General features: G+C 29.8%; 3 protein-coding genes and 4 long non-coding RNA genes across 13 annotated transcripts; 2 read left to right on the top strand and 5 right to left on the bottom strand.

Annotated features, from left to right (window-relative positions):
• Positions 1-30,466: 30,466 nt before the first annotated feature.
• Positions 30,467-31,924, bottom strand: LOC113370094 (protein RMD5 homolog A). 2 transcript variants are annotated; one of them, XM_026610760.1, is made up of 2 exons: positions 31,444-31,924; positions 30,467-31,380 (listed from the first exon to the last, which is right to left on the bottom strand). In XM_026610760.1, exons 1-2 carry the CDS (start codon positions 31,754-31,756, stop codon positions 30,509-30,511), a joined length of 1,185 nt encoding a protein of 394 aa, XP_026466545.1. In that variant the 5' UTR covers positions 31,757-31,924; the 3' UTR covers positions 30,467-30,508. The 2 variants fall into 2 exon arrangements, with proteins under 2 accessions (XP_026466545.1, XP_026466544.1); XM_026610759.1 differs by having other exon boundaries at positions 30,467-31,924.
• Positions 31,925-35,971: 4,047 nt separating this feature from the next.
• Positions 35,972-37,966, bottom strand: LOC113370582. 4 transcript variants are annotated; one of them, XR_003366580.1, is made up of 9 exons: positions 37,672-37,966; positions 37,536-37,606; positions 37,339-37,477; positions 36,970-37,237; positions 36,863-36,895; positions 36,659-36,792; positions 36,365-36,552; positions 36,144-36,279; positions 35,972-36,055 (listed from the first exon to the last, which is right to left on the bottom strand). It is a non-coding gene; the product is annotated as an uncharacterized LOC113370582 (long non-coding RNA). The 4 variants fall into 4 exon arrangements; XR_003366579.1 differs by having other exon boundaries at positions 37,339-37,467; XR_003366578.1 differs by having other exon boundaries at positions 37,536-37,966.
• A 923-nt stretch (positions 37,967-38,889) lies between these two features.
• Positions 38,890-39,753, top strand: LOC113371523. Its single transcript, XR_003366632.1, has 4 exons — positions 38,890-39,143; positions 39,238-39,383; positions 39,469-39,588; positions 39,659-39,753. It is a non-coding gene; the product is annotated as an uncharacterized LOC113371523 (long non-coding RNA).
• Positions 39,754-41,160: 1,407 nt separating this feature from the next.
• Positions 41,161-42,669, bottom strand: LOC113370403. 2 transcript variants are annotated; one of them, XR_003366563.1, is made up of 7 exons: positions 42,485-42,669; positions 42,301-42,420; positions 42,179-42,216; positions 42,037-42,100; positions 41,758-41,913; positions 41,537-41,681; positions 41,163-41,455 (listed from the first exon to the last, which is right to left on the bottom strand). It is a non-coding gene; the product is annotated as an uncharacterized LOC113370403 (long non-coding RNA). The 2 variants fall into 2 exon arrangements; XR_003366562.1 differs by having other exon boundaries at positions 41,161-41,455; positions 42,179-42,420.
• Positions 42,670-45,651: 2,982 nt separating this feature from the next.
• LOC113370606 (gamma-secretase subunit pen-2) lies at positions 45,652-46,941 on the bottom strand. Of its 2 annotated transcripts, XM_026611299.1 has the most exons (4): positions 46,757-46,941; positions 46,592-46,696; positions 46,335-46,513; positions 45,652-45,816 (listed from the first exon to the last, which is right to left on the bottom strand). In XM_026611299.1, the coding sequence occupies exons 1-3, from the start codon at positions 46,815-46,817 to the stop codon at positions 46,374-46,376; spliced, it is 306 nt and encodes a 101-aa protein (XP_026467084.1). In that variant the 5' UTR covers positions 46,818-46,941; the 3' UTR covers positions 45,652-45,816; positions 46,335-46,373. The 2 variants fall into 2 exon arrangements, with proteins under 2 accessions (XP_026467084.1, XP_026467085.1); XM_026611300.1 differs by lacking the exon at positions 45,652-45,816 and having other exon boundaries at positions 46,244-46,513.
• A 1,114-nt stretch (positions 46,942-48,055) lies between these two features.
• LOC113371582 lies at positions 48,056-48,597 on the bottom strand. Its single transcript, XR_003366636.1, has 3 exons — positions 48,412-48,597; positions 48,240-48,341; positions 48,056-48,151 (listed from the first exon to the last, which is right to left on the bottom strand). It is a non-coding gene; the product is annotated as an uncharacterized LOC113371582 (long non-coding RNA).
• A 4,534-nt stretch (positions 48,598-53,131) lies between these two features.
• On the top strand, positions 53,132-125,002 carry LOC113369991 (RING finger protein 121). The gene is made up of 8 exons (XM_026610628.1): positions 53,132-53,325; positions 53,424-53,486; positions 72,634-72,668; positions 72,873-73,014; positions 73,096-73,250; positions 115,038-115,266; positions 115,449-115,687; positions 124,830-125,002. Exons 2-8 carry the CDS (start codon positions 53,451-53,453, stop codon positions 124,948-124,950), a joined length of 957 nt encoding a protein of 318 aa, XP_026466413.1. The 5' UTR covers positions 53,132-53,325; positions 53,424-53,450; the 3' UTR covers positions 124,951-125,002.
• The last annotated feature ends 19,177 nt before the right edge of the window (positions 125,003-144,179 follow it).

The raw sequence follows: 144,179 nt of genomic DNA, 5'->3' as shown, positions 1-144,179 counted from the left end.
TGAGAAAATGAGTAGTTTTTTTGACGTTAGCTAAAATTAAAATTAGCGATTCACTTGGTATAATGATAGAGTACCTGGTCTTATTAAACATACTACAGCATTAAAGTCCTACGGATACTGGTATAATTAAAAAAATTGTTGATTTTTGAAAATTTGCTTTAAGAAAATACCCCGAGTTAACTTGTTCGTTCGTTTTCAATGATGTATAATAACTCCATTTGGAATACTTTTGATCACTCATAAATTAATTTATTTTTCATTGATTAAGTCGATTATTTACACATATCGGGAAGTTCATGTAACTTGTTCTGATAATATTTTTTATATATATTTTATATTTTATATAAAAATATATTTAGATGAAACTTTATGAAAATTTCTTTATCTTATATAGATTAAATAATAAATTAATTATTATCTGAATTTCATAATAAAATAGATAACTTTTTATTTGTAGGTCAATTTGACCGCGCGCGGTTAGTATAGGTATACACGAATTGTCGGTAGCTTTAGTGAATAAAGATTTTTTTCCATGCGTAGTTAAGATAGTTTATAAAAGGTAATGTAATAGTTCCTACGTAATTTTCCCGGTTTGGATTTACAGTTGAAATGTTATGGCAGTTTTGGAGGTATAAAATTCTATTTCTGGTTATGAATTGGATCTAATGTTGAGGATAAGAATTTTTACTTGAGATTTGTGATACTAATGAGAGTTTGTTCTTCAAAAATTTGTTATGAGACAATAGTATAGCATGATCTATTTTAGTAGAGAGAGGGTGGTAGGAAAGATAGTTTGGGAATCCACCAGAGTAAGTTGGTTCATGATACCAATTAGTAATTATATTATTGTTTTCGCGGTGAAGCTGTAAGTCTAGGAAGCTGATGAAATTGTTATTTCTATTTCGAAAGTAAATTGCAAACGTTTGTTGCATATGTTAAAATAATTTACGAGAGTTGTTACAACGCTGTTGAAATGCATGTTATTATGTTGTCAACATATCGATAATAGAAAATTTGTTTATTGTAAGAATTAAAAAGTGTTCATTCGATATGTTGCAGTGCTATTTTTACTGAGGAGGGGGAAACTGGAGAGCTCATTCAGGTGCCAAACATTTGGAAATAAAAGTTGTGTTTGAACTCAATGTGTTGTTTATAATGAATTTAATTGTTTTTGTGAACCAGGTCATGCCATTTGGCGGTTATAGCTTCAAAAATAAGGTCTAAAAAACATTAGTGAATAAAGAAACTACATCTAAACTAATTAGTATGTAGTTATTAGGGACTGTGATTTGTTTGAGTTTGTCAGAAAAATCGTAGATTTTTTTTTTAAATGGGGATTGATTAGTGACAGGTGTTATAGAGTTGTCAACGTATTAAGATAATATATAATAATAATAATAACAATAAAATAATAAGTTGTGAGTTTATGTCTGATACTAGGGGGCAGAAAGGTAAAACGGGTTTGTTCAAACAATGTTGTTACTAATAACCAATTTTACAAAATTATACAAAAACACTATGATTATTACACTATGTCACAATTCAAAACTATTTCCAAACTTAACTCTAAACTAACTATATACAACAACAAACATATTTTCTTACTACAGTGCCGCAAAGAATAAATTATTCCCAATTTTTATCAAATTAATTTAAATAAATTTTAACATCTTAATCGTTTATCACAAGATTACGAGTTAAATAGTATTAGTTTAAGATTCATATCTCCATCAACTTTAATTTCATAAAGATTATCAGTAATTTAGTTTAGGAAATGCAATACCGGTGTACCGGTATACCGAATTACCGGTAAACCGCCCGATTTTTCGGCGGTACTTTTACCGGTATTTACCCCAAAAATACCGGTATTTTCGGTCTTTTTAAATAAGCGCTATTTGATACATAATACACTAAAGTTTAAATTTCTCGGAACAAATTTATCTTTAGATTCCATAATCGCATATACAGCTATATCTTCAAGTGATTCTATAGGATACACAAATGTCAAATATTATCTCAACTCGTCATTAAACTGAATATTTATTGCTTTACTAAGGGCTTCATATCGTGTTACAATAAATAGAATTGGACTGATAGATAATGATGTTTGTTGCATCTTATGTAAAAATGTAACGGTTTTTTAAGTGATATTTGCGCCAAAAATATTTTATATCCTACAGATTACCTTTGCGTAATCTTTATTTTTTGCTAACTTTATACATAATAATGATGAAAATTGCTAAATATTTTTGCTTCTTATTACAATTATAAAATATTATTTTTTGAAAACGTTTCCAAGTTTGAAAATACTATTTTTTCGAAGTTTGAAAATACATTGTTTTAAATAACAATAATCAACAATTATAGCAACTTATTATTTATCTCGACAAAGTATCGAATCTTAAATTAGTGTAGAAAATTATTTTTTTTTAAATATTAGAGTTTATGCTAATTTAACATATCGGATACAGACAATACAGTTTATTTTAATAATATAATATGATCTTTTGGTCTTTCTTACACATAAGTTTGTTTTTGGTGAAAAGTACTCAATATACTCGATAGTGATAATTAATTAAATTGGATATAATTTTCTTAAATTATTATTTAAAAAAATAAACTTATTGTTTTATTTTATTGTTTTTATTGTTTAGTTGAATATAGTAGTAGTTGTATATGCATTTTTTATATTTGTACTAGTAACTTTCAATTTTGTTTACGTTTGTTTAAGATAATAAAAATACCGGTAATTTACCGGTATTCCGGTTTTAAAATGAAAAATTACCGAAATACCGGTATTGAAATTTTTCATCGGTATTGCATTCCCTAATTTAGAAAACAGTTTACGACAAATTAAAGAACCATAACATCAAAATGTCATTAGATCTATTTTCTGCAAGAAATTAATTTCTTTTACCAGAACATTAGGCACAAACTCCAAATATAACTATATCTTAAAAGGTCTAAAATTGTGTTAGCAATTTTGAATATTCGCGCCAGAGTAGATCTCAATATTAACAGTCTATGCTTTTATCTGCAACTTACAACCCATTTCATGTGTAGAGTCAGTAAATAAAGAGATAATCGTTTTTACTTAACTGAACGCGATAACATTAAACTGGAAATAAATAGATCCTGACTTAAGATTAATAGTTGTTGTTATTATATATGTGTATTATATTAACGTGTGATTTTATTTCAGTTAGCAAAAGTTAAGGTTTTAATCTACATGATAAATACAGAGCGAATGTTAGAGTAAAGCATCGTATAATTCAGATGTACGAATGAATTATTAACAATTTTCTTTCAGAAAAGTTTTGTTGTGTCAAACGAGACATGTGTTTGAGGTTAGCGTCGGGTGTAATGTGTTAAAATCGTGTGCCGATTTTAATAGTGCATGTAACTTTGATCGTGGGAGGCGATTGTGTTTGTAAACATTTTGTAGTTTGTTGTGTTTTAGATTCCATTAGTAAAATGGAGAGAAAGACAGATGCGTTGGAGATGTTCCAGAGCGCCATAAACGCCGCGAGAACTAGTACCGGCCGAGCACGTGAGAATTTGATGTTAGAAATTATTACGTTGTTAATGAAATGCACTAAGAAACCAAAAGTTATTTTCGACGCGGAGTCAGACTTCACAAAGACCATAGATTATTTTATTGGTAGAAAAGGTGGTGTATCCACAGAGGAATGGATAGAAAAATTAGACAGCATCAAGATTATCCGATACTGGCCGAATTACATTATATTGGAAAATGTGCGGAGCCTATTGATAAATGGTGGCCGTGATTTGTACGACTTAAAACAGCAGAACTTGAAATCTTGGGATGATTTCAAAAATCATTACAGTAAAGCTTTCATCCTAAGTGGAGAGAATTTAGCAACTAAATGGGAGAGGATGTTAAAGCGGAAGCAGCTGAAGTCAGAGGATGCCAATGCATATTTTCACTCCAAAAGAAAGCTGTGCTAGGCGTTGCATATGAGTTTCGATGAAACGAAACAACAGGTACTTCTAGGACTGCTGGCCAAACAACATGTCATTTTAACTGCAGAGAAGCACGCCTATTATGCCGAACTAGGTGCAAGAAAATGCTTTAAATGACTTAAAGTTTGGGACGGGTGAGAGCAGTCAGTCATGAGGTTAAAGAAGATAAAGAGAATTGAAGTGCTACCGATGCAGAAAGATAGAACACTTCATTCCAGATTGTCCTGAACGGAATAAGACGAAAACTGAAACCGACACTAAAAATTCTAGTCGTTAAATAAAATGGATTGCTGATAAAAAGGATCAGACATGAGAAAAATATATGGAACGTATCACCATAGATGGCAAAGAATTCAGGGCTATGGTGAACGCAGAAAGTTCTATATGTACTATCAAGCCTTCATTACAGAATGAAGGAAAATATCGGAAGGTACACAAACCAATGATGATAAAGAGCTGGGGACCAACAAATTTAAATTGGAGTCACCATTGGATGCACAAGACATTGACATGATAATCGGGCGCACATTTACAGAGTTGCCATATATATATATATATATATATATATATATATATATATATATATATCATACCACAGAAGATGGTATATTAATGTTCAAGCAGAACAAAGTCAAATCAATTGTGGACGTAGAAAATGTGTAGCAGAAACTTGAAACGTTGACAAATCTACCCGAACAAACAAATAGACTAATTCATTGTTTTAATAATTTTAGGTCAAATGATAACACGCAGTTGTACCAGGACCATGCAGCTCCGGGATGAAGCAGTACTGGACCAAGAAAGAAAGGCACTGAGCCTAGAGAGAACAACATTGGACCTAGAGAAGGCAGCGCTGGACCAGGATAGAAAGGCACTGGACCTAGAGAGTGCAAAACTGGACTAGGAGAGGAAGGCACTGGACCGTAGGAGTATGGCTCTGGACCGGGGCAGGATGACAATGAACCAGGAATGAATTGCACTGAGGCATGAAAGAATCCAAATCATGCAGATGAGAGCGAAGAGAGAACAATCTCATCAAAACTTAGAGAAATTGACGCGCAAGAAAGCAATAATTGAGTAAAATGACAACAGACTGGAGACAGATACTAGCGGACTGGAGAAAGACCCTGATGCAGTAGAAGACGGGGGAAGAAGACTCTGGACTGGGAGAAGATCACACAGGATTGGGAGAAGAGGACTCTGGACTAGGAAAAGACCACACTAGACTGGGAGAAGAGGGCAGTGGATCTGAAGAATATGACATAGAACTGGGAGAAGAGGACACTGGACCCAGAGAAGAAGAAGAACACCAAGACCGAAGAAACCCGGAAACCGTCCCTAACGTCACAGCCATAATCAAGCCATATTAGACAATTATTTACTCGGGGACGAGTAAAGATAGGATGGGCGAATGTTAGCGATTTTGAATATTCGCGTCAGAGTAGATCTCAATAGTAACAGCCTATGCTTTTATTTGCAACTCACTTTATGTGGTCGCCATATTGTTTTAGAATTGACATATTAGTAAATAAAGAGTTAATCGTTGTTACTTTACTGGACTCGGAGGCGATAACATTAAACTGGAAATAAATAGCTCCTGACGTAAGATTGATAGTTGTTGTTATTATATATGTGTATTATAATAACGTGTGATTTTAATTCAGTTAGCCAAAGTTAAGGCATTAATGTATATGATAAATACAGAGCGAAAGTAAAGGGTTGTGTAAATGTAAAGTATTGTGTAAAAAATTTTTGCAAAAAAAGGCTAAGAATATAATTACCAATTGGTATCACAAACCAACTTACTTAGGTTGACGCCTAAACTGTCTTTCCTACCACCCTCTTTCTGCTAAAATAGGCACCAGTAGCGGCTTCAGGCGTCGGCGGTGTCGGCCTCGCCGTTTTCTTCTTAATTATTTGTAGAAATGTTTTTTTTTAAATCTCTATATAGGGATAAAAATTATAGTCTAAACTAACATAAATTTTATGAAACTAAGATAAGTAATTAATTATAGAAATTTATTAAATTTTGGAATAATGGGCGAACTTTTCGGTCCATATCATTCTATGTGCGAATTTGTGCACTAAAACTAATATGATTATAGATTTTTTTATCTAATAAATCAATTGTAGACTGCAAAATTTTGTATAATCAGTTATTGATTAAGTCGGTGGTTTCCAATCATTTTCATTTAGAAAGGCTATTACTAATTAGGAAATCAGCTTTATTAATCCACACGTTTCAGTCTTTATCAAGACCGTCATTCTGTGGAAAACTAGAAAGTTTTATTATAATTAATTTAGAAAAGAAAATTGGTACAAACATGTTCGACTTAAAGATAGGCACTTACAGACAAAACCAATTTAACACTACACTACACTAATTAACACAATTAATTATGAGATAGAGTTAAAAAACAATATTTGTGTATATACATGTTGAAGTCTAAGTGAGTGAATTGTGTTTACAAAGATTTTATGAAAAATGTGCAAACTGATAAAAACATACGGTTTTGAAAAGTAATGACATAGGAACACGCTTCATTCAGTAATAATGTTATTTGAAAATTTGTTAAGGAACATCTTGTAATCATTAATAGCTGTCAAGTCTCTTGTTGATTACTTTATTGTTTAACGATATTAGACAACCCTCACTAAATTCTCTTTTAAATATATTGGTTTCAAAATGTAATATACTCGGCTTTAGGATATCAATGCTATGCTGAAGGCTATTTATGTGTTCTGTAAGCATTGTTCTATTCTGATTCTTATTTTTTCAATTATTACTGTGTTGAAATATTATTTTGTGTAGATTTCGGCTAGTTTCGCCAATGTAAAACCCTTGGCAATTTAGACAATTTAATTTATATACTGAAATTTTCTGATCAAATTTGGATTTTAATTTAGTAAATAATGTTGAAAGAGTGTTATCTGAGGAAAAGACTACTCTAATGTTATGTTTGTTATGCCGGTCAAAATGACCAATTCAAATTTTGTGCATAACTGTTTTCGTTTTTAAACGGTAAAATACCAATATCAAACTATATGACAATTCATAGAACACACTAGTAACATTTTTATCACTCTTTGATTTTAATTATTTTTTCAATTTTCCGAAAAAAAATTGTTATGTGGCCTAACTACCGCTGTAAAAATTATGAAATATTAAACACTTAGAAAAAGGAAACACGTAAATCAGAATCATTCCTGAAACGGATATAAAAATGTAACATAGGATATTTCAACAGTGGTATCATATTGATACCTATATAGAGAACATAAAAAATATTCACTTAAAACACAATAATCATAATAGATGGCGCTACTAGTAATATGAATCTTCAACATCCTGGGCGCGCGAAAAGAATGATAATATTTTACATGTCAAGTTGTAAAGGACAAATGTTGTAATACATTTTTAATTACATTAATTTAAGCTAGGATCAATATACATTTTTTTCATTATCTCTATTATTTACAACTGTCCAGTTAAGGACATTTAATAAATTTGAGGAAACTACAATAGTCGACAGTAAAGGGACGTTGTATACTAAAGGGGCATGTTGGGAAAACAACTCAATAGTTGTTTTCCCATTCAATATAACATTCACAATAGTTTATCGATAATTATATAATTTTAACTATTTACTTATAAAATAGTTTCTTATAAATAATGATTAAGTTATTTCCATTCTTTATCAGGAGAGTTCATGGCTTAAATCCAGAAGCGCTTTTCTTTTCAATCTTCTTGGATAGTTCTCTGCTATCAAGGAGTTTGCTAATGAATTTGGGTGACTAATTAGCTTGTTTCTATACTTATGTGCTGTTAGTGTTAAGTATTTCATTTGACAGCTAGGTATAATATGAATTTGATATTTTATCATATTGACATAATAACTTAATAAACTTGAATAATGTATCAACTTAACCTAATTAACTTCCCGAAGGAGAAGTTTATGTTTTCATCAAAAAATCCGATTCGCTAATTTTATGTTTTCTCGACGTTTCAAGCCATTCTGAATCAAATGAGACCAAATTTGGAAAAAGTATGTGTGTGTGTGTATTTGTGTGCACCAACAGATTTTTTGCCGTAAATCGCCGTTTTCTCAAAAACGGCTAGACCGATTTCAAAAATTTAAAAGCCATTCGATGTATCTCGATGAGGACTATTGTTTGTCAGTTTTGTGCGACGATCGGCCAAGCCGTTTTTTCGTAAATAGCAGAAAAGTGAAAAGTTTTTCGTCCACGTTTTAGCCCGCAATTCTGAATCGATTTTGAAAATTCAAAAATCTTTCGAAAGATATTGGTTGGGAATCGACCTGATTAGTTTTTGGTAGAGATCGGCCGGGCTGTTTTCTTGATGATTATTTTTTTGACGGTAGTAATCATAGTATTCTAGGTCATACTAAAATATTACGGCCCTACGACAACTCGTTTAGCTTTAAAAATTCGTCAAGGTTTGCAAACCATGAAAATTAGAACTTTCATCGACGTTTGCTCAAAAACGCCTAAACCGATTTCAGAAATTTAAAAACCATTTGATGTATCTCGATGAGGATTATCGCTTCTCAGTTTTGTGCGACGATCGGCCGAGCCGTTTCTTTGTGATTTGGAAAAAAGTGTTAAACCTTTCGTCCACATTTAAGCTCATATTACCGAACCGATTTTAAAAAATCAAAAACTGTTCGAAAGATATTAGTTGGAAATGATACTGATTAGTTTTAGGTGAAAATCTACCGAGCCGCTTTCTTGTAATTAACTGTTGAAAAAAAAATTTAAGCCGATTTTCATGGAACTTTTTTGGGCGATATATATCATGGTCTTATAGAACTTACCGAAATATTACGGCCTCACGATAAGTAGTATAATTTTAAAAATTCATCAAAGTTTGAGAAAATGCGTAGTTCTTTTGACATTTGTTAAATTAAAATTAGATGATTTACCTGGTATAACAATAAATACTTGGTCTTAATGAACATACTAAACAATTAAAGTCCTACGAAAAACTGGCTCAATTATTAAAATTATTGATTTTTGAAAATTTGCTTTTAAAAGATACCCCGACCGGGTTGACGTGTTCGATTTTCAATAATGTGTAATAAATCCACTTCGAATACTTTTAACTACTCATAAATTAATGTATCTATCATGAATTAAGTCGATTATTTACACAAATCGGAAAGTTCATGTAACTTGCCTCAAGGCAAAATACCAATGCCAACTAGTTTGATTTTAAATTTATCAAAAAATTTGAAGTTTAAACATCTTAAATATCTCATTTTAAATCTAATCTATATTAATTATTGTCTATATCAATTGAAGGAATTAATTTCACAATACGTCGCACATATAGTCCTTGAGTGGTTTTCACGATGGCCACACGAACCTTGTCATCTTTGCCTCTCGTGACGCTGACGATCCGACCTGCTGGCCAGTGTAATGGTGCGACATTGTCTTCTTTTATAAGGACTACCATATCAACTGATAGATTGTCCAGGGATGAAGTCCATTTTGCCCGCTTCTGTAGATCTGTAAATACGCCGTAGACCACAAGATCCAAACCCTCATCGCATTTAACTGTTTATGTATGTTTAATTTATTTCTTAGGGTAGTACTATCTACTACGGGTTCAGGAATAGCAGTTATAATATCACCTATGATAAAGTGACTAGGGGTTAAAAATACAGAATCAGTACTATCATCATTTACTGGAAATATTGGTCTCGAATTCATTATCGCTTCTACTTTATTCAAGAATGTTAAATACTCTTCATAAGTTAGACAAGTTGAACCAATAACTCTATAATTCAGTAGATAATTCAGTAACTAAGTTTAAGTGTACTGCTTTGGTTGACATGCATATGTAAACCACTATGTATGCTTTTATTCTTGGTGCTTTGCGCAGTCGGCTTGCACTCAACTCAATGGGACCAGCATAATCCACGCCTACAGTGTAAGAAACGGTCTTTTAATGGTCACTCGATCAACAGGTAAAGATCCCATCAACTAAGGAGCTTGTGATGCTTGAAAGCGTCTACATGTTGTACACTCTTTTATTATGCCTTTAATGCCGTTCCTTCCATTTTCTCGTATATTAATCAATATGGCTTGAGCACTAGAATGTAATAATTTTATGTGTTCCTGTCTCAACATCAATCGTGTTACGTTATGTCTCTTTGGAAGAATTATGTGATCTCTTGGATTTCTGTCACTCCGTTTCCTATGAACATTTTCAATTAACTGCTATCGGTGTTTAACTATGCCAGCACTATTACAGAGTCACTTCATGGGTGCAAACTAGTGAATTTAATGTTTATTACATCGCATATATGTTTATAAGGTCTGGCTAATAACGCTGCTGCACATAATTCATGTCGTGGTAGAGTGCTGTTTTTGATTGGTGCTACCTTAGATTTAGCACATAGCAGATTAACAAAATGGGTATAACTTCTCACATATATACACGCCCAATATGCTCTCATAAAAGCATCCGCAAAATCCATGACACTGTATATATTTAGTCTCTCCTTTTACATTCAAAATAAATCTTGAAGAAATGATATCCATTGTTCCATGACTTCTGTTAAGACATTATTGTCCCACTCTGTCTTTTCTTTCAAAATATTTTGCATCAGCATTTTAGCTTTCGCAACAATGGGTGCAATTATACCAATGGGTCAAATATTTGCTCTTTGGATGACAATATATTTCTTTTGATATGAACTGATGATAACTGTTCAGGAGTTGTTATCTTATATACGTCTTCATTAGGCTTCCATATTAAGCCATGAGCTTTAACAACCCTGAAACCATCTGAAACAAACGTATCATTGTATTTTACTTTTGTGTGAAAGCATTTTAAGCAGTTTTTGCATTCGCTGGCCCATTTATCGAGGGTGAAACCTTCTCTGCTTAGTAGTTTTGTAAGTTGTATTCCCTTATGGAGTACCTCTAGCTTGGTCTTGGCCCCACTTATAGCATCGTCAACTTAGCAATCTTTCTTCACAACTTCGGCTGCTATTGGTAAATATTCATCTTCGGCTAATTAGTTTAAACATCGAATTGCTAGGTATGGAGCTGATGAAGTACCACAGGTGACCATGGTGAGTTTGTAATATTGTATATCATCCTGTGGGGACTCGCTCCATACTATTTGTTGCTTGCAAATCTTGATCGCTGCTTTTTATTTTTATTTGTCTGTACATCTTTACAATATCAATTATAAAAACGTGCTTCCAACAGCGAAATCTGATTAAAATAGATATTAGTTCTTGCTGCAATTTTGGTCCAGTATGCAGTGTGTCATTCAGCGAAACCCCCGATGAACTTTTTGCAGCAGCATCAAAAACAACTCGTAACTTCGTTAAGTCCCATTGCTTAATAACTGGGTGGTGTGGCAAATAATATTGTGAATGATTAAGTTCTGCTACTGGTATCGGTACTGCATGTCCTAATTTTAAATATTTGTTCAAAAATTCTTAAAAGGCTATTTTTAAGTCTTCATTTCTTTTAAACCGTTTCTCTGGGTTTATAAGGCGAGATTTTGCAATCTGCAAAGAATCTCCTAATTCATTTTTTTTTTATCTTGTTTGAATGGCAATGACACTAGGTATCTTTCATTTACTGTACGGCTGACAGTCTTTGAAAAGTACTTTTTACGTGCCTTCTCTGACCCATAAATTGTTAGTTCTAACACTTCTTCCAAATTCCAGGCCTTGGTGATGGCTTCATACAGTTGTACATTGGATACAAATCCAACATAATTTGAATTTGTTTGTTGCTTGTATGCACCAGATAGTACCCATCCGAACAAGCTGTTTCTTAAAATTGGTAAGTTGTGTCCTAATCTAATTACATCTTTCTGCAAAATTTCGAAGAATAGTTCGGCTCCAATTAACATTTGAATTGGGCCAGGACTTGCAAACATTTGGTTCAGCTAAAAGTACTGCTTTGGGAATTTTGCAGTTTTTAATATTGATTTTTCATGTCGGTAGATCACTTGTTATGTTGTCCGTTACTATACAGTTGATCCTTCTTGAAAATGTAGAGATATTAGATTTAATTTCTACTGCTATAGTGTTATAACTCGTCAATGATCCTCCTTGTAATTAGTGTTAGCACGAAATATCGAGTACTGAGAAAATATCGATACTTTGCGGTCGATAGTGAGTACTTTTGCTATCGATTTTTAGCTCGATCTATTTGCCAATATGGATCTTTTTCGTCGATAGTACTCAAAAAGAATCGACAGCGTAATCTGTGAACACCACTCATCGACCAACTATTAACTAACACCACTCATTGCCAAATGCAATGCAATAGTCTCTCTAGGTGGTCATAACTGTTCAAAGAAGTGTCAAAAAACGATCCCGAAGGGTGTCGTTAGTCTCAGAATTTATTGCTCAAAAACCCAAATGAATATGACCACACTAATGAATAAAAATGTTTATTTATTACTCTTATGTAAAATGAAACGGCTTTTTAAAGTACCAAAATGTTTTATAAAAACATATTCAGCAATCGAAGTATAAATATTTCAAATAATAATACTCACCAATTTCAATATATTAGTGTTTTTCGTAAAAAAAAAATTGAAATATAATTATTTCAAATAATAATACTCATTAATTTCATCATATTAGTATTTTGCGTAAAAAAAGAATCGAAATATAATTATTTCAAATAATAATACTCACTAATTTCAATATATTAGTATTTTGCGTGAAAAAAGAATCGAAATATAATTATTTCAAATAATAATACTCATCAGTTGCAACATATCAGTATTTTGCGTAAAAAATAATCGAAATATAATTATTTCAAATAATAATACTCATCGATTTCAATGCGTTATTATTTTTCTTTCTAAAGGTATGTGATTTGTAAGTTGAAGTAGAGTCTTTGTAAATTAGAAATTAAATAAACAATTTAAAAAAGAACAGAAGAGCAATATTTTCTTTGTGGTATGTGAATCTTAACATGTCTCGTCTTTCTGAATGAACCCTCTTAACATGTCTCGTCTTTCAACTGACCCTTTCTGAATGAATGACAACAAAACTAAAGAATACTTTTTCTAGCAAAGTGGTCAAAAAACTTTTAGAAAATAATAAATTAATTTGGTTCTTGTGACAATTGTTTGCACTGAAAAATATTTGAAAATATTTTCGAGACAAATCATTCTTCGTTCTAACACTAGTCGTGACTATTATGTACTCTGGCAGACCGTTGCAACCGTCAGAATGGGTTGGCTTTTTACATACGCTTTCTGAACAGTTAAAAGAATACACCCTCAAAATTTGAGCCTTGTGGGAGCAGGTTATGAAAAAAAAATTTCATAACGGATGACTGAGAGAACGGCACTTTCTTAATGAACCGATAAAAAAAATATCATTAAAAAAATTACTAGCTTTGAGAAAACAGGTTAGTCAAATAGTTCACTGACTCATAGACTAAAGGCATTCGTCATCTAGCTTCTTCTTGAAGCAACAAAAGCGTGAACCTTCCATATATACAAAATGAAATGTTAACTTCAACAAGCTTTTAGTAAATAAAATCTTTTCTTTCTGATTTCAGTTGCGTAAATGTGTCTATTCAGACTCTGAACAAAAGTTTTCATGATACTAATCTATTAAAAAATAGATTTAAAATTTGTTTAGATAAAAAGACATATCTGAACTTCAATATGTCTTTCTTTTCTAAACAGTTTTTAGTGCTTTTATTGAATGGATCAGTATCATTTAAAACTTCTATTGCAGCAAAATACTGAAATTTGAAACATATTAATTCATCGGAAGAAACACATTTTAATTTGTTTAATAATAATATTCAATTCTCAATAAAATATGTATATTTACTTTACACAAACTTTCAGTATCTTGAATATGAATTCGCAAAGTTTATAAAAATACCTCTGTAAACTGTTAAAAAATTCATGATTGATAAATCATTTTTCTACTACACTATTTGCGTCTAATTTTAAATTTCCAAATTTATGCCGATACTTTTAAAATTCTTAACAAATTTGTAAATGTTTATACCATTTGAAAGATCGGTGGCTTTAGATTATAGCACTTTAGATGCCGTGATAGTAGTAGAATATTACAATGGAAGCCAATGATAAAATAATTGTAGTTTGCAAACTTCTTTTTATGTGAAATAGTTTTATTTTGAATTTTAACAAAACGAAATTCTAAAGCAACAATGGCATCAGAATGTCCTGCACATCTAGTAGGCATAAATATTTAACTTCCCGTAGGGCAAGTTATAGTAATCGCAAAAAAATCGAAAATGAAAATTTTCATATATCTTTACGTTTCAAAACCTTCTGAACATTTTGGCATACCTTAGAAAAAATGGATGTATGTGTGTGTGTATGTATGTTTTTTTTTGTATAGCGAAGGAAATACGTTTACGTATTCAACAGACGCAGAATTGTCTGTATATGTCGGGCTCAACAATGTTATTACCGACTAAAACCTACGCTTTCCTCAAGCCTTGTAACCCCCACGGAAACCGCCGTTAGGCATTACTTCGCGGGGAAGGATCTAGCAACTGCTTTTTCTTATTGTAGCTAAGATGTCATACATCTTTCATTCGCTCTTTTCCTCTCAATGAAACGTAGTGTTATGATGACTTCTGTAACATACGTACCACTGGCGTTCCAAGCATCTTCTGAAGAAAGCATTGATTCAATTAGAATCCTTTGCTTTAAGAATCTTTCCAGTTTATTCCGCTGTGCACTGAAGCGCGGGCACACAAAGAAAACGTTCTCTGCATCTCCAGTAACTCCTTGGCAAGCTGGGCATTCAGGAGAATCATCGTACTTAAATCGGTGAAGATAAGCCCGAAAGCAACCGTGTCCAGACAGCATCTGCGTTAAATAATAATTGACCTCTCCATGACTCCGGTCTTATGCTGTTTCGACGTTCTTCAGTTCTGAGATCATCAGCGCTTAGTGTCGTTGGCCTCTTGCGTTGGTAAAGATTTTTTCTTTCCTCAGCTAAGACTCTAAGAGGCAGAGTCCCGGCAATGACACATACCGCTTCCTCAGATATTGTGCGGAAGCCGCATACTACTCATAAAGCACTCAAGCAGTATACAGGACCAACTTTCCTCCATGATTCTTGGAGCTCTAGTGCGTCTGCCCAAATAGGTATTCCAGCTCAGACCCACAACCACTACCATAATTTCAAATGCAGAAAATTCATCGCCGTCGTAGTGGTCCGGACATGAAAAAATTATGATAGATATTGCTGCAGCAGCAACCTCCAGTTTAATTTCAACCAGTGATGGTATGCCTAGCGAACTAAAGCAATATCTAGATTAGCCTATAATACCCAGAAAAGAGAATCCTACAAAATTCTGGTTTGATTGTCGTCATTTTACTCCAGTCCTTTCCGACATAGCTCTGAAGTATTTGATATCGCCTGCGTCCTCGGTTTCCTCAGAGAGAGTGGCATCTGCTGTAAATCTCGCAGTACCGAACAACAGAAGTCGGCTTACAGCCGAGCATGTAAATCAAAGAGTTTTTCTTATGTCTGTATCAAATAAATATTGGTTTGATTAATAAATAATTAATATTTTTTATTGTTGTTTATATTGCTGTAAATCTCGCAGTACCCAATAACAGAAGTCGGCTTACAGCCGAGCATGTAAATCAAAGAGTTTTTCTTATGTCTGTATCAAATAAATATTGGTTTGATTAATAAATAATTAATATTTTTTATTGTTGTCCTTGATTTAAAAAATTTAAAAATGATGTCTATTGATTAGTATTTATCTAGTAATGTAATATGATTGAAGTAGATTAGGCCAATTTTTTTTTTCTTATCACACCGATATATCGATACTTTTAAATAAAAATATCAATACCGATATTGATATATTCAAAAATTATCGATACTTTATTGCATTTCCGACATCCCTAGTCCGCGGTTAGGTTAGCTTTCGTCAAAGAAACAGTCAAACCGCTTGCATCGGTTCAGCCAGTGGCCACAGCGCGCTGATGTAAAGCTTCCTTTGCATGGTCACAGACACCAGCACACAACGCACACAACGCAGCGCACGACGCGTGTGCTTCATGCTGTGTGACGTCATTGATTATGCTTTGCATGTATGCTAACACCATGGCCGGTAATCTCCGAACAAAACTCTGTAGCTCGATTTTAGTTAGAGCTGCTCTCCCTTGGATCGCTCTTGCAGCGATTTGGCACTCATCTGGTAAGAATTTCAACGCGGGCAATCAAACGATTTCGAGAACGTTCAGTTGCGTTTATAAGTGATTAGGATTAGTTTGCAAGCAAATAGTCGAAGTGTTACGTTCCAGGGTGCACTGATACCAAAAAAATGCAAAATTGCATGTATTTCCAGCGAGAAATGACAAAGTACGTAATAAGAATAAAATAACCAAACATTAATCACAAATAAATATTGTTTTGGATGTTGTAGATGTTTGCTATTTGGCTTGTCAAAACTAGTGTTTTCTACTAGAACCTATGTAGTATGTAAAATGATTAAAAATATTTACGGGCCTTCAACAATAAGTAAGTATTTTTATCAATATGCATACTTCAAAATACTTGCATCTATTACTACTAGTCTGATATAAGTTTTTATTATAGCATAATAACTGAGACATTTAACAATGCTAGGAATTTTAAGGTTATAGTTATTGAAAGATAAAATTGCCGTCAGACTAACCAACTCACCGATAGGTAAGTTTTTAAGAATTATTCTTGTACTAATAATAAATGTTTGTAATAAATAATTTAACATTGATTTTTTTCAGCAGTTTGGAAGTAGTTATGAAACGGGTTTACTAAACACAAGTATTGATATGAGACGAATAAACAGGGAAAAACAGTAATAATGAAATTGCAAGCCAGTCTGAAACATGCTGAAATATTTGCTGATCTTCCATTGGCATTGAATAATAGTATTCATAATGATATATTATGTCGGCTAAGAGAAGATACTGAATTATTAAATGGAAGGAAATTCATGCCTAATGATAAAATTCTAGCTAAGGGGTAATTTAGGTTTGGCTATGTTTCACGAAAAGTTTATGAGTAGTGATAGTTGCATTTTGATATTACACAGAAATATTATTATCTGCGTTGTTTAATGATCGTAAAAATAATTACATTGTACAGATTGACAGGAACTGTCAAATGGAAGAAAGTATATATTTGCTAATCTCTTTTTTATTTAGAGGAATAAAACACCATTAACGTGCACCCCTTATTTCTGATAGAGATATTATTCTTAAATGTGTTATTGAAGATGCCATAAGAAAACTATTAAGTACTTGTACATTACTATTAATAATTTCCTTTTTTATGTTAATGATGATAATGACATTTTGTTCAACATTCAAATGAACATCAACACTAGTCGTAGAAAATATTAACAGAAACAAAACAGTAACTTAATTGTTAATTCGCATTATTCGAAAAAAATATAAACTGAGTTACTTGAGAAGATTATCGTATGCATTAATTTTGCAAATGATTTTTGAATATATATATATTTTACTTTTTTATATGAATATAATTATTTTTCTCTCTTTAGTTTCTAGAAATTTTGTTGCTTTTGCGAATAATGAAAGAGATCCGATAGTTTCTCAAATTTTTTGATTTATTTATTATTGAGATCGAATTATGAGATGTGTTTAAATTATTTATCTTAATCTAATTGTAATTATAAGTAATCTTTGCTCTAGAAATATAAATAAATATACCTATAATTATATATATATATATATATATATATATATATATATATATATACTCGTACATTTCTATTTCTTTTGTGTTTAGCTTATAAGGATGAATCTTTTGTAACCATGTGTGTAAAATATTATTGTTAAAAATAAATACTTTTTAAAATTCAATTCCTGTTTTTTTTAATTTTGAATTCAAACGGTCTATAATATTGGTGCATTTCTACAGTATTTTTTGTACGCACCCGTTCTACGATCTACGCGTGCGCACCAAGGGAGAGCAGCTCGAACTAACCCCGGCAAGTTGACAGTTAACGTGGCAACGAAATATGCCCCGAGAGAGCGATCTATATACTCTTCTTTTATCTATGGCTAACACACACCAGCGCACAACATGTATCTCACATGAAATTCAACGATGTCATCACCCCCGACAGCGCGTGTTTATGTCGCGTGAGGCCACTCAATGCGAAATTTGCGTGTATTGTAACACACAAACGCACGCAAGTTTAAAATCCTCTTGTGGCGTAGATTCGATAACTGCATTATAATAACGATGTCGATATTGTTGTGTGCCAGCACCATCATATTCAATTATTCACTTATCTATGCTCTATGGACTCATCATCCCTCTATGGTGTTGTGTGTCAGCACCCTTATATTCAACACTTTGCTGTATGGACTCTACCACCACTCTTTGGAATACCTGAACTACAACCCTTTAGGATTCCGCTCTATATATGAGCTATATGGGCAATATTTCCGGCTCGGACGGGGGCCTCTAGGATGATGTGAAAGCCGCCATTCTCTTTCTAACCTCAGTGGCATACATTTGAACGCTTTAATCATATATTACATATAATTGTTGTTTGTCTGAAATATATCTTTGTGAAAGTTGATAGTTTTCTTTATAAATACCTCCTTCGCTAAAGCAAAAATCTTAACATATTGGTGGCCAGCGGTGAATCGAATAAAAAAACAGGCTTGTAAGAGAGGTAAAGACTTGTGATTTTACAACAAGAATCCAAGAAAAATCAACAGCGTCGCAGATAGCAAAGAATATAACGTGAAACGGACCCCATAATTGGACACAAGGCCGCACAGCTTATGTAGAGCGTTCCTAGCTATTTGGACAAAGGATCTGCCATTGGAGCGTCGCATACACAAAGAAGCGTCTTTTCTGACCGCCATTACAGCACAAAGGGAAGATAGTAACATTCATTTTATTATATTTGATTATGGTTTTTGCCAAATTCTAGACATTTCATTCTCTATTTTATGTTAAATACTTATTTTCTAATTCTAATTACCAAATTTTTTCTAATTTAATTACCAAAATCTTGCTTTGATATTCAAATTCAATATTATCTCTACTTTCTAATTCTAATATCAATATATCATAAGCAATTTTATTAAAATAAGTATTTACTTTTGCTATATTATAGTACTCTTATACCAAATTTTATTTTTATGCTATATTGTAAGCAAATTTATTAAATCTATTTCATGAAAATACTCTACCATACTATATATATAGTATGGTAGAGTATTTTCATGAAATAGATTTAATAAATTTGCTTAAAATATAGCATAAAAATAAATAGCATAAATAATAAAAATAGATATATCTATTGCCACGTTGTGTTTTTATATATTGTAAACAAAATTATTAATAATATTTGTATAATATAGGGTATTTATGCTTATTAAGAAGTACTGCACCAACCTCAGACTGCCACAACAAAGAGTGATCAGCCGTTCGCGCGATTTTATTTGACATATCTACAAGTTTTCTCTGGAAACAGGTAACCTTATTTCACATTTATTAAATTCAGTCTTTAATCATAAGCTAATCATCATATCCAAATACTCTATTACACCTGAGTTCCTTTCCTTCTTTCGTTACCACTTACAAACATGTCTGCACTACAAAGAGCTATGGATGCTATAGATTGCTTTGATGGTTCAAGCAAATTAAGTGATCATGATGCATTATTAGATTACATTCTATATATAAAAATTAAAGGAAAGGCCATGCAGGCAATTCAGTATAGAAAATTTGAAAACTTTGACGAGCTTAAAGCTGCTTTAGAAGAACTTTATTTAGATAATAGGTCTGTTTCTTCTCTTCAAATTGAGTTCAATAAATGTAGGCAGGGTTTCAATGAAAGTGCTAGGGATTTTGGTTTAAGGTTACAAGATATTTTAAGGGAGTTGATCGATGCAACTATAAAACAAATTGAAATACCAGATTCCAATGTTTATTGTCCCAAATTACTTAATTATCAAGCATTACATATTTTTCAAGAGGGCTTACATCACGATTTAAAAATTTTAATAAAGGCTAAACAACTAAAGACGTTAGAATTAACAATTTCGGCAGCCGTTGAGGAAAAAAAGTCATTAAATTCATCCAAAAACTTCAAATCAAATTTTAAAAAGCCTACTCCTAATAACTATTTCCTTCCCAAATCCTATATTAAATCTATTCCAATAACATGCGATTACTGCAAAAACTTAGGTCATAGCATTTCTGATTGTAGGAAGCGTATCCATAATGAACAATCTAAATCTAAAATTAATATCGTAGATAGGGCTATCGATGAAAGTGCACCTAGTACTAGTAAAGTTTTTCCAGACACAAGTGATAATTCTTCTAGCCTCGTAAGTGAGCTAAAAAAGGCTTACCTTTCTTGCATTAATAGTTCAAAACAAAATCTAGCTTTTGTAAATATTGAATGTTTGAGTACAATAACCGATCGTATAAACTTATTAGTAGACACGGGAGCAGAAGTGAGTGTTATTAAACTTTCAGTTTTACAAAATGATTTAAGAGTTGATCACACAAATGAAGATAAGCTCAAATTATGTGGTGTATCTGGGAATAGTGTGAATGCAATAAGTAGGATTATTATAAAATTTAGATTAGGTGACAGAATTATGTCATAGCTTTTACGTAGTTGATAATACAGTGCCCATTAGAGGTGAGGGTATTTTAGGATTAGATTTCTTGAAAGAATTCAATGGAAATATAAATATTAAAGAATCATTAGTTAATTTCAATAGGGTTTCTTTGCCTTTAAATTTTACAAATACTCTAACTAGTTTAAAACCTCGCACTGAATCTGTAGTGCAGGTGTCTACATTTAGTAATGATACAAGAGCTATAGAAAAAACAGAACTAAAAAGTAGCGTTTTTATCGGTAATACCTTAGTATCTCCCCATAATTTCAAATGCTTTGTAAATAAGGTTAATACTAACGCCGATGCTTTAAGTAAAATTTGCGTGCTTTCCAAATCTAAATCTCATGACGATTTCAAAATAGCATTAGAAAATAACGTTATTATAAATAAAAATGTAGTTGATGTAAATACTGATATTTTTTTACACCAGTCATTTTCGATTGGTATACCAAAGAACTTTACAACTTCTGATCTTCTTTTTTCCAAATTTAAGGAAAAATTTAATAAAATTAATGAACTTCAAGCTCAGAATAAAGATTTAGGCGAAGTTGCTTTTATCAAACACAATGATTCATTCATTTTTTATTTGATTACTAGAGTCACAGAATCCGCCAGCACGTCTTCTGAAATTTTATTCAATTCTCTATCTAAATTAAAAGATTTATGTTTACAACACAATATCAACACAATTGCTATACCTGTTTTAGTAAATACATCAGATATCGTAGAATGGTCTGAAATAAAGTCAATGATACGTTTTATTTTTAAAGATACCAATATACTTATACATATACTTAATTATCCTTTAACTAACATTCTTACTCCGAGTGATAAGGAAACTTTATTTAGAGAATTTCATGTCACACAAATAGGAGGTCATCAAGGATTCAAACGAACTTTCAAAAGAATTGTTTTGAAATATAATTGGTCAAATCTCAAACGAGATTTAAGGGCTTATATAAAAAATTGCGAGATTTGCCAAAGAAATAAAAATTACAAATCAAATAAATTTCCAATAGTAATTACAGACACTCCCACGAAGCCATTCCAAATTCTCGATTCCCACTATATATATGATGATTATGCTAGTGAGATTAAAAATAGAATTCAAAACGCAAATAAAGTTGCACGAAAAATTTTAATTGATAGTAAAACTAAATCCAAATTATATTATGACAAGAATACAACTGTGACTGAATTTAATATTGGTGATCAGGTTCTGTTAAAAAATGAGACAATCCAAAAAGGAAAGTCTAAAAAGTTACAAATGCCTTGGGCAGGACCTTATACGATTTTACACAAAATTCAGACGTGAATTACACTTTGTTGTGCGGGCGGAGGCAGGTGAAAGTTCATGTCAATAGAATTAAAAAATTCATTGATTCTATTTAATTTTTTTCAATACTATTATGTTTGTTATTATTCAATTATAACTTCAACTTTATGTATTTTAATAACTAATTCAAACTAAATTTTAATTTTAAATATGTTTTCAGTTTTCACTATTTAATTGTAATACTTTTCCAATTTGTAATTTTAATTATAATGTTTTTCTAATTTCTAATTTTCGACTGTAATACTTTTAACAAAAAGTAACTTTAAAATTCTAATTTTAATTGTAATGTGATTCAATTTTAAATTTTTAGTTATAATACTTTTCTAAATTTAAATGATAATGTTTTTTCAATTTTTATGTAAATCTTAATGTTTGCCATGTCATGTAAATATTTCATATAGATTATAGTTCATGTTTTGTTATAAATGTCTGAATTTGGTAAGAACTATAATCTCCTTAAGGAGGGAGGAATGTTGTGCGCCAGCACCCTCATATTCAAATATTCACTTATCTATGCTCTATGGACTCATCATCCCTCTATGGTGTTGTGTGTCAGCACCCTTATATTCAACACTTTGCTGTATGGACTCTACCACCACTCTATGGAATACCTGAACTACAACCCTTTAGGATTCCGCTCTATATATGAGCTCTATGGGCAATATTTCCGGCTCGGACGGGGGCCTCTAGGATGATGTGAAAGCCGCCATTCTCTTTCTAACCTCAGTGGCATACATTTGAACGCTTTAATCATATATTAAATATAATTGTTGTTTGTCTGAAATATATCTTTGTGAAAGTTGATAGTTTTCTTTATAAATACCTCCTTCGCTAAAGCAAAAATCTTAACAATATTATAGAAGATCACATCGCGTGTTTACTGGGAAGTGAGCACTGACGCAACTACTGATGAAAGTGTAAGTCTACTGTTCTGCTTTGGTCCGCCGATGTTAGGCATCAATCGTGCAAGACAAGCACTCACTACTGATGATTTGTCACTTACTTGTTTTACATGCTTCTTGAAATTTAGTCGGGCGTCAAGTATCACTTCCAAGTATTGGATGTAAGGTTGCGATATGATCTCTTATTCACCGACTTTCAGTTTAATGGTCTCTATGGTTTCTCTGCTGGTGATGAGTACCGCTTCCGTCTTTTGTTTAGCTAGTTGAAGGCTTACAGTATTTATCCACTGATTTACTTTCTCGAAGGTAATGTCGAAAATATGACGTATTTCGTCTACATGTTTCGCAACGATCACTACAGCTACGTCGTCCGCATATGCCACTAGTTTGGCGAGTCTTGGGTTCTTTAATCTCAAAAGCGCGTCATACATAACATTCCACAGAAGTGGTCCAACAACTGAGCTTTGAGGAACACCTTCGGTGATATTATATTCTTTTGGGCCGTTCATCGTGTCGTACTTCAGAACTCTATCCGTAAAATAGTTTGTCACTATTTTACATATGTAACCCGGTACATTCTTTTCTTCAAGAGCTTGCATTATGCAGTCCCAATTTGCGCAGTTGAAAGCGTTCCTGGTGTCTAGTGTGGCCACAAAGCAGTACTCTTTTGTACCTCCCTTCCATCTTGTTCCTTCGATTGCTTTTTGGCAGTATCGACAACTAGCTTTATTGCGTCCAGGGCTGATCGTCCGTTCCGGAATCCATACTGGTTGTCCGCCAGAAGTGAGTCAACGACTGCCTCAATTCTTTGGTGAATTATTAGTTACAATATCTTACCAGCCGTATCTAGCATGCAGAGTGGACAGTGAGATGACGGCTCTTCTGGTGGCTTATTTTTCTTAGGGAGAAGTACAAGCCGCTGTTGCTTCCACTTTCTGGGAAAAGTCCCTTCTTTCAGGCATGTGTTGTAAACGTCTAGAAAAAGCGACGGCGCTGCCTTAATAATGGTTTTCAGTGCAATGTTAGGAATACCATCTAATCCTGGCGCTTTATTATTACCTATACGGTTACATGCCTCCATTAATTCTTCTTCAGTGACTGGTGGGATGCCATCCAGTTTACTTGATGCCAACTGGTAGCTGAAACTGCGTTGCTGTGGAAATAGCGCAGTTACAACTTTCTGAAGAAAATGAGAACACGTAGGTGACTGCACTTGTTGCTTTTTCAGCAGTGTCATAACCACCTTAAAGACCTACCCCAAACGTCTTTGTCCACCTCACAAATGAGATCTTTCCAGCATCTTAATTCTCAACTAAATTTTTTGTACTCTGCGATTAGTTCCTCGCTGTTAGGTTGCTTATAGCCACGCTGAGCTATTCTTCTTTTTTGTGGCATTCTTTACAAAGGACACTGATGTTATCATTCCACCAATAGATGGAAGGTCTTAAATTTATGCCACCCTTTCGGGGCTTACTGGCATCACAAGCCTGGGTCATTCTTTTCATCAGAATTTTGGTCCTTTCTTCCGCGCATCCAGTGTTGATCGGGTTACCGTCAAGGGCTATTAGCAATGCATCTCAGTCAAAAGATTTTGCTTTCCAACCAGTGCAGTTAACTTGCTTGATAGGTCTTCCAAGACGATATTTCCCAAAGTATTGCATTTTGGTCGCTGGCTGTGTACATATCCATCACCCTCCAGTTACAATTACCTCTGACGAGACTAGTGCTGACAAAAGTGAGGTCTATTATCGAGCTTGCGTCACCTTTGGTGTAGGTCGGCGTATCGCCACTATTGAGCAGGACAATGTCTAGTTTACTAAAATCTTCTAGTATTGCTTTTCCTCGTGCGTTTGTGTACTTGCTGCCCCAGTCTACTGCCCAGAAGTTGAAGTCTCCGGCTATCGCATCTGGATGATGTTGCTTAGCGTCCTCGGTCAGTCAGTCCAAAAAGTCAGTGAATTTTCCAAAGGAGAAGCTAGGTGGTGCATAGCAGCTGTAGAAGCGAATGCCATCTATTGTTGCTGATACAAATCTTTTGCTGGGTTTGGACAACTGGCGAACTTGTGTCCTTCTTGTTCGCACCTAATGCAAAGGTTGGAACCGATCACTTTACTTTTGCACTAAAATCCGTGATGCCCAAAAAGCCAACATTTGTAACACTGGGTTGGCCTATTAGTTGTTCTTATACGGCAGTTTACCCAGCCAATTCGGATTTTGCCAATTCCTTCGAGCAATTTCTGCGCCGTGGCTGCTAGTAACTTTACTATAGCAGCCTGGGTGCCTCTGTAGGCTTTACGTAACTTGATTTCCACCGCCGGTGTTTCACTGGCTTCTCCAAGTGCATTTTTAGGGCAGTCTGAATGTTGACCTTAATTGTATCGTCATCAATGTCTCTGATTTCGATCATTTCTTGTGGCCCTTTGCAAAACAATTTGGCGTCATCTTTAAGGATGCTCGCGATTGCCTGTTGCTGTCCTTGCCTTTATCTACACACTTTCTCGAGATTGTTAGCAACATGTCCCCGGTCCTGGTCTTGTTAATCTTATCTACCATCGTCCGGACCTGCTCGTCAGGAATGTTCTGTTTTAGTCAACGTAGTATCACGGCATACTTTGCCTTCTCTGCTGGTCGAATTAGAACCACGTCTGGTTTGATAAATTTCCGCGTTTTCTTCCTCTTAGGTTCCGGCCGGCGCTCTTTTGGCTGCTGCTTTGCAAGCTGTTCTTTGGCTAGCTTTTCTTTCTTTTCTTTCTTCGTTCTTTTTTCTTTTTTTGATTGAACCTTATGCCAATCAGTCACCTCGTTTTGTTTGGCTATTTGTTCTGCCACAATCTACGGTAAACTTGATTTTAGGTTTTTCTTTTTCACGACCTGACCGTACGTCGGGTCTGGAGAGTTCCGATCCTTTCTCTTTCCAGTGCTCATTTTTTTTTACTTCTTCAGCGACGGATTCATCATCGGCTTCAGCTCCGGTGTCTCTCGCTTTTTCAATTACCACAACAGTTTGGCTGTTTTTCTTTGACGCGTGTGTGTATGTATGTGTGTGTGTGTATGTGTGTGTGCGGATACAAATTTTCGTCGACGATTTCGGGAACACAGATGAAGCGATTTGAATGATTCAAAAAAAAATCGATTCGTATTGATAAGGAGACGTGCTGATTAGTTTTTGGCAAAGGCAAGTTGAGCCGTTCCGAAGATATGAGGCAAAAAGTGCCAAAAACGGTAACTCAGTTTTTAAGAGAACGGAGCGTCCGATTTGAATAATTCAAAAAACATTTTACTTGGATTAACAAGATGAACAACTAATTAAATTTTCATGAAGGCAGGTCTATGGGTTTCGGAAATCTAATAAAAAAAGTAAAAAAAATGCCATTCAAAAATGATCATTAGACATATGCATATCAAATTATCAGATGTTTTATAGAGATTTTAGCAATAAGTATAAATTTTATTTACATTTCTATAGGTTCCCTACCAATGTTTATCCGTAGGACGGCGACGCAGCGCTTACGCGCTTCTATATTTCGTCTCTATGCATTTAAAGCAGTACGATTGCTTTGAAAAAAGTTCAGAATTTCCAAAATATTTCAAAATATTTTTTTTTCAAAAAAAGTAAATTTTTGTCAAAAATGTATAGTTTCTCAAAAATCTAATTTTTTCAGAGTTATTTTTTTCAAAAATGTTAATCTTTACGGTACGGGAAGTACCAGCCCATAGATAAACAAGTATAATAGATCGCTATGTCTGGCGGTTTGACGTTACCTCGATTGAAATACAAATTTTTTAAAATAGATGGCAGCACATGTATAATATTTAAATTACCCCTGGTTTTACTTCTTAATTTGTACGTATCGTATACAGCCCCAAAAACCTGAATAATTTTTAATATTGGAAATAAGAACAAATCATACGAAATACAAAATATATATTTTCAAAGATATTACATATGTTTAAAGAACAATTAAAATTATGTTTATATTAACAATTATAATTACAGTTATGGAATGGTTGAAAATATAATAATTATTATACATAATTATAAAAGTATTATAATTTCACAATTATGCTTAAATAATATTTCAAAAACTAAATATCTAAGTGAAGAAAATCGCAGTAGTATTTAACTAAACTAAGCACAAATAACTGACTAATATTAATTACTTAATGACTAATATTAATATATTAAAATCTTAAAAACTAAGAAGAAACTACAAGCACAGGAGCACGCAATGAAATTACAAATTTAGAAGGAATGACAAATAATACAAAAATTTAAAGGGTTAAGAAAAAAACAAATAATTTGTTAAAAAGTACAAATACTTCACAAACAAAAAAGTCCTATTAACATAAAATATATATATTGATATCAAAATTGAGAGAAATTCAAATTCCTAGGATTAAAACTCATTTACGAGACATTGTTCTTTATTAATTCTGCATGTAATAGTTATTTCGCTATCTAATGAATTAATAGTGAAGTTGCATTTAACAAAACCTTCGAATAGTTTCTGTACGAGTGTTTTATAACATTACATTTAGCCATGTTCCATCATGAAAACATTATCATTGAAATTGCCATAAAAGATCAACAAAGTGTTTACAATAAACAGAATAATGTTTTATGCACATACAATTGTTTATGAATCAAAAGATAAAAGCAATATTTTTGATTCCCAAGGTCGGTAACAAATATATCTTGAATTTAAACATTATATTGGGATGTTACACAAGTTTTATTTGAAGAATATTATAACACTAATCTTCAATCAAAATACATTAAAATATTATGTATGGTACAGACTCTATAAGTGTTTACATTTGCTAATGTAATAGATAATCTTATTAAATATAACAATGAACTTACGTTGATGAACATTTAAACCATACTAGCTGAATAACTGTTTTGCAACTTCAACAATATGAGATTCAATCCAATCATATAACAATTCCGAAGATAATGGTATTTCATCAAACATCAAAACTCAGTATCTGCTACTAATACTTTTTAAAAGAAATAGCTGAACCTAATGTTTTAAATAGACACTCATAAATACCGCTATACACTTGTATCTCTGAATGCAACTTTCTCAATGTTTGAGGACATGGCAAATAAATATTTGTCTCCAAAAATAGTAGACCTTTGGAGACTTTTTGTACGACTTATTCCTTAAATTATTGCATTGTTACTTAAAGTTAAAGTACTCCTGCGCTTTGTTCGTGCATTTTGCAGCAATTTGCAGGTACCCCCAAGACACCTATTCAATATAATAACATGTTGACATATCTTGATTATATATAATTATTGCTGCAATTATTATTAAAAAATACCTTTGCGGAAACTTGTATTGGAATAGCTAAATATTTTAACCCGCACTTGACACTTTTTGGGGTACTATAAAAACACTTTGCCATATTAAATTTCACAAATGTTCACTTAAACAAAATTAATTAATTAGAAACAACACGAGTTCGAAAAGTTAGGTTATTCGTACAGCCATACAGCGATCAAATACTTGACAGCCACTTGCATGAACCACGAACAATTTGTAGTTGAAATTGAGTGCACATGAGCCATCTGTATTTAAAAATTGAAACTACTCAGGACCAAAACAGTGCAACGCGCATTTGTTCGAAGATAACTCCCCATGTACCAGCCATTTGCCTTAAGGCACGATGCCATGCGCCCCACTAGTTTTTAATGTTATTGAAATTGATGACACACTCTCTTTAATAGATTTGAATCTTGAGAAACTATTCCATATTTTTATATTAAATCCAAAGAAATTAAAAATTCAAAAAACTATTTAAAGAAAACGCGAAAAAATATGGAGAAACCAGTGGATATATTCTAAAACGAATTAAAATCCTTTTGTTTAGAATGTGTTGAAATTAGGCTTGCAACAAATAGTATAATCAGCAAAATGCCGATTATAATAAACAAAATTAAGAAGTAGACTTAGAAAACTATTATGATTATGAAAGTCCACATGTCGCAAGTCACGGAAATATAATCTGCTTCTGAAAGTAAAACTTAATTTTCAAAACAAAAAATAATGTATGAATTTTCTGTAATAAAAAGCCTAAGATAGCTCTTTATTCAGTAGATTGAATACAATGAATGACTTAATTGTATATACATACATCATATGCACATAGCCGTTAAAAGATTTATATTAAATAACATAAAATTATAACAATAATGTATTCTTTGAATATTGAGAAAAGATTTCTTCACATATTCGGTTATAATCTCAAAAATCGATCGAAGTTTAAATTATTATATATACAATGATAAATTCATTCATTCATTTTTCATGACATATTATTTTTTTAACCATTTGTTATTCGGCCGAATGTAAGTTCAATGCAAGCCTGGTTGAAACGCTTAATGATTAACTCCGACTTTAAACTTTAAGAATATAAAAAATATAAAATATAGGTTTAAAGTGAAATAAAATTTAAGTACAATTTAAAAAACATTTCTGAGCCCGCGGCTTCCCGCGGAAAATACGGATTCTATTTTCTTTCCTCGGCCAGGGCCCCCTTGGGTTGGGGGCACGTCGCATTTTGCCACCCATGTCACTGGGGTTTCTCCATTTGGGAAATGACAAGAGGAGAGATTGTTCAATTCTTCAATTAGTTAATTCATCGTTCTAAAACTAGCAAATTCATTCACAAACTATAATATATATATATATATATATATATATATATATATATATCAAATTTCATCACTCTCACGATGTAAAAAAGTAAACCAAAAAAATGCTTGTCCCTAATAGTTTGAACATTATCCAATAGAAATAGATAAATAAAAAAAGGAGAAAGCAGCAATAGTATTCCGAAAACTATTAAAAATTGTATTAGTACATTGTTTGGCGAAAATGAGTAGACCAGATTCCTAAGAAATGTAACTTGAAGTCAAAAATTGGTAGTTGGAATTTGTGAAAAACAGATTTATACTTTTTATTTTTATATCATCTATATTTTTTGCTGTTAAGTTAATACATTTTGTATTGGTTTTGTGTAAAACCATTTTTAACATTAGGTTTCTTTATCTTAAATATTTTGTTTGACCATTCTTATTAAAATATTTAATATTTAGTACATTGTTTCTTATATTATATGATTATTTGTAGTTTTATGCACTGAAGAGTCAAAATGGGACTCGAAAGAGGTCATCTGTTAAACATGTATGACTTGTGAAGGGAATGGGAATTTTGACAAAATGCCATAAAATATAATGCAAGGGAGGGTAACTTTTGTAGGATATCAGAGGTGTTTATTTTTTACACAATTCATCAAAATAATTATACAAAAGGCTGAGGATGGGGACTAGTTTTAAGTTCAAATATACTTATAAATATATTATATATATATATATATATATATATATATATATATATATATGCACTAAAAATGAAAACTAATTTCAATTATATGTGTATGTTTCAATTTATGATTATTTTATGCACAAAATATAACCATATATATATATATATATATATATATATATATATATATATATATATATATATATATATATATATCATATCCATCTTAATTAAGAATAAATAGCACTGGAAACAACAGCAAATAAAACTAAAAGAAAACCAGCCTTGCATCAGATGGCGACTGTTCCATTGGACAATAGGGGCACTTCAATTTTGAACCATTGCATAGTTTATTTAATGCATCACGTGAAATGACATGTCCACAAACTAATTTCATTGGAGGATTCTCCTCTGTACTTTGCTGTCTCAGAATAGGGCAAGCAAACACCGAGTGATAACGATTATCAGGTCCTAAATCAATTTCTATTGGCAATTCATCTCTTCCATTCCATATCCCAAGCACTTGTCTAGATTGCATTACTTGCTTTATATTCTGTAAAGCTGGCAAAGCCGTGCAACCAGCATTAATAGATAAAGTTAATGGGCTTTCAGCATTTAATCCTAAAACACTGCAAGCATCATGAACAAAGCAATGAGCTGCCTCAATCCACAGCTCTGGCAATAGTAAATGACTATAAGGCGAGTGCTTCAAACCATGAGGTAAATACATCAACATTCCCATAAGCATCTGAATGTCTCGAGAAAATTTTTTTACAAACTTATGAAAATACAATCGTGCATATTTGATTGCATCTATCTGACAATCCACCCCACGTGCTATCACTTGCAAAAATGCCAAACGATGCAACTTGAACTCTAAGGAAGAGTTTTTGGCTTCAAGAATGGCACTATGTGTGATTGCCCAATTTAAAGCAGGTTCAATGTTGTGCTTCTGGATGCCACTTAATATTGATCTAATTTCATTATATGATTCATGTACGGTTTCTATTTCTTTAGGCATACCACATTCATTTACAAATGTGTCTGCAATTTCATCCATTCCCTTATATTGAAGATGTTGAATTATAATTCGGTTTAACAATACTGTATTTTTGGGGTCCCTAAACACATCTTCACGATCTGTAGTAGAGTAATCTGATATAAAATTTCGATCAATAGATTTTCCAACCTTACTCACATTACCATGAAGGTCCTTATGATCAGCAGTTAAGCGAAATAGATTCTCTTTCACCCTGTCTAAAATTTGCTTTATCATTGTTGATTGCGCTGGTGTCAGCAGCATATAAGGAGGAGCTTCTTGAATATCTTTGTTCAGATTCTCTAGCTGCGACGACATGTCTGCGAGCATAATTTTTGCTTGTTCGCTTAAATGTTCGAACTTAGACAATACGGATTCTATTTCTTTCCCTACAGCAAAGCACGATTCCATATTTAAATTTTTATTATTATTTAGCAAACTTTCGTTTTCGCACATATCGACATCATCATCCACCATTGTAAATCCACAAAATACTTAATATATTTAAAATATTACATATAAAGAACAAAACAAATTTAAATTAATCGTACAGGAAGTTCATAAATTAGTTTTCTAGCACAATTTATTACTAAAATGCAGCACAATTTATTACTAAAATGCAGCACAATTTAAAACTCAACTCTTATGCTTAGATCAGCGTAAAGTACATGCTAGATATATGGCGTCCGCTTGACAGCTCTAGCTATAAGAACCATAGACCTTATATTCAGGGCCTATTATCTCAGAACAAAATCCGCGTTCAGAAGGTCTACCTAGGGGTCCAATTGTAGTCGCAAATTTGGCGCTACTGAGCCGATGAAAAAGTATTATCAGATGTTTTATGTTGGTTACCATGGGGAGTTATCTCCGAACAAATGCTCGTTACACTGTTTTGGCGAGGATTAATATTTTTAGCGAAAAAAAGATGTCGCTACTTGTTTCGATCTCATTAATCGAACAGAAAATAGATGGCTGAGCGGAAATTAATCGCCATTTTACCTTCTTATATAGTGAAGCATTTATTTACGTTGTGAAGTATTTTGTTTATAATTAATTGTGTTCAAGGAATTATTATCAAATTAATATGGCAAAGTGCAGTGAACCAAATTGTGGTAACTCCAGAAATAATATAAAGTTGCATGTCTTTCCGGCATCTAATGATCAGGTATGTATATAATGATGTATTGTGTTTATATAATAAATTTGTATAATAAAAATATAATGAAAATGTTTTAGATGTTTTCAATTTGGGTGCAGAGGTCTAATAATCCTTTAATGGACGATTTAACTCCATTATATTGTGGCAAACGTTGTTATGTCTGTGACGCGCACTTTACAAATGTTTGTAAAGTTGAAAATTTGCCAAAAAGTTCGAAGACAAATTTGAAAATTAATGCCCTACCGATTTGTTGGGAATCCTTACCTAGAAGAGAATTGTCTCCTGGATAAACATAGATTCCGTAAGAATAATAATAAAATTTATATATGTATTTGATAGTTAGATTTTAAAAAACTTATATTATTTTAGAACTTGGTGTGTCGATTCGCAAATGTAATGTGAAAGCATAGACATACCGATTGTCAAAGAATATTAATCCCATCTCAGGTAGATAAATACAAGTTGTTTAGACATTAATTTTACATGATATTGTTGCTCACTTAACTCAGGTACTCTACCTTTTTTTTAATAATTTATACATTAATATGCTTCCTTTGTTAGCTTCTTTGAGCATTATGGAACTTACTTATGGAACACATACTTTTTGCAGAAAATTACTGACAAATTAATCTTATATTTTCAGTTAGGAGATGGAGACCTAAAAACCTCAGAAAAGATTTTTGCAGTACCCCTAAGATTGTCAAGTGCGGGTTAAAACAGTCACCTATTCTGACACCAGTTTTCCGGAAAGGTATTTTTTTATATTAATTACAGCAATAATAATTAATTAATCAATTGTGATATTACAACATGTTATTATATTTAATAGATGTCCTAGGAGGTAACTGCAAATTGCTTCAGTATTCACTGATTAAACGTAGAAGTGCTTTAACTCTTTTCGTTGCTTTACACCAGGAGGTGTAAAATGTATGATACATCCAAAATTTTGTTCTGGGAGATAAGAAGAATTAACAAACAATGTAATAATTTAAGGGATAAATTGCAACAAAGTATACAATGTTCTGAAAAGTTTTCAAATATTCCGGAAACACTAAATGTAAGGGCAAGAAATTTTATATTGTCTCAATTAAGAGAGCATACTAAAAGACCGAAAGGAAGAAAATTCACAGACGAGGACAAAATTCTTGCTTTAAGTTTGTATAAAAAGTCTCCAAAGGCTTACTACTTTTGGAGACAAATATTTATTTTGCCATCTCCTCAAACATTGAGAAAGTTGCTTTCAGAGATACCTTTGTATAGCGGTATAAATGAGTGTCTTTTTAATACATTAAGTTCAGCTATTTCTCATAAAAAGTATGAGAGTAGCAAATACTGTGTTTTGATGTTTGATGAAATATCACTATCTTCAGAATTGTCATATGATCGTAAAAAGGATCACATCGTTGGTTTTGTAGAGTTAGCAAATGGCAGAAAATGTTTATTTGGGGATCATGCACTTGTTTTCATGATTAAAGGAGTGAAGAATCGTTGGAAGCAACCAGTTGCTTTTTACTTTTCTGAAGGTGGGGTTAATAGTTCTGATTTAAAATCTCTTATTGTTGATGTAGATGAACAATTGCACGTGCATAAAACTTTTTTCTGTTCATAGTAAACACAATGTTGATACTTTTTGATCTTTTATGGCAATTTTGATGATAACGTTTTCATCATGATCATGACACGGTTGAATGTAATGTTTAAAAAAACATTCATATAGAATCTATTCAAAGATTTCGTCAAATGCAGCTTTATTAATGATTGATTAGATAGCAAAATAACTATTAAATGCAGAGTTAATAAAGAAGAATGTCTCGTAAATGAATTTTAATCCTAGGAATTCAGTTTACTCTCAATTTTGATATCAATATATTTATATATATATAAATATTATTTATAATATTATTATATTATGTTCTTATGATTTTTTGTTTATGAAGTATTTGTACTTTTTAACAAGTTATTTGTTCTTTTTAACTTTTTAAATTTTTGCATTATTTGTGATTCCTTCTGAATTTGTTATTCCGAACTACACAATCTCTGTTATATATTATTGATCATTAAGTAAATCATATTGATCGTTCCTTGTAAATTTATCATACCATTGTGAATACTTTTTTTTAGTTATTTATAAATGTAAAATTATAATACTTATTATTGTGTATATATTGATTATAACATTTATAAAAATTTTAATTGTTATGTAAAAATGTTTGTGATATATTTGAAAATATATTTTGTACTTCGTATATTTTTTTTCTCATTTCCAATATAAGAAATTATTTAGGTTTTCTTATTTTGAATTACGTATGCGAACCATATCTAGGAATAATACCAGCGGTTGATTTATATACTGAACAAGTGCTGCCTCCTTTAGATCGCTAAAAATATTAAAATGGCGGTAATGTCAAATGGCCTCAGATAGCGATCTAGTTATGTTTACTTATCTATGTTGGTTACTAAAGCCGGCCACAGACGTATCTGTATTCGCTCAGAGCGTGACTGCAGCGACTGCAGCACCCATGCAGCGCCGTAATAAATATGAACTAATTGTGGCTATTATATTGTCTAGGGCTATCAGTGTGTGGTTTTCATGGGTTTTATATGTTTGTTAAAGAAAAAAAAATTAAATAATTGTTATAAATAATAATTAACAAGATACACTAATAATGTGAACGCTGAATTTTTGTTGAAATTATTAAATTTACTTCAACGTACTTAAAACATAATTAAGTATAATGATTAATTAAATAAAGAAATGCAGTAAACATTTTTAAGGTTAAATGCCTCAAAGCTTATGTCTCGGAATAGTTTATAATAAAAACAATATAATAATGATAAAAATATTTTATCAATAGAATAAGTAAATAATAAATTAATTTACTCATATTTTTATTATTTTTGGTCAAACTAAAGACTTACAATAGACATTATTATAAAGACATGATTTGATTCCATTATCCATCAAATAAAATTGCAGAAAAAAAACTACATTAACTTTTCAAGGCTTGTAAATTGAAGGAAATATTGTTGGCAAGTAGATAGGACTCAATACCTCGTTCGATTTTTTTTTTCTCTATAGAAATGCTCACTGCAAATGCGATCATGGCGATTTTCCCAGTAAACCACAAAACGTAACAAAGCCATGAACGTTACGTAACGCTGGCACGTCCGCACGAATCAGGTACGTAACCTGGGAGGCACACAGAAGTATCTATTTCGCGGGCAAGAACGTAACGGCTGTTTCGTTGCACACTAATACACCGCGGTTACATTTTTGCTACGTATCTAAATTGAATAAAAAAGCGTGTAGGTGTCTTTTATGTTACATACTTATTTAATTAAATTTCCTGCAAATATAGAATATTAATAATAATTTCGGATATTTAGTAATTTTATTAAATATTATCATTTACAATATACAAAATTTACATATTACATAGTTAACATTAGAAAACTAAAATTTGATAGTCCATAAAATGTTAGCCTATAAAAATAATTATTTATTTATTCATAATATGTATTATGTTTAACTCTCTTGGCAATTTCAGTTAAATCAGACTTGGCAAAGTTAAGTCTTGCGTTAAATATGTTCAACTCACTTGCATCTGTTAATGTATCTAAAATAGAACCAAACATCTTAGAAACATTGTACACAAATTTTGAATTGAAAACATTGTGAACAAATTAGTCATTTGTGAACATTACCTCTAAGCATACTCATTATTTGAAGTTAATGACTATGTAGTTCCTACGATCATATGACAGAGATAATTATTCCATAAACACACACTCAATTTTCTTGCATTGATTTTATCCTATTAATTTTCAAGATCTGAATTACCTAAAAGTAAAACACTACAAATTAGTACTAAATCATATTAGTTAAAATTCTGTAATGCAAGATCATCAGGCTCGAAATACTCAACAATTCATGTTCTCTTCAACACTTAATCCATATAATGTGTGATATCCGGTGCATTCTTTGTTTTCCTTCTTGAATGTTTTTAAGTCTTGCTTGTTTCTTTGGTGACAATTTATCTCCTTGATTAGAGCAAATTTCCCTAGTTTGAATTCCATTTTGACATAACCCATAGGGGTTATGAGCACTCTTTCTCTACAATTGAAAAGCAATTTATATCAGTTTTTGCTTAACTGAGAGTTCTGATACTAATGAAATTATAAAGAATATGTATGATACCATATATATTACACTTATCTACCTATAATATTCATATCATATCACTGAATTGAGGTTATGTGATTTTTGACTGGTCTGTCAGAAATTTCAATAATTATGTGATAAATCAATTATCACAATACATAAACAGAATTTGCATTGCACATGACCTATATACTGAAAATAACTAATTAGTCATTAATATAATAATTTGTAAATTAAAAAAAAACAGTACAATTATACTCACCTTTGCTGGTTTCGTATTAAATATGTGAATTTCCTAAAAGTAAAACATTACAAATTAGTACTAAATCATATTAGTTAAAATTCTCTTTGTGTAAAACATTAATATACCTATTCTGTAATACAATATCATCACTTAAGAAATACTCCACAATTCATTTTCTTTTCAACACTTAATCTTAATATGTGTTCTTATTTATCGATATGTGTTCTTATTTTTCTTCTTGCATGTTTTTAAGCCTTGCTTGTTTTTTTTTTGGTGACAAAGGATTAATAATTTCTAATATATTATCTAACTTTGTATTTATCTTCTCTATTGGAGAAAATTTCCCTAGCTTGAAATTCATTTTCGTAGGGGTTATCAGCACTATAATTTTCTCTACAATTGAAAACCAACTTATATCAATTTGTGCTTAGCTAAATAGTTCTGATACTAATGGAACTATAAAAAATGAATATGTATAAAACTATATAACTTACTTCTCTTTATTCATATATCACTGAATTGAGGTTATGTTTCTGACTGGTGTGTTAGAAATTTCAATTATTACATGACAAATCAATTATCACAATACATGAACAGACTTTGCATTGAAGGCGGCCTATATACTGCAAAGGACTAAACATTATTATAATAATTTATAAATTAAAATATATTTCAGTACAATTAGACTCACCTTGTTTGTCGGTTTCATATTAAATACTTTTCCAGCTGACTGTTTAACTAATTTCTACAACTGATTTCGCACTAAATATAAAAGCAATTAATAAATAACGCTTCAATAAAGGAAATATCTTGCATTTCAAACATACACGATAAAATACTCAATTATGCGTCCACGATGCACTGACCGAGTTAACCTATATTTAATTTGACATTTCGATCATAAAACACTTCACGGCTATTCTCAAAGGCGAATCTATGTGACCGTGCAACGTACCACGCCACGTACCGACAGATGCGAACAAAGCAGTATTGTAAACGTTTAAACGCGTCGACGGTGGTTAAAGCTCACAACTATACGTAACAGCATCGGTTCGTTTACTTAACATCAGTTTCGAAACGAAAGTTACAAAATGTGTTACGTGGTGGTAACTTCTGTGGTTTACTGGGTTGGGTTTGGGAACCCATGGCGGTGATCCATCAACACTACAAATATATATTTTGCATTATTTCAGCATTGTATTAATTAAACTGTTTGCAAAATAAACATTTTAGCGCTATGTGATAACTTTTATTTTTCTTTTAATCATAAAATTACAAATATTATATAATAAAATGTAATTAATATATAGATAATAGTTATACATAATCAATATACAATATATAAATATATATATTTCATTATTTTAGCCATAGATAAAAGAAGAGTATGATTTCAGCCTTGTATTAATTACATAGTTCGCAAAACAATTTTTTCTAGTAAGAATTAAATTTTGATAATATAACAATTTATTGACTTATAATTTTTCTTTTTGCTAAACATAACAATTTTAAAACTATTCATAATACTCCGAATTGAATTTTAATAACAATAAGGTTATGATACTTACTTTATTCTTCTAACCGCGGCGATCCACTTTTTCCCTTGATTTTCTTTCCACTTAGCTGTAGAAAATGTATAGAATTTGCAGTCACTTTTTCTGCTAGTATTTCTACAACCCACTATACAACAGCTTTGGTGGCTCATTTTTAATTATCTTATTTAAATTTGAAACAAACAAATATTTTATGTTTTTGTTTAAAATTTCGGTTATAATAATTGTTAATAACTGTTACTATAGGTCCCAGACAGCACAAGACATGCCAGGGAATGTCCCACTTGTCCTCACAATCTCCTAATATCGCGATATCCTATGAATATCCTATGAATATGCAACGGGACGTCTCAAAACCAAAGGACTCGAGCAGGTATAACGAACGGTTCACGACATGTCGATCTCATACGCGCACGGCTTGAGACCTCTAAACGTATATGTTTGTCCCTTTCTCTTCGCCGTCGCGTCGGCTGTAGGCTGTAGGCATGGAGCGTCCTTTAAGGTTTACGCGTTATCAATAGACGCTATATGTCATAGTTTTTGAGTAATTGAGTAATAATAGTGGAAATTTTATTTGTTTTATATAATTATATGAGCGTGTGTTATAAATAATTAATATTATTTATCAAAATACTCTAAAATTGAGTAATAATAGTGGAAATGTTATGTGGTCTATATAATTATATGTTCGCGTGTGCTATAAATATTGCAGCAACATATTGAAAGGGGGGCAGATATAAACGATGGTAATTAAAGCTTTATGTATACTGTTATTTGAAATACTATGTTACTAGTACAAATAGAATTTTTAATTTAATGCTGACATTTCTACCCTGCCAGCTTATCCAGCAGCCATGCCTAATTTTGCATCAAATGCTGTGTTTGAAAGAGAATTAACAAAGAAGAAATGCTCTCCACTATGTTTGTTGGAGGAGCTTCAACTTATGGAGGCTATTCTTCTGAGCAAAGATATCAAAATACAATTGGTAATCAAAAGTTTATATAGATTTATTTTTATTTGTTAACTTTATCATATACTAAACAAACTTTCTCTTTATATTCTGTATTTAGCCATCAGAGTCCATCTATGAAAATCCATTTTTGATGATGGTTTGGACAAAGAATTTTGCTAGGGACGAGGAAAGGGCAAAAATAAATTTTGTGATCTAGTGCCTTGCGATGTCATCACAGGTAATTTATATATCTTATACTTATGATGTGTTGTAAATTATGAATTAAACTAATATATAATTAATTCCAGGAATTGCTTTGAAAAATTTGCCGCATGAGACATAGTTTACTGTTTCAGAGGCTGCAAAAAGCTGGCTGCGACGTGCCAATAAATATTATACAAGGTATTTTTGTGAGATGTGTACTATATGTTTTTCCTATTTACAAAAAAATCATGATAATTGACTGGTTAGTTGTATCAATGTTAGTGCAAAATTTGTGCTGAGTACACATTTTTAGATGTAAAAAACCAAGTTTAATATTCACTCGTAATGACATCAAATTGTGTCGATATATTTGGAATTAGAGATTATTTTATAAATCTCTGTCTATTTTGATTCATGTATTGCTCTTAAAGAACTTACTCATATATATACATATATATGCATTTATTCATTTGTTTTCTATTTCAGGAGAAAAAATCAACCATGAACTAGGATTGAATGCCGAATTAATTATATTTTTAATATTGTAAAATAAGTTATTTTGAGTTAAAGTTGTATATATTAAATTTTGTTATAAAATTATCTCAGGATTTTGTTATTTTGTAATAAAAGTTTACTTTGTGAAATTGTGTTCTTTTATTTTATTTTTAATCCAAATTTATTTTTCATCTAAAAAGTAAAAAACAATTCCATAATTATATCCTATTCATGTCCGGTTTATGTCCGGAATATCCCGCGCGGGATATCCTACAGAACGTCCCATAGGTGCGACATATTAACATGTTTCGGATAAGATCAGGATAAGCGGGATATCCGTAAGGCTATCGCAGGGACAATGAATGTCCGCGCGTGGATATCCTGTGGACGTTTTCCAGGATGTCTTGTGTTGTCTGGGGTGCATTCCATAGACCTTATAAAATACGTATATAGAATAAAAAGCTAACTATATATTGAATAATACCTTATGTCCAGGATTCTACAACTAATTTGTTCAATTTAGATTTCTATTATATACTAATATTAGTATATAATAGAAAATAATATCTGTTAGTGCTCGAAAAGGTGGAAATAATATTTCATTTTCCATTTTTTACCAGTAGCAACTTGTTTTGTTGTTGGTGACCCAAAAATATATATTTTTGGGCATATATCCCAGTAAACATGCGATATGGCCACAACATCGTGGCAATATTTTATTTAGGTCGTGTGACATGCGGTTCCCATATTCATTTTCCTCGATATTTAATGGATACGGCCGCAAATTTATGTAACTATCGAACAACTATCGAGGTTCGGTCTCTGGCGCACGTGGCGTTCGTGATACATGAAAATCGACGTTGACCCACATATGTTTGTTTATTATGATAAGACCGTCTGACGTAAGGCGTTCACCCCAGTCATGACGTCATTGGCGAATGAAAACGATTCGGTCATGACGTCATACAAAATGGCGACTCAGTTATGACGTAATAGCACCTGAAAGTGATGACGTAATGCAATTAATATTCTTTTCTGTACGAATAAGCATTTATTTACGTGAATAATAAGAAATTTTACAATATTTAAATATTACAAATTAGAATTGTAGTTTTGAAATTATAAAATTTTAACATGAACTATACTAGAAAACTTTTTACAAATTATTCAATCTTAACATATTAATAACAGTATATTTAATGAAAATTGTTGTATATCTAATGAACGTAATTCTATTTTTGGGGCGTGAAGTGTGAAGTGTTGCATAAGTATTCTATCGCCACTTCCTTATACATCAAACAGCCTGCCTATTTTTCATTATTTCATTCTATCGCCAGTTCATTGCATCAAATGCCAGGATACAGATTATGCACATATGACATACTGCCCCAAATTTTGGAAGTTTTCTAAAACAAATTCAAACATAATGTGATTTACTGTATATAATATAATATATATATACAGCTACCATATGTGTAGCTACCTACATGTTCAGTGTACAAATCTCCATCATCTTAAAGTCGCTTTTACACATACATTTTTAACACTGACTGATTTCATTCTATCGCCAGTTCAATACATCAAATGCGAGGATACAGGATATTCATATATGATGTACTTCTTGGAAGTTTTCTAAAACAATTTGAAACATAATGTGTTTTATTGAATCTAATAATATATATACCACTCCATATGTGTAGCAACTTACATATTCAGGAGACAAATCTAAATCGTCTTCGAGTCGCTTTTGCACATACATTTTTTTTAACCTGATTGAATTCATTATATCTTCAGTTCATTATACATCAATACATCAATCAAGTTCATGCATATATGACATACTGTTCCCAATTTTAGAGGTTTTCTAAAACAATTATAAATATAATGTATTTGTTACCAAATAATATATATACAGCAACTATATATGAATCAACATATGTATAAAGAAGATAAATCTCCATTATCTTCAATTTGCTCCTAAACATACATTATTTGAGCCTGTCTAAAGATCTGTATATTGTTCATCGTTTCATTCCAATTTTGTACGACTTCTGAAATAAATATGAACATGGCATACGTGTTTGCTGTTTATATATATTTGTATAGCTATTATATTTGTAGTGACTTACATATTCAAACAATCATTCTCGATCCGCTTCTCAACCGACTAATTTAAGAGATTTAAGAAGTGAGGTTATGTCGAACACATGGATATGTTAATGTCTTAATTTAGTAAAATAATTATTTTAACCTTGATAAACGATCCTTATTATTGTCCTCAGATTTTGTAAGATATGCTATTTGGTTACCTCCTTTGTCATCTAAAGAAATCGACATAAAATAACGTTTCTTCATCCCAGGATATAATGCACTAAATGGAATTCAAAATCGTGAAGTAATTACATATCTATATAAATAATATATGATATACTTACGGTGTCATTTTTCTACACTTTTCTACAATTATCACTATGAACAAGTTGCTTAACTAAACGAATGTAATTATTATACAAAAGAAAATATAACTTGATACATGACAAATTCCTGACATATTGCGCCATTTTGTATGCGGTTAGTTTAGCTTTCGTCAAAGGAACAGTCAAACCGCTTGAGTCGGTTCAGCCAGTGGCCACGGCGCGCTGATATAAAGCTTTCTTTGTATGGTCACACACACCAGCACACAACGCACACAACGCAGCGCACGACGCGTTTGCTTCACGCCGTGTGACGTCATTGATTATGCTTTGCATGTGTGCTAACACACACCAGCGCACGACATGTATCTCACATGAAATTCAACGATGTCATTACCCCCGACAGCGCGTGTTTATGTCTCGTGAGACAACTCAATGCGAGCTTTGCGTGTATTGTAACACACACAAGCGCACGCAAGTTTAAAATCCTCTTGTGGCGTAGATTCGATAACCGCATTATAATAACGATGTCGATATTATAGAAGATCACATCGCGTGTTTACTGGGATATATATCTGTTAGTGCTCAAAAAGGTGGAAATAATATTTCATTTTCCATTTTCTACCAGTAGCACCTTGCTTTGTTGTTGGTGACCCAAAAATATATATTTTGGGTCACCAAAATGGAACATGAAATATTATTTCCACCTTTTCGAGCACTAACAGACATTATTTTTACGTTATTTGTTATGAACAACATAGACAAGATCAGTGTAATTAGACTCATGTTAATTTTTTTTCCATATCTTTTTTTATATTTCCGACAAAAAGTGAGGTAGAAAAAAGGAGCCAATTTAACAATGATATCTGTCATTTCAATGATCTCTGCTAAATGATGAGCTAGGAAGTTGAAAATTGTATATCGATTTTTTTCGAAAAAGCCTATAAAATGGCATCAAAATCATTTAAATGCCAGGGTGGGGCCGATTCCGTATGGAAACACGCCCGTACCCTTTCTATAGCTTACTTATATACTTGAAATAATTTATATAATTCTTAGAAATGTCAGAAAAGGTCCTTTAATTCTAACTTCGCTTTATTAAGTTTCTATCATAAAATACATCATGGTATTTATTTTAACAAGTTAATTTAGGTGGAATACACCATCAAACAAATTTCATAGTAGTAGCTGGAAAGGCTGTACAAGGATGCCTGAAATTATATTCGAAACATGAATTGGGTCTTTATATGCTGTACATCTGAATAATGCAGAATTATCTTATCTAAGATTTTTATAGGTCAATATTCATGGGTCAACATCTTTTTAAGACAGTCAATGGCCTTGCATGTATGTTATTAATTTTGGGAACCCTGTGAAAAACTTAACATTTAACTCGCTGATGCTTCTAAAACAGCTCATTTACCTTTATAATGAATATAGTAACAAAAATGCATTTTGGTTCAAGTTTCTAATTGGAAGTATAAAATGCCATTTCATGATCGAGTACAGCTAGTTACCTATAAAATAGGAGAATTCTATATTTAAGGTATCTAAACCTTTTATGCGGGGTTGAAGTTTAATTGCTTGAAGTGCAAGCATACAAAATGTACTTGAAATGCATTGCAATTACAGATACTCAAGTTTTGAAAAAAGAGATCAATGTAAATGTACTGTTTAACTGGATATAAAAATAATTACGTTAAATTCTAATGTATAATAAAAATTAATTTAATAGTTATTGCCGAAGAAACATTAGTTATATATGAGAGCACAACTAAAAAAGTTTCTAAATTATGTAATCATTGATAGTTTTATTCATTCTGTCTTTTTAACACTCTTTGAAGTACATTTTAATGATATTTGTCATTTCAATGATCTCTGCTAAATGATGAGCTAGAAAGTTGAAAATTGTATTTCGATTCTTTTTGAAAAGGCCTATAAAATGGCATCAAAATCATTTAAATGCCAGGGTGGGGCTGATTCCGTATAGAAACACGCCCGTACCCTTTCTATAGCTTACTTATATACTTGAAATAATTTATATAATTCTTAGAAATGTCAGAAAAGGTCCTTTAATTCTAACTTCGCTTTATTAAGTTTCTATCATAAAATACATGGTATTTATTTTAACAAGTTAATTTAGGTGGAATACACCATCAAACAAATTTCATAGTAGTAGCTGGAAAGGCTGTACAAGGATGCCTGAAATTATATTCGAAAGATGAATTGGGTCTTTATATGCTGTACATCTGAATAATGCAGAATTATCTTATCTAAGATTTTTATAGGTCAATATTCATGGGTCAACATCTTTTTAAGACAGTCAATGGCCTTGCATGTATGTTATTAATTTTGGGAACCCTGTGAAAAACTTAACATTTAACTCGCTGATGCTTCTAAAACAGCTCATTTACCTTTATAATGAATATAGTAACAAAAATGCATTTTGGTTCAAGTTTCTAATTGGAAGTATAAAATGCCATTTCATGATCGAGTACAGCTAGTTACCTATAAAATAGGAGAATTCTATATTTAAGGTATCTAAACCTTTTATGCGGGGTTGAAGTTTAATTGCTTGAAGTGCAAGCATACAAAATGTACTTGAAATGCATTGCAATTACAGATACTCAAGTTTTGAAAAAAGAGATCAATGTAAATGTACTGTTTAACTGGATATAAAAATAATTACGTTAAATTCTAATGTATAATAAAAATTAATTTAATAGTTATTGCCGAAAAAACATTAGTTATATGAGAGCACAACTAAAAAAGTTTCTAAATTATGTAATCATTGATAGTTTTATTCATTCTGTCTTTTTAACACTCTTTGAAGTACATTTTAATGATATTTGTCATTTCAATGATCTCTGCTAAATGATGAGCTAGAAAGTTGAAAATTGTATTTCGATTCTTTTTGAAAAGGCCTATAAAATGGCATCAAAATCATTTAAATGCCAGGGTGGGGCTGATTCCGTATGAAAACACGCCCGTACCCTTTCTATAGCTCATGTATATGTCTGAAATAATTTATATAATTCTTAGAAATGTCAGAAAAGGTCCTTTAATTCTAATTTTGCTTTATTAAGTTTCTATCATAAAATACATGGTATTTATTTTAACAAGTTAATTTAGGTGGAATACACCATCAAAAAAATTTCATAGTAGTAGCTGGAAAGGCAGTGCAAGGATGCCTGAAATTATATTCGAAACATGAATTGGGTCCTCTATATGCTGTACACATCTGAATAATGCAGAATTATCTTATCTAAGATTTTTATGGGTCAATATTCATGGGCCAACATCTTTTTAAGACAGTCAATGGTCTTGCATGTATGTTATTAATTTTGGGAACCCTGTGAGAAATTTAACATTTAACTCTCTGATGCTTCTAAAACAGCTCATTTACCTTCATAATTAATATATGTAACAAAAATGCATTTTGGTTCAAGTTTCTAATTGGAAGTATAACATGCCATTGCATGATCGAGTACAGCTAGTTACCTATAAAATAGGAGAATTCTATATGGTAAGGTATCTAAACCTTTTATGCCAGGTTGAAGTTTAATTGCTTGAACTGCAAGCATACAAAATGTACTTGAAATGCGTTGCAATTACAGATACTCAGGTTTTGAAAAAAGAGATCAATGTAAATGTACTGTTTAACTGTATATAAAAATAATTACGTTAAATTCTAATGTATAATAAAAATTAATTTAATAGCTATCGCCGAAGGAACATTAGTTATACGAGATCACAACTAAAAAAGTTTCTAAATTATGTAATCATTGATAGTTTTATTCATTTTATCTTTTTAACACTCTTTGAAAGTACATTTTAACACTAAGTAAAATAATTATACAGATTTATTTACATTTCTCATGTGTATGTACTGTATGTATATGCTTTGTTGTTAAGCAAATCCTAATGGTATTATGAAAGAAAGAAGATCACCTGAGTCTTCCCAAGATGCTCGTTTTAGTTGAAATACTGTTACCCAAGCTGACAACAAAGCAATCCAAATAAAGGTTCCAATTGCAGAATAAATGACATCTACAATGAAAGTAATCAATAATATTATAATATCGTATATTTTTCATATATGAGTCATTTGTAAATAAATCTGAATACATTTTCTTATGTCTTTTTGTTGCTCAAAATAACTCTTCTTAAAGGCATCATCAAAAAACCATATAGAATTGATTGCCCAAACAAAAGGAAGTATTGCAAAACCAGCTGAAATAAATTTGAATGAACAACATTGAAATTTGTGACAAGTTTATTAAAGCCACACACCTCGAAAATACCATCGGCATAAATATAGTTTACGCTCATTCGATACTTTTGAAATATCCATTTTAGCTGATTTAATCAAAGATTTATAATTACGAAAAACAATATGAATATATTATATTTTACAATGACAATATATTCTCATATTGTCAATGCGGTAAACAACAAAACAAATGAGTGACTCAGGTAACTCCATAGACCTTATATTACATGGACTGCTAGTCGAGCGCATAAAAAGTGTCAAAAGATGTTCTATGGTATGAGGGTAAATTTGCGGCCGAGAAACCATAGATAAATAAGCATAAATAGATCGCTATCTCGGGCCATTTGACGTTACACTCATTTTAATATACGAATAGATCACTACATGGCAGCACATGTACATACAGTATGTAAATTAACCCCTGGTATTACTTCTACATTTGTACATAAAATCAATACAGCCCAAAAATCTGAAAAAAAATATTATTTGAAATAAGAACAAAACATACGAAATACAAAATATATTTTCAAATATATCACAGACATATTTTTGAAGAATTATAAACTAAACAGAAATAACTGACTACTATTAATTAAAATATATTACAGACATATTTTTAAAGTACTTATTCTATTAATATTCTAGAAATAACTTATTCATATTAATTACTTAATGACTAATAATAATATATTAAAAACTTAAAAACTAAGAAGTAAAAAGTGCAGGAGTATTGATGATGTAATGACAAATTTAGAAGGAATGACAAGTAATGCAATAATTTAAAAGCATAAAAAGAACAGCACATTTTTAAAAAAGAATGAATACTTTCCAAACAAAATAATCCTAAAAACAAAACATATATATTGATATCCAAATTGAGATAAAACTAAATTCCTAGGATTAAAATTCATTTATGAGACATTCTTGTTTATTATCTCTCCATTTAATAGTTATTTTGCTATCTAATCAATCATTAATAAAGTTATATTTGACGAAATTCTTGAATAGTTTCTGTATAAGGGTTTTTTTAAACGTAAGTAACCAAAACCCTGAACTACTTTTAATTTATACCAATTGTAGCTCAAATCTATCTATCGTTTTAATCCAGTTTTTATTGCAAGGAGGTTTAGTTAAAACTATAACTAAACCCTTGCGCTTTATAAACTGTCTGGTCTTTGAGTATGCTCTCTTAATTGAGACATTATCAAAATTCTTGCCCTTACATTTTAAGTTTCCGGAATATTTGAAAACTTCTCAGAACATTGTATACTCTGTTGGAATTTATCCTTTAAGTTATTGCATTGCATTTTAATTCCGAAACAAAATTTGATGTATCATACATCTTCTGGGTGTTAAGGCACTCCTACGCCTTATCATTGCATTCTGCGGCAATTTGCAGCTACCATCAAGGACTTCTATTGAATATATTGTTATATCATATTAATTGAAGATATTGTAATTATCATATTAAATATTTTTGCTGCAATTAGTATGAAAAAATACCTTTTCGGAAAACTGGTGTCAGAATAGGTGACTTTTAACCTGCACTTCACAATCTTAGAGGTGCTGCAAAAATCTTTTTCAAGGTGTTTAGGCTTCCATCTCCTAAGAACATAAGATTCATTTATTAATATTTTTTTGCAAATGTTATTGAAGTATTTAGAGTTATATTTACTTGTCCTTGTCCTTAGAGTTGCAGATTGTTCTTCTGGTTCTGTATCAGAGCATTCTCCAGTGACTTGAAAACTATTTTGTTATTGCCGTAAAGGAGACACTTCTATTTGGTTTCGATTTCAAATTATCGTTGATTTGTGCCACAAACCGAAGAGTTAGGTCATCCATTAAAAGATTATTCGCCCTCTGCATCCAAATTGAAAGCATCTTTATACACACAAGTTTTTACACACAAATATATATAATATATATTTACACAAATATATATATATATATATATATATATATATAACATTTTAATAGTATTGTGATGATACATATTCATTATATGCATAATACATCATTATAGACATGCATTTTTTTATTATATTTGGGGTTATAACAATTTGGCACATAACACTTTATCATTTTAACTTAATAATAAATGAAAAAAGTATTCACCAAAACATAATTATATATAAACAATCACAGAAAATCTCAACTACAATACGCGATGACAACTTGACAACTTATAGAAGATGGCCGATCAAATCAATGTAGATCAACAAGCCAGCTGCTAGATCAATGAAATTGGAAATCGTAGCGCCATCCTTCGAACTATTCAAATACCAATCCATTTCAAAACACGGTAATCTTCATTTGTTCGGAGATTATCGGCCATGCGAGAAACATCAAAAAAATACATACGAATGCATACATAGATAAGTAAACATCCATAGATACATCATAGATAAATAAGCATATTCGCCCAGAGTGTGATTGCAGCGCCGTAATAAATATAAACTAATTGTGACTATCAGTGGGTGGTTTTCATCATTTCATGGCTACTGAGGGCATGGATAAGTAAGCGTAAGTTCTCAACATTTGTTCGGAGAATACAGGCCATGACTGAGGGGTCCATTTGTAGTCGCAAATTTGGCGCTAGTGAGCCGATGAAAAAGTATTTTCAAATGTTTTATGTCGGTTACTAAGAAACGTCAGTGTTATTTTTGTGTCAGTTTACAAAATGGCGATTCTTGTTCGTTTGTGTTTGTATATTTGTTAATAAAGATTTCATTAGAAATTGCTCTCAAATGCATAGCAGCTCGACAATATGAATAGAACAGCTTCAAACTCATATGGAGGACTTAATTACGTAGTGCATTGACACATTAGTCTAATCATAATACACTTTAACGAAAGAGGCCAGTTCTAGGAAATTATGTAAGAAATCAAGTATAAGCTTCTATAAGAAAGATATATCACACAAATGGAAATCTTCAAGCTGTTTAAAATTGGATTACCACTTCACACGGATCTAATATGCTTGGGAGAAAATGAATTGCTTAAGAATGTCAAATTTATCACGGGAAGATTATTAGTTAATGAGAGTTAAGAATGACAGACGATGTAATGAACTAAGACTATAATGCATTATTTACTAAATTTCACTTAATATTTATATTAATAAGTAGAAAAAAGTGTAGAAGTTACTACAGTATATCTTCTTTTATCTATGGATGTGATATATAAACCGGTGTACATAGATAAGTAAACATAAATAGATCGCTATCTGAGACATTACCGCCATTTTAATATTTTTAGCGATCTGAAGAAGGCAGCACTTGTTCAGTATATAAATCAACCGCTGGTATTATTCCTAGATATGGTTCGCATACGTAATTCAAAATAAGAAAACCTAAATAATTTCTTATATTGGAAATGAGAAAAAAAAACATACGAAGTACAAAATATATTTTCAAGTATATCACAAACATGTTTACATAATAATAAATTTTTTTATAAATGTAATAATCAATATATACATAATAATAAGTATTATAATTTTACAATTATAAGTAACTAAAAAAAGTATTCACAATGGTATGATAAATTTACAAGGAACAATCAATATGAATTACTGAATGATCAATAATATATAGCAACTACACAGAGATTATGTAGAAGCATTTACAATAAAATGTTAAACTTAAAAATAACGATCAATATGAATTACTTAATGATCAATAATATATAGCAACTACACTGAGATTGTGTAGAAGCATTTACAATAAAATGTTAAACTTAAAAGTAACGATCAATATGAATTACTTAATGATCAATAATAATTAACAACCAGACAAAGATTGTGTAGAAGCATTTACAATAAAATGTTAAACTTAAAAGTAGCGATCAATATGAATTACTTAATGATCAATAATATATAACAACTAGACAGAAATATTGTAAAAGTTTTCATAAGTATAATGAATTTACACGAACTGACTAATATTAATTTCTTAATGACTAATATTAATATATTAAAAAGAGAAGAAAAAGTATAGAGTCTAAGAATGTAGTATATAGAGTATATAAAAAGATAATGGAATAGTATAATTAGAAGAAATGACAAATAATGAACAAATTTAAAAAGTTAAATCCTGCAGACATAAAATATATATATTGATATCAAAATTGATAGAAAACTAAATTCCAAGAATTAAAATTCATTTATGAGTCATGCTTCTTTAACATTAACTTTGCATTTGATAGTTATTAACTTCCCGAAGGAGAAGTTTATGTTTTCATCAAAAAATCCGATTCGCTAATTTTATGTTTTCTCGACGTTTCAAGCCATTCTGAATCGAATGAGACCAAATTTGGAAAAAGTATGTGTGTGTGTGTGTGTGTGTGTGTGTGTGTGTGCGTGTGCACCAACAGATTTTTTGCCGTAAATCGCCGTTTTCTCAAAAACGGCTGGACCGATTTCAAAAATTTAAAAGCCATTTGATGTATCTCGACGAGGACTATTGTTTGTCAGTTTTGTGCGACGATCGGCCAAACCGTTTCTTCGTAAATAGCAGAGAAGTGAAAACTCTTTCGTCCACGTTTTAGCCCGCAGTTATGAATCGATTTTGAAAATTCAAAAACCGTTCGAAAGATATTGGTTGGGAATCGTGCTGATTAGTTTTTGGTAGAGATCGGCCGGGTCGTTTTCTTGTAATAAAGTTTAAAAAAAAAAAAATTTCGACGATTTTTATGATTATTTTTTTGACGATAGATACCATAGTCTTCTATATCATACTAAAATATTACGGCCCTACGACAACTGGTTCAGCTTTAAAAATTCGTCAAAGTTTGCAAAAATCAGTATGGTCTTTTTGGCATTTGTCAAAATTAGACTTTGGATCGACGTTTTCTCAAAAACGCCTGAACCGATTTTAGAAATTTAAAAGCCATTTGATGTATTTCGGTGAGGACTATCGTTTGTCAGTTTTGTGCAACGATCTGACAAGCCGTTTCTTTGTAATTCAAAAAAACTTTTCGTACACATTTAAGCTCATCCTACCGAACCGATTTTAAAAAATCAAAAACTGTTCGAAAGATATTAGTTGGGAATGATACTGATTAATTTTAGGTGAAAATCTACCGAGCCGTTTTCTTGTAATTAACTGTTGAAAAAAAATTTAAGCCGATTTTCATGGCACTTTTTTGGCGATATACATCATGGTCTTATAGAACTTACTGTAATATATGGCCTTACGACAAGAAGTTTAATTTTACAAATTCGTCAAAGTTTTCTAAAATTATTATTGTTTTTTTCAAAGTAGGATTGATAAAGAATATTATTTACACATTTTTTTGATTAAGTCGATTATTTACACATATCGGGAAGTTCATGTAACTTGCCTCAAGGCTAAATACCAAACCAACTAGTTTTGCTTTCCAATCAATCATTAATAAAGTTGCATTCTACAATATCTTGAATTTCTTATGATTCGATTGTGTCAATAGAACAGTGCAGCAGTCCTTTCGGCTGGAATGTTAAGAATATTTCTGAGCATTTTATACTCTGTTGCAATTTATACCTTAAATAATTGCATTGTTTGTCTATCCTTCTTAACTCCCTCAACATATAATGGATGTGTCATACATTTTACATGCCCTCGGAATGAAGACACTCCTATCCTTAGTCACTAGATTCTGCTGCAATTGGTATTCCCAAGAACATCTAATAAACATAACATGTTGTAATATAATATCAAGTCGTAATAGCAAATGGTATTAAAATATTCAGAATTATTATTACCTTTTCCACTGGAGTTGCAGAGTGTTCTCCTGGTCATTATAGACATGAGAACTATTCTGTGAAATATAATTGGACATTTCTAATTTGTTCACTTCATTAAGCCGGAAAGAAGTGCATTTTTATATTATTTCTGAAGTTACCACAAGTTGGTGCGTTACATTTTGCCATATTAAATTTCACATAAATGCTTACTTGAATACAATTAATTACAGAAACAATATCGAACCACAAACTTTGATACAAAATGACGAATGGCAAATCTAAGCGAGTAATTTTGACATTTGAAACCATCATATTTTGAATTTAGTAGCGACATCTTTTTTTTGCTAAAAAACTGTAGTCCTTTCCAAAACAGGGTAATATACATTTGTTCGGAGATAACTCCCCATGCCGGTGTATTGCAGTGTATTTGTTGATTTATATTTCGATTTGATTGTATATTTATCATAATATAATATTATCTAGTATATTTTTGTTATTATTGTACTATTACAAAACATAATACGATTGTAATACCAAATTTAGTTTCAAATACCCGTGTACTATAACTCATTAATTTTCATTTCAAATTTTGCGCCATTAATTGTGCCAAAAGCAGCGCCATCACGTCGAGCGGAGGACCCTTTAGGTATTCTGTGAATGTAATGGTCATTATATTATCAAGGTATTATTATATTGTCTAGGGTAATGGTAATAACCAAGAAAAGCGGACAATTTATATCACGGTAGAACGGAGTAAATGCAGAAAACCTCTTGTAAATTCTTGTGAAATATGATAAATTTTTGTCAGTTTGGCTATTATTATGTTTTTGCAAAACCTACAATTAGGAAACTTAAGTCGATCTTGTGAGTACCCTCTGTCTGTGCCATATCGCTGTCAAAATCATTAGTTATCTGCGTTTTTTTTTTTTTTGACAAGTAAACAAAAATTAATATATTTTTAGGTAAACTTATCTTGTTAATAACATAGAATGGACGTCCACACCCCAGTAGACGTGATTAATAAGGTATAATAACTAAAATCTAAAGCTGAATATATTTTAAAATTTACATAATATATATATATATATATATATATATATATATATATATATATATATATATACAGGGTGCTTCAAAAAAATGTATACACACTTTGAACGTCAATAGAAAATTTATTTACTGTTCTACAAAGTTAAATTTCAGGAAAATAGAAAGCTGAAAGTCGAATGTAAATGAAACACAAATAACAAATGTTAATACTGTTCAAATTGTGACCTGCAGCGTCAATACAATTCTGAGTACGAGTCATTGATTTTGTACATCACAAGATTGCAATTTTGTGAATGGATTCAGGAGATGGTGAAACGTGAATCGGGATTTATGGGTAGCATCATTTAGCCCCGCACTATCACAGGGACGTACGAGCTTACCTGGATCAAAATTTGTCGCGCCAGTGGATAGGACACAGGGGGCCAGTTGAGTTTCCAGCACGCTCTCCAGACCTTGCACCACTGGATTTCTTCTTGTGGGGCACAGTAAAAGATGAGGTGTACAAACGTAAACCATGTAACCTAGACATTGTTTGGAATGAGATTCAAGCAGTGGGTGACTCATACTCAGAATTGTATTACCACTGCAGGTCACCAATTTGAACATTATTGAAATTTGATATTTATGTTTCATTTACATTGGACTTTCAGCTTTCTATTTTTCTGAAATTTAACTTTGTAGAACAGTAAATAAATTTTCTATGGAAGTTCTATGAAAGTGTTTATACATTTTTTTGAAGCACCCTGTATATATATATATATTTATATATGTATATATATATATATATATATATATATATATTTATATATATGTTAAATTTTAATAATTTTGATGTTGAGAGATGATACATCGGACAACGTGCTTTGCGACATTTACTATACAATAAAAAATTCGTTTTAAAATTTTATATAATTTTTCCGATTTAAAGTGACAAGAATTGTTTTCATTGTGCATTGGTGAACAATTGACACGAAACAATATGTCGAAACGTATGGAAACAATAAAAATGTTATAAGTTTATATAAGTTTTCAATTGATGTATTGCCCTGAAGACTGAATCTCATATATATATATATATATATATATATATATATATATATATATATATATATATATATATATATATATATATATGATAGTTTTGTCTACGTTGATACATATTTGTAATATTTTTGCAGCCCAACCGTCGAATTAAAAAAAGGTTAAATAACAAAATTATTTATTCCATTATAAGTTTCGACACTTGATGTGTGTCATCATTCAATAATCTAAAAAACATATAACATAAATACAAAGTTGATGATAAATATAAATATATAAAAAGGAGGAAATTATACATACCAAACCAAGAAAAACAACAGAAAAAATTATGATCTAAAATTGATTGAACACTAAATTTGTGTAAAATAATAAAATACTATTATATTAACAAACGAGAAATAAAGGAGCACATATTTCCCTCCTATATTTAATGTTATTGATAGCGGCGCATTGTGGACACTGTTCAAGGTTACTACGCAGTGTAGTCAAGCAAATGTAATGAAGGAGTGGGAGCGAGTTGTGAGAAACGAAAGAAAAACAGAGAAGAAATATAACTAACAAAATATTTTGGGGCTGCAAAAATATTACATACTAGCTGACGCGGCAAACGTTGTTTTGCTAAGTAAGGTATATTCTAAAGAATTCTAGAGAATCAAAAATATTAATACTTTAAGTGTATAAGGATGAGTTGTTTTAATGCAATATAATACAATGATGAATTATAAAAACAATGAACCTCATTAGTTTATCTATACTTTGTCAATACAATCAAACTGGAAGATTTATACACTTTCTATAGAAAACATAGTATAATCTATCCAAGTCTTTTTTGGTCTTTCAACTTATTGATTACGTTTCAAGTTTTTCAGATTCTTTTTGGATTCTGGATTTTGTGTATAATTGTTAATAATACTACTGAGCTTATACACAATTTTCAAATTTTTGCGAGGAGAGATAGAAAATGAATTAAGTATTTCTTCTTTGACCTGATTTTTGAAGAGTTTCAAGTAACATTCGATAAATTAAAGTAAATTTAATAAAAAGTATGTATGTAGAGCAGGGCAAAGCACAAAGGTCCAATTTGATTTTGAGCAAATATAAACTATATTGTAAATAACAATTATATCACAATAAATTACACATATCAAACGAACAATTATCTAACTACGTTCAGTAAACTGCCTTCTACTTCATCATTGTAGAAATGTGCTTTTTTGATGTCTTTCAAAAATTTGTTATTTAGACCTTTTTACCCTTTAGGCGTGGTAACTTGCGCCTTAACTTAAGCCTTATTATAATTTTAAATGTATTTTACAAAATAATTACATTTTTAACTAATGCTAGAAAACTACCAACGGAAGAAAATACTTTTATTATGGATTTTCAAAGAGAACCGTTTATCTCCCTCATTTCAAAGATTACCGTTTTCAAATCAAGGTTATAGCTGGTTATACATATTTTTGCCTGTACATGTAATGCTTGACTTTACTAATTTTTGACACATCGGTGGTGGACCTTTTTAACCCCGGACCTTCATATATTACTATCTATTCTTCGATAAATTCTGGAAAATTATAATTTGATCGATACCTAATTTAGGTTCTGAATTTAAATAACATAAATAAAAAATAATATAACCTAGAAAATGTTTTATAAATACCAATGAGTATATAATCATACAAATGAGATCTTTCAGAGCACCGTGTTTAAGAAAAATATGCCAAAAAGTGCATTTTCATATTAACATTTCAAAAAAGTTGATATTTTGAGTCTCTAGTAACACTTGCGGCCCGTTTACTAACGTTTTTGTATATAAATAAAACTACAAACAAAACTACTTACTACAATTTAATCATAATTAAATCATAATCATCTGTCAAAAACGTTTGACATTTCACGTATTAGCCACTGTCCATTGTTTTATTTCAATTACGCTTCTGCAAAAATTTTCAAATTAAAAATGTGAAGTTTTTACGCGATTTTGAAATAATATCTCACCTTTCCGACCATCTCTGGATTGGCACGAATTTTTCAAGACTAAGACTGTTCAAATCGGTTTAGCCGTTTTCGAGTTTTACTAAGACATTTGAAAAAGAGCTGCATTTATATATATATATATATATATATATATATATATATATATATTGAAATATGTGAGTTTGGTGTTGATATATATTTTGATGAGTTATTTAGAATCGGGCAGTAACACCAAGTAAAGAAAAAAAACTAAAGTAGTTTTTAAATACTTTATTTATCCATACGTTTCGGTCTTCATCGAGACCGTCATTCAGTGGAAAACTAAAAGATTTTATATGATGTAGGAGGCAATAATATAAAGTTATAACTTATATATAAGTACTTACAGAATTAATTATACAAAAATACACTACACTATTACACTGTGATAACCAGGCTATTAATAATTGGAACATTTAAACTAATTAATTTTTTTAGACAATTTTTGCTTACATTCTAGTGTGTACAAATTGACTAACGTCTAAAAACTGAATGAATTGTGTTTACAATTTTTTTGAGAAAGTGTAAAAAAGACCGGCAGACATATGTTTTTTGTAAAATAATAAAATAATAAAAATACACGCTTCATTCAGATATGGTGGTGTTTTTGAAAATAGTCGTGAGTTATTTTATAGTCATAAATTTATGGCTGTATCCTTGTGTAAAGATATTAAGCAACCTTCGCTAAATCGTCTTTTAAATAAATTATTTTCGAAATGTAGGATCGTGGGATTGGAAAAATCAATGCTATGTTTGAGTTCATTGATATGATCTGTTAATTGTGTTTTATACTGATTTTTATTTTTTGAATTGTTTTTGTGTTGAGATGTTCTTTTGTGCAGGTTCTGACTAGTTTCACCTATGTAAACGCAATTACAATCTAGACAATTAAGCTTATAAACTAGATTACTTAAGATTCTTGGGTTAAATTTTGATTTTAATTTTGTAAAAAGAGTTGAAAAAGTATTTTCGGAAGTACAAACTACTCTAATATTATTTTTATTGAAAAGTTTTCTCCACGGGTAATATAATTCTTTGATGAAAGGTAAACTTATAGTTCCGACGTAGTTTTCAAGGTTTGGGTTATTAATTAAATTATTGTGACGGTTTTGGAGATATAAGATTCTATTTTTTGTTATGGATTGGATGAGGTGTTGTGGGTAGGAGTTTTTGGTTAGGATTTGTGAAATGAGAGAGAGATTCTTTCTTAAAAATTTACTGTGTGATAATAATAATGCGTGGTCAATTAAGTTTATGATTGTGCCTATTTTGATAGAGAGGGGGTGGTAAGAGTGGTAATTAAGATATCGGCCTGAGTATGTTGGTTTGTGATACCAATCAGTTATTATATTATTATTTTCGCGAAAGAGTTGTACATCTAAGAAACTGATAGATTTATTATTTTCTAATTCATAAGTGAATTGTAGATGTTGGTTGTGGGCATTAAAAGAATTTACCAGAGTTGTTGTGTCACTGTTTGGGATGCATGTTATGATGTCATCAACATATCGATAGTAAAAAATTTGTTTATTGTAGGAATTTAAAATTGCGTATTCTATGTGTTGAAGGGCTATTTCAGCTAAAGATGGGGAGGCTGGAGATCCCATTGGTGTACCAAATGTTTGGAAGTAGAATTTACTATCGAACTCAAAATATGTGTTAGAAATTAAAAATTTAATTGTTTCTCGAAACCAGTGTAGGGAAATTGTGGTGTGGAAGGATATATCGTGCCATTTTTTAGTTATGGCTTCAAGGATAAGGTCTAATGGAACGTTTGTAAACAATGATACTACGTCTAAACTAATTAAAACGTTATCATTTGGAACTGTAATTTGTTTAAGTTTTTCGACAAACTCGAAAGAATTTTTTATGTGAAATGGGGATTGTTTAGTGACAGGAGTTATGGAATTGTTTATATATCTTGATAATTTATAAAGTGGTGAGTTAATGTCTGATACAATAGGACGGAAAGGTAAATTAGGTTTATGGATTTTGGGAAGACAGTATAATCTTGGGTGGTAAGGATGTAAGTTTTTTAAACTTGAAGCTGTGTCTTTGGGTAACTGTTTATTAGTAACGAGTTTGTCGATAAACTTGTGGCAACTACGGTTTATGTGATCTGTAGGATCATTAACAGCGATGTTGTAAGTTTTTTGGTCTGAGAGTAAATTCGAAACTTTATCTAGGTAATCTTTTTTGTTTAACACAACGGTTACATTTCCTTTATCGGCTCTAGTAATAATGATTTCAGGATTATTTTTCAAAAAAAGTTTACATTGTTTCAGATCTTTTAAGATATAGTTATAGTCAAGGTTTGTGCATGAGGATTTTGTAAATGAGATGAGTTTTTTGCAAAAGATGGATCTGGTTAAATTTTGATATTTAGATTCTTTAATTTGTTGTAAACAATTTTCTAGGTTACTGATAATCTTAATGAAATTGAATTTGTGAGAATTGATAGGAACCGCAAAATTCGGGCCTAGGGCAAAAATATAACGTAACCTTTCAGGGATGTCAACGTTTGAAAAATTCTTTAACCATTTATTTATGGTGCTATCGTCTAATGTGATTTGCGTTGTTTCTAATTTTTGTTGATATAATTTTTCATATTTGTTTTTATAAGAATTTTTAAGTTTTGATGAAAGTTTATTATTTCTGAGTTTTTCAAAATAAAAGAAGTTATTTAAAATTTCGATTTCCAAAACCGTCACAATAATTTAATTAATAACCCAAACCTTGAAAACTACGTCGGAACTATAAGTTTACCTTTCATCAAAGAATTATATTACCCGTGGAGAAAACTTTTCAATAAAAATAATATTAGAGTAGTTTGTACTTCCGAAAATACTTTTTCAACTCTTTTTACAAAATTAAAATCAAAATTTAACCCAAGAATCTTAAGTAATCTAGTTTATAAGCTTAATTGTCTAGATTGTAATTGCGTTTACATAGGTGAAACTAGTCAGAACCTGCACAAAAGAACATCTCAACACAAAAACAATTCAAAAAATAAAAATCAGTATAAAACACAATTAACAGATCATATCAATGAACTCAAACATAGCATTGATTTTTCCAATCCCACGATCCTACACTTCGAAAATAATTTATTTAAAAGACGATTTAGCGAAGGTTGCTTAATATCTTTACACAAGGATACAGCCATAAATTTAAGAACTGACAACAATTCGCTTTGCAATGACTATAAAATAACTCTCGACTATTTTCAAAAACACCACCACATCTGAATGAAGCGTGTATTTTTATTATTTTATTATTTTACAAAAAACATGTCTGCCGGTCTTTTTTATACTTTCTCAAAAAAATTGTAAACACAATTCATTCAGTTTTTAGACGTTAGTCAATTTGTACACACTAGAATGTAAGCAAAAATTGTCTAAAAAAATTAATTAGTTTAAATGTTCCAATTATTAATAGCCTGGTTATCACAGTGTAATAGTGTAGTGTATTTTTGTATAATTAATTCTGTAAGTACTTATATATAAGTTATAACTTTATATTATTGCCTCCTACATCATATAAAATCTTTTAGTTTTCCACTGAATGACGGTCTCGATGAAGACCGAAACGTATGGATAAATAAAGTATTTAAAAACTACTTTAGTTTTTTTTCTTTACTTGGTGTTACTGCCCGATTCTAAATAACTCATCAGTATATATATATATATATATATATATATATATATATAAGTATATATATATATATATATATATATATATATATATATATATCTTGATATTGTTTGTTTCGACTTTGAAACATTATATGATACAGTTTTGCAGCCACAAGTCGAAAAATAAAACAAGAACTTTAATATATATATATATATATATATATATATATATATATATATATATATATATAAAGCAAGAGGTTTTTCTTCAGATGGTGAAATAATATGATAAAATTGTCAATTGACACGTAATACATTTTCCAAACTGACAACATGTTTGTTTGAAATAAGCTTTTTTATAATAAAATATATTATTTATTTTAAGTTTACAATTTTTTTAAAATTGTCATAACTAGACGTTATATCAATTTTTTATTTCATATTTATTTTTTCATGCAATTTTGTGTGTTTTTGTGTTATTTTTCAAAATTTATTTGTATGCACTGAAGATGGGTCAAATCAAGACCCGAAACGTATGTTCTCTAAATAAAAACATTTTCCAATAAAATTGTTTTTTAATTACTGGATGGATGCCCAAGAAACAATTTTATCATATATATATATATATATATATATATATATATATATATATATATATATATATATATATATATATATATATATCTATATATATATAAATCTCGTGTCACGATGTTGGTTTGCGATGGACGCCCAAACTACTGGACCGATTTTAAATTTTAATGGCTCATCGTGTGCATATATATCCAACTTAGGTTATAGGAAATTTTGAAAAGTAAATTTGAAACATAAATATATAATTTTCATAAATTTCTAAAAATTTTGACAGAAAATGACCAAAAAAAAACAAAACACTAAAATGACAAATGTCAAAATTAAAGGAAATTTGGATATATAATTTTTGAAAAAAAAATTTGACATTTCAAAAAATAAAATTCAAAAACATGTACATATATAGAAATATCCAACATTTATATCCAAATTTGATGAAATGCTGCATTCAAATTCACTGTTTATAGTTTTAAATCTAATTAAAAATCAATGCTTAAAAATTTAAATAAATGTTGACATGAAAAAAAAATTAAATGTCATCTGTCAATATTTATGAAAATAATTATATAAATAGATTTATGATTTAGATTTAATTGATTAGCTTACCAAATTATTTCGGAAACCAAACTTCATTAATTAAAGATTAGAGATCACAATAAAAAAGCGGCACTTGAATTTAAAAATAATCATAACCAAAATTTTGACATTTCACAAAAAAAAGAATGTTTAACGAGTTACTTCAATAAGACGCAAATAAATTAATTATTCCAAGTTATGTTATAGAAAATATTGCCTAACAAATTATAGATACAAAACAATATTGTAAAATAAATATTTTCAAAAAATTTTGACAGAAAATGGCCAAAAAAAAAAACAAAACACTAAAATGACAAATGTCAAAATTTATGGAAAATTTGAGTAAAAAAGATTTATGATTTTTGAAAAACAAAAATTGACAGTTCAGAAAATATAATTCAAAAACATGTACATATATAGATATATCCAACATTTATATCCAAATTAGATGAAATGCTATATTCAAAATCACAATTTATAGTTTTAAATCTAATTAAAAGTCAATGTTTATAAAATTGAAAAAATATTGACATGAAAATCGTCAAATGTCATTTGTCAAAATTTATGAAAATAATTATATAAATAGATTTACAATTTATATTTATTTGATTAGCTTACCATATTATTTCGGATACCAAAACTTCATCAAAACCTTATAGATCAGAGATCACAATAAAAAAGCGACATATTGAAGTTAAAATTAATCATAAACAAAAATTTGACATTTCACAAAAAAAATGTTTAACGACTTCAATAAGAAACAAATATACTTAATATAATTCCAAGTTATATTGCCGAACAAATTATAGATACAACACAATATTGTAAAATAAATATCATATATTAATTTTCGACCAAAAAGGAAATATTTTGACATTTACAAATATACTGCATATTGAATATATGAAATTGGCATTCACTAGCTGACCCGGCAAACGCTGTTTTGCCATCAAAAATATTTTTCCGCATTTCAGAAGTTCTTATAATATACATGATATATTAATAATAATGTTATATTTTTATTACACGAATTTCTTTACATTTTGATAATTAATTCGAACGCATCATAGTGCTTTGTTTATTTTAATTTTATTTATGTCAAATAGTGAAATATTTTCAATCAATGAATAAATTAGATTTTAGTCTGAATCATCGCAGTACCATTATCTAAATATATAATTTTTATATAAATATCCGATTTTTTACTTTTGCATTTAATTTAAAAATATTGAATGTCAATTTCACATATCCAATATGCACTAAATTTTTAAATGCCAAAATATTTCCTTTTTGGTTCGAAATTTAATATAATATGATATAATTTATATCTATAATTTGATTGCCAATATTGCCTATAACATAACTTGGAATAATTAATTTATTTGTATCTTATTGAAGTCGTTAAAAATTCATTTTTTTGAACTGTCAGAATTTTGTTTATGATTAATGTTAAATTCAATACGTCGCTTTTTTATTGTGATCTATAATGTTTTAATCACTTATCATATAAATTTTCGACTGCAAATTGATATTCATACTATCCCTGAAACTAACATGGATAAAGTTCTGAGAAATCCGAGTCCAAATCTATAAAATGTTTGATTTTTGGCACTTTTATTAATTTTTTATCAATTTTTGTACTGTAAAATAATGGATGATTATTTATCAAAATTGTAATATTTAGACTATAATTTTAGATGTATACTTTTTATTTTGGCATTGAATTATTTTCATTGAAATCAAGTGAAACATAAATATATTTATTTGATATTTATATAAAACATATAATTAAAATATGCATTAAAATCATATTGTCTATAAATGATATGTCATTTTATAAATAGTATTTATTACTTTGGTGCTTCATATGGGTATGAATTTGTAATAAAATATATTCTTTCTGACAAATAGTTAAAAACTTGTTATAATTTTCAAAATTATTTGACATTTCATACTTCAAAAATTAATTCACTCGCATCATAGCGTTTTGTTTATTATACTTTTGTCATGTCAAATACGTCAATATTTATTTATTATAAATTAATAATTATTTTAAGTGATCAATGAATATATTATATGCTTGTTAAATTCATAAAAAAGTGCAAATTCAACACGGGAATATTGTGGAAATAAATATTTTTTTACATAAAGATCTGATTTTTGACATTTGCATTTCATTTCAAATTAATTATAACTGTCAAAATATTTTCTTTTGGATCGAAATTTAATATAATATGATATAATATTTAGTTTGTCTAGTTTGTTTTTGTCAGATTGCAATGATACCTTCAGATTGTACTATTCCATTTAAGAGGTTACAATTTTCTGTATGATCTCAACTCATATAATAATAATATTTTATTTTAATTACACAAATTTCTTTACACTTCGATAATTAATTCCAACGCATGATGCAGGTGTTTTGTTTATTTTAATTTTGTTTATGTCATTTTTTTTAAAAATTAATGAATAAATCAGGTTTCAGTCTAAATTAACAAATCAGTATCTTCATCTGAATATACAATTTTTTATATAAATATTTGATTTTTTACATTTTCATTTAATTGAAAAATAGTGAATGCCAATTTCATATATTCAATATGCAGTATATTTGTAAATGTCAAAATATTTCCTTTTTGGTCGAAAATTAATATATGATATTTATTTTACAATATTGTGTTGTATCTATGTGTTCGGCAATATAACTTGGAATTATATTAAGTATATTTGTTTCTTATTGAAGTCTTATTGAAGAACTTGGAATTATATTAAGTATATTTGTTTCTTATTGAAGTCGTTAAACATTTTTTTTGTGAAATGTCAAATTTTTGTTTATGATTAATTTTAACTTCAATATGTCGCTTTTTTATTGTGATCTCTGATCTATAAGGTTTTGATGAAGTTTTGGTATCCGAAATAATTTGGTAAGCTAATCAAATAAATATAAATTGTAAATCTATTTATATAATCATTTTCATAAATTGTGACAAATGACATTTGACGATTTTCATGTCAATATTTATTCAAATTTATAAACATTGACTTTTAATTAGATTTAAAACTATAAATTGTGATTTTGAATATAGCATTTCATCTAATTTGGATATAAATGTTGGATATATCTATATATGTACATGTTTTTGAATTATATTTTCTGAACTGTCAATTTTTGTTTTTCAAAAATCATAAATCTTTTTTTCTCAAATTTTCCATAAATTTTGACATTTGTCATTTTAGTGTTTTGTTTTTTTTTGGCCATTTTCTGTCAAAATTTTTTGAAAATATTTATTTTACAATATTGTTTTGTATCTATAATTTGTTAGGCAATATTTTCTATAACATAACTTGGAATAATTAATTTATTTGCGTCTTATTGAAGTAACTCGTTAAACATTCTTTTTTTGTGAAATGTCAAAATTTTGGTTATGATTATTTTTAAATTCAAGTGCCGCTTTTTTATTGTGATCTCTAATCTATAATTAATGAAGTTTGGTTTCCGAAATAATTTGGTAAGCTAATCAATTAAATCTAAATCATAAATCTATTTATATAATTATTTTCATAAATATTAACAGATGACATTTAATTTTTTTTTCATGTCAACATTTATTTAAATTTTTAAGCATTGATTTTTAATTAGATTTAAAACTATAAACAGTGATTTTGAATGTAGCATTTCATCAAATTTGGATATAAATGTTGGATATTTCTATATATGTACATGTTTTTGAATTTTATTTTTTGAAATGTCAATTTTTTTTTTCAAAAATTATATATCCAAATTTCCTTTAATTTTGACATTTGTCATTTTAGTGTTTTGTTTTTTTTTTGGTCATTTTCTGTCAAAATTTTTAGAAATTTATAAAAATTATATATTTATATTTCAAATTTACTTTTCAAAATTTCCTATAACCTAAGTTGGATATATATGCACACGATGAGCCATTAAAATTTAAAATCGGTCCAGTAGTTTGGGCGTCCATCGCGAACCAACATCGTGACACGATTTATATATATATATATATATATATATATATATATATATACAAGTTTCGACATAGGATTTTATGTCATCATCAGTGGATATAAATATGGTCTTACATCAGTAGCTAGCGCATCGCACATAATTTTGCACTATCATATATACACTAGTGCAAATTTATGTGCCATGCGCTAGCTACTGATGTAAGACCATATTTATATCCACTGATGATAACATAAAATCCTATGTCGAAACGTTTGGAAAAATTAAAGATTAACTTCTAAATCTTTGCCTTTTATTTGATGTATGCCCTTGAAGAACTTACTCATATTTCTCAACATCAAAACTAACTTCTTTAACATATATATATATATATTTATTATATATATATATATATATATTAGAGATGGGTAACTCACTCCGGAGTTATCACTCCGATACAACTCCTCCCTTGGAGTGAATCCGAGTGGAGTTGTCTCACAGGATTTGCATATCCGACTTCCTTAAACTGGTATTAAATCTGTTAACTCGTACAGGCATTTAGTGTTTTTGTCGTTTTTGATTTGGGAAGGAAACGGTCACTTTCTTGTCTCGCAGGCAGTTTTATGACCTTTTTAGGTATAAAAGTCAAAATAAATACCATTGTGTATTTTCCAGAAAATACAAAAATGTTCCTTTAAAGATACAGAACAATGAAATTGTATTCAAGTGTGAATAGTTCAAATGTATAATTTATTGAATAGTAAAGGGTCATATTTCTAACTACGACAATCTTTGGCGTAACGAACGAAAATACATACATTTATTTATTATATATTATTATTTATTTATATATTGTTTTTCCATAGCCTGAAATAACAACACTTTAGAGTACAAAATTTATCAGTGATATCATTAGTATTTAAGCAGTAAAAATATTCAGTATCATATTATTACTTTTACACAATTATATAATTGTGTAAAAGTAATAATATGCTAATCGAACTACGCGATATAATATTAATTTTCAAATGGAAATAGCCGAAGAAAAATTTTGAAAGCAGAAGTATTATGTTTTGTTTTATAAATTACATAATTTTTATATAAAATTAATCCAAAAAATCAATTATTTTCTCATCAAAAGGAAATCATTAAATTGAATTTGATTCTCAAGTTTTGCGTTTTTACTTTGGTCAACACTGCTAAAAATACGAGTCACTGACTCGATCATCTGGTCGACCGAAAAATTTTACAATCCGTCATTTATTCGTGAATTTTTTAGAAAAATTATTTTATTGATAATGATTCATAAATTTTTATTTCAAATAATTAATCGGATTTGACAAATCCTTAGATACATAAACAGCTGACTATAGACCACATTTGTTTCGAATATTTCGGTTTCAAAATTGTCGGAGTCGTGGAGTTGTTTAGCAGATATAACTCCACCATGAAGCGGAGTCAAATCCGAGTCGATCCGGCTTCGGATATAATAAGCCCATCTCTAATATATATATATATATATATATATATATATATATATATATTTATTTCCAATAGCTCAATTTATTTTAATGCCAAGGGTTATCCAATAATTTTAGTCATACCTGTAGCTGTGGATGTATAAATGAATGATTATTTGTTTATTCACGACTAAAACATTGATTTTCCAAATTTATCACACAAAAAATCGTCTGCCTTTGTAATTTATAGCATAAGATATACGTATTGGAAATTGAAGTCTTTTAAAAGGTATAACATATTCAGAAAGAATTAATATATAGCATTCGCGGTATAGGTACAATATCACCTTGAATGTTTCTACCCAAAATAATTGCTTCAAAAATGTTGCCTATAATTTTTATAATTTCGTACCATATTTTAACTGGCTTTTAGTAATTTTAATCTCTAAAATACATTTTTCTCACGAATAATTCAATATACATTATTATTTAAGTTCATATTTGAAGTGAATTAATTTGTCAAATCCTGTTCGCATGTGCTCTATTCAACATAAAAGCGTTTGCTCTGCGAATTTTTTTACTATGCTCCAATTTGCTTGATATTTTGGAAATAGGCTAATCTTAATCTTAAGTTCAGAAGGGAAAACAATTTTTACTCCTTCACCACCCCCGGCTATAATTGGATTATAACTCTAATTCTGATTTTATCAGAACTTGTAATATACTATTTCAACGGTAATTAAATGAGGTACAACTTTCTCTATCATAAATTTTACCGTAACTTCTCTTATTTTGAGGGTTAAAGGGCTCGAACGACACTCTGGTTGGACAGCCGCGCACTCTTTAAACAATTATAACTCTATCAATATTTGTGTAACAAAAAAATAATAAAAAATTAGTCAGAAAAAACCCTTGAATTTCAGATATATAATGAGAAATTGGTTGTTTTTTTAATGGATTTTTTTCATGAAATCATGAGTTTTTTGAAAATCGTTTGTACTAAAGTTTGATGGTATTTTCTTGAATCCATCAAGATCTCTTAAGGGGTTAGGGGTACTTGGAATTTTTGAAAAATCGATTTTTATTTTTTTGCATTTTCATTAAGTGTAATATCTTGAAAATGCACTCTGAAAATTTCAAGTTGATCCGATGATTACTTTTTGAGTTATTGGACTCTTACCAGCGCGTTGACGCAAGTGGAAAGCTCGATACTTATACTCAAGATTATTCTCCCTCACCTCATGATGTTTTAAAAGCTTTTAAACCGATTTACGATGATCTCAGCAATGATAATTTACTTTCAAGATGTGTAGTTCAAGATTGAATCCATAATCAGAAAAAATTGACAACTCCAACTAACTAGTGTAAAAAATATGCCTAAAAACCGTGAATACTATCGTACAAATTTCTACTATCGTACAAATTGCTGAATACATATACATAATCATTATTATTGATTATGGATACCCTAGGACCTAATTGTGGCTATAATTCCCATTAGTATGCTGAAAAATTCGATGCTGCACGTGTGAAAGTGGCAGATCAGCGCGCCAACGAGAACACTCCGGGAGGCCAGAATGCTTCGTAGGCAACAGCAAATGGAAATTTTGGAAATTTGCACAATGACTGATGAACTATTATATGGTCCAGAAATAGATGACTCGGTTTAAGTAATTCAATAATTCGAATTTCTGTACGTAAATCCAATGTAAAACTTTAAACGCGTTTTTCTCAAAACTATGTTTTTTGAACCGGTGACCACTGTAACTCAAAAACCGCTTAGTAAATTTTAATGAAATTTATACAGCTCTTAGAATACATAATAAACTCGGGCCTGATTGAAAGATTTTTATTTTTTCAAAAATTTCAATTTTTTAAGACCATTTAACTGTTGATTTTTTACCCGAAAATCTAGATTTTTTTTTCTGATGCTGCCATTCTGTTAATTTTTGCAAAAAAAGAAAACCTTTGATCAGGCCCCGGATTATCTATTTATAAAACTATTTTTTTTATTAGATTGATTTTAGATGAATCTCTAAGGAGTTATGGTGGTCACCGCCAGGACCGTTTTCTAAAACAGGGTCAACAAAAACAGCTATAACTTTGGGAATATTTATTTTATTTTTCTGAAATCTTTGTTACTTCAAGTCAAAATATTGTATAATAATACCGTATTAATATTTTTGTAAAAAAACATCGTTTAATAACAAAAAAAATACACAAATTGCTCATTTTTTTGTGCCTCCAAGTATCCCTAACCCCTTAAACCCAGTTAATTCTAGATGGAATACGATATTATTTATTATTAATATTTTTAATTTTGGTGGAAATGGCACTCATAAACTATTTGATTCAAATGAAATTGTATGCGTCTTTTATTTGCATGATAGCTCACTCATTTTACATGCAGAAATACTCATTTTAAAGCTTATTTTGAGGACTATAAAACTCCATTTCATATTTAGCTTAATATTGTTACTAGAACACTATAAAACAGTGATTTATTAAGATATTAATTTATATAATTTTGGTCATTTCATTATTTTTGTTAAAATGTATATTTCTGAAGATATTAGTAAACAACGCTTTTAATTTTTCTTTAACGTTTAGTTAAACAATAATAATCTGTCGAATTGAATTTTAATATAGGGTATGTGATTACATTGAACTGACATTTCACAACCGTCAGACGCATGCGCAGAACTGCATCACTTGTCAAACGCATGTTGACTCTATTTTATTATATTATTTTAATTTTTGGCACATCTCAGCTGCTTTTCGGCATTAATAATATAGACATTAGATTTTCCTTATTTATAATCATGAATTTTTTATATTTTAATATTGCCTTAGCCTATAAGTGAATAGAAATGTTTGGCAAATGACAGACTTCATTTGTTTTTAACGTGAAACTGAGCTTCAAATATTTTCAAGGGCAAACAATGATAAGCGATTTTTTTGTATTTTTGTCCATTTATTTTTACAATCTAACTATATTTCTATAAATCTAAATATTCTAGAAAATTTCCCGAACAAACTTCATGAAAGGAAGATTCATGAAAATCCGAATTATAGTTTAGGAGGATTAATCATTCATACATAGTTACAGAAGAATTTTATATATAAGATATATATATATATATATATATATATATATATACTAGATGACCCGACAGACGTTCCACATCTACATTTTTTTTAATATGCTATACTAATATTTACACCATTCAGTTAAAAATAATAATTATTGTTTTTCGAATTACTATTTACACAAATATGAGTGATGTTAAATGTAGAACTGCTTATCTGCCTTGGTAACAACACCCAGAAATTGTTGTTACCAGGGCATATAAAGGTAACATCACGGTTATCATGAACAAAGTTGACTATATTTCCAAATTCAAGTCCCTCCTAGCTGATAACGAACCTATAAATTCAGATCCCACCGACCTTATAAATCGGAATACTTTGAAATTCATTGGTTCACTCATAGAAAGCAAGCAAATTCCCAAACCTCTCTCTCTACAATTAAAAACCTACAAACCCATTTCCTCAAAACCTTATTGTCTTCCCAACATTCACAAAGATGGTTTCCCTCTTCGACCAAAAGTTGCTGACTTAAATTCCCCTCTTGCAAATTATCCAAATTTATTAGTTCAATTTTATCCAATATCACTCATAATTCTCCCCATTTTGTCAAAAATTCTTTCGAACTCATTCCCAAACTTAACTCCCTCAATGTACCATCTGATTTTTCCTTTGTAAGTTTAGATGTTGTTTCCCTTTTCACTAACATTTCACCTGACCTTATTCTCTCTGCCATAGACCATAAATGGGTTGATATCAGCAAACACACAGATTTCAAATTTCTTGGTTTCTAAAATGTATTAAATTCATTACTTCCAATACTTATTTTTCGTTCAACGACTCCTTCTTTAAACAAAAATTTGGCACTCCAATGGGTTCCAGTGTGAGTGCCCCACTTGCTGAACTTTGTATGCAGTTCCTAGAGAACTCTACTCTTAATTAGTGTTAGAAGTATCGAGGCAAAAGATCGATATTGAGTACTTTGAAAAGTATCTAATCAAAATATCGATGCCAAAAAAATATCGTGGCGAAAGTATCGATAGTACTCAATATCGAATTTTGAGTAAAAAAGTATTAGTATTTTGCGTAAAAAAGAATCGAAATATAATTATTTCAAATACAATATAATTAATATAATTGCAAAAATTTTCTTAAATGTGATTCTATGCCGATTTCCGTGTTGATATCGGTATCGTCGCGCATACAACAATGATGCCGGTACGCATACAACGACGGATCTCTATTCACATAAACGACGGCAAATCACAATCGGGAATGAATGAATGAGAAATGATCTCATCGAGAGCGAATGACGAACAGTTCGGGCGTAACGGACTTTCGTTGCATTTATACGGATTTACATCCTAATTGCGCCTAAAGAAGTTTTACTTCAAAAATTCAAGCCGATTTTTATGGACCTTTTTTGGCCATATATATATAATGGTCTTAGAACTTACTGAAATATAACGGCCTTCGAAAAGTATTCTAATTTTAAAAATTCATCACAGTCACAGAAAGTGAGTAGTTTTTTTGACGCTTGTTAAAATTAAAATTAGACGTGTTTCTTGCTATAACGATAGAGTACTAGGTCGTGATGAACATACTGAACCATAAAAGTCCTACGGAAACTGGTTTAATTAACTAAAATTATTGGTTTGTGAAAATTTGTTTTTAGAAAATACTTTGAGTTAACGTTTTCGTTTGTTTTCTATTATGTGTAATAAATCTACTCAGAATACTTGTAATCACTCATAAATTAATTTATTTTTTATTGATTAAGTCGATTATTTACACATATCGGGAACTTCATGTAACTTGCCTCAAGGCAAAATACCAATACCAACTAGTTTAAATTGTTGTCTATTATAACTGGGAATATATCCCCTTTGATCGATTCCAAATGTAGATTATTAATTTAAATAAAATAAATACAAAAAATAATATAATTTAGAAAATGTTTTACAAATACCAATGAGTATATAATTATACAAATAAGTTCTTTCGAGCACCGAGTTTGAAAAAAATATGATTTGCAAAGTGTGCTATAACGACAAAAAATGCATTTTCGTAACATTGTAAAAAAGTTGATACTTTGAATTAGTAATTACACTTGCAACCCGTTTAATAACGGTGTGTATGAATAAAACTACAAATAAAACTACTTACTACACTTAAAAAATATTTATCTAGAACACCCTATTAAATTTAATTGAACATACTTTCAAAACCATTTGACATTGCGCTCCTACAAAAAATATTAAAGTAAAAATGTAAATTTTCTATGCGATTTTGAAATAATTTTTCGCCTTTTGCACAATCTTGAAATTAGCACAAATTTTTCGAGACTAAGACTGGCCAAATCCCTTTAGCCGTTTTAAAGCCTTATAATACCTAACATTTTACCGAGATCCATTTTTATATATAAGATATATAAGGGGTGTTATACGGCGTAACGGTTAGTCGTATTGCCTTGGGTCGATAGTCTTAAGGCTCCGCTCTGTAACTGACATCAATTTTCACTTGAAAATATTAGATTAAAAATATGTTTCCAATTGAACATAGCCCATTTAGAGCTTAGCTCAGCTCACAAACCTGCTCAAGGGTAATTACATTCGTAATAACTCTCTTCACAATAATTATTTGAGCACATATTAGTAAAAAAGTGGCATATTATTTTGTTTTGAACATTTCAAAATTTGTGGAATAATTTGAAAGTGAAATTATTAAAATGTGTTACGCTTAAATGTTTCAGACGATTGACCAGCTTACACCCGAAGAGAAATGGAGGTAAAAACATAATTATTGTTAATTATACTATTATTTTTATTGACCTTACTACTGCATAGTACTTACAGATTTTCTGCATATTTATTCTAGACATATTAATTTAATTATATGTTGATATTTTGAAAAAATCGAAAAAATATTTTATTATTATACAAATTATAGAATTGAAAAAAGTTAAATTATCATTGTTTCTTCTATTTTTAGATATGAGCATCAAAAATTGCATCAAAAACATGCCGGTCATGAATCTATGCATGCTGAAATGATCTTTATTTTGATTGCAACTGTAGTTATTTCTCAAATCTGTTTAATTGAATGGAAAAAGAGACATTATCACAGCTATTCTGTGAGTTCTACAAATGTTTCTGAAACTATATTTAATTTATATCTTAGCTCTATAGCCTTATTTTCATTTGATATTTTCTAGTTTGTCACCTTATTGGGTATGTGGACCATTCCCTTTGGAATAAGTTTATATAGTCTATGGTGGAGATTTATTTTTTTTTGGTTAATATTTTCTTGCATTACTGGCTTCATAGGAATTCGTGCATTGCAAAGTCCTATACAAGGAACGACACCAAGGTGTGTATTATATATATATATATATATATATATATATATATTACATAAGAAATTTCTTATGTAATATTTAGCATCCTAATTTTGGCTACTGTACAGCCGCGTTTTTATATTTAAGTTTTTGTTTTTTATTTATTTTTAAGTTAGGCCATTTTTTCATCTTTATTTTTATCAATTGTTTGTATGTTCACAGTTATTGTTAGTTTTAACTTAAGATTGTTCTACTTTGTACGCTCTAACATTCATACCACTTGCTTGTTATCCTGTCACCAATTTTTTACTTTCTTTAAATTTATTTTTTTTTAGCTACTCTTTTCCTTTAACGAGCATTATGAAACCCACACAGGCTACTTGTAATAAAAAAATTTTTATACAAGAGAATTGTATCACCAATGACATCCTCCCTAATCCTTCCTTTTATAATTTCATCAATAAACATTATGGTTCTTACATCCTTTCAGAATTTAAGGTATTAGCTAAACTAAACTTCAACTTTCTACCTATCAATAAACAGATCTTTCTTATCAGATGCAGGAAAGAAGGTATCATACCTAATTTTTATCGCCTAAATTTTACAAAATTTTCTCATCTGAATAATTCTCTTAACAACAAGTTTTCTAAACTTAGTTTACATATATATATATATATATATATATATATATATCTTATATATAAAATTCTTCTGTAAGTTTATATGAATGGTTAATCCTCCTAAACTATAATTCGGATTTTCATGAATTTACTTGAAGTTTGTTCGGGAAATTTTCTAGAATTTTTTTATATTCATAGAAATTTAGTAAGATTGTAGAAATAAATGGAAAAAATTACAAAAAAACGCTTATCATTGTTTGACCTTGAAAATATTTAAGGCATGGTTTGACATTAAAAACAATTGAAGACTGTCATTTGCCAAACATTTCCATTCACTTATAAGCTAAGGCAATATTAAAATATAATAAATTCACGATTATAAGTAAGGAAAATGACATTTTTTTTCAGTGGTGTAATTTTACATTTTTGACAATTGGGTATCGATTAAAGAACTAATTATAAGAAAAAAATGTTCAATAATGTTTTTCAAAAAAGCAAATACTTTTCAAGTTACTGGCTACTGAAAATTTGTTTCTTTTTTGCGTTTTTCATCATATTTTGCTAATATAATTAAAAATAATCGTATTCCATCTAGAATTAACTTGGTTTAAGAGATCTTGATGGATTCTAGAAAATACCAGAACTTTAGTGCAAACGATTTTCAAAAAACTCATGATTTCACGAAAAAAAACATTTAAAAAAACAACCAATTTCTCATTATAATATCTCTGAAAAAATACGTATAAAAGTATATATATATATATATATATATATATGTATATATATATATATATATGTATATATATATATATATATATATATATATATATATATATATGAAAATTCGAGGTATTTTTCTGACTAATTATTGTTGTTTATTATTTTTCTGTTACGCAAATATTGATAGAGGTATGATTAATTAAGGAGTGCGCGGCTGTCCAACCAGAGGTTTTTCGAGCCCTTTAACCCTTCGCCGTTTCACAACAAGAGAAGTTACGGTAAAATTTATGATAGAGAAAGTTGTAGCGCATTTAAACACCTTTAAAATAGTATATTACAAGTTTTGATAAATTCAGAATTAAAAGAGTAATAATCGAATTGATGCGGTGGATGGTGACGGAGTGCAAATTGTTTTCACTTCTGAACTTAAGATAAAGATTAGCCTATTTCCAAAATATCGAGTAAATTGGAGCACAGTAAAAAAAATTACAGAGCAATAATTTTTGTGGGAATTGAGAATAATCATTTTATTTGAAACAGTTCTACATTCAACATCACTCATATATTAGTGTAAATAGTAATTCGAAAATCAATAATGATTATTTTTACCTGAACGGTATAAATATTAGTATAGGATATTGAAAAAACGTAGATGTGGGTACAGGACAACGTCTGTCGGGTCATCTAGTATATATATATATATATATATATATATATATATACATATATATATATAGATATATGTATCTCGTATATATATATAATATATATTTATATATATATATATATATATTAATTTGGCAATATCAACAAATAACACTCTTTTTTGCACTAATTTATTAAATAATAATTTTCACAAACGTTTCGAGACTAGGTTTGTCTCATCATCAGTGTGTTATAATTTAAAATTTAAAATATGTTAACCTAAATTAGCATTTTGTTATCCATTACAAGTCGCTCGATACACTGTCCTCTGCCACACCAACGGTCGTCGGTGTCCGCATTCTCTAACCACTTGAAAACCACTTGAAATTGAATAGTCACGCGATCAGATAGGTTAGGAAGGATTAGGGTCCAGTTGAAAAGTAGATGTCGTTAGGAGAAAAAATATTCTATGGATGAGATGGTTTGTTTATAAGATTTGTTTTAAATTGTTTAAATTGTTTTTTATTTTTGTTTATTAATTGTTTAAACTGTGAAGTTATAGTGTATATGGACGATTTATTAATCGCCACAAAAACAATTGAGGAGAATATTGAAGTGTTGCATAGGGTGTTAAAAGTGATTAGTAGAAATAAGCTAGAATTAAAATTAAATAAGTGTAGTTTTGTGTTTAGAATCATTGATTATTTAGGTTACCATATAGACGTGAACGGCATAAGGCCGAGTGATGCAAACATTGAGACGATTGTAGATATACCCATTCCAAAGACATTCAGACAGTTAAGGAGCTTTATAGGCCTAGCCAGTTATTTACGCAAGTTTATTAAGGATTTTAGTGTTAAATGTGAGCCATTGTATGATTTGTGCAAGAACGGTGAAAACTATGTGATCGACGGTGATGTAGTGGAAGCCATAAACAATATTAAGAATGAATTAGTGAATAAACCAGCGATTTACTCACCGAGCGCGATAACAGAACTACATACAGATGGTAGTGCGAAGGGTTATGGAGCAGTACTTGTGTAAGAGCAGTACTTGTACGGGAAATGGCACCCAGTCTGCTACTATGGCAAGAGATCCACGTTGTCGGAGTCTAAGCTACACAGTTTCGAATTGGAGATGTTAGCTATAGTAAATGCCTTGCAAAGATTTCATGTCTATTCATTTGGAATTTATTTTAATTTGGTAACCGATTGTAACAGCTTGAAGCTGGCTCTACAGAAGAAGGAAATAAATCCAAAATTATTGAGGTGGTCGCTAGTATTGTCGAATTATGATTATGAGCTAGAGCATCGCGCAGCAGCAAGGATGCAGCACGTCGATGCACTTAGCAGGTGCCATGAACTACTAGTAATCGACCGAGTTCTGGCAATAAGACAAGGCCAGGATACGCTGATTAGACGAATTCGAGATGGTTTGGAGAGAGAACAGCACCAGCTGTATGAACTTAGGGTCGGATTAGTGTACAAAAAGTTCAAGGAGAGACTTTTATTTTTGGTGCCGTCATTAATGGTAGAAGAGGTGTCCAGATTAATGCACGAACAGCTAGGGCATGCGGGCGTAGAAAGGACGGCGATGACACTGAGGAAACAATATCGGTTCAACAATATGAACCAGATAGTAAATGAGGTTATACATAAATGCTTGAAGTGTATCGCCTTTTCAAGCTGGAAGGGTGAGTCTCGAGGAAAGTTACACAATATCCCAAAGGGTGTGCTGCCTTTCAAGACAATTCATGTGGATCATTTGGGTTCACTACAGAAAACTAGAAAGGGTAATAAACACATTTTGGTGGTGATAGACGCGTTCACAAAATATTGCAAATTATACCCATGCAAAACCACATCAGCAAAGGAGGTAGTTTGCTGGTTGACCCAGTATTTTGAGTATTATAGCGTGCCGACTACCATAGTCGCAGACAGAGGGAGTTGCTATACGTCTAATCTCCTTAGGACATTTTTAGAGGGGAGAGACGTAAAAATAGTGCAGATAGCTGCAGGAGCCCCTTGGGCGAATGGGCAGGTGGAAAGAGCAAACCGAACAATCGTTCCAATATTGGCGAAATACACAGAAGATTTAAGCAGTTGGGACGCAGTCCTGGATAAGGTAGAATACGCCTTGATTAATGCGGTGTGTAAGAGCACGGGTGAGACCCTCAGTATTCTATTATTCGGAGTGACACAACGGGAAGAAGTGAGGGTTGAGTCCTATGACAAGGACGAAATTAGAAAGCAGGCAGCCCAAACGATAGAACGGGGGCAAGATTATAATAAAAGATACCATGATAAGCGCAGTAAGGAAGCGGAGAAGTATAAGATTGGAGATATGGTAATGATCACCAATGTGGACACTACTATTGGTGAACAAGAAATTGTTACCAAAGTATAAGGGACCATATTTAGTTAAGAAGGTGTTGGACCATGAGCTAATAATACTGGAGTAAATCTAGTTTAAAATATATATCTTATATATAAAATTCTTCTGTAACTGTGTATGAATGGTTAATCCTCCTAAACTATAATTCAGATTTTCATGAATCTAATGAAGTTTGTTTGGAAAATTTTCTAGAATTTTTAGATTCATAGAAATATAATTAGATTGTAGAAATAAATAGAAAAAATTACAAAAAACCGCTTATCATTGTTTGCCCTTGAAAATATTTAAGGCATGTTTGACATTAAAACAAATGAAGACTGTCATTTGCCAAACATTTCCATTCACTTCTAGGCTAAGACAATATTAAAATATAATATATTTATGATTATGAATAAGAAAAATGTAATGACCACATTATTATTGCCGAAAAGCAGCTGAGATGTGCCAAAAATAAAAATAATATAAGATTTACAGTCAACATCTGGCAGGTGATGCAGTCTGTGCATGCGTCTGTCAGTGATCGCACATCAAATTTAGCCTATAATTCACTTTGACTGATTATTATTTTTTAACTTTTAAATGCAGTCGTGTTTTGCCTTACTTTACTATATCACGATACAAAAATAATTTACTTATTCAAACAATTATTTAGAAGTTTCATTGTGTCAAAAATTCATATGTTTGACATTTGATACGAAATGTTTACTCAAAACAATGGAGCATTTTGGGTCTGAATATTTTTAATGTGCTCCAATTTGCATGAAATTTTGGAATTAGGTTCATCTTACTCTCAAGTTTAAAAGTAAAAATAATTTAGAATCATTTGCCACTTCCCGGGGGTATGACATCCCTTTTCAGTGGTGCATTTGTATCTGTTTCAAACTAATGTCGGATATCGATAAAAGAACTAATTAGAAGAGAAAAATGTTTAATAATGTTTTTCAAAAGAGAAATTACTTTTCAAGTTACTGGCTATTAAAATTTTTTTGTTTTTGCGTTTTTCATCGTTTTTTGCAAATATTTTTAAAAATATACATTTAAACGAAAATCATGTAATGAACAAAATAACAAAAAAGCTTTAAAATGAGTACTTCTGCGTGTAAAATGAGTGAGCTATTATGCAGATAAAAGACGCATACAATATTTTTTTCATTTAAAGCAAATAGTTTTTGAGTTCCATTTTCATCAAAATTAAAAATAATCGTATTCCTTCTAGTATCAACTTGGTTTAAGAGATCTTGACGGATTCTAGAAAATACCATAACTTTAGTGCAACCTATTTCGAAAAAGCACTTGATTTCATGAAAAAAAATCTATTTAAAAATATAAAAGATACGTATGAAGGTATATAAATGAAAATTCAAGGTCTTTTACTGACCAATTATTGCTTTTCATTATTTTTCTGTTACACAAATATTGATAGTGTCTAAACAGTGTCGTTCGAGTCCTTCAATCCTTTGCTATTTCAAAATAAGAGAATTACGGTAAAATTTATGATAGAGAAAGTTGTAGCTTATTTAATTACCTTTAAAATAGTGTATTGCAAGTACTGATAAAATCAGAATTAAAAGATTATAATTCAATCAATTCGGTGGGTGGTGACGAAGTGGCAAATTGTTTTATCACTTTCTTTAACTTAAGATAAAGATTAACCTATTTCCCCGACACACGCTTTTATCCTCTCTATTTAATATTGATAGTGTCTAAACAGTGTCGTTCGAGTCCTTCAATCCTTTGCTATTTCAAAATAAGAGAATTACGGTAAAATTTATGATAGAGAAAGTTGTAGCTTATTTAATTACCTTTAAAATAGTGTATTGCAAGTACTGATAAAATCAGAATTAAAAGAGTTATAATTCAATCAATTCGGTGGGTGGTGACGAAGTGCAAATTGTTTTCACTTCTTAACTTAAGATAAAGATTAACCTATTTCCGACACACGCTTTTATCCTCTCTATTTACTGCAATAATTTTGTTGATCGTAGGTTGAATAGAGCACATGTGAACAGGATTTGATAAATTAATTCACTTCAAATATAAACTTAAGTAATAATGTATATTAAATTATTAGTGAAAAAAAAATTAATTTAGATCGTAAATTACTAAAAGCCAGTTAAAGTATGATACGTAATTATAAAAATTATAGGCAACTTTATTGAAGCAATTATTCTGGGTAGAAAAATCCAAGGTGATATTGTACCTATACCGCGAATGCTATATATTAATTCTTTCTAAATTTGTTATACCTTTTAAAAGACTTCCATTTTCAACACGTGTGTCTAATGCTACGACCATAAATGACAAAGGCAGACGATGATTTTTTGTGTTATAAATTTGGAAAATCAATGTTTTAGTCGTGAATAAACAAAAAATCATTTATTTATACATCCACATCTACAGGTATGACTGAAAAATTGTATAACTCTTGGCATTAAAATAAATTGAGCTATTGGAAATAAATTTGCAGTGTATAATTTTTAATATACAATTTTATTGAACATTTTTTAATATTTTTTAAATGGATAATTCAAGTGTTAACTGTGGGAATTGAGAATAATCATTTTATTTGAAACAGTTCTACATTCAACATCACTCATATATTGGTGTAAATAGTAATTCGAAAACAAATAATGATTATTTTTAACTGAACGGTATAAATATTAGTATAGGATATTAAAAAAACGTAGATGTGGGTACAGGACAACGTCTGTCGGTTCATCTAGTATATATATTGAAATGATATGGGGTGTTTGTTGAATTGGGTTGGTTTCCAAATGTTGGTTGATCCGCTCTCCAATGGGGTGCTAAATCCGTCCAACCTTTTCCTGGTGTCGTGGGCAGAGCTTATAGTTATAATATAAAACAACAACACTGGTATAAATCTCCTCTGAAAGAGTCTCTACGCAAAGTCTAATAGAAAACACTGAATTTAATTTGACTATCACTTTATTTAATCTTTAATACACTTTCAAATCACAAGCTGACATAAATTCGTGTTAAGTCGTACTCTGTTAAGACATCACTAGACTAGACTAAGACATAACTGAATTTGATAGATGATCACTACTCTATTTATTCAGTATAGGACGTGACATATGTGCACTTCCGCATTCGTGCGCTGGCCTTGTACTTTGGTTATTTATTAAAACCGCACGAAGTGCATTATTACACAATACGCCACTCCTAAAGATTGTTGCCTGTCCTCAGGAAACATAAAAAAAAATTGCAAATTTTTGAGGTTCTTTCCCTCTTAAAAAAATTTATCGTCCTCGATAAATATAAAAAGTTAAAAATAGCAATCTATGGTATAATTGATTATAGCAAAAGAGAGAAGAAAAAAAATTGAAAATTATTAGCAAAATATGAAGTGAAAAAGTATGTCTGCAATATAATAATTAGTTAACAATTCTGATGATTGGTAAAAAAAAATTAATATCTAATCTTTTTTTTGAAAAAAAATCTAATATTGTAACATTTTGCTGCATATTGTGATTTTTAATAGTTTATTAAAATTATTTAGATTTAGTTTCAACAGTTTGTTTGATTTCAAATCATGGATTTTGATAACACAGCAGAATATTATAAACAATAATTAGTTACAATATTAGGTCATTCTTATTTGATACGATATGCAATCTAATACCATATGAATTTGCCCAAGTTGCATAATTTTGTGTCTGCTTTGTCCATACATGTAGCATTAAAATTATTATGTAGGCAAAATTTTGACCTACTTGATTTATATTGTTCACACATAATTAAAACCTTTTAAAAATTTATGTGATAAAAATAATTATTTGACCGATTATAACTATCATTAATTGATTTTGATACATATGAAGTTTCTACTAGGATAGTAAAATAATAAAAACAACTTTTCTATTTGCATAAGAATATTCACAAGGTGCAAGATCTCTCTTTTTTTACGAATCATAAGTTGTTTAATTTTATCTGATAACTTATTTATTTCATTCGAATTTTAAATAATGATCAAAACACTCTGCTCCAGATTCAGTTTACTGTTTGGAATATGATGTTTAAAGAGCTCTCGATTATTTCTAACTGAACCTGTATGAGAAACCCGTATCAATACAAAAATTCAAAAAAAATAACTTGCACATTTGTTGCTATTCTGATGCATTACATCTAGATAGAATATATGAAAGATAGTTTTAATTCGTCTAACAATTGTGTGTTGTCACATACTTCTATATTAATAGATTCTTGGGCCCCTCTTGATTTTATAACTTTTATTTTCAAATTCTATTTTGAACATTCTATTTGTACTATAAAATATAAAAATATTAATTTGAAATTATTATATTTAGAATGTCAGTATTAAAAAATATGAGTGGCCAATTTCAGAATAATTGATACAAATTATTATTATATATTTTTTGTATTTTATTTCTATGTGAATTATTGATACTATGCATCAAAATTACTTTTGTTGTAATTGAATAAATGATTAGAGATGATAGAAATTTTATTTTTGTTATTGGTCTTATTATAACTGCTTTGAACCTTCGAAATTCATAGTTATTAAAAATAAAAATAGAACTATGAAAATATTAATATGTCAAATAAAACAAAATAAATTACGATAAAATTATTCAAAAAAGCAAAATTAAAATATCAATTTAATGAAATTTTATTTGAATAAAATATGTCGCCAATTAATACTTTAAAATTTTTCAAATAATAATAAAATAAAGTTTTTGTAAAATACATCAAGATTCATAAAATTCACGAATTTAATACATCATAAGCAAAATTGTATTCCGTTCCTTGTTAAAATTTGAAACCGAATGTTATATGATATTTTTTTACTCAAATTTCATAATAGAAATATGACAAACGCTTCTAATACTATTAACGCAAATAATCGAAATTACATTTAGTATGAACAATTATAAAAAAATAATTAGAAAAGATATTATTACTGTTAATTTATGCAATTACTATAATAGAAACAAATTTACTCAAGAAAAGAGAAAATTGAGGAAATATTTTACATTCAATATAATGCCAACAAATTGAATTGAATTTAAAATGAAATCATTTTGTACCAATAATTCAAACATGGACTTTTTCTATTTTCCTATTTTTTTTCAATTTATAATTTATAATTCTGCTTTATGGGGATAGTTACATTGCTATTATTGACATTAGTTTAAATTTATCCCCTTCATTTCTGTAACATTTTGTGATTAAATTTAATTATTATTGAAATTGGCATTTTAAGTTCAATTATTTTCACACCAAACTTCGAAGTTCATTTTATGTAATATTCGATCACAAATTAAAATTTCATTCTTATCTAATGTTTTTAAAATCATTTCTATATATAACTTTACTAGTTGAAATTTATTCTCATGCAATATTTAATATTATCGATACAATCAACGAGCGTGTTTTGGTCCTAAAAAATGAAAATAACGAAATAAATTTATTTGAAAGATTTTATTGACTCGTTCCCGCGGATTCATGAGTCTCTTATAAGTCATCAAAATTACGTCAAACATATTTAAGATCTCGCGGTTTTCACTAACCTTACGAGTCTCCATTCGGGTTTTTCCTACCCTGATTAATTATTTATTTGTCAGATACCATATATATATATATATATATATATATATATATATATATATATATATATTGATTTCTTTTCCGAACAGTAAATCCAATAATAAAAAACAATTTGTTTTTTGTACCAGTGTAAAGAGTAACGAAAATTAACTAAAAAAAGTTCCATATAAAATTGAGAAGCAAAAGTTATTTACTTGTAATAATTTATATATCCATATCACTAATATTTGTTGTTAAAAACACTCGTTTTTTCCGAGAATATTTGTAAATGTTTTTTACTTTACAAGACTTTGTAACACAACGTAATGAAGTTCTGTCGGCCAGATGTAAGGAATATATACGGACTTAGGCAAAAATAATTTTTTATGGCTCTTGTATTGGTAATTTACGAAAAATGGGAATGTATTGCCTTAGCAAATGTTGAGAAATATTATTATGTATATATACATGCACATACATATACACACCTACATATACATGCATATACACATAGTTACATATGCATATATCCATATATTCATGTACATACAATTATATACACGAACATGCACGCAGGTACATGTATATAGTGTATATACAAAAAGATACATATAAGCACATATATGGATGTGCATATATTACCACATATATACATGTATATATATACACACAAAATTATTAAAAGATTAATCGTTTTTAATTAGTTTTAAAAAATTTAGATACGAATCATGAATGATATTATGATCTGATCTTTTATTAACACAATTTGACGAATTCAAAAAGATTAAATTGCTTTCAGGAAATAGTCTTTTAGAAGTATTAGTAATGAAATTGATGGGGGTGAGGGAATATCCGTTTTCTAATAAAGTTTTGGTTACTAATGTTGTGTTTTGAGTATGAAAGGAAGAGTGAGACAACATGACTGCGTGGTCTATCAAAGGAATGATTGTATTGACTTTATAATTTTTGGGACAGTATGACGCGTAAGGAAGGTACCTTTCTGACCATGTAAGTTTTCTGTACCAATTTGTGCAAATGATGTTGTTAATTTTATGCACAGTCACGTCTAAAAAGTTCAATTTGTTGTTGATTTGTGTTTCATGTGTGAAATGAATGTTCTTATTGTAATTATTAAAAGTATCAAGTATTACATCTGATTGTTCTTTAGAGATCGTTCAAGTATTACGTAAGCAGATTTAGTACAATTATTTACCCCCCCCCCACCATCCCCCTTTGTCAGCAAAAATAAGCAAAGCTGTCACCAAAATGCCACCCAAAATAAGAAATCAATAACTACCCCGCCCCCCTATAAGGCTTACGTAATACTTGAACGGCCCCTTATCTATTATAAAGAAGGTGTCATCTACATATATAACATAAAAATATATTCGGAAATTTAATGTGGAGAAAACAGAAATTTCAAGGGTTTGTAAAACTAGATCTATAATGCCAGGGGATAATGAGCATCCCATAGCAGTACCTTTGATTTGTAAATAAAAATTATTGAAACAATTAAAATAAGAACAATTTAGGACAGTGTTAATAATGTGTTGGAAAGTAGTTATAGGAAAGTCGGTGTAGTTACAAATAGTGGGCCAAGCGTTTTTCAATTGAATCAAGTATTAAATCATGGGGTACACATGTGAGAAGGTTAATTACATCAAGGCTTAGAAAAATTTGATCGTCTGTAATGTTTCGGACTTAAATTAGATCCACAAATTGGTAAGAATTCTTTAGAAAGTGAGGAGAGAAAATTGTGATATTTTTTAAAATATTGGCAATGTGTTTAGCGATATTATAGAATGGGGAGCCAACATAGGATACAATGGGTCTAAAGGAGCATTCAGGTTTGTGGACTTTGGAGAGGCAATACATTTTTTGGGAAATAGGATGTTGTACTTTTAAATTATAGGCGATATGTCAGAAATGAAATTTTTATTTTTTAATTCATTAATTAATTTAATTTATTGTCTAGAAAACTGTTGTGTCGGATCATTTGTAATTAGCTTGTAGTTGTATATATATATATATATATATATATATATAAGTTCTTGTGGGGCGATACATCAAAAAATAAAAAGCAAAGATTTATAAATTAATCTTTCATTCCAAACGTTTCGACATTCAATTTAATGTCATCATCAGTGGACCTAAAAACAGTATAAAAAATTAGTATAACTAGGTAATTATAATATATGTGGATTGGTAAAGAAACTATAAATATAAGAAAAGAATTAACAAAACAGCAACACTCAACAACAAACAAATTATAACTGATAGGATAGGTAATAGAAACCAGATATTAAATAGATAAAAAAGAAAAAGAAAGTATGAATAAATATATAAGTACAGATATTCACATATACATATAAACCTACGCATATATATTAAAGTGTCCTGGGCTGTTGGTAATGCCTTTGGATGTATGTTCTGGATCACAAGTACAACCAGGAATTGTAATGGTAGGCTGGACCCGAGCGGTGAACAGTTGAATATTTGTTGAAATATTATATTTGTGATGTGGACTCTCCAGAGTCCACTGGTAGTGTGAAAGGCCTTTAGGATGAACAGCGATTTGATAGTAAATTGTAAACACACTTCTTTGTTTGAATGATACTTTTATCATTCAATATTTCACAATTAATATTTGTTGATAACCTTTTGGTTATCATATCAGAAAAGACTACATTTTACTGAATACTATGTCTGACTCCAAGCTTGACTCCAAGCTTGACTCAAAGCTTGACTCAAAGCTTGACTCAAAGCTTGACTCCAGGTTTGACTCCAAGCTTGACTCCAAGCTTGACTCCAAGCTTGACTCCAAGCTCAACTCCAAGCTTGACTCCAAGCTTGACTGACTGTATAACTTTTGTTTAACTCTTATATACTAATCTATTGTTTACAACTTATTTACAAAATCCAACAGTAAGCACTTCCGATGACCGCGTAACCTACATATAACTAGCAACGCGTTTTGTAATTATTAAACAAAATAATGATTCGAATTGTTATTATAGTTCAACCTCCCTCTTCAAAAGTTTTTCGTCTTCGGAAAACTATAACAATTAAGAAAGAATTTAAAAAAAAAATGAGTTTCATCTCTTCTTCCTTCGGCCCTTAAAAACTTTTGCCCTCAAAAGTGTCATTACTGTTAGAATATGTTTACAAATAATGTGCTCTGAAAAAAAAAATCTTAAAATAATTCTATTTTTATCTCTACATGAATAAATCTTTAATAACATACATAGAAAAAAATCAGCAGTTAAAAGTTTGCCATTATAGAAAAAGCGAAAATAAATTTTGCAAAATAAATACAGTAAATATCATTAATTTTATCTGTAAACTAGCCGGCTCGACAGACTTGGTCCTGTCAAAAAAAATTGTAATGTGGCGGTGTTTTGTGCCTACCTTTTTTCTATTCTTTGCAAAAAATTATCCTGAACATAACCGTCACCCTGGTAATAATTCGCTATGAATTAAAAATAATTAAATAAAACACTATAAGCATTTAAAAGTAAGTAATTTTAATAATGTAAATCATAATTCAAAAATCAGTTCAATTTTCATTGTTGTGCTTTGTGATAAACGATGTTTTTTGTTTGATTACCTGGCGCATAGACAAACAAATCTGATGGTTTTCCAATACGGGAACAGGCAACATACAATTTCCCATGTGAGAAACATAGGTTTTCTAAATTAATACCAGAACATCTTCTGCTTTATACTATCCTCTGAATATAGTTGGTCGATATTTTGCAACATTATAATTGCCGATCCAACCTTTAATTGAAGATTGTGAAGTGACAATCCTAGCAAATCCAGCGAGTTTAAAAACTCCGGTGGATCGTCTTGGTTAGTTGCCGAATCAACTGATTCGCCTGTAATTTGTTCTTGAATTTTGAAATTTAATTAATTTACATCAATGTTTTTGGCTGCCAATATAGCTTGATTAATAGAAAGATATTTATATGTTTATATAAATATATTCAAAATTAGATTATCAAAAACTACACAAAATGTCATGACATAGATCATTGTTTTTTTTTACAAATTGCGTTGCCTACTCGATTAAAGAAGAAAAGGGCTGTTTTTAGGGTTTTCTGGGTAATTATTCGTTTTTTTCTCGCCGTAACAACCATCCTTGGACTTCAACGAACATTTTAAAAAAAGAATTGGACAAATTGGTTCAGGCGTTGTTGAGTTATGCGCTTACCAACACATTTTGCGATCCATTTTTATATATAAGATAGTGCATAAACTATTGCATAAGTGATTGGACATTTATCGAATGTTTCCCAATGGGGAAAATAATACCAAAAGCCATCAATCTAATGAAACGTCAATAATGGACTGAAAAAAAAATGGATTTAGAAATTCGCCAAATTAAGTCAAGGAAGGTAACAAAAAATAAGAGACCAATTACCGAATCACTTCCACAAGCTTCTTCCGAACCTGTAATCAATTTAGAAAATCAATCTGATTTGAAAGAAAACATCAGTAAGGATTCAGACTGGATTCAAATAAAAAATAAAAAACTCAAACGCACGCAAAGCGACGAACCGCAACCGATAAAAACGACAACCTCAAACTATTGGCTAAACCCAACACCAACAAGAAACTTTTATGAAGTTTTAGCCAGTCCTGATACTGAGGAAGTGACCGAAACGAAAGCTGTGCACAATAGACCGCCGCCTATATTTATACACGATGTACGAGACATAAAACCATTATCAGTTCTTTTGGAAAGCGAAGCAAAAAATTTGTATAAATTGAAAGTTATTGATGATACAAAAGTGAGAATAAATCTTGACAACCCACAACTATATAATAAAATTATTAAATTATTGGAAGAAAGAGACACACAAATGCATTCTTTTCAAGATAAAAGAAATCGGACTTTTAAAATTGTTGTCAAAAATTTGCATCACAGCACCGATGTCAATATTCTGCAAGAGGAAATTCAGGCTCTAGGCTACAAGGTAGTTTGCATCGCAAACCTCAAGAACAGGCTTACAAAACATCCATTAAATATGTTCATTGTTGAGCTGGAACAACAATTAAATAATGAAGATTTTTACAAAATCGAATTTTTGTACAAAACCAAAGTAGCGATCGAGGCTAAGCGATACACTAAAGAAATCTTCCAGTGCACACGCTGTCAAAGGCACGGCCATACGCGGAACTATTGTCACATGACCCCGAGGTGCGTGAAGTGCGCACAAAATCACCTGACAGAGAAGTGTTCATGGGAAGACAAGATCAATGACCAAGTGAAGTGTGTTCTATGTGGTCTTAACCATCCTGCCAACTACAAGGGATGCAAAATCTATAAGGAACAATTTGAGAAAAAATTTCCATCGCCAAGACAGAGAACATCACTAATTCATGGATCAACCTCAAGTGTTAAACCAGGTACCTCATACTCATATGTAACACGTAAAAATACTGTACTGCCTGAATATCAGGACATTCCATCAACTACTAATCAGAGTTCGACAAACATTAATAATATCAATGATCTGTCAGAATTGAAAGAAATGATAAAAACACTTACTGAACAAATGAGCACTATGCCTAATTTACTCACAACCATTCTAGCAAATAAATCATGTATTTCAAACTAACAATCGGTTTATGGAATGCAAATGGCTTGTGTAACCACACTCAAGACCTTAAATATTTTTTAACAATCAACGATATAGATATCATGCTTATATCGGAATCACATTTCACTAACAATAGTTCCGTACGTATACCAAATTATATAGTTTATAATACTCCGCACCCAAGCGGAAGACCTCATGGAGGAACTGCGGTTATTATAAAAGCTAACATAAGTCATCATGAGGCTGAACTATTCCAAAAGGATTTTCTTCAAGCAACATCAATTTCAGTTAATATACCATTGCATAACCAGCTAGTACTATCAGCCATTTACTATCCGCCTAAACATAGGATCACCGAAGGTCAGTTTATAATTTTTTTTCATACGCTGGGCAGTTCATTTATAGCGGGAGGAGATTATAATGCTAAGCACACATTCTGGGGTTCTAGACTGACAATAGGGGTCGAGAACTTTACAAATCGATTGAAAAAAACAATCTTAAACCAATATCCACCGGCGAGCCTATTTATTGGTCAACAGATCTCAACAAAATCCCTGATCTAATAGATTTTTTCATAACTAAAGGCGTTAACGATAATTATTTAGATATCAAATCAAATTTAGATTTAAATTCTGATCATTCGCCAATAATTCTGCAATATTCTACAACTACAGAAGTAAATCAAAACTCATATTTTCTCACAAATCGTAAAACGCATAACGGTGACCGAATTGAAAAATTATGTGAAGGCTGCAAATCCTAATAAATCTCCTGGGCCAGATAAAATTACGATAAAAATGATAAAAGAACTGCCAGAAAAGGGATTAAGATTATTAACAATAATATTCAATTCAATTCTTAGATTAAAAGTGTTCCCTCAAGCTTGAACAATAGCTAAAATAATTCTTATACCTAAACCTGGGAAAGATCCTCATTTATTGTCTTCCTATAGACCAATAAGCCTACTTCCTTGTGTTTCGAAGATATTTGAAAAATTATTACTCCAACGCATTAAGTCAGAATTGTTGAATCAAAACCTAATTCCAAATCACCAATTCGGCTTTAGAGAACAACACTCAACCATAGACAGGTTCATCGCCTAGTAAATATAATTAACGAATCGTTCCATGCAAAAAAATATTGTTCGGCTGTATTTTTAGACGTTGCACAAGCATTTGACAAAGTATGGCACACTGGTTTGTTGTACAAACTAAAACTCTGTTTATCAGAACCGATATTTTCAATAATAAAATCGTTTCTTGAAAATAGGGAATTTTTCGTCAGGCTTTCTTTTTGGAGAATTTTGACAAACAGTTCAAAATCTACGCATATCACTTTCACGCTGCGTACTGGTATATGCCCTACAATTAAGTTAAATGAACAGGAAATCCCAGTAAAATAGCGTCAAATATCTCGGAATACACCTAGACACAAAATTGAACTGGAGAGTTCACATTAACAAGAAAAAACAGCAGATTGATGAACTATTCAAAAAACATTACTGGCTATTGAATAAACGTTTCGAACTATCGACGAATAACAAACTAATTATTTATAAATGTATTTTTAAACCAGTGTGGTCTTATGGGATTCAACTCCATTCAACTATGGGGTACCGCCAAAAAAAAAACAATCTACAGATTATCCAGCGAGTGCGGAACAAGATCATAAGGCAGGCACTGAACGCACCTAGGTACGTTCCCAACTGGTTGATTCACTAGGACAGCAACATAATGACAGTAAATGAAGAAATTCAACAAAAAAACAAGCAACTACAAAAAAAGAATAGACGAACACCCAAATTACTTGGCAAACAAAGTATACTCAGAAGCGCGCCCAACAAGGCTAAAACGAAAAATTCCAAATGATCTTATAAATTTGTAAATTATTATTATTATTATTATTATTATTATTATTATTAATATTATTATTATTATTATTATTATCTTACTATTTCTATTATTGTTATTTTGTTATATTTTATTATTTTTCTAGTATTATTTTATTATTCAGAAATATTATTTATATTATTTATTAATTTTATTTTTATTATTATTTGCTTATATTTTATATCAAATCATATTACGGATATTATTTTCATGTAGATTTTATCCTTTGCACTTTTATTTATTTAAATTTATGTCATTATTTATCAATATTACTTGATGTTAATAATTTAGCAGTTGTAATAATTATTGAAATTAAAAAAAAAAGTTAAATGCAATTTAGATGGTCGCTGATTATGTAATATAAAGGCATCACTGAAATTTAAAATATTATTCCGGTAAAACAAAATATGCTTCGAACAACTTACCATAAATGATGCAGAATACTTTTTTTGTTTTCAAAAACTTTTATATCGATAGAGCATAAAAATCATACTATGAAAAATGGCTTTAAAATCTGCAAGAAAATATTAATGGCGTGAATCATAAATAGTAATTAATGAAAATTTAAATTTACGTTGAATTGTTAATACTTAATACATTCGAAATTTGCAAGGTAATCAAAATTGAACAAATGTTGCTTTGAAATATGAGAATTCGCTTATGTCAACCAAGCAAAATGACTTGCGTTGTCATTAATGTGCTCACACCTGGCGAGGTTTTATTTTCTTCCGGTATTTATAATTAAACAATTTTGGTGCTGTTCTGAATAAAATCGGGAATGTTTCTCTTCTTTACATGAGTTTGCGACGACATCAATTTTCTGCTGCTTTGGCTTTGTAAATGTGCATATTTCTCCTTTGTGTTCAAATTCATATTCCTACGGTTGAACATATCTGTCATAGTGGCTATATTTTCATTTATAGACAATTTTCGTTGTGAAGGTATTTTTCTTATCATATTAATATTATATTCCCTGATTTCTTGATTATTTTCTTCTATAATTTCATCATTAATTTTTCTTCTTTTAATATTTCTTTTCTTTTCCTTTTTCTTCTCTATTTTAATGAGAATAGTTTTCATATATTCTGGTCCTTCATCATTAAGTATTCTTATTTCTTCTTGTTCATTATTTATTTCTTTCATGTCGTAAACCTCATCTTGGGTTTGTTCCATATCTTGTGTCACATATATGTTCAGATCCTTGTCTTCTTCGTATGAATTTGGTCCTATGGTTTGTTACATATCTTCTGCCACATATAGACCCTTTTCTTCTTCGTATGAATTTGCAGCGATTGCCGTAAACTCTTCTATTTTGGTGTTGTGAGTCAAACTTTCTTCTTTGTATTCTTCTTGTTCTTCGGATTTTTCGGATTCTTCGGACTCTTCGGACTCTTCGGATGCTTCTTTAGTTGTTATGAATGCCTTGTATGTGCCATCATATGTTTTTGTATATTTCAGATCCTTATTAGTTTCGTAGTCCATTCTATCGTCATTTTCACCATTGCAGATTCTAAGTTTGTCGTCTCTTTTCCTATTTGTAAGTTTTCGACATTGGCTAATGTGGTGGCCCTTTTTCTTGCAATATCTGCAAGTGACAAATCGATTGTATTTTTTATCAGATCTGATGTTTAAATATTTTTCTTTCTTTGCAGCGATATTCTTCGCATCCTTCAAATTTTCGGGTTTGGCTGCTTTAATTATAATTTTCTAGTCAAATGGTAGGCCTTTAACAAAAACTGCCAAAGCCAAGTCACAATATGATGGATACTCGAATTAGACAATACTCGACTATATAAAAAAGCTCACCGAAAATTTTTATTTAAAATGCGGGGATCATCCTAATTCTAACATCGCGAGCCTCGGCCAATACACTAGAGACGTGATTTGGTATGGCAATCACGCCATGCCAAACTATATACTGATCGACCCATAGCGGCAAATGATACTTGACTCGACACAGAACTTCCTTCAGCGCGAATAAATCTAATAATTTATTTTTCTTTTTTGTATAATTATAAATATTGCTCTGTTTTTTGGAGGAAAAGTATTTGGAGTTTCTTGCGTATCCCAAAAAACTGACGCAATAACCTTGCCAGCTGATTGGGTGCGTTTTTTTCTCGTCATCGTCTCTAGTCCACTCGGCTAACTGTCTATTCGACTTGAAATGTAGTATTGAAGCCAGGTCATATCCATGGTGACATATTGATGAAAAACCTCAGTTTTTTCGATTAAACAGCTCCAAATACTCTTACGAATCATCACCTCGTTATGCTTTTGGTCAAATGTGAGTTCGCGCGGTACCCATTTTGCACGGGGGTTTTTCCTATTCAAATATTTGTGTACGATATATCCAGCATGTTCTATTGATAGCTTTGGGGTGTCAGCTATCTAAGCCATTTATACTTTTTGGTTTTCCAAAACGTTTCGGTGAACTTTTTTTATATTTTTCGGTGTAACCACCTCAATTGTTCTTCCAGAGCGTTTAGCATCGTCAGTGACTGTATGACCACGATTAAAATCAGCAAACCACTTCTTCACCAACTTATTCGATTTGGCACAGTCCAGATAACACTTCTCAACCGATACTTTGGCAGCAATGGTATTTTGAACCATTATTAATGATGAAACATCCCACGAATTTGCTCTGAATTCATGGTTTCGAAAAACTCAAAAGTAGCGTCACTTGAATCTCTGTAGTAACATGTAAACTAATCGTCCGATTGTCATGAAATTTTGATATATATCTTCTTAAAGCTGTTTCTTTCTACAAATCATATGAATGATTACATAGCTACATCATCTATGTGTTATCCTGCGGACTTATTGAGTGAAGGGATATAAAGAAAATACATACAAAATAAAAGAAGACTTACATTAACTTTGGTGCTTACATCTGATGTGTACACAGCACAAAAAATAGCACTAACATTTGTACATCTAACTTGTCCACAAAATGAATTTTTATTCTTTTTTATATAAAATGTAAAAAGTATAACGATAATTTTATTTGACAAAAATGTGAAAAAATTGTTTATTCATTTTCATTTTATTATTCTATTTTCTCTCTTTAATTTGCTAAGTGTTGTTGTTAAGTTTTTATCTTCTATTTATAGCTCCTAAACAAAATTATAATTTCTATAGTTACTTAGTTTATAATTTTTTTTCGATTTTTTTACCTTATAGATCCACTGATGGTCATCAAATTGTATGTCGAAACGTTTGGAATTAAAGATTATTTTATAAATCTTTGTTTTTCTTTGTTTGATGCATCGCCCTTAAAGAACTTACTCATATATCTTATATATAAAATTCTTATGTAATGATGTATGAAAATATACTCCTCCTAAACGATTATTCGGATTTGAAGAAATCTTTATGAAGTTTGTTAAGAGACTTTTTTTTTATATTTTATTATAAAAATATAGCATAGTGAAGTGGACAGAAGTGGGCCACGTTTTTATTTTGGTTGTAAAATAGTTAAAAATGAAAATATTATCTTAATGTTTTTTGTAGTTGTAGGTTGTAGGGTACTCCAAAATGAAACTTTTTATCACAGCAGATGCTTGCAATTATGTTTGGAAGTATCTCTTTTTTTGAATGGCAAAAAAGTGTATTTAACGTGTTTTTCGAAAATGTAGGGAGCAGTGAGACACCCAAATTTTTATCTGAAAAATGCTGATATATGCCTCAAATTCTTACTCTGAGAGTTTTCAATATGCTGATTATGAATCTGTTGTCAATTTTTAGTAAAAATGTTCTTTTAAATTCTGAAAAGAAGTAATGAAGAAGGAATGATAAAATTGTTGAAAAAAAAACATTTTGCAACAATCAAGCACAGATTCTAGGCTTAATTGGTGCACGTCAAGTCGGTGCAATTGGTCATATCCACGCGCCTCAAGTGGAAGGGTCTGTCGTAGTTATCGCACTCGAAGGAGTTTTTTTTTGACAGCTATGCCAAAATCAATCGACTGCAAATCATGCCAAAATCGTTGTCTTTACTTGAAGAAATCGTAGAATTTCATTTTTTGCCTTTTTCACAGCTAATTATGAAGTATTGGTCTTTTTGGAAACTTTCGCTGGTACTTGCAATTTTTGACCATCTGCTACTTCTGCCGCGACCTTTCTGTTTTTAGGGGATGTATTGAGGCGTTGAAAAGACAATCTGCTAACGTTGGTAACAGCTGAAGCAACACTCTCCGATATTTTATTTATTTTCACTTCCTTCAAAACAATAAACAACTATTCATAATTTACCACTTTTTTTGAGTTTTCTGTTTTCTTAGAAGACATTATGACTGAATGGATAAAAATAAGTAAATAGGACGTTCGATTTATTAATAAAAATATTTTACTGTGCAAGGAAGGGCATTGCGCCTTGCATTGCGGAAAAATGAAATGTCTACATTATTATTGCCAAAAAGCAGCTGAGTTCTGCCAGAAATTAAAATAATATAAGATACAGTATATCTATGACAGATGGAATGATACACAAATGAACAGGATTCAACAAATTAATTCACTTAAAATATGAAATTAAGTGATAATCAGGACCGGTTCTACCTGGAATGCGACGCATTGGAAAAATACGAGCGTCAACAAAAGATTCGGATATGAAATTGTCAATATAGTTTTTTTGCAATATAATCCAAGAAATATATAATTTCTTTGCATCTCATAATAATCTTTGCACAATATTTTTAAAAAACGTTAAAAATTTCAATTTAAAACAACAAATGGGAAAGTAAAAATGAATACATACAATTCGGCCCTTACGATATCAATTAGGAGAAGTTTAAGATGCAATTTTAGATATTTTAAATAATAAAAAATTAAATTAAAATAATCCAACATGAAATGCCAGTGTTATGTTATAGTTATGTTTAATGATAAAAGGCCAGAATTAAATAAATTAAATAAATAAATAAAGGAAATAAATTTGTTCTGTGTATATTTTTTAATATACAATTTCATTGAACATATTTTAATATTTGTTAAAGGGATAATTAAAGTGTTAACTGTGGGAATTAAGAATCATTATTTTATTTGAAGCAGTTCTACAGTTAATAACATCACTCAATTGGTGTAAATGGTATTTCGAAAAACAATAATTATTATTTTTAACTGAACGGTAAATATTAGTATAGGATATTAAAAAATGTAGATGAGGATACAGGACAACGTCTGCCGGGTCATCTAGTGTATATATATATACTAGCTGACCCGGCAAACGCTGTTTTGCCATCAAAAATATTTTTCCGCATTGCAGAAGTTCTTATAATATACATGATATATTAATAATAATGTTATATTTTTATTACACGAATTTCTTTACATTTTGATAATTAATTCGAACGCATCATAGTGCTTTGTTTATTTTAATTTTATTTATGTCAAATAGTGAAATATTTTTAATCAATGAATAAATTAGATTTTAGTCTGAATCATCGCAGTACCATTATCTAAATATATAATTTTTATATAAATATCAGATTTTTTACTTTTGCATTTAATTTAAAAATATTGAATGTCAATTTCACATATCCAATATGCACTAAATTTTTAAATGCCAAAATATTTCCTTTTTGGTTCGAAATTTAATATAATATGATATAATTTATATCTATAATTTGATTGCCAATATTGCCTATAACATAACTTGGAATAATTAATTTATTTGTATCTTATTGAAGTCGTTAAAAATTCATTTTTTTGAACTGTCAGAATTTTGTTTATGATTAATGTTAAATTCAATATGTCGCTTTTTTATTGTGATCTATAATGTTTTAATCACTTATCATATAAATTTTCGACTGCAAATTGATATTCATACTATCCCTGAAACTAACATGGATAAAGTTCTGAGAAATCCGAGTCCAAATCTATAAAATGTTTGATTTTTGGCACTTTTATTAATTTTTTATCAATTTTTGTACTGTAAAATAATGGATGATTATTTATCAAAATTGTAATATTTAGACTATAATTTTAGATGTATACTTTTTATTTTGGCATTGAATTATTTTCATTGAAATCAAGTGAAACATAAATATATTTATTTGATATTTATATAAAACATATAATTAAAATATGCATTAAAATCATATTGTCTATAAATAATATGTCATTTTATAAATAGTATTTATTACTTTGGTGCTTCATATGGGTATGAATTTGTAATAAAATATATTCTTTCTGACAAATAGTTAAAAACTTGTTATAATTTTCAAAATTATTTGACATTTCATACTTCAAAAATTAATTCACTCGCATCATAGCGTTTTATTATACTTTTGTCATGTCAAATACGTCAATATTTATTTATTATAAATTAATAATTATTTTAAGTGATCAATGAATATATTATATGCTTGTTAAATTCATAAAAAAGTGCAAATTCAACACGGGAATATTGTGGAAATAAATATTTTTTTACATAAAGATCTGATTTTTGACATTTGCATTTCATTTCAAATTAATTTAATATAATATGATATAATATTTAGTTTGTCTAGTTTGTTTTTGTCAGATTGCAATGATACCTTCAGATTGTACTATTCCATTTAAGAGGTTACAAATTTCTGTATGATTAACGTTTGCGATGGCAATCAAAATTTATCTCAACTCATATAATAATAATATTTTATTTTAATTACACACATTTCTTTACACTTCGATAATTAATTCCAACGCATGATGCAGGTGTTTTGTTTATTTTAATTTTGTTTATGTCAATTTTTTTTAAAATTAATGAATAAATCAGGTTTCAGTCTAAATTAACAAATCAGTATCTTCATCTGAATATACAATTTTTTATATAAATATTTGATTTTTTACATTTTCATTTAATTGAAAAATAGTGAATGCCAATTTCATATATTCAAAATGCAGTATATTTGTAAATGTCAAAATATTTCCTTTTTGGTCGAAAATTAATATATGATATTTATTTTACAATATTGTGTTGTATCTATAATTTGTTCGGCAATATAACTTGGAATTATATTAAGTATATTTGTTTCTTATTGAAGTCGTTAAACATTTTTTTTGTGAAATGTCAAATTTTTGTTTATGATTAATTTTAACTTCAATATGTCGCTTTTTTATTGTGATCTCTGATCTATAAGGTTTTGATGAAGTTTTGGTATCCGAAATAATTTGGTAAGCTAAATCAAATAAATATAAATTGTAAATCTATTTATATAATTATTTTCATAAATTTTGACAAATGACATTTGACGATTTTCATGTCAATATTTATTCAAATTTATAAACATTGACTTTTAATTAGATTTAAAACTATAAATTGTGATTTTGAATATAGCATTTCATCTAATTTGGATATAAATGTTGGATATATCTATATATGTACATGCTTTTGAATTATATTTTCTGAACTGTCAATTTTTGTTTTTCAAAAATCATAAATCTTTTTTTCTCAAATTTTCCATAAATTTTGACATTTGTCATTTTAGTGTTTTGTTTTTTTTTTGGCCATTTTCTGTCAACATTTTTTGAAAATATTTATTTTACAATATTGTTTTGTATCTATAATTTGTTAGGCAATATTTTCTATAACATAACTTGGAATAATTAATTTATTTGCGTCTTATTGAAGTAACTCGTTAAACATTCTTTTTTTGTGAAATGTCAAAATTTTGGTTATGATTATTTTTAAATTCAAGTGCCGCTTTTTTATTGTGATCTCTAATCTATAATTAATGAAGTTTGGTTTCCGAAATAATTTGGTAAGCTAATCAATTAAATCTAAATCATAAATCTATTTATATAATTATTTTCATGAATATTGACAGATGACATATAATTTTTTTTTCATGTCAACATTTATTTAAATTTTTAAGCATTGATTTTTAATTAGATTTAAAACTATAAACAGTGATCTTGAATGTAGCATTTCATCAAATTTGGATATAAATGTTGGATATTTCTATATATGTACATGTTTTTGAATTTTATTTTTTGAAATGTCAAATTTTTTTTTCAAAAATTATATATCCAAATTTCCTTTAATTTTGTCATTTTAGTGTTTTGTTTTTTTTTTGGTCATTTTCTGTCAAAATTTTTAGAAATTTATAAAAATTATATATTTATATTTCAAATTTACTTTTCAAAATTTCCTATAACCTAAGTTGGATATATATGCACACGATGAGCCATTAAAATTTAAAATCGGTCCAGTAGTTTGGGCGTCCATCGCGAACCAACATCGTGACACGAGATTTATATATATATATATATATATATATATATATATATATATCAATTAAAATCTTAATAAATCGCTATTTTATAGTGTTTTAGGAAAATTATTAGGCTAGATATGAAAATGGGTTTTTATAGTGCTCAAAATAAGCTTTAAAATGAGTACTTCTGCGTGTAAAATGAGTAAACTATCATGCAAATAAAAGACGCATATAATGTTTTTTTCATTTAAATCAAATAGTTTTTCAGTGCCATTTCCACCAAATTTAAAAATAATCGTATTCTATCTAGAATTAACTTGGTTTAAGAGATCTTGATGGATTCTAGAAAATACCACAACTTTAGTACAAACGATTTTCAAAAAAACTCATGATTTCATGAAAAAAAAAACATTAAAAAAACATCCAATTTCTTGTTTGAATATCTCTGAAAGAATACGTATAAAAGTATATATATATATATATATATATATATATACGGTAAAATTTATTATTTATTATTCAAGAGAAAGTTGTAGCTCATTTAATCACCTTTAAAAGTGTGTATTACAAGTTCTGATAAAATCAGAATTAAAAGGGTAATAATCCAATCAATGCGGTGGATGGTGACGGAGTGCAAATTGTTTTCACTTCTGAACTTAAGATAAAGATTAGCCTATTTCCAAAATATCAAGTAAATTGGAGCACAGTAAAAAAATTCACACAGCAATAATTTTGTTGATGTAAGTTGAATAGAGCACATGTGAACAGGATTTGGCAAATTAGTTCACTTCAAATATAAACTTAAGCAATAATGTATAGTGATTTATTGGAGAAAAAATTGTAATTTATATATTAAAATTACTAAAAGCTAGTTAAAATATGGTACGAAATTATAAAAATTATAGGCAACATTATTGAAGCAATTATTTTGGGTAGAAAAATAAAAGGTGATATTGCACCTTTGCCGCAAATGCTATACGAGTATATTAATTCTTTCTGAATTTGTTGTACTTTTTAAAAGATTTCAATTTTCAACAAGTGTATCTTATGCTATGACCATAAATCACAAAGGCAGACGATCATTTTTAGTGTGATAAATTTGGAAAATTAATGTTTTAGTCGTGAATAAACAAAAAATCATTCATTTATACGAGGTGTGTTCAAAAAGTACCCGGAATTACTAATAATTAAATTTCGCGGGTCTGGAGTGTCTGATTGTCAAAATTTTTTTTTTATTGTGTTGGTATACATGCCCCTAAAGTATGATGAAATTTTCAGCTATATTCACTGTTTACTTTGTCTGTGGTAGTCGCTAAGGTTCGACGTGTTTTTCTGAGCTCGGCGATTTTTACAATGGAAGAATTGAAAAGTCAAAGAATTTGTATTAAATTTTGCGTAAAAAATGAAATAAAGTGTTGCAAAGTGCAAAAATTCACCAGATATGGCTCCGTGTGACTTTTTCCTATTCCCAAAGTTGAAGAGACCCATGAAAGGACGGCGGTTTTCCTCGATTGAAGAAAATCGCTGAGAGTGCTCAAGGACATATCAAAAAGTGAATATCAAGGGTGCTTCGAAAATTGGAAAAAACGCTGGCATAAGTGTATTATATCTGGGGGGGACTACTTTGAAGGGGACCACATTAATGTAGACGAATAAATAAATATTTTTTTGAAAAAACGAAAATTCCGGGTACTTTTTGAACAGACCTCGTACATCCACATCTACAGGTATGACTAACAATACTATATAACCCTTAAATGCAATAAAATAAATTGAGCTATTGGAAATAAATTTGTTCTATAAATCGCAGTGTATAATTTTTAATATACAATTTTATTGGACGTTTTTTAATATTTGTTAAATGAATAATTAAAGTGTTAACTGTGGGAATTGAGAACAATCATTTTATTTGAAACAGTTTTACATTCAGCATCACTCATATATTGGTGTAAATAGTAATTCAAAAAATAGTAATTATTATTTTTAACTAAGCAGTAAATATTAGTATAAAATATTGAAAATTGTAGACGTGGGTACAGAACAACGTCTGTCGGGTCAGCTAGTATATATATATATATTTAATATATAAGTCCTGGATTTTTTCAATATATTGATTGTTGCTTTTCCGAACAGTAAATCCAATAATAAAAAACAATTTGTTTTTTGAAGATGTTTAATAACGACGTTTCGGAACTAGATACGTTCCATGATCAGGTTTATTCTGTCAAAGACAATATTTTTTAAAAACTATTGATTAGCATTAAATAATGATGGTTATTACAGATTATTTAGAAAAATTATAAAGGAATGGATTATGTACCAGTGTAAAGAGTAATAAAAATTAACTAAAAAAGGTTTTATATAAAACTGAGAAGCAAAAATTATTTACCTGTAATAATTTATATATCCATATCACTAATATTTTTTGTTAAAAAACTCGATTTTTTCAGAGGATATTTGTAAATGTTTTGACTTCACAAGACTTTAACACACTGTTATGGAGTACTGTCGGCCAGATGTAAGGAATATGTACGGAATTTAGGCAAAAATATTTTTTTATGGCTCTTGTATTGGTAATTTACGAAAAATGGGAATGTATTGCTTCAGCAAATGTTAAGAAATATTATGTATATATACATGCACATACATGTGCACACCTACATACACATAAATGCATATACACATACATTACATATGCATATATTCATGTACATACAATTATATACACAAACATATACGCAAGTACATGTATATAGTGTATATACATAAACATACATATAAGCATATATATGGATGTGCTTATATTACTACATATATACATGTATATATACACACAAAATTATTAAAGGATTAATCGTTTTTATTTAGGTTTAAAAAATTTTGATACAAATCATGAATGATATTATGATCTGATCTTTTATTAACACAATTTGACAAATTCAAAAAGATTAAACTGGTTTCAGAAAAAAGTATACAAAATATTGCGTTCAAAGGTAAAAATATGTGAATTTTCAATGGAATGTTGGACAAGAGTGCTTTGAAAACTTCGGCTTTTATGATGAATGACGCTTAATTCATGTTGTCTCATTCTCTCATGGATGTATTGTGATGTTTGGCCAATATATTGTTTTTGACAATTTTTGCAAGAGATAGAATAAACTATGTTAGTATTGAATTTATGAGGGGTGGTGGATTTAATTTTTGAAAACATTTCTTCAAAAGAATATAAAGCTGTTCCTGAACTGTACGGATAAAATGTAACTATGAAAGTTAAAAACCAAACATATGAATTCTTGTCTAATAAGAGATAAAATACTTTTGTTTGTTATAAAATATTTGTTACTGTTTCGTTTAGTACAAAATATTTGTTGCTATTTGTTTGTTATAAAATATTTGTTACTGTTTTGTTTAGTTCGAAATATTTGTTTGTTATAAAATACTTATAAGTATTAGTATAAACTACTTATAGTATTTTATAACAAGTATTATTTATAACAGCAACAAATATTTTGAACTAAACAAAACAGTAACAAATATTTTATAACATACAAATAGCAACAAATATTTTGAGCTAAACAAAACAGGAACAAGTATTTTATAACAAATAGTAACAAATATTTCGAACTAAACAAAACAGTAATAAGTATTTTATAACAAATAGTAACAAATATTTCGTACTAAACAGAACAGTAACAAATATTTTGTACTAAACACAACAATGGCTTATTTTATAATAAATATAGCAACAAATATTTTAAACTACAAAATTTATTTCACAAAAATAAAATAAAAAAGTTACAAATTATATTTCAAGTAATTTTTATTCTTTATTTAAATTTATTGGGATTACTTTTTTCAGAGCTCTCTTGTGCCTCTGCCTGGCGAACCGCAGCCACTCACTTGTTATTTTATCAAACTTACTTACCGCCAAGCAGTATTTGGTCACAAATACACCTTCAAACAATTAAATCATGAATACACTACATTTCAATATTCATACAATATATAAGCTGTTATATTGCATTTATTACCTTTGACTATCTCGACCATTTTGTTGTTGTACATAGGCAGGTTTTGCTTGCGACCTAGCCATGAATATTTCATGGCTAAATTATCCGCATACATTCTGCTCAATGTGTTCCCAATATGATCTTTGGGATCACGCCCACCAATCCTGATAACAATCTCGGCCTGCAAATTAAAAACATGCTTTGATTAAATGTAATTGCATTTTATTAAATAATTTCATATATTTTGTACCAGATCAGTTTCTAACTCTTCTGATTTTTCTCCGCCCAGTTTTTCCTCCAAGGCTTTGACATCTTCCACAGTCCTCCAAGGAAACAATTTATCAAATATATTGGTTTTCTTTTTGGGGGAAGATGCCTGTGTCGAAGCTTTGCCTAGGTCGCTGATTTTCTCCTGTAAAATGAGCACCTTTTTTAAGATATGATTAACAAAGGCTAAAAAGAAATAAAAATTAGAATATGTATATTGTATTGAGTATTATGATAACTTACCTTGAAGAGTGGAAAAGGCATCCACCATAAAAAAGATTATTTCTGTAATAAAATTGTTATAATTACAATCAACATATGAAATTTACTAACATGAGAACAAACTTAAGTATTAAATTACCTTTGGGAGCACCAACACGCTCCTGAACATGTTCTGCTCCCACAAACATCTTCCTCTGTCTATTGCTTTGAGGAGCTATGATAAAAATAATTACTATTAAATTTGAAAAATATTTATACTTAATAAAATCTCAAATCATTCTCATTACTTGTGATTGGCCCAATCTCTCCAGTTATTATACTGGTATCTACTCCACCTTTCAAAGAAAATTCCGGAAGAGAGCTTTTTTCAGTAATAAAATTGTTATTACAATCAACATACTTAATATACTAACATGAGTACAAGCTTAAGTATTAAATTACCTTTAACAGAAACAACATCTTTTTCAGCTATTTCTATATTTAGAAACGCCTCCCTCTTCCTATTGCTTAGAGGAGCTATAATAAAAAACAATTATCATCAAATTTAAAAATTATTTATAGTTAATAAAGGCTAAAATCATTATTATTACTTGTCATTGGCTCTATCTCTTCATTTTCTTCTCGCCGTCTCTTTTCTGCTCTTCCCTTGGGTGCTGCAATAAAAGCAATAAACATTTAATTTGCAAGATGTACAAAGTATATAAGTATAATGTAATGCAATCATTACTTGTCAAAGCCTCAATTCTTGCTTCGAGGGCCAGCACCGAGTCACTCGTTCTTTCTGAGACCCCTCCCAAGCAGCTCCTCTGAAGATGAGTAATCTGAATCAGCTGCACGTTTGCGAGCTGACTCATAAGTGTCTAAAATCATGTGGAGTAATGTGGCTCCACGCGCCTTATAATCGATCCTGTCGGATTTTTGCATGCTGTTGGCCACCAGCACTTTGTCCATGAACCATCGTCACCTAAAATTAACCAATTGCTTGGTATTTCAGTATGACCAGATTCGTCAAAAACAACAGCAAATTGTTTTGTTCTACAAATAAAGCAATGAAAGCATATTTGTTTAATACTAGCTGGTCCGGCAAACGTTGTTTTGCTAAGTAAGGTATTTTCTGAAGTATAAAAAAAATTAACATTCTAATTTAATCGTGTAAGGATGTGTTGTTTGAATGCTATGTACAATAAGGTGTTATAAAAACAGTAAACTCCATTAGTTTGTCTTTATTTTGACAATACAATTAAACTGGAAATTTTATACACTTTCTATAGAAAACATGGCATAATCCAATCCAAGTCTTTTTTGGTCTTTCGACTTATATAGTCATTACAAATTCCATTTAATCGAATATTGATTGCGTTTTTCAGATTTTTTTTCGATTCTGGAGTTTGTGTATAATTGTAAATAATACTACTGAGCTTATGCGAGGAGAGATAGAAAATGAATTAGGTATCTCTTTTTTGACCTGAGTTTTGAAAAGTTTCAAGTAAAATACCATGAAATAAAATAAATTTAATAACTAGTGGGGTGGGTGGCATCGTGCCTTAAGGCAAATTGCTGGAACTTCCCGTACCGTAACGAAATGTTCGAGGAATACTGAATGTTTTCAAATAGATTATTATAAATATTGTAACATTGTCTAATATTTATAAGAATTATATAAACTGAATTGCAAATTTGAAATTATTTGTTTCAACAAAAAACTAAAAAAAAAAAAAAAAATGAAACAAAAATTTTTTTTCCAAAATCAATTATTTTGTTAAGACAAGCAGAAAGTTTTTTGAATCATTCAAATCGGACGCTTAGTTCTCTCAAAAACTGCCATTTTTTACATATTTAGCTCCGTATCTTCGAAATGGCTGGGCCTGCCTTTGCCAAAAACTAATAAACACTTCTCCCAATCATTACTAATTGAATGTTTTTTAGATCATTCAAATCGGATACTCCGTTCTCTCAAAAATTCGATTTCTATTTTCCGCACTCTTTGCTCCGTATCTCCGAAACGGCTGGACCTGCCTTTGCCAAAAACTAATCAGCTCTTTTCCCTATCAATAGGAATCGAATGTTTTTTGAACCATTCAAATCGGTTGATCCGTGCGCCCTAAAACGTGACTGGAAATTTGTATCCACACATACATACACACACACACATACACACACACACATCCATTTTTTCTGAGGTATGCCAAAATGTTCAGAAACCGTCAAAACGTCGAGAAATGTAAAAATTTTCAATTCCGATTTTCGGCCCATTACAATAACTTACCCTACGGGAAGTTAAAAAGTATATATGTGGAACAGGGCAAGGCACAAAGATCCAATTTGACTTTGAGCAAATATAAATTATATTTTGAAAATCAAACCAATTATATCACAACAAATGACACATTTCAAACGAATAATTATCTGACTACCAGCTACTTCATCATTATAAAAATGTGTTTTTTTTTTGCTGTCTTTCAAAAATTTATTATCTAGACCTTTTTACTCTATAGGCGAGGTAACTTGGAAAGGCCAGATGACAAACAGGTTTAATGTCTTATTTTAATTTTAAAGGTATTTTACAAAGTAATTACATTTTTAACTAATGCTAAAAAACTATCAACGGAAGAAAATACTTTTACTATGAATGTTCAAAGATTACCGTTTATCTTAAGTCATAAGAATCAAGGGTACAGCTGGTTATACATCTTTTCCCTTTACTTTCAAATAATATTGTTAAACAATGCTTAGCTTTACTGGTTTTGAACACTTTGGTGGTGGAACTTTTAACCCCGGACCTTCAAATATTACTATCCATTCTTCGATAAATTCTGGGAAATTATAACTGGGAATAAGTTATTCGACAAAGTGTCCCTTTAATATATTTCAAATTTAGGTTCTGATTTTAAATCACATAAATAAAAAAAATATATTCTAGAGAATGCTTTATGAATACCAATGAGTATATAATTATACAAATGAGTTCTTTCAGAACATCGTGTTTGAGAAAAATATGATTTGTCAATCATACTGATTGTGAGTTTTATAGTTCACTTCACTGTTTATACGAATGGGCAATGAAACTACCATTACATTATAATTGTTAATTATTTATTTAAAAGAAATAATTTTATTATTGATTCCTTACAAATTTCAAATTGTCATTCATACGTGATTACTTAGCTGTCATTTGCTTATTGTTATTCCAAGTCGAACGGGATAAAAAGTATCCTAGTAGTAGATAAAAAGTAGTTTTGAAATACTTTATTTATCCATACGTTTCAGTCTTTATCGAGACCGTCATTCAGTGGAAAAACTACTACTTTTGCGAAAGTGTAAAAAGACCGGCAAACATATGTTTTTTGTAAAATGATAAAATAATAAAAATACATGTTTCATTCAGATATAGTGGTGTTTTTAAAATGAAGGATTATTTTATAGTCATTGCAAAGCGAATTGTTGTCAGTTTTTAAATTTATGGCCCTATCCTTCTGTGAAGATATTAGGCATCCTTCGCTAAATCGTCTTTAAAAAAAATTATTTTCGAAATGTAGGATCGTGGGATTGGAAAAATCAATGTTATGTTTGAGCTGATTAATATGATCCGTTAGTTGTGTTTTATTCTGGTTCTTATTTTTAGAATTGTTTTTGTGTTGTGATGTTCTTTTGTGCAAATTTTGACTGGTTTCACCTATGTACACGCAATTACAATCTAGGCAATTAAGCTTATAAACTAGATTATTTAGGATTCTTGGGTTAAATTTCGATTTTAATTTTGTAAAAAAAAGTTGAAAAAGTGTATTCGTAGGTACAAACTACTCTAATATTATTTTTACTGAAAAGTTTTCTCCACGGGTAATGTAATTCTTTAATGAAAGGTAAACTTATAGTTCCATCGTAGTTTTCAAGGTTTGGATTATCAATTGAATTATTGTGACGGTTTTGGAGATATAGGATTCTATTTTTTGTTATGGATTGGATGAGGTGTTGTGGGTAGGAGTTTTTGGTTAGGATTTGTGAAATGAGAGAGAGATTTCTTAAAAATTTACTGTGTGATAATAATAATGCGTGGTCTATTAAGTTTATGATTGTGCCTATTGTGATAGAGAGGGGGTGGTAAGAATGGTAATTAAGATAACGGCCTGAGTATGTTGGTTTGTGATACCAATCAGTTATTATATTATTATTTTCGCGAAAGAGTTGTACATATAAGAAACTGATAGATTCATTATTTTCTAATTTAGAAGTGAATTCTAGTTGTTGGTTGTGGGCATTAAAAGAATTTACCAGAGTTGTTGTGACACTGTTTGGGATGCATGTTATGATATCATCAACATATCGGTAGTAAAAAATTTGTTTGTTGTAGGAATTTAAAATTGTGGATTCTATGTGTTGAAGGGCTATTTCAGCTAAAGATGGAGAGGCTGGAGATCCCATTGGTGTACCAAATGTTTGAAAATAGAATTTACTATCGAACTCAAAACATGTGTTAGAAATTAAAAAATTTATTATTTCTCGAAACCAGTGTAGGGAAATTGTGGTATGGAAGGAGATATCGTGCCATTTTTTAGTTATGGCTTCAAGGATAAGGTCTAATGGAACGTTTGTAAACAATGATACTACGTCTAAACTAATTAAAACGTTATCATTTGGAACTGTAATTTGTTTAAGTTTTTCGACAAACTGGAAAGAATTTTTTATGTGAAATGGGGATTATTTGGTGACAAGAGTTATGGAATTGCTTATATATCTTGATAATTTATAAAGTGGTGAGTTATTGTCTCATACAATAGGACGGAAAGGTAAGTCAGGCTTATGGATTTTGGGAAGACAGTATAATCTTGGGTGGTAAGGATGTAAGTTTTTTAAATTTGAAGCTATGTCTTTGGGTAACTGTTTATTAGTAACGAGTTTGTCGATAAACTTGTGACACTTACGGTTTATGTGAACTGTTGGATCTGTTACTGATATATATATATATATATATATATATATATATATATATATATATATATATATATTGATTGTTTCTTTTCCGAACAGTAAATCCAATAATAAAAAACAATTTGTTTTTTGAAGATGTTTAATACGACGTTTCGGAACTAGGTACGTTTCATCATCAGGTTTATTCTGTAATAATTTATATATTCATATCACTAATATTTTTTTGTTAAAAACACTCGATTTTTTTGGAAGATATTTGTAGATGTTACGACTACACAAGACTTAAACACACTGATACGTGTGTTACAGCTTTATTTTTATTGTTTAAAGCACGTGTTGTTTTGATATGAACTTGTCTATGATGGCACAGGCTCACCAACCATAGATAATACAAAATATTTTCATGATACCAACCATGTGCTTATTTATCTATGATACCATCATTAAATAAATTATAATTGACGACGGCGCCTTAAACTAATCAACCAAATAAAAAATTATACTTTAGAAGGTCAATTGACAATATTGATTTAACATCTTGTGAAATATTTTATGAAGCGAGAAGATAATAATGGAGTTAAATATAAAAAGACCTAAGCAAATGAAAGATTTGACACCGCGAAGAATACGCCAGATTGTCGCTTAAACAAAAAAACATTATTTGAATAGTATAAAAATCAATCGGAATGAAAGTGTATCATCTGAACTAGTAATATGAATATAGTAATAATAATAGTAATAATTATAATGAAAATATTTGTTATAGTACATTTTCAAATCGATTAGACACCAATTTCGAGAAACAAAATTTTGAAGATCATGCCACTCCAGAAAATGTATTTTGTCAAGATAATGATAATACTACCCTAAGGGAGGATATACAGAATTTGGCGAAGAGAGACAATTTGACCTTGCATACTGTAAGTGCACTTTTAAAAATTTTTTTTAAGCATGGTCACAAGGACCTACCTGTTATGCTCGAACATTGTTGGACACTCCAAAAACTGCAACAAAAGCCATTCAAAAAATGAATGGCGGATTTTATATGCATTTTGATGCTGAAGAAGGAATTCTTAACTTCATGGAAAACCATTTTTTCGAATGCCCTGAGAAAACTCTCTTACAACTAAATTGTGATGGAATGGCAATATCTAAAAGTTTAAATAGCAGTTTTTGGCCTATATTATTGATGTTAGATATAAATGAGAAAGTGGAACCTTTCATGGTGGGCATTCATCATGGTAATGGCAAGCCAGTCGATGCCAATATTTACTTAAGTCAATTCGTAAGTGATATGAAGACGATTTTGAAACATTGCATTATTTTTAAGGAGAAGAAATGGGATGTTTTCATATCGAAAATTGTGTATGATAGCGCAGCTCGAGCATTCATAACCTACGTGAAAGGACATGCTGGGTATTTTAGTTGTCCAAACTGCATTCAAGAAGGCGATTTTGAAAAACACGTAATTTTAACAGAAACTGATGTCATACTGAGAACAGATCAATCATTTAGATCAAAACAACAACCAGAGCACCATACTATCTATTTTAGAGGATTTGGGGATCGGTATGATTTCCCAAGTTGCATTGGATTATATGCACATGGTGTTTTTGGGGGTGACAAAGCGCCTGATTTCTCTCTGGATGTGCGGATCTAGAGATATTCGCTGTACAGGCGAGCAGAAAAGGAATATGAACAATTATATAATAGAGCATAGAATTTGTTTTCTTCGGAATTTTTCAGATTGCCTGGAAGACTAGATGATCACAAACATTGGAAGGCCACTGAATACAGACAATTTTTGTTGTATTCTGGATTAGTAATTTTGAAACTTGTGTTAAGTAACCAATTGTTTTTGAATTTTCTACATTTCAGTTTAGGCATTAGAATACTATGTGAGAGGCATATCTCAACTCGAGTAGTTTGGCAGGGACTTGTTAAAACTTTTTGTTATTAGTTATTCTGATTTATATGGTTCAGATAGATTAACATTCAATATTAATAATATAATCCATTTAGCTAATGAAGTCCAGAATTTTGGTTGTTCATTAGACAAATTTAGTTGTTTTCCATTTGAAAATTATTTCAGAAGTGTGAAAAATAAGATTCAAGATTTCCCCAAGCCCTTGCAACAATTAGTAAACAAAATGTGGGAAGAAAAAACTATTAAAAGCAGAAATAAATTTATCCAAATTAAAAGTTGTAATACACCGGACAAAAACATCAAAAATAGAGAAAATTGAATTTAACATTTTTTCTTTAAGTAATATAGCATCAAATAACTGTTGTTTAACAACTGAGAATAAAATAGTTCTAATAAATAAAATTTGTGATGTTGATAAAATATTGTGTTTGAAAACGACAATGACAAAATTATTATTCTCAAAACCATTTGATTCGAAACCATTCAATATTCATTGTTTTGACCCAAAAATTATGAGAGAAGTGACAATATCTGTGAAGGAAATAAAACAAAAATTTGTAACACTACCTTATATAACTAAATCTAATCATGTGGCTATTCCTTTTCTGCACCAGTAATTTGTATTTTTGTAACTAGTTCTTCTAGCTTTACGTAAATATAATTGTAAATAAATGAATGTTAATTAAAGTATATATATATATACAATTTTTATAGACTTTTTGATATTATGGTTAACAAAAATTTGTTAATGTTTTAAAATGAATGTTTTACAGGTTTATAAAAGTATTAAATCTTTCAAACTATTTCAAAAATTCTCAAATCACCCGTAGGTTTCAAATTGTTAAAACTGTCAAAACTATTCAAAACTAGTTGAGAGTGGCATTTTGCATAATAGAAATTGCATAAACTTACCGGCACGTGTAAATAATCAACTTTAGTAAGACATCATATATTATAATTTGCGACTGATTTATAAGTAAACTGCAGAAATAAATCCAAATTTGCTGTTGAAAAATTTTTGGAAAGGCAGGTCCAGCAGTTATAGAGATCTAGTAAAAAAATGGCATTAGGCAGTAAAAATTTTGTATAAATCATCTACTTAAGAAAAATGTTTTTTGAATTAATCTAATCGGATAATCTGTTCTCTCAAAAACAGCATAACCGTTTTTACACCCTTTACGCTCCAGACCTCCGAAACGGCAAAATTGCCTTTTGCAAAAACGCCTCGCGATCGAGTATGTACCAAATGATCTTTTAATCATACAAATCAGTTATTCCATACTGTCGAAAATGTCGAGAACATTTGCTTGCACCATATAAAAAAACTTCAAAATTAAAAATTTTGGTACGGAACCCAAAAAAAAAATTATACAAAATGGGTACAAATTATTAAAAAGTCTATAAAATATCTGATAATTTGATATACATATGTTCAATAAACATTTTTGACCGCCAAATAACATTTTTTTAACTTGTTTTTATTGAGAGTCCATAACCGCTAGACCTGCCTTCGCTAGACAAATTTTACCAGTTGTTCATTTTGTCAATACAAGTAAAATGTTTTTTGAATTATTAAAATCGGACGCTACGTTCTCTTAAAAACTCAGTTACCGTTTTTGACACTTTTTGCCCCGTATCTTCGAAACGGTTAGACCTGGTTTCGCCAAAAACTAATCAGCACGTCTCCCTATCAATACGGATCGAATGTTTTTTGAATTATTCAAATCGGTTGATCGGCGTTCCCGCACACACACACTTTACATTCATTTTTTCTAATGCATGCCAAAATATTCAGAAACCTTTGAAACGTAAAGATATATAAAAGTTTTCATTTTTGATTTTTTGCGATTACTATATCTTCCCTCCGGGGAGTTAAAAATATAAAGTTGTGGAAAATATTTTCTAACAAAACATGGCACATTTATCACATTAGGTAACAAATGTATATAATTTTGTAACTCCCGATATACGAGGTCTGTTCAAAAAGTACCCGGAATTTTCGTTTTTTCAAAAAAATATTTATTTATTCGTCTACATTAATGTGGTCCCCTTCAAAGTAGTCCCCCCCAGATATAATACACTTATGCCAGCGTTTTTTCCAATTTTCGAAGCACCCTTGATATTCACTTTTTGATATGTCCTTGAGCACTCTCAGCGATTTTCTTCAATCGAGGAAAACCGCCGTCCTTTCATGGGTCTCTTCAACTTTGGGAATAGGAAAAAGTCACACGGAGCCATATCTGGTGAATTTTTGCACTTTGCAACACTTTATTTCATTTTTTACGCAAAATTTAATACAAATTCTTTGACTTTTCAATTCTTCCATTGTAAAAATCGCCGAGCTCAGAAAAACACGTCGAACCTTAGCGACTACCACAGATAAAGTAAACAGTGAATATAGCTAAAAATTTCATCATACTTTAGGGGCATGTATACCAACACAATAAAAAAAAAATTTTGACAATCAGACACTCCAGACCCGCGAAATTTAATTATTAGTAATTCCGGGTACTTTTTGAACACACCTCGTACATTGCGCTTACATTACACTTAGTTAACATTTGTTATATAACTTTGTAATTTCAAAATACATTGCGTGTACATTACATTTAGTTACCATTTGTTATATAACTTTGTAACTTCAAAATACATTGCGCGTACATTACATTTAGTTAACACTTGTTATATATCTTTGTAACATAAAAAGTTACATTGCGGCAACAAGTAGTGTTTACGGGGCGTAGTTATGAATATGACCCATAATTATTAAACTAGTTGAAGGTGGCATTTTTTCTTAAGGCAAGTTGCATGAACATCCCGAAATATGTAATAATTGACTTAATCAACCGAAATTGATATTCAGATATTCAGATAAATTTTTCACCTATGTATTTCGAAAATGAAGTTTTCAATTAAATATAACAATACGATGTTCCACTTGATATCTCTCAAATACATTTAAATTATTTCTACTTGGTATATTATTTCAATAAAGGCACGTGTTAGTATGTCCTAATTGTAGCTTACTATTACAAATTTTAGTTGTTTTATATAATTTAATCAATTTTTATAGGACTGTTTAGTGCGTAAACCTTAATAAATATTTTTTGAAATACGTATTAAGCATCTGCTATAACAAAACACTGGCACGATAACATATGTCATGTACGTAGTCTTTGATGTTATTGATTGTATTGAAATAATGGTTGCACTTTTTACACTAGAGAAGTTTTGTAGAATACTCACTTACTTTTTTCCAAATGCATTTTTAATGGCTATCGAAAATATTTGAAAAGCTAATTCTTCAAAGGATTAAAATAATCCTACAAGAACAAAGTTTTATTACGAACCATCAATTTGGGTTTCGAGACAAACATTCAACAATTGAGCAAGTTCACAGAATAATAAACGTAATTAACAATGCACTGCATAATAAAGAGTACTGTTCTGCGGCTTTTTTGGATCTCAAGCAGGCATTTGACAAAGTATGGCATACCGGATTAATGTATAAAGTTAAAAGATGTTTACCAGATTCTTTATTCCTATTAATAAAATCCTATTTACAAAATAGAAATTTTTTTGTCAGCATCGCCGATACGGACTCAAATATTACCGAAATTAATTCTGGAGTGCCTCAAGGGAGTGTCCTCGCCCCAACACTATTTTTAATTTTTACAGCTGATTTTCCAACTTCAACTGACACGAGTTTAGCCACATTTGCTGATGATACGTGCATCATCGCCACAAACAAAGATCCGACTGCAGCTTCCAACAGCCTTCAGCACCATCTCAGCTTAGCTGAGAAATGGTTTTCGTTGTGGAGGATAGAAGTAAATAGCACAAAATCAGTTCATATAACTTTCACGCTTCGCACCCAAACTTGCCCAGCAGTTGTACTCAACGATGAAATTATTCCGTCCAAAGAATCAATAAAGTATCTCGGCATTCACTTAGATAGGAAACTCAACTGGAAAGTACACATAAAGAACAAAAAACAACAAATAGATCTAATCTTCAAAAATTATTATTGGCTCCTAAACAGAAAATCAGAATTATCAACTTACAACAAATTACTTATATATAAGGCTGTGATCAAACCCGTGTGGACCTACGGATTACAACTTTGGGGTACTGCTAAAAAGAGCAATTTAAACATAATACAACGAGCACAAAACAAATTCCTGCGGCAAATATTAAACGCTCCTCACTACACGCCAACATGGATTCTCCACAAAGACACGGGTATACCTACAATTCAAGAACATATATCAATGTTTGCCTGTAATTATAAGAATAGAATTGGCGCACATCCAAACCAACTAGCATGCAACTTATACCAGGAAGGCCAGCCGACCAGGCTCAAAAGGAAAATACCTCGAGATTTATTATAGTTTATTTTTATATATATATATATTTTTTTCTCTATATTTGTCTTTAGTTTTTTCTTTTTTATATATTAACTATAGTAGATACACCACTGGGCGTATGTACTAATTTGTAAACAACCAACTGTAAACACTTGTCAGCATTCTCTGCTAAATATAATTATTTTTATAGATTGCAGAATGAAAATAAAATAAAAAAAAAAAATTCCCAATCAATACTCTTGCAACAGTTTTTGAATGTATAAAATAGATTTATGATTGCGGGCTAAAATGTGGATCAAAACTTTTTATATTCTTGGATATAAATCTTTCCCGATTTACCCAACTCTACAAAAAATTATTGTTTTTTTTTTACTAATTTTTACAACTGGGATATATAGTTTCAGGAAAATCTTTTCCGATATTTATAACTGAAATATTAAAAATTTATCTATTTTAGGCTAGTATACAAATGGTTTTATTTTTTGTATAAACTAAGTCTTGTACTTGGTATAATTGGTTATGGAATGGTGATGGCAACATTTGCTGGAGTCAATTTAATCTTCAATCAAAGGCCGCATTCTTGGATGGACTTAGGTTTTTTGTTACTATTTTATGGGTTATATTATGGCGTGCTAGGTCGAGATATTGCTGAAATATGTGCTGATAAAATAGCCTCAAAAATTGGAGTAAGTTAATTAGAATAGATGTTTTATTTTTCCTATGTAATTTTATTATGCAAAATATATTGTAATTTTCGAATTGGTTTATTTGCGGAAACGATGAATAGATGAAGTATAATTCTGTCTATTATGCTATAATACAAGTTTTAAAGGTGAAATAACATAATTGTTTTTTCTTACATTTTTAGTACTATACTCGAGAAGGCATACCAACTAGACAATTGGAAAGCAATATGTGTGCTGTATGTGGAAACTACTTGGTAGTAGATACTGATGATGATAATGCTTTAATTGAAACCTCTTATCGATTGTCTTGCAGTCATGTATTCCACGAATTTTGTATTCGTGGCTGGTGCATGGTTGGAAAGAAACAAACTTGTCCTTATTGTCATGAAAAGGTTGATTTAAAGAATTTATTTCGAAATCCGTATCCTTTTTTAATTTGTCAACACATATTTCGTCAAAGGATTAAAGTTATCTTATAATAAGATCATATTAAAAATGGATTGTTGTTGAATGGTTTGTAGTAGAATTTAGTTAAAATGCACATTAGGTAATAGTTAAAGCAGAGTTCATGTAGAACAAATTACATTTGCAGCTTATTTAGCCACTCACAAATTATAACTGCTTTAGAACAAATTATAATTTAATTATATTAACTGAATCATTTAATATATATAAACTATTGTAACCCATAAATCTTTACCATTTTACAGTTTCTTTCACGATGCTATTAGTGAATACCCTTATTTATATATTTTATTATTAGTGAATACCCTTATTTGAACAAACCCATCCTGAAGGAGGTGCCACCTCTATCCGGTATTGTACATTTTTTTAAATAACTTAATCGATATAAAGAAAAAATTTTTAGAGAAAAGAGTTTTGCCCAATACTCTTTGTGTTATTGGCAATTGAATGATTTTTTTTAATGCTTTTTATCATTTTTTTTTAACAAAAATTTTATGATAAAGAAAATTGTAGCGGGTATTCTGCAGTATTTTAGCAATATTAAGCTAGATATTTCCGTATCGTCATTTGGGGCTGATAAGTGAGGTTACCTGAAAAGATTTTCGGGATAATTCGGAATTTGAGTGCTCGCTGTATTGGACCATGTTCTCTCTAATAAATAAGTAATTTCAATTTTGAAGGGAAAAAGGTCCAGAGATAAAATTTAAATACTTTCTAAGGGCAAACAACGTTTGCCAGGTCAACTATATATATATATATATATATATATATATATATATATATATATATATATATATATATATATGAAATGTATGGGGTTGTTGGTAACGTGGTTCGTATTGACCTCCTAGTCAATACAGCTTTGCCGAGCGGTCGTTATAGTAATAGTAAGCTTCGGATTTGCCTTGAGTTCTTATTAAGATATTGGGTGAAATATCACTTCTAAAGAACAACACTGATTGACTATTTTCAACAACACTTTATTAGCACCCACAATGATGATTAACAATTGTCTTTACACGACTAATATTGCGACTCTGCTGAGGCCAACAGCAACTATGCTGTGGCCTACAGCAATTCTGATGTGTCTATGGCAACTATGATATAATTAAAACAACTCTAACAACTCTGACTTACCAACTAATGTCGGTACTTTATATACTGTTTAAATGGGACTGCAAACACCTTACGATGGCGTATTTGAAATATTTGCTGATTGTGATAATTACTGCAATCGATATCGAATTTGGCATATCAGCATTGCCATTATACAATGCAGCATTATCGATTGCTTTTACACAATATGCCACCCCTAAAGTGTCTGTCAGTTCCTTGACAGATTAATAATAAAAAAAAAATTACAGGAGTTCTCCTCCCCCTTGGAAAAATTATTGTCCTCAATAATTACTTAAGCATAATTTCATTCTAAAAAAAATTTAATAAACAAAAATTTTCTAAATTTACCTAAAACTTCGATAATGGTTACTTAATTTTATAATATAATCTGAAATGTTTCTTGTTTTATATTTGTTTAGGTAAATTTAAAATTACAAAATTTAATTTATTCAAAAAATCAAAATCCCAATATTTGCTTAAAAAAAGACACCTATAAAATTTTTTTTTTCATTGTAATTTGTTGTAATTAATGAAAATTGCATTTAATTCAAATAAGACAAAAGTAAAAATCACAAGTAAATTAATTTCAAGAATAATATATGTTTTTAAATGAGTTGACATAATATCAGACTTGCTGCTTTATTCTAGTGCTAGGTGGAGTCGAAAATTAGAATTGGAAACCGAAATTTAAATATGATATGGCTTCATATAATAAAATGGTACAATAAATTATTATTTATTTCTATAAACTCGAATTTTCATTATTTAACTCGCATTTTACTAATTTTAATTAATATAGAAAAGTTAGTAAACATTAAAAATTAAATATCCATAATTAAATTAATTGGACACGAATTATATAAAATTCTCGATGTAATAATTTTTTGTATATGTGAGTGTAATTTGACTACTATCAGCTTATTTTTTGATACAGTATGCAATTTAATACTCAAGTTGTATAATTCGTGTGTCTGCTATGTCAATATATGTAGCATAAAAAAATGATTAGGTAAGCAGAAGAGCAGGTTTTTGATCTATTCGATTTAAACTGTTTATAGATTGTTTTTAAATATGATGCTTAACTGGGAAAATGTTATTTGACAAAATGTCCCTTTGATTGATTCCAAATTTAGGTTCTGAATTGAAATAACATAAATAAAAAATAATATAACCTAGAAAATGGTTTATAATTACCAATGAGTATATAATTATACAAATGAGTTCTTTCAGAGCACCGTGTTTGAGAAAAATATGATTTGCAAAAAAAGAGTGCCACAACGCCAAAAAGTGCATTTTCATATTAACATTTCAAAAAGATTGATATTTTGAGTTTCTAGTAACACTTGCGGCCCGTTTACTAACGTTTTTGTATATAAATAAAACTACGAACAAATCTACTTACTAGAATTTAATCATAATTAAATAATATTTACGTAGAACATCGTATTAAAAGTAATTAAACATCATCTGTCAAAAACGTTTGACATTTCACTTATTAGCCACCGTCCATTGTTTTATTCAAGGTACGCTTCTATAAAAATTTTCAAATTAAAAATGTAAAGTTTATACGCAATTTTGAAATAATATCTTATCTTTCCGACCACCTACTGATTAGCACGAATTTTTCAAGACTAAGACTGGCCAAATCGGTTTAGCCGTTTTCGAGTTTTACTTAGCTCCATTTTTATATATAAGATATATATTATTTATTTTAATTTTACATTTTTTTAAAATTTATCATAACTCGACGTTTTATCACTTTTTTGTCGACTTTTGTTTTTCAAATTTATTTGTATGCACTGAAGATGGGTCAAATCAAGACCCGAAACGTATGTTCTCTGAATAAAAACATTTTCTTTCAATAAAACTGTTTTTAATTACTAGATGGCTGCTCAAGAAACAATTTTATCATATATACAGTACAGGCCAAAAGTTTCCGGACACATGAAAAAAATCTCATTTTCTGAGTTTTTAGCTATATTTTTCATATAAAAATAATTTTATTCAAGTTAGTTTTGTACATTCTACGTAGTATGAATATTTAGTGACTGATTTGTAACCAATTTGTGAGAAATGATAAACTAATTAGCAATGAAAATGTTAAAATGTCACTGCAGTCGATTTTCCTGAATATGTTTTTAAATGAGTTGACATAATATCAGACTTGCTGCTTTATTCTAGTGCTAGGTGGAGTCGAAAATTAGAATTGGAAACCGAAATTTAAATATGATATGGCTTCATATAATAAAATGGTACAATAAATTATTAATCATTTCTATAAACTCGAATTTTCATTATTTAACTCGCATTTTACTAATTTTAATTAATATAGAAAAGTTAGTAAACATTAAAAATTAAATATCCATAATTAAATTAATTGGACACGAATTATATAAAATTCTCGATGTAATAATTTTTTGTATATGTGAGTGTAATTTGACTACTATCAGCTTATTTTTTGATACAGTATGCAATTTAATACTCAAGTTGTATAATTCGTGTGTCTGCTATGTCAATATATGTAGCATAAAAAAATGATTAGGTAAGCAGAAGAGCAGGTTTTTGATCTATTCGATTTAAACTGTTTATAGATTGTTTTTAAATATGATGCTTAACTGGGAAAATGTTATTTGACAAAATGTCCCTTTGATTGATTCCAAATTTAGGTTCTGAATTGAAATAACATAAATAAAAAATAATATAACCTAGAAAATGGTTTATAATTACCAATGAGTATATAATTATACAAATGAGTTCTTTCAGAGCACCGTGTTTGAGAAAAATATGATTTGCAAAAAAAGAGTGCCACAACGCCAAAAAGTGCATTTTCATATTAACATTTCAAAAAGATTGATATTTTGAGTTTCTAGTAACACTTGCGGCCCGTTTACTAACGTTTTTGTATATAAATAAAACTACGAACAAATCTACTTACTAGAATTTAATCATAATTAAATAATATTTACGTAGAACATCGTATTAAAAGTAATTAAACATCATCTGTCAAAAACGTTTGACATTTCACTTATTAGCCACCGTCCATTGTTTTATTCAAGGTACGCTTCTATAAAAATTTTCAAATTAAAAATGTAAAGTTTATACGCAATTTTGAAATAATATCTTATCTTTCCGACCACCTACTGATTAGCACGAATTTTTCAAGACTAAGACTGGCCAAATCGGTTTAGCCGTTTTCGAGTTTTACTTAGCTCCATTTTTATATATAAGATATATATTATTTATTTTAATTTTACATTTTTTAAAAATTTATCATAACTCGACGTTTTATCACTTTTTTGTCGACTTTTGTTTTTCAAATTTATTTGTATGCACTGAAGATGGGTCAAATCAAGACCCGAAACGTATGTTCTCTGAATAAAAACATTTTCTTTCAATAAAACTGTTTTTAATTACTAGATGGCTGCTCAAGAAACAATTTTATCATATATACAGTACAGGCCAAAGTTTCCGGACACATGAAAAAAATCTCATTTTCTGAGTTTTTAGCTATATTTTTCATATAAAAATAATTTTATTCAAGTTAGTTTTGTACATTCTACGTAGTATGAATATTTAGTGACTGATTTGTAACCAATTTGTGAGAAATGATAAACTAATTAGCAATGAAAATGTTAAAATGTCACTGCAGTCGATTTTCCTGAATATGACCACCATTTGCTTTAATCATTGCAGCGCATATTTTTGGTAATCTTTCGACGAGTTTTTGCAATGTTTGCGCAGGTATGTTCTTCCAGGATTCGTTAAGGCAATTCTACAGGGCAGGGAGGCTGGTTGGATGCAAATCCTTCACGTCGCGTTTAAGCTCGTCCCACAACAGGCCATTCCATTATTTGAAGTATTTTTTTGTCTTGTTTTTGCTTCAAATAATTGGCACAGAGTCGGGAAGTATGTTTAGGGTCATTATCTTGTTGAAAAATAAATTTTGGACCAATTAAATTAAGACCAGATGGAATGGCGTGGCTCTGAAATATGCTATGGTATGGTATGCTATGGTGTTCTTTCTTTAAAGTTGCATGTATTTTGACAAGCGATCCGACTCCATTGAATCCAAAACAACCCCAAGCCATCACTGAATGACCACCGTGCTTCACGATGCAAATCGATTCAAGTCCGCTTCAAATATCCGGGCTCAAATCAATGAACGGTTGTATGAGCCAATATCACGCACGACGGTCAATCGCCGGCTTCGAGAAAAAGGTATGATTGGTCGTGTTGCCATCAAAAAACCACTTCTGCGAGCAGTAAATAAACAAAAGAGATTGCAATTTGCCAAAATCCACATAATTTGGACCATCGATCAATGGAAATCAGTGTTATGGACGGATGAGTCACAATTCGAACTTTTCGGAAATCATCGACGTCAGTATTGTCGTAGGAAGGGTAATGAAAGACTCAATTCTAAGTGTATTTTGCCGAAGGTGAAGCACGGTGGTGGTTCAGTGATGGCTTGGGGTTGTTTTGGATTCAATGGAGTCGGATCGCTTGTCAAAATAGATGGAACTTTAAAGAAAGAACAGTATCATAGCATACTTCAGCGCCACGCCATTCCATCTGGTCTTAATTTAATTGGTCCAAAATTTATTTTTCAACAAGATAATGACCCTAAACACACTTCCCGACTCTGTGCCAATTATTTAAAGCAAAAACAAGACAAACAAATACTTCAAATAATGGAGTGGCGTGTTGTGGGACGAGCTTAAACGCCACGTGAAGGATTTGCATCCAACCAGCCTCCCTGCCCTGTGGAATTGCCTTAACGAGTCCTGGAAGAACATACCTGCGCAAACATTGCAAAAACTCGTCGAAAGATTACCAAAAATATGCGCTGCAATGATCAAAGCAAATGGTGGTCATATTCAGGAAAATCGACTGCAGTGACATTTTAACATTTTCATTGCTAATTAGTTTATCATTTCTCACAAATTGGTTACAAATCAGTCACTAAATATTCATACTACGTAGAATGTACAAAACTAACTTGAATAAAATTATTTTTATATGAAAAATATAACTAAAAACTCAGAAAATGAGATTTTTTTCATGTGTCCGGAAACTTTTGGCCTGTACTGTATATATATATATATATATATATATATATATATATATATATATATCGTATTCCATCTGGAATTAACTTGGTTTAAGAGATCTTGATGAAATGATGAAATACCACAACTTTAGTACAAACGATTTTCAAAAAACGCATGATTTCATAAAAAAAAACATTAAAAAAAAACATCCAATTTCTCATTATAATATCTCTGAAAGAATACGTATAAAGGTATATATATATATATATATATATATATATATATATATATATATATGAAAATTCGAGGTATTTTTCTGACTAATTATTGTTGTTTATTATTTTTCGATTATACAAATACTGATAGAGGTATTAATTAAGGAGTGCGCGGCTGTCCAACCAGAGGTCTTTCGAGCCCTTTAACCCTTCGCCGTTTCACAATAAGAGAAGTTACGGTAAAATTTATGATAAAGAAAGTTGTATCTCATTTAATCGCCTTTAAAATAGTGTATTACAAGTTCTGATAAAATCAGAATTAAAAGAGTAATAATCCAATTAATGCGGTGGATGGTGACGGAGTGCAAATTGTTTTCACTTCTGAACTTAAGATAAAGATTAGCCCATTTCCAAAATATCAAGTAAATTGGAGCACAGTAAAAAAATTCACAGAGCACAAATATTAAAAAATGTTCAATAAAATTGTATATTAAAAGTTATACACTGCGATCTATAGAACAAAATTTCCAGTAGCTCAATTTATTTTATTGCATTTAAGGGTTATATAGTATTTTTAGTCATACCTGTAGATGTGGATGTATAAATGAATGATTTTTTGTTTATTCACGACTAAAACATTGATTTTCCAAATTTATCACACTAAAAATGATCGTCTGCCTTTGTGATTTATGTCACAGCATAAGATACACGTGTTGAAAATTGAAATCTTTTAAAAAGTGCAACAAATTCAGAAAGAATTACTATATAGCATTCGCGGCAAAGGTGCAATATCACCTTTTATTTTTCTACCCAAAATAATTGCTTCAATAATGTTGCCTATAATTTTTATAATTTTGTACCATATTTTAACTGGCTTTTAGTAATTTTAATATCTAAATTACATTTTTTTCACTAATAAATCAATATACATTATTGCTTAAGTTTATATTTGAAGTGAATTAATTTGTCAAATCCTGTTCACATGTGCTCTATTCAACTTACGATCAACAAAATTATGCTATATAGTATTATGCCGCATATATATTCTATAAAACGCAGTGTATAGTTTTTAATATACAATTTTATTGAACATTTTTTAATATTTGTTAAATGAATAATTAAAGTGTTAACTGTGGGAATAGAGAAGAATCATTTTATTTGAAACAGTTCTACATTCAACATCACTCATACATTGGTGTAAATAGTAATTAAAAAAACAGTAATTATTATTTTTAACTAAGCAGTAAATATTAGTATAAAATATTGTAAAATTGTAGACTTGGGTACAGAACAACGTCTGTCGGGTCAGCTAGTATATATATATATATATATATATATATATATATATAATGATGATGAACTCCGTTTGAATTTAATTTTTTAAACATTTAAAAAAAAAACAAAAAAAAATATAAAAATATACATCTATACTATAGAACGAGCACAAAACTCTACCAGGCCACTGCAAACATGTAAAAAATTGAATTATGTAACTTTTCATAATTTGTGTCAAGACAGATATATTTTCTACTGTTGCTTTTGCTTGGTTTTTATCAGCTTCTATACAGTTATTTATTTCCATCAAGAAAATACAAGCAAGGCTGCCGTCTTATAAATGTACTCATAATATTCTTTAAAATTAGCACAGAAGTGCCAAATTTGAACTTCGGTAAAATCCATTGCAAGATATCAGTTGATAATCGTGCTGATTAGCTTCCGGTAATTGGCGGCGGAGCCGTTTCTATATAATTAACTGGTGGAATGTTCACCACCCAGATCCGAGTGTGTATTCCGTTAAAATTTTAACCACTCATTTATGTCATATTTTTCATATTTCTTTATTATTTAAGTTTCACATAAATAATGCATAACTCATCATCACTTTGACAATGCATTTGCTATATTAGTTATTACCCAATCTATTTTTTTTCACTCTATAAATTTATTTTGGAACTAATTCATGCACAATATTTCTGATTACGTTTTTTTGCCAGCATAAATAAATTGTTCGGCATGCAAACAACATTGATCTGAACCCCGTCCACAGATGCACTTCAAAATAATCAGTTAAAATCGCTTCACATATATATCATGTTATCTTTCTGATGACCGAACAGTTACCATTTTATGATTTCGGGTGATTCAAATTAAACATATGAATAATTGGTGAACTAATCTCGAATCGCAGATATTGTAGTGGCATTCCAGGTATATCTATTGAATTCAAAAACTCCATTGGATAATTCACAATTTTATTTTTTTTTAATCATTTTAGTATCTATGGCTTTCAAAGACGCCACATTGCCTAGTTATAACTGTTGGTATATTAAAATTTACTTCGTCAATGTCCATATACTTAGCTCTAGACCATGTCTAGACTCTAGAAGGAGATCAAATTGATTTTATGATTTTACGATATCTCGTAATCAAGTATTATTGGAATTACCAATAGTATAATATTTTGACTATGAATTGAGATTTTCAATATAGCCTACCGCTTAAGTGGGAAGTAAATGTTCAGGGTGAGCAAATTAAATTTAAAATCGGTATAGTATATCAGGTGATAAACATCGTGACACTAAATTTATATAGATAAGATTATATTTATATCTGTTTCATCTACAGTGGGATGTAAAATTGTCTTTTGTAAAAAATATTTTTGTTAAAATTAAAATTTAAATTGTGGTAAAAAATGATTTTCTTAAACTTAGAATAGATGGGAGAGGCCTCATATTTTATATGGACAGCTTCTGGATTGGCTTAGATGGTTAATAGCTTGGCAGCCGTTGATTTTGTCAGCAGTGCAAGGAATAATATGGTTTTTAGGATTGGAGTGACCAAACTATTGATATTGGAATTACTATTAGACCAATAAATAAAAGAAACATGAATGAATAAAAAGTTTTTTTACTTGTTTTAATAATTTGATAACAATTCCATTTTATATTGTAGAAGATCCATGTTTCAAATAAAGCCTTCAGCAAAATTTCCCGTACCATAATTTAAAACTTTTAGAACCATAATTTCTTGTTGAAAATTTGTAAAAACCAGTTTTTGAGATTTGTTTGACAATTTTGATTAATTTTTAATATTTTTGAACACGTAAGAATTTTGTTTTTAACTTTCTGTAGGGTAGTTATAGTAATGGGCCGAAAATTGAAAATGAAAATTTTTGCATTCTTCACGTTTCAGAGTTTCTGAATATTTTAGCATACATCAGAAAAAAAGAATGTGTGTGTTTTGTATGTCTGCATTTTTTCGTTCACGTTTTCGGGCGCACGGATCAACCGATTTGAATAGTTCAAAAAACGATTCCTATTGATAGGGAGATGAACTGATTAGTTTTTGGCAAAGGCAGATCCATCCGTTACGGAGATACGGAGCAAAAAGTGCAAAAAAAAAGAAATCAAGAAATCATTCAATTCGTAACGATATGGAGAAGTTGTGATTAGTTTTTGGCAAAGGCAGATCCAACCATTTTGCTTTGTTTTTTACAAAAATTACTAAATTAATTTTTTCCCAATTTTTTTTTTGTATATAAAAAATATGTCGGATTTTAATTTTAAATTTGGCAAAAGTTCTAAAGCTCACAAATAAGCGTTTAATAAATAGTTTTATCTTTGCAATTCAGTTTATATAATTTTCATAAACATAAGACGTATTAGTTCATTTTAAATCCGAATTTTTGAATAATTATTAAAATTAAAATAATTTGAATTTTTTTTGACGTGAAGTTTTTTAAAAAATTCAAATGTTTGAATGATTAATTTTAATTCTTAATGTTTTGAAAACTAAGCAATTTTTGAAAACTGAAATTTTTAACTTTTCGAAGGGTTAGTTATCGTAATCGTTCAACATCGAAAATCTACATGTAGGCATGCCTTTACGTTTTAAAGGTTTCAGAACATTTTGGCATACCTCAGAAAAAATGCATGTGTGTGTATGTGTAGTTATGTGTTTTGTACGGATACTTTTTTTCCACAGTTTTGAGCATACGGATCAACCAATTTGAACATTCGATTCCTATTGACAGAAAGACGTGCTGAATGATTCAAAATACATTTATTTCACACTGTCGACGAGACGAGCTGGAATTTGTAAATATAATGTAATTTGCTGGCCAATATGTTTGGAAGATACAGGACAAAAAGTGGTAAAAAACATTTTGCTTGTATTCACAAGATGAAAAAAAGATTTTTTAACTTTTTTTGTTCAACATTCAAACATGTTGATATGTTTTATATATGTAGTATGACAGCCAATACGTCGAAATAAAAAGAAATACTAATTTATAACACATACCAAACCAGAAGAAAAACTAAAACAAAATCCATATATTGAAAAATCAATTAGGACATATGCTCAGAGAATATCGTTTTATATTGTTTAGAATTTTTTGAGTTACAAAGATTCATTTTTTTGCTAAAATATTGGGAGCTTTTTTCAATATAACAACTGTCACAATCTAAATAAAAAAAAAATCAAAAATGAAAATTTTTGCATATCTTTACGTTTCAAAGGTTTCTGAACATTTTGGCATACCTCAGAAAAAATTGATGTATGAGTGTGTAGTATGCATGTTTGTTTGGATACAATTTTTCGTCCACAATTTCGGGCGCAACTAGTGGGGCACATGGCATCGTGCCTTAAGGCAAATTGCTGCAACTTCCCGTACCAAATTTTTTTTTTAAATATCAACATTTTTGAAAAAAAATTACTTAAAAAAATAGATTTTTGACAAACTATAAATTTTTTTGTAAAAAAAAGATTTTTTGAAAAAAAAATGTTTTCTTTATTTTGAAATATTTTGGAAATTCTGAACTTTTTTTCAAAGCAATCGTACTGTTTTAACTGCACAGAGACAAAATATTGAAGCGCGTAAGCGCCGCGTCGCCTTCTAACGGATGAACATTGGTACGGAACCCATAGGAATGTAAACAAAATTTATACTTATTGTTAAAATCTCTATAAAATATCTGATAATTTGATATGCATACGTCTCATGTTCATTTTTGACCACCAAATATAATTTTTTGTTTACTTTTTCCTCTGTATCTCCTAAACCGCTAGAACTGCCGTACCAAAAATATCATCATTTCGTCATTACAAGTAAAATGTTTTAAATTTTCAATTCAATTTTTCAATGTGTTTTTGCAGTACTAAAAGAGAAAACAATAGGCTTTCGAATAACGCTAATAATAAAGTAATTAAACAAAACGCACTATCCGAAAACATTAATTGAATGATTATTTTATGGTTACGACAAAAATTGAGATTGAAAAAGGAGCCACTTTGGCATATTTTCAATGATACGAGGTGTGTTCAAAAAGTACCCGGAATTACTAATAATTAAATTTCGCGGGTCTGGAGTGTCTGATTGTCAAAATTTTCTTTTTATTGTGTTGGTATACATGCCCCTAAAGTATGATGAAATTTTCAGCTATATTCACTGTTTACTTTGTCTGTGGTAGTCGCTAAGGTTCGACGTGTTTTTCTGAGCTCGGCGATTTTTACAATGGAAGAATTGAAAAGTCAAAGAATTTGTATTAAATTTTGCGTAAAAAATGAAATAAAGTGTTGCAAAGTGCAAAAATTCACCAGATATGGCTCCGTGTGACTTTTTCCTATTCCCAAAGTTGAAGAGACCCATGAAAGGACGGCGGTTTTCCTCGATTGAAGAAAATCGCTGAGAGTGCTCAAGGACATATCAAAAAGTGAATATCAAGGGTGCTTCGAAAATTGGAAAAAACGCTGGCATAAGTGTATTATATCTGGGGGGCACTACTTTGAAGGGAACCACATTAATGTAGACGAATAAATAAATATTTTTTTGAAAAAACGAAAATTCCGGGTACTTTTTGAACAGACCTCGTATCTCGGCCATAAGGTGAGATACAAAGTTGAAGTTTGGTGTATCGGATGTTTTCAAAATGACCTTCAAAATGGCGTATAAATTATTCAAATACAAGGGTATTTGATATATATTATAATAAGGGTCGATTATGTATGGCAATGCGTCAACACCCTTGCGCGTCGTGACTATTATGTACTCGCCTGGAAAACCCTTGCAACCGTCAGAATGGTCTGGCTTTTTACATATGCTTTCTAAACAGTTAAAAGAATACACCCTCAAAATTTGAGCCTTGTGAAAGCAACTCGAGGGATGATGACGCAATCGCGAGATGCTTCCCAGACCGGCACTTTCTTAATGTACCGATAATAAAATATCATTAAAAAAATTTCTAGCTTTGAGAAAACAGGTTAGTCAAATAGTTCACTGGCTCTTAGACTGTATACGGTTGAAGCAAATTTCAAAATTTTCCGAAAAAAAATTTTCAAAAATATACAAAGTTTTACTTCAAATATGAATTTTGAATTTGCAATTCGGTTTCGAAATGTATATATTTCAAATGCGTTATTCTAATCGTAAGAAATATATCCTCAGATAGATTCATTCATTCACCTCCTACTAATGTAAACTTTCTCAAGTGCTTTGAGCGATAAGATCCGTACTGTTTATTTTATGAAAGATAATATATATATAGTGATTATAATTATCTATGTGAATATGTATAAAACAATTGTTGTAAATTATTGATCAATTTTTATTGATTACTATTTTTTTTCCTCGAATATATAATTCTGGTCCCGGAAGTTCCAGCAATTTACCTTAAGCCACGATGGCATACAAAGTTAATTAAGTGAAAATTGGAATTAAGAGTAGGATAATTGAAAAATAATTGTGAACGCGAATATAGCCTATGAACGTTAAAGAATAGTTGGTTAAGAATTAGAGGACAGTCTATAGCAGGGGTCGGCAAGCTTTTAACTGTGGTGTGCCAAGCCACTCTACCAATATGATTCAGGGTGTCGCCTTAATTCTGAAATATATAGTTAGGTTCTATGGAAGAAGAATTATAATCAAATTTATCTGTTAGCATATTTATTAACTAGTGGGGTGCATGGCATCGAGCCTTAAGGCAAATTGCTGGAACTTCCCGTACCGTAATTAAAAATCTCCATAAAACATCTGATAATTTGTATTATATTATATCTAAAATGTTTTAAACTTTTCGTTGGCTTTAAATTTATTTGCGGGTTTTGCTTTATTTCACAAAATTGATTAAAATCAAATGAAAAGCTAAATTAGCGAGGTTCCAAATAGCCATCCTGAATAGTGAAAGAATTCAATTAGCCATACTAAATAGTAAAATAGCATAGACAAAGTTTTTTCAGCAGTCCAATTTGTAATGTAGTTTGTGAAATAGTTGGAGCATATCTTACTGATATAAATATATATTTTATTTCAACTTCTGTTTATATTTTTCTGTTTTCACAAAAACTGTTATTGAAGGGGTATTTTTCCAATTAGTTCACAAGCACAGACGATTAGGAAGTTATGGAAGTTATGGTAATACATAACGAAGCTAAAAATGAAAATCAGAATAAACACATTAAAATTTATTACAATATGGACTCATGATATAAAAGTAGAAAAGTGCAAGCGAATTAGCCTAAAAATTACAAAGAAAAAATTAATGAACAAATTATCAGAAACACAGTTAAAGAAAAAGTTATCAATTGATAACGTTATATAATAATCAATTTCCAAAGGTTTCTCATAGAACATTTTTTCTAAATCACAGTATACTGATTTATATTCATAGCCAGCTTATAATTGTTAAGAACCCTAAGGTGGTTATTGATTTATATTCAATAGCAAAAAGTAACAGGATGAAATGAAAAAATATTCACAAATAAAAATAATAAATATTTAAAAATATATGCTCTTCTATTATGGTTGTTTGCTGATAACTTGAATCTAAAACAGTGCCATGATGTAATTAATTGAAACATATATTAGTAATTGATCTTGAACCTTACTTTACTTTTTATAAGTGTTTTATTGAATAGAATGCAATGTTTCAATATTAAATGTAAAAATTAGAAAATGTTGGAAATATTCAATGATTTGAGAAAAGGGTATGGGCGCATTGCCATACAGAATCTGCCCCACCCTGGTATTTAAATAATTTATACGCCATTTTATAGGTCTAAATGATAAAAACAGATATACCAATTTTCAACTTTGTACCTCATCTTATGGCCGAGATATCATTGAAAATATGCCAAAGTGCCCTTCTTTAAAACTCACTTTTTCGCGTAACCATAAAAGATATCGAAAAAACTTTTACGTGATTCTACTCACATTGACTCAGACCACATTATGTAGCACAATCAAAGCCAAAAAATCGGTTATTATTAGCTGAAAAAGACAAAATAATTTTTCAATTGATGTTTTCGTGTAAATATTGTTCAAATCAATTTGGTGGAACACATTGGAAAATTGAAAAAAAAAACAGAGCCAGTACACCCGCGCTTAACGCTAATAGCACCCTGTAATTGCATAGAGTTCGTTCGGTGCGTTCGCAAAGAAGTGCGCGATGCGCCTGAAACGATTCTTCACGAATTCTGAATGCGAAAATATTTATTTTTTAGTTATATTGTGTTTTAATTACATATTGTATTATACATATACATATGTTATATACATATAACATATACATATAGTATGTTATACATATAGTATTTGTTATTTGATTTTTCAAGCTAAATCGAAATGCAATCAGTATCCGATTAATTAGAATTTGCAATAACTATATAAGTCGCAAGGCTGAACATATGAAGTGGTTAAACCCACACAGCACATAGTTGACATATGGTCAACCTATGGTCATCACAATGGGCTGTAGGGTTAACCTATGGTCAACCCACTGGTACCATATATAAACATAGGTTAACCCATGGCGACACTTATGTCAGAGCCTTGGTTTGACCCATGGTCAACCCGACGGGTTCAATACGGGTATGCTATGGGGCTGCAATGGTATCGCGATGGGTCAAAATGGCGGTATACAGTGCAACAATTGCTGCATACTTTCCGTGCGTATTTGTATTAAATATAAATAATCCATATAGTTATAAATATCGAATGAGCTAAAACTGCAACTCGATAAATAATATATTTATTAAAAAGAATTTCATTTACATCACTAGAAAATAACTAAATTAAACTAACTTAACGAAATTTTTGGTGATTATTATCCTAAAACTTAATATCTTATTATCTGTATATAGTATTATTATTTATAGAATTTAAACTAATTATTCGCGTTGAGTTCACCACCTTCTAAAGCACTGAAAATAACAAATTTTGAATTATTATGGTTTTACAGGTTTATTTTATCTAATAAAAAATGTTAGTTGACATTTTGGAAATATGTAAAATATATTTCAACTTACGGAAAATTGCGAATAAATCTGTCATGGGCATGACATTATATTATATGTATGTACATTTTGGAAATATGTGAAATATATTTCAACTTACGGAGAATTGCAAATAAATCTGCATGATCATGACAGTAAATGTATATTTAGCAGTATATGTAATTGATTTGTCCACTTTTATCCATTGGGTAACATCATATTTATCAATATCTCTGCTATTGTCACATCTGTCAATATCTGCTCCACATCTATCAGTTCTGCCTCTGCCCGAACAGGAAATTTATTATAAACTGCCAGTGTATAATCAGGCAAATTATCCTTCATATCACACTGGCATCACTGCTTATTAAGCCTATTCATTAAATCTTGGTGCTGTTATGAATCAGCCTTTTTATTTATATTGAATGTAAAATCTGAACAATATACAACCTTATACTGAGGATTACCACAATATTCTATCAAAGGTCCTTCGAAATGCATAAACATCTCACAAGCTCTAGGCATGGCTACAGGCCTTACATGTTTTCCCATAAAATGTTCTTTTACCTCAAAGTATCTTATATAACTTTGCTTAAATGATCGAGGCTTCCTAGCAAATTCCTTGGGTATATAAATCGTTAAGCTGCATAAAAAATTGGAAATGTCATTAGTTTTAGCATATGGCAAACTAATTGGAAGCTCACCTTCAGTACACAAAAGCATCAATCTCTTAACAGCTCCTAAACAAATCAAATGCATATAGTCAAGTGGTACATTAGTAACTAAAACAATGTACGGTATTTCAAGCAATCTTGTATAGCTGTTGTGGTAGTCTTCATCTTCTAAGCTTCAAAAGTGTTCATCAGTTCATGCAGGTGATTGCAATTCTGGAAAGCAAATTCCGCGATTAATATTTGAACCACGAACAAGACATTTTGAGCAACTGAAGTAGCCTGTGTGTCCCTTTGTCTGCAATATAAATGATTTGGCGGGAGTATCACAAACAAAATATTTAATGCGTATCTTATATTGTTTCCCATTGTGATCAAAACCATCAGTGCTGAATATAATTATTTTATCGACAAAATCACTTAAAAATTCATTTGAAATTTTAGGTTTATAAATATATATTTGGTAAGAATTACAGAACATAAGATAGGCCAAGCTGACACGTTCGAAGAATTCGACAGAGGCAAACCATCAACATCAATTTCTGATTCGATGATAGAAGATTTCAATTTCAACCTATCAATAGAATCTTTCAAACCAGTTAATAAACCAAAATGAATGTGTTCACCTGGACTTACAACTTTTGATACAGCAGTCCTTTTTGTTTTCAGAAGTGTTCTACTATCTGCTGGTAAATCACTGAAACAATCATGAAGTTTTAAAAAGTTTGCTAAAAATTGTCTTGCATCAAAAACTTCAGTTATATCTTCATTGGTACTATCCTCGCTATCTGAAGAAAGCGAAATATAATCACTATCCTCGCTATCTGTAGAAAGAGAAATATAATCATTTGTTTCAACATTGCCCTGTAACTCTGCCTAGTAAGAAGACGGTCGTTCAAAGTCATCTACAATAGAAGCATTAGTCGAAGTTTCAATATTATCTATTGTAAAAGCACTAGTACTAGGCAAATCAATATTATCCTTTTCGCATTCAGAGTTCTGCAAAACACTTTTCGAACGTAATTTCTGCATTTCCCAATTAAGTCTTCTATAAAAATGTCTATCTGTCACAGTCGCAATGTGGTTGCGAATTTTTTTATCAGACATATTTATTTAAAGAGTTTTTTTTTGACAAATTACAGAGTCAAACAACAAACAAATTACGAATATATTATATTCTAATATTGTTTAGGATTTTAGTAGCATAAGTATACTTATACAGCACTCAGTTTTTACTTGTTTATCTATGACAGTATGCGCATGCGCGGTATATTTGAATACATTTTTCATTTGCCCATAACAACCTGGCGGGTAATCGGTAACAGTAGGTCGACCATTGTTTGACCCGGCGGGTAACTTATGGGTCTAAACCCACTGGGTTATAAATTGGCCCATAATGGGCTTATAATAACCGGGTAGGCTGTAAATGGAACCAAACAGGTTGACCATTGTTTCCCCCGTGCTGTATGGGAACCTACCAGTTGTATTACATTAGAAAAATATGGTCGAACGAATATTAATATAAATTCTATTGAAAAAAGGTAAATTTAGGGTTTAATTGCTTTTATATTATCTCATTGCCTATACCACTCATAAACCACATCATTACACACCTACAATTAATTAGTAAGTTTCGACTTCTTTAAAAAAAAAATCTAGGAATTCCATTAAAATACTGTAGTATTTTAATACGTTGAAAATATAAGTGTTTTTTTTTATTAATATGTTTTGAGTATGGAATTTTAATAAATATAATAATCAGTTTAATTTTATTAAACCAAATCTATTGTTTTGGTTGCGGTTTGCGTCGATGTTATAATTATTACCTAATATTTGTTAACATTAGTTCTAAATATATATATATATATATATATATATATATATTAACAAAGTCTAATAATCGGGCATAACATCAATAAAAAACATGAATTTCTTTCAAAAATTTATTTTAAATCCATACGTTTCGGCTATAATCCTAGCCTTCATTCAGTGGAAACTAAAAATAAAATTAAAAACTAAAACAATTGAATTGGAGTGAAAAGAAAAAAATAAAATAGTAATTAGTATTTACAATTAGTTGATCTCAGTGTTAAATTGGAAAATTTTAATAATCCATGGTATTAGGATATGGTAATGCACTACACTATGTATTATAAACATTAACTTGAAATTACACAATATTTTCACAAAATACTGATTTGAAAAAATCACAAATGGATAGTGTGTTATTCGTAGACTTGTTGAAGATGTAATGGAGAAAGACATTTTTTAAAAAATATTTTTACCAAGATTCTGCACATGTGTGGAACGAATTGTAAATCCTTTGCGCGAACGAACGCTTTTATTGTTTTGTAAGAAATTTGGAAATGTTATCTAAATAGAAGAGATTTGTGTCGCACAGCGTGTTGAGTTCATTCCGTTTATTTATTGTCTTATTGTTATAAATAGTTAAAAAAGATCCCTCTATAATTCTTCGTTTAAATAAATTTTGTTCAAATTGTAGTACAGTCGGATTAGAAAAGTCCATATTGTGTTTTAAAGTGTATATATGGTCTGCAAGAACAGTTTTGAATTGTTTGGGGTTTTTTGAATTGTTTTTATGTTGTTGTAACCGTTTATTGAGGTTCTGATTTTATTTACAATTTATTTGATAGACGAGATTTCTGAGTCGTTTAATATTAAATGGGGTTTTTGTCTTGGTAAAAATAGTGCTAGTAGTTGTACTAAAATTGGTTACAAGTCGAAGTCCAGATTTATAAAAAAGTTTTTTCCAAGGAACATACAATTCTTTAATGTATGGCAAACATATTACACCAGAATGAGTTTCTGAGTCAGGTAAATCGTTATGTACTGTGCAATTGTCCATTTTATTCAAAAGGTACGTTCGTCTGTTACTAGTTACGGAATTTATAAGTTTTAGGGGATAAGAGTTATCTGTTAAAATTTTTGTAATTAATTTGATGTTGTTGTCCCAAAATGTTTTGTCCGATAGAAGTATTGCGTGGTCCGTTAGATTTATTATAGTACCTATTTTCATTTTGAGTGGATGATAAGAAAAGTAATTAAGGTAGCGTCCGGAGTTAGTTGGTTTTTGGTACCAATTTGTTATTAGTTTGTTATCTGTAGTACGTATAAGTTTTATGTCTAGGAAACTTATCGAGTTTATTGTCTCCAATTCCACTGTAAATTTTAATTTTTTATTGACGTTATTAAATTGATCAATTATCATAGTGACATCATCACTAGGGATACAAGTGAATATGTCATCTACATAACGGTAATAAAAAATATGTTTATTGTAATTTTTAAAAATTGTATTTTCAAGGAGTTGTAAGGATATTTCTGCTAGAGATGGACTTGCTGGGGACCCCATTGGCGCCCCAAAAATTTGATAATAGAAAGAGCCCTTGAATTCAAAATAAGTGTTAGAGACAATGAACTTGACGGTTTCCCTGAACCAGTGTAAAGATAAAGAAGTCAACGGGGAAATTTCATTCCATCGGATTGTTATTGCGTCTAAAATAAGGTCTAGGGGTACATTAGTAAAAAGTGAGACTACGTCTAAGCTAATTAGTTTGTAGTTGTCTGGTATATAATTTATCTTGTGTTTTAAGTCAGTAACGAGTTCATAAGAATGTTTGCCATACATTAAAGAATTGTATGTTCCTTGGAAAAAACTTTTTTATAAATCTGGACTTCGACTTGTAACCAATTTTAGTACAACTACTAGCACTATTTTTACCAAGACAAAAACCCCATTTGATATTGAACGACTCAGAAATCTCGTCTATCAAATAAATTGTTTAGACTGTAATTTAATTTACATAGGAGAAACTAGCCAGAACCTCAATAAACGGTTACAACAACATAAAAACAATTCAAAAAACCCCAAACAATTCAAAACTGTTCTTGCAGACCATATATACACTTTAAAACACAATATGGACTTTTCTAATCCGACTGTACTACAATTTGAACAAAATTTATTTAAACGAAGAATTATAGAGGGATCTTTTTTAACTATTTATAACAATAAGACAATAAATAAACGGAATGAACTCAACACGCTGTGCGACACAAATCTCTTCTATATAGATAACATTTCCAAATTTCTTACAAAACAATAAAAGCGTTCGCGCAAAGGATTTACAATTCGTTCCACACATGTGCAGAATCTTGGTAAAAATATTTTTTAAAAAATGTCTTTCTCCATTACATCTTCAACAAGTCTACGAATAACACACTATCCATTTGTGATTTTTTCAAATCAGTATTTTGTGAAAATATTGTGTAATTTCAAGTTAATGTTTATAATACATAGTGTAGTGCATTACCATATCCTAATACCATGGATTATTAAAATTTTCCAATTTAACACTGAGATCAACTAATTGTAAGTACTAATTACTATTTTATTTTTTTATTTTCACTCCAATTCAATTGTTTTAGTTTTTAATTTTATTTTTAGTTTCCACTGAATGTAGGCTAGGATTATAGCCGAAACGTATGGATTTAAAATAAATTTTTGAAAGAAATTCATGTTTTTTATTGATGTCCGATTATTAGACTTTGTTAATACATATGTCAACATCAAATTCAGAATCATACAAAAAATTTTTCCAGGGCTGAAAAAAGGATTCATTACTCTCAGTACTTTATACAAGATAAAATACTAAAATTCCAACTACACAATTATTATCCATGGAACCACTACGTCATTATAATAGGAAAATGGTCACTCTACAGCACAACAATTGGAGATTACAAGGAAAGCAAAATCATTTTGCAGATCACAACCTGTCATTTTTTGAATTTATTAGGCGCAATTACGGGTTTTACATTTTTTCACAATTTAAAAAAATTTCTAAGCTCAATTCTAAACTTATCATAAATTTCAACAAACAAGTGTTCTTATTAAGATGTCGCAAAGAAAAAATTGTTCCTAAATTTTACGAAATAGACATTAAAAAATTACAATTACACTCACAATTAACAGGTGTATCAAAAATATTTGTAATTTTAGAAACACGATTGAAAAAATCACAAATTGGTTGTGTCGCACAGTAGAAATCGATATTTTTGAAAACTTTTTATATTTAGAAACAATTAGAAACAACAAACAGTTCAATAGTTTGAAACTTTCGTATACTAACAAATTTAATAAACTATTACAAAACAAATTAGAAAATAACAAAATAATTTTAGATAAAAATATTATTGATAAGTGGTTAAAAAATTATTCTTCTATCGACATAGAAGAACAGACAGACTATTGTACATATTCGCTTTAGGACCCAATTTTTCAGTTCCTGCTACTTGTCGTAATTTTAACTTTATTAAATTGCTTAGTAATTTAGAATGTGGTTTACAACAAATTAAAGATCCGAAAACTAAAATTCCCACTAGAAATCTTTTTTGTAAAAAATTCATCCAACATATTAATTCCTTTAATACTAAAAATACAACTTACGATAATATTCTTAGAGACCTTAAAGCATGCAAAATATTTCTCAAAAATCATCTGGATATAGTGGTCACTAAAGCGGATAAAGGCAACATCACTGTTATCATAGATAAGCAAGACTATATAAATAAAATATCTGAATTATTACTTGACACTAATACTTACAAAATTACCAATAACGATCCAACTGACTACATAAACCGCACGTGCCATAAATTTTTAGACAAACTTACAACAAACAAACAACTAACAAAAGAGATAACTTCTGACCTGAAAAATTTACACCCATATTTTCCCAGACTTTATGGCCTTCCCAAAGTCCACAAAAATAATTTACCTTTTAGACCAATAGTTTCCGACATTAATACTCCCCTATATAAACTCTCAAAATACATAAGTAACATTTTAACTACAATAACAAAACAATCACCACACTACATAAAAAATTCTTATGAACTCGTTACTGACTTAAAACACAAGATAAATTATATACCAGACAACTACAAACTAATTAGCTTAGACGTAGTCTCACTTTTTACTAATGTACCCCTAGACCTTATTTTAGACGCAATAACAATCCGATGGAATGAAATTTCCCCTTTGACTTCTTTATGTTTACACTGGTTCAGGGAAACCGTCAAGTTCATTGTCTCTAACACTTATTTTGAATTCAATGGCTCTTTCTATTATCAAATTTTTGGGGCGCCAATGGGGTCCTCAGCAAGTCCATCTCTAGCAGAAATATCCTTACAACTCCTTGAAAATACAATTTTTAAAAATTACAATAAACATATTTTTTATTACCGTTATGTAGATGACATTATCACTTGTATCCCTAGTGATGATGTCACTATGATAATTGATCAATTTAATAACGTCAATAAAAAATTAAAATTTACAGTGGAATTGGAGACAATGAACTCGATAAGTTTCTTAGACATAAAACTTATACGTACTACAGATAACAAACTAATAACAAATTGGTACCAAAAACCAACTAACTCCGGACGCTACCTTAATTACTTTTCTTATCATCCACTCAAAATGAAAATAGGTACTATAATAAATCTAACGGACCACGCAATACTTCTATCGGACAAAACATTTTGGGACAACAACATCAAATTAATTACAAAAATTTTAACAGATAACTCTTATCCCCTAAAACTTATAAATTCCGTAACTAGTAACAGACGAACGTACCTTTTGAATAAAATGGACAATTGCACAGTACATAACGATTTACCTGACTCAGAAACTCATTCTGGTGTAATATGTTTGCCATACATTAAAGAATTGTATGTTCCTTGGAAAAAACTTTTTTATAAATCTGGACTTCGACTTGTAACCAATTTTAGTACAACTACTAGCACTATTTTTACCAAGACAAAAACCCCATTTAATATTGAACGACTCAGAAATCTCGTCTATCAAATAAATTGTTTAGACTGTAATTTAATTTACATAGGAGAAACTAGCCAGAACCTCAATAAATGGTTACAACAACATAAAAACAATTCAAAAAACCCCAAACAATTCAAAACTGTACTACAATTTGAACAAAATTTATTTAAACGAAGAATTATAGAGGGATCTTTTTTAATTATTTATAACAATAAGACAATAAATAAACGGAATGAACTCAACACGCTGTGCGACACAAATCTCTTCTATTTAGATAACATTTCCAAATTTCTTACAAAACAATAAAAGCGTTCGCGCAAAGGATTTACAATTCGTTCCACACATGTGCAGAATCTTGGTAAAAATATTTTTTAAAAAATGTCTTTCTCCATTACATCTTCAACAAGTCTACGAATAACACACTATCCATTTGTGATTTTTCCAAATCAGTATTTTGTGAAAATATTGTGTAATTTCAAGTTAATGTTTATAATACATAGTGTAGTGCATTACCATATCCTAATACCATGGATTATTAAAATTTTCCAATTTAACACTGAGATCAACTAATTGTAAATACTAATTACTATTTTATTTTTTTCTTTTCACTCCAATTCATTTGTTTTAGTTTTTAATTTTATTTTTAGTTTCCACTGAATGAAGGCTAGGATTATAGCCGAAACGTATGGATTTAAAATAAATTTTTGAAAGAAATTCATGTTTTTTATTGATGTTATGCCCGATTATTAGACTTTGTTAATACATATGTCAACATCAAATTCAGAATCATACAAAATTTTTTTCCTGGGCTAAAAAAAGGATTCATTACTCTCAGTACTTTATACAAGATAAAATACTAAAATTCCAACTACACAATTATTATCCATGGAACCACTACGTCATTATAATAGGAAAATGGTCACTCTACAGCACAACAATTGGAGATTACAAGGAAAGCAAAATCATTTTGCAGATCACAACCTGTCATTTTTTGAATTTATTAGGCGCAATTACGGGTTTTACATTTTTTCACAATTTAAAAAAATTTCTAAGCTCAATTCTAAACTTATCATAAATTTCAACAAACAAGTGTTCTTATTAAGATGTCGCAAAGAAAAAATTGTTCCTAAATTTTACAAAATAGACATTAAAAAATTCCAATTCATTAGTAATAATTCCCAATACAATAGTTTACAAAAAGTTAGTTTAAAATACATTACACTCACAATTAACAGGTGTATCAAAAATATTTGTAATTTTAGAAACACGATTGAAAAAATCACAAATTGGTTGTGTCGCACAGTAGAAATCGATATTTTTGAAAACTTTTTATATTTAGAAACAATTAGAAACAACAAACAGTTCAATAGTTTGAAACTTTCGTATACTAACAAATTTAATAAACTATTACAAAACAAATTAGAAAATAACAAAATAATTTTAGATAAAAATATTATTGATAAGTGGTTAAAAAATTATTCTTCTATCGACATACCAGACAGACTATTGTACATATTCGCTTTAGGACCCAATTTTTTAGTTCCTGCTACTTGTCGTAATTTTAACTTTATTAAATTGCTTAGTAATTTAGAATGTGGTTTACAACAAATTAAAGATCCGAAAACTAAAATTTCCACTAGAAATCTTTTTTGTAAAAAATTCATCCAACATATTAATTCCTTTAATACTAAAAATACAACTTACGATAATATTCTTAGAGACCTTAAAGCATGCAAAATATTTCTCAAAAATCATCCGGATATAGTGGTCACTAAAGCGGATAAAGGCAACATCACTGTTATCATAGATAAGCAAGACTATATAAATAAAATATCTGAATTATTACTTGACACTAATACTTACAAAATTACCAATAACGATCCAACTGACTACATAAACCGCACGTGCCATAAATTTTTAGACAAACTTACAACAAACAAACAACTAACAAAAGGGATAACTTCTGACCTGAAAAATTTACACCCATATTTTCCCAGACTTTATGGCCTTCCCAAAGTCCACAAAAATAATTTACCTTTTAGACCAATAGTTTCCGACATTAATACTCCCCTATATAAACTCTCAAAATACATAAGTAACATTTTAACTACAATAACAAAACAATCACCACACTACATAAAAAATTCTTATGAACTCGTTACTGACTTAAAACACAAGATAAATTATATACCAGACAACTACAAACTAATTAGCTTAGACGTAGTCTCACTTTTTACTAATGTACCCCTAGACCTTATTTTAGACGCAATAACAATCCGATGGAATGAAATTTCCCCTTTGACTTCTTTATGTTTACACTGGTTCAGGGAAACCGTCAAGTTCATTGTCTCTAACACTTATTTTGAATTCAATGGCTCTTTCTATTATCAAATTTTTGGGGCGCCAATGGGGTCCTCAGCAAGTCCATCTCTAGCAGAAATATCCTTACAACTCCTTGAAAATACAATTTTTAAAAATTACAATAAACATATTTTTTATTACCGTTATGTAGATGACATTATCACTTGTATCCCTAGTGATGATGTCACTATGATAATTGATCAATTTAATAACGTCAATAAAAAATTAAAATTTACAGTGGAATTGGAGACAATGAACTCGATAAGTTTCTTAGACATAAAACTTATACGTACTACAGATAACAAACTAATAACAAATTGGTACCAAAAACCAACTAACTCCGGACGCTACCTTAATTACTTTTCTTATCATCCACTCAAAATGAAAATAGGTACTATAATAAATCTAACGGACCACGCAATACTTCTATCGGACAAAACATTTTGGGACAACGACATCAAATTAATTACAAAAATTTTAACAGATAACTCTTATCCCCTAAAACTTATAAATTCCGTAACTAATAACAGACGAACGTACCTTTTGAATAAAATGGACAATTGCACAGTACATAACGATTTACCTGACTCAGAAACTCATTCTGGTGTAATATGTTTGCCATACATTAAAGAATTGTATGTTCCTTGGAAAAAACTTTTTTATAAATCTGGACTTCGACTTGTAACCAATTTTAGTACAACTACTAGTACTATTTTTACCAAGACAAAAACCCCATTTAATATTGAACGACTCAGAAATCTCGTCTATCAAATAAATTGTTTAGACTGTAATTTAATTTACATAGGAGAAACTAGCCAGAACCTCAATAAACGGTTACAACAACATAAAAACAATTCAAAAAACCCCAAACAATTCAAAACTGTTCTTGCAGACCATATATACACTTTAAAAAACAACATGGATTTTTCTAATCCGACTGTACTACAATTTGAACAAAATTTATTTAAACGAAGAATTATAGAGGGATCTTTTTTAACTATTTATAACAATAAGACAATAAATAAACGGAATGAACTCAACACGCTGTGCGACACAAATCTCTTCTATTTAGATAACATTTCCAAATTTCTTACAAAACAATAAAAGCGTTCGCGCAAAGGATTTACAATTCGTTCCACACATGTGCAGAATCTTGGTAAAAATATTTTTTAAAAAATGTCTTTCTCCATTACATCTTCAACAAGTCTACGAATAACACACTATCCATTTGTGATTTTTTCAAATCAGTATTTTGTGAAAATATTGTGTAATTTCAAGTTAATGTTTATAATACATAGTGTAGTGCATTACCATATCCTAATACCATGGATTATTAAAATTTTCCAATTTAACACTGAGATCAACTAATTGTAAGTACTAATTACTATTTTATTTTTTTATTTTCACTCCAATTCAATTGTTTTAGTTTTTAATTTTATTTTTAGTTTCCACTGAATGAAGGCTAGGATTATAGCCGAAACGTATGGATTTAAAATAAATTTTTGAAAGAAATTCATGTTTTTTATTGATGTTATGCCCGATTATTAGACTTTGTTAATACATATGTCAACATCAAATTCAGAATCATACAATATATATATATATATATATATATATATATATATATATATATATATATATATATATATATATAATTATCGAATTTAAAGTTAATTAACTTATTTAAAATTATTGAACTTATATTTATTTAACTTACTTAAGTTTATAAAATTACAAAAAATGGTAAAAGTATTATTTTTAACTTCCCGTAGGGTAAGTTATTGTAATGAGCCGAAAATCGGAATTGAAAATTTTTACATTTCTCGACGTTTTGAAGGTTTCTGAACGTTTTGGCATACTTCAGAAAAAATGGATGTGTGTGTGTGTGTGTGTGTGTATGTATGTATGGATACAAATTTCCAGTCACGTTTTAGGGCGCACGGATCAACCGATTTGAATGGTTAAAAAAACATTCGATTCCTATTGATAGGGAAAAGAGCTGATTAGTTTTTGGCAAAGGCAGGTCCAACCGTTTCGGAGATACGGAGCAAAGAGTGCAGAAAATAGAAATCGAATTTTTAAGAGAACGGAGTATCCGATTTGAATGATCTAAAAACATTCAATTGGTAATGATTGGGAGAAGTGTTTATTAGTTTTTGGCGAAGGCAGGCCCAGCCATTTCATAGATACGGAGCTAAATATGTAAAAAAATGGCAGTTTTTGAGAGAACTAAGCGTCCGATTTAAATGATTCAAAGAACTTTCTGCTTGTCTTAACAAAATAATTGATTTTGGAAAAAAAAAATTTGTTCAATTTTTCTTTTTTTTTTTTTTAGTTTTTTGTATAACGAAAATATTTCAGATTTTATTTTATTATTTTATATTAGACAATGATACAATATTTATAATAATCTATTTGAAAACATTCAGTATTCAACGGGAAGTTCCAGCAATTTGCCTTAAGACACGATGCCATAATTGCCTCAAAACAGAATTCCACTTACAGCTAGTTATTTTTAAAATCAGATTTAATTTAATTGTTGTGTGTGTTTGTTCCATTTTTTTTCTCTGGATATAATATCACAAAAAAAGTGTTAGATGCATAAATTTTATTTTAAAATTGGATTTAATTTAGGTGTTTTGTTTGTTCCATTTTGTTTCCCCTGGATATAAAAAAACTCGGTCTAAAAAAAAACATTGTCAAATATTCGTATTGTAAAGTCATTTATAAATCGTCAAATAGTTTTTGAGTAGTTTCAAGTATTTTGTTTTGATAGTCTAGTTCGAAAGATTTTGGGTGCCGTACGCAACGCGACAGAATTGTTAAGTGTTTTTTTTGCACAGTTTCTGGCGCCAGCCGGACACTTGAAATATTCCATATTAAAAAAAAACTTTCA

The sequence above is a fragment of the Ctenocephalides felis genome, unplaced genomic scaffold, assembly GCF_003426905.1.
Source record: "Ctenocephalides felis isolate EL2017-DRISC unplaced genomic scaffold, ASM342690v1 CF-g0.4_SCAFFOLD_01492, whole genome shotgun sequence".
Lineage (NCBI taxonomy): Eukaryota > Metazoa > Arthropoda > Insecta > Siphonaptera > Pulicidae > Ctenocephalides > Ctenocephalides felis.
The sequence above is the reverse complement of the archived record's forward strand: the minus strand, read 5'-3'. Positions and strand labels throughout refer to the sequence as shown.

Excerpts from the sequence above, each read along its gene's own strand:
- LOC113370094 (XM_026610759.1), bottom strand. The coding sequence starts at position 31,756 with ATGGTGGATGATGATGTCGATATGTGCGAAAACGAAAGTTTGCTAAAT.
- LOC113370606 (XM_026611299.1), bottom strand. The coding sequence starts at position 46,817 with ATGGATATTTCAAAAGTATCGAATGAGCGTAAACTATATTTATGCCGA. Across the intron at positions 46,697-46,756 it reads ATGCCGATGGTATTTTCGAG|CTGGTTTTGCAATACTTCCT; the intron begins GTGTGTGGCTTT and ends AATTTATTTCAG. Across the intron at positions 46,514-46,591 it reads ACAAAAAGACATAAGAAAAT|ATGTCATTTATTCTGCAATT; the intron begins GTATTCAGATTT and ends CTTTCATTGTAG.
- LOC113369991 (XM_026610628.1), top strand. The coding sequence starts at position 53,451 with ATGGACGTCCACACCCCAGTAGACGTGATTAATAAG. Across the intron at positions 73,251-115,037 it reads ATACAAGGAACGACACCAAG|GCTAGTATACAAATGGTTTT; the intron begins GTGTGTATTATA and ends TATCTATTTTAG. Across the intron at positions 115,688-124,829 it reads AAGAATTTATTTCGAAATCC|ATGGGAGAGGCCTCATATTT; the intron begins GTATCCTTTTTT and ends AACTTAGAATAG.